General features: G+C 44.7%; 6 protein-coding genes and 3 non-coding genes across 13 annotated transcripts in view; 6 read left to right on the top strand and 3 right to left on the bottom strand.

Moving 5' to 3' along the window:
• Positions 1-23444, bottom strand: part of LRSAM1 (leucine rich repeat and sterile alpha motif containing 1) — a 36214-nt gene extending 12770 nt beyond the window's left edge. For both annotated transcript variants that reach the window (XM_056538997.1, XM_056538998.1), the window contains exons 1-14: positions 23301-23444; positions 15507-15607; positions 13297-13353; positions 13129-13173; positions 12470-12547; positions 12319-12387; positions 12144-12228; positions 8710-8831; positions 8542-8632; positions 7775-7905; positions 5271-5300; positions 2176-2298; positions 1952-2091; positions 678-722 (exon numbers count right to left, since the gene is read on the bottom strand). In XM_056538997.1, the coding sequence (XP_056394972.1) occupies positions 678-722; positions 1952-2091; positions 2176-2298; positions 5271-5300; positions 7775-7905; positions 8542-8632; positions 8710-8831; positions 12144-12228; positions 12319-12387; positions 12470-12547; positions 13129-13173; positions 13297-13353; positions 15507-15581 (1091 nt within the window). In that variant the 5' untranslated portion in view covers positions 15582-15607; positions 23301-23444. The remainder of the gene's footprint in view (positions 1-677; positions 723-1951; positions 2092-2175; positions 2299-5270; positions 5301-7774; positions 7906-8541; positions 8633-8709; positions 8832-12143; positions 12229-12318; positions 12388-12469; positions 12548-13128; positions 13174-13296; positions 13354-15506; positions 15608-23300) is intronic.
• Positions 23445-23598: 154 nt separating this feature from the next.
• RPL12 (ribosomal protein L12) lies at positions 23599-30784 on the top strand. The gene is made up of 7 exons (XM_056538999.1): positions 23599-23767; positions 25618-25691; positions 26730-26828; positions 27284-27365; positions 30180-30266; positions 30528-30640; positions 30726-30784. Exons 1-7 carry the CDS (start codon positions 23731-23733, stop codon positions 30729-30731), a joined length of 498 nt encoding a protein of 165 aa, XP_056394974.1. The 5' UTR covers positions 23599-23730; the 3' UTR covers positions 30732-30784.
• Positions 25414-25539, top strand: LOC130292205 (small nucleolar RNA SNORA65). Its single transcript, XR_008848113.1, has one exon. It is a non-coding gene; the product is annotated as a small nucleolar RNA SNORA65 (small nucleolar RNA).
• On the top strand, positions 26941-27067 carry LOC130292206 (small nucleolar RNA SNORA65). The gene has a single exon (XR_008848114.1). It is a non-coding gene; the product is annotated as a small nucleolar RNA SNORA65 (small nucleolar RNA).
• On the top strand, positions 30002-30125 carry LOC130292207 (small nucleolar RNA SNORA65). The gene has a single exon (XR_008848115.1). It is a non-coding gene; the product is annotated as a small nucleolar RNA SNORA65 (small nucleolar RNA).
• Positions 30785-41730: 10946 nt separating the features above from the next.
• Positions 41731-51137, top strand: ZMYND19 (zinc finger MYND-type containing 19). Its single transcript, XM_056538842.1, has 6 exons — positions 41731-42032; positions 45644-45703; positions 47477-47583; positions 47670-47810; positions 48918-49098; positions 50469-51137. The coding sequence occupies exons 1-6, from the start codon at positions 41982-41984 to the stop codon at positions 50610-50612; spliced, it is 684 nt and encodes a 227-aa protein (XP_056394817.1). The 5' UTR covers positions 41731-41981; the 3' UTR covers positions 50613-51137.
• Positions 51138-60091: 8954 nt separating this feature from the next.
• Positions 60092-69717, bottom strand: LOC130291135 (ficolin-1-like). The gene is made up of 9 exons (XM_056539588.1): positions 69586-69717; positions 67069-67182; positions 64574-64618; positions 64462-64488; positions 64081-64119; positions 63445-63572; positions 61254-61383; positions 60776-60910; positions 60092-60605 (listed from the first exon to the last, which is right to left on the bottom strand). Exons 1-9 carry the CDS (start codon positions 69692-69694, stop codon positions 60358-60360), a joined length of 975 nt encoding a protein of 324 aa, XP_056395563.1. The 5' UTR covers positions 69695-69717; the 3' UTR covers positions 60092-60357.
• Positions 69718-70957: 1240 nt separating this feature from the next.
• On the bottom strand, positions 70958-80962 carry TMEM141 (transmembrane protein 141). The gene is made up of 5 exons (XM_056539587.1): positions 80873-80962; positions 80263-80329; positions 77480-77563; positions 73696-73803; positions 70958-71313 (listed from the first exon to the last, which is right to left on the bottom strand). Exons 1-5 carry the CDS (start codon positions 80924-80926, stop codon positions 71255-71257), a joined length of 372 nt encoding a protein of 123 aa, XP_056395562.1. The 5' UTR covers positions 80927-80962; the 3' UTR covers positions 70958-71254.
• Positions 80963-88806: 7844 nt separating this feature from the next.
• Positions 88807-137864, top strand: TRAF2 (TNF receptor associated factor 2). 4 transcript variants are annotated; one of them, XM_056538417.1, is made up of 12 exons: positions 88807-88888; positions 102730-102952; positions 118542-118750; positions 119856-119934; positions 121764-121862; positions 130920-131081; positions 131304-131378; positions 132518-132592; positions 133404-133772; positions 134822-134999; positions 135879-136027; positions 137153-137864. In XM_056538417.1, the coding sequence occupies exons 3-12, from the start codon at positions 118554-118556 to the stop codon at positions 137369-137371; spliced, it is 1602 nt and encodes a 533-aa protein (XP_056394392.1). In that variant the 5' UTR covers positions 88807-88888; positions 102730-102952; positions 118542-118553; the 3' UTR covers positions 137372-137864. The 4 variants fall into 4 exon arrangements, with proteins under 4 accessions (XP_056394392.1, XP_056394395.1, XP_056394393.1 ...); XM_056538420.1 differs by lacking the exon at positions 132518-132592; XM_056538418.1 differs by lacking the exon at positions 102730-102952 and having other exon boundaries at positions 88827-88888.
• Positions 137865-144179: the final 6315 nt, after the last annotated feature.

The following is a 144179-nucleotide window of genomic DNA, read 5'->3' as shown; positions in this document are numbered from 1 at the left end:
TATGAGATAGATAGATATGAGATAGATAGATATGAGATAGATAGATATGAGATAGATAGATATGAGATAGATAGATATGAGATAGATAGATATGAGATAGATAGATATGAGATAGATAGATATGAGATAGATAGATATGAGATAGATAGATATGAGATAGATAGATATGAGATAGATAGATATGAGATAGATAGATATGAGATAGATAGATATGAGATAGATAGATATGAGATAGATAGATATGAGATAGATAGATATGAGATAGATAGATATGAGATAGATAGATATGAGATAGATAGATAGATATGAGATAGATAGATATGAGAGATATGAGATAGATAGATAGCAATACACAACTCTACAGAAGCTGACAAACTACAACTCCCAGCATTCTCTGACAGCCTATAGCTGGGAGTTGTAGTGTCCCAGCCACTGGAAAGCCACAGTATTGCCCTAAGCCAGTTTTTTCCTACCAAGGTGCCTCCAGCTGTTGCAAAACTACAACTCCCAGCATGCCCGGACAGCCGAAGGCTGTCCGGGCATGCTGGGAGTTGTAGTTTTGCAAAAGCTGGAGGCACCCTGGTTGGGAAACAATGCCCTAAGTAATAGAGAACAGTCACAAAGCTACAGATTGATTCCACCAACACAATGGAGGTAAGTGAATTCTTAGCACCCACCTCTCATCCTCCAGGGACTTCAGAATAGACGCACTCTGCTTCTGCCTACAAACAAGTGAGACGATTCAGAGATGAAGCCGAGAGTAAATAAGACAGGGAGGTTCTGCATATATATTACCTCCCTCGCACTCATAGTATGTGTTTTTGTTTTCAGGCTATGTTCACATGTCGGCATTCCACACTGAGATTCCGCAGCAGCAGAGTCCCACCGATTTCAGTGGGATTCTGCTGCATGGTGCACACAGCGGAAATTCTGATTCCAAGGCCCCCAGGAAGAATGGACATGTCAATTCTTTCTGCGGACCACACACAGAATGGAATAGCATGTCACATCGGCGCCTGCAGAATGTCTTCACGAAGACTTTCCGTGCGGACATTCTGGGGTGTGAACATAGCTTTAAAGTAAATAAGAATCCTCATTGTGTCACTAATAAAAGAAGCTCCAGCCTGGGCACCATTTTTTTTCCCCGGATCTGACAAGTGTTTTAACATCTTCCTGTGGTCAGAATTCTTATTGAGAAAGAATGTAAAATTGCATTGGAAAATAGAACACTACAGCGGAAGAAATGCATGGCCAAGAGTAGTCAGCTTTATTATTATTTATTTATTATTATGCATTATTATTGTCTGATCGATTCAGTTCAATGGAGCGCGTGTCGTCTAGAGGTAGATGACACGCGCTCCTGACTGAGTGGGACAGGGTCCCGTTCAAGAGATCCCGGGGGCCCCAGCAGTAGGACCCCAGTGATCAGATACTTATCCCCTATCCTGTGGATAGGGGATAAGTTAAAGGGGTGCTTCACCCCTAGACAACTTATCCCCTATCCTTTGGATAGGGGGATAAGATGTCTGATGGCGGGGGTTCCGCCGCTGGGACCCCCTGCGATCTCCCTGCGGCATCCAGTGTTCGTTTAGAGCGTCGGAGGCTTGTGATGTCACAGCCCAGCCCCCCAATGCAAGTCTATGGGAGGGGGCGTGACTGTTGTCACGCCCCCTCCCATAGACTTGCATTGAGGGGGCATGGCTATGACATCACAAGCCCCGTCCCTATCCTTTGGATAGGGGATAAGATGTCTAGGGGTGGAGTACCCCTTTAAGTCTGGCTGCAGCACCCCTATATTTTGTCCTGTATATCAGTGTTTCCCAACCTGTGGCTCTTCAGCTGTTACAAAACTACAATTCCTTTCATGCTCTGAGGCTGTCCGGGCATGCTGGGAGTTGTAGTTTTGTAACAGATGGAGAGTCACAGGTTTGTGGTGATGACTGCGGCCTACCTGCGGTTCTCTTCCAGTAGATTAGAGATCCGGCATGAGATTCCCTTCTCCATCTGTTTCAGCTGTTCCTGCAGCTTCTGTCGATCGTCCTGCATCTGCCGCTGGTGCTTGTTCAGACCTTTCTCCAACCGCAATTGTTCCTAAGTAAACAGAGACACAGATCCTGAATGTATCTACAGCGGATGGTGCCACTTACCTGTCCTCACAGATCTGCAGACACTCACCTCCCGCGCAGTCTGTAAGATCTCATTCCTCTGAGAGTTGTACTGTAGGAGAAGCTGAGCGTGTTCCCTCTGCCCCAGGTCAAGGCGACGCTCAAAATCCAGTTTTTCTAACATTTTCTGTTCCTGAGAAAGTCAGAAAAACTTGCGTAGGAGATGAATGAAGCAAATAACCAATATACACCAAAGGGCCATAACATAAAACTGCCTAATATTGTGTCACTCGCCCTGTGCTGACCTATTGAGGCCCTGACCCCATAGCCCTGTGCTGTGACCTGTGGTATCAGATCCTGTAAGGTGTGAGGTTTGGCCTCCATGGAGGGGACTTGCTTCTCCAGCACATCCCACATATGCAGCTGTGATGTCCTATGTGATCTGACCGCTCTGCGGGGCCCCATACACAGCTGTGATGTCCTGTGTGATCTGACCGGTCTGCGGGGCCCCATACACAGCTGCGATGTCCTGTGTGATCTGACCGGTCTGCAGGGCCCTATACACAGCTGTGATGTCCTGTGTGATCTGACCGGTCTGCAGGGCCCTATACACAGCTGTGATGTCCTGTGTGATCTGACCGGTCTGCAGGGCCCCATACACAGCTGTGATGTCCTGTGTGATCTGACTGGTCTGCAGGGCCCCATACACAGCTGTGATGTCCTGTGTGATCTGACCGGTCTGCAGGGCCCCATACACAGCTGTGATGTCCTGTGTGATCTGACCACCCTGCATGGCCCCATACACAGCTGTGATGTCCTGTGTGATCTGACCGGTCTGCAGGGCCCCATACACAGCTGTGATGTCCTGTGTGATCTGACCGGTCTGCAGGGCCCCATGCACAGCTGTGATGTCCTGTGTGATCTGATCAGTCTGCAGGGCCCCATACACAGCTGTGATGTCCTGTGTGATCTGACCGGTCTGCAGGGCCCCATACACAGCTGTGATGTCCTGTGTGATCTGACCACCCTGCATGGCCCCATACACAGCTGTGATGTCCTGTGTGATCTGACCGGTCTGCAGGGCCCCATACACAGCTGTGATGTCCTGTGTGATCTGACCGGTCTGCAGGGCCCCATGCACAGCTGTGATGTCCTGTGTGATCTGATCAGTCTGCAGGGCCCCATACACAGCTGTGATGTCCTGTGTGATCTGACCGGTCTGCAGGGCCCCATACACAGCTGTGATGTCCTGTGTGATCTGACCGGTCTGCAGGGCCCCATACACAGCTGTGATGTCCTGTGTGATCTGACCGGTCTGCGGGGCCCCATACACAGCTGTGATGTCCTGTGTGATCTGATCAGTCTGCAGGGCCCCATACACAGCTGTGATGTCCTGTGTGATCTGACCGGTCTGCGGGGCCTCGTACACAGCTGTGATGTCCTGTGTGATCTGACCGGTCTGCAGGGCCCCATACACAGCTGTGATGTCCTGTGTGATCTGACCACCCTGCATGGCCCCATACACAGCTGTGATGTCCTGTGTGATCTGACCGGTCTGCAGGGCCCCATACACAGCTGTGATGTCCTGTGTGATCTGACCGGTCTGCAGGGCCCCATGCACAGCTGTGATGTCCTGTGTGATCTGATCAGTCTGCAGGGCCCCATACACAGCTGTGATGTCCTGTGTGATCTGACCGGTCTGCGGGGCCACATACACAGCTGTGATGTCCTGTGTGATCTGACCGGTCTGCGGGGCCTCGTACACAGCTGTGATGTCCTGTGTGATCTGACCGGTCTGCAGGGCCCCATACACAGCTGTGATGTCCTGTGTGATCTGACCACCCTGCATGGCCCCATACACAGCTGTGATGTCCTGTGTGATCTGACCGGTCTGCAGGGCCCCATACACAGCTGTGATGTCCTGTGTGATCTGACCGGTCTGCAGGGCCCCATGCACAGCTGTGATGTCCTGTGTGATCTGATCAGTCTGCAGGGCCCCATACACAGCTGTGATGTCCTGTGTGATCTGACCGGTCTGCAGGGCCCTATACACAGCTGTGATGTCCTGTGTGATCTGACCGGTCTGCAGGGCCCCATGCACAGCTGTGATGTCCTGTGTGATCTGATCAGTCTGCAGGGCCCCATACACAGCTGTGATGTCCTGTGTGATCTGACCGGTCTGCAGGGCCCCATACACAGCTGTGATGTCCTGTGTGATCTGACCGGTCTGCAGGGCCCCATGCACAGCTGTGATGTCCTGTGTGATCTGATCAGTCTGCAGGGCCCCATACACAGCTGTGATGTCCTGTGTGATCTGACCGGTCTGCGGGGCCCCATACACAGCTGCGATGTCCTGTATGATCTGACCAGTCTGCAGGGCCCCATACACAGCTGTGATGTCCTGTGTGATCTGACTCTCCTGTGTGATCTGACTCCTTTCTATCATAAACAGCAGGAAGTTTTTCAGCAGTTTGCTCTACAGCAGCTGTTCTGTGGAATCAGAAAGACGGGCTACAGTCACTGAAAACTAACCACTACGTGATTTACTCCATCTATCAATGGTATTAATGTATTGGCTGATCAGTGAATTATAACAAGGAATCACTTCAATGGAAGGTGAGTTTTCCAGTGGTCTATGACAGGGGCCATGCTGGGAGTTGTAGTTTTGCAACAACTGGAGGGCCACAGTTTGAAGACCACTGGTCTATGAGATGATTCAGAAGCACTAAATCACTCAGGTTCCCCCTACCTAAAAACAACACAGTGTATCCCTAAGGCTCTGATCATACCTGCACTTATTTTCTGTACCCCCTCCCGCAGACGTGGCATGCCCCCCCAGACTCACAGACCCCACCTGACAGTTTAGGCCAGTGTTTCCCAACCAGGGTGCCTCCAGATGTTGCAAAACTACAACTCCCAGCATGCCCGGACAGCCTTTGGCTGTCCGGGCATGCTGGGAGTTGTAGTTTTGCAACACCTGGAGGCACCCTGGTTGGGAAACACTGGTTTAGGTTCTACAAAAAGTCCCATTTATCAGCTCTAGGCAAAAATCATAGAGCCAAATTTCTTTGCAAGTGGCTTTTCAATTACCCAAAATAAAAAATCTGATAATTAACGGATTGGATTTACTCTGTAAAACACGCACTGTACCAGGGATGGACTCACCTTTCTCTTCTCATATTCAGAGAATTTGTTCTGCAAGACAAAGACAAATCGATTAGCATTATGTAGATATTCAACACTATGTACAGCATTGTGTGCCCCAACATGATGTGAGTTGTAGTAATGCAACAGCTGGAGAGCCACTGGTTGGAGAACAAGGGGAATAGAAAAAAAGAGCTGATTTCTTTCAAAAACAGCACTACTCCAGCCCTCAGGATGTGTGTGGTATTACAACTTTGCTCCATTCTCTTCAATGAAACTGGGTTGTACAAATCCAAGCGTATAATAGTTGTTTAATGATTTATTCTTTACTACTCCCACAATTAAGTTGTAAAACAATCTTTTTTATCACATATGTGAATGTAACATGAGACTTATTTGCTTATTTATTTTTTATATGTTATAATTTTTTTAATTTTTTTTAGATTTCTTGAAAATGTAATAAAAATGATTTGATATGGAACTGGGCAGCAATACCCCTCACAACCTTTATTTATTTTTACTTTATTTTTTTTTACGTTTACACCGTTCGCCTTAGGGGATCATTAACATTATATTTTTACATTTATACAATATATTTATTATTTATCTTTTTTTACGCTTATATGTATTAATATGGGGGAAAAGGGTGATTTAAAACTATTGGGGGATGGGATTTTTCAAATTTTTTAAAACTATTTTTTAAACTATTTTTTACATTTATTTTACACTTTTTTAGTCCCCATACGGTACTATATATAGCAATCATTCGATTGCTAATACTGTTCAGTGCTATACATAGGGCATAGCACGGATCAGTATTATCGGTGATCTTCTGCTCTGGTCTGCTGGAAGGCAGATCAGTGCAGAAGACTCTGGGAGACGGACAGAGGCAGGTGAGGGGACCTCCGTCCGCCATCTTGACAATCAGATCAGCCATTATAAGGCCATGTTCACACTACGGAATTCTTGCGGGCTGAATTCCGCGAGCAGAGTTTCCGCTTGGCGGCCGCCGCCGGAGTTACTTCGGCGCTAGGGCCGCGGGGCACTGAGCCGTCACCATTGACGGCTATGCAGTGCTCGTGGAATCCGCGCAAAGAATGAACATGTTCTTTCTTTGCGTGGAACAATTTCAGCGGCGGAATTGTCCGCCACGGAAATTCCTAAGTGTGAACGGGTCTCGCGGAGACCCATTCACACTAATGTTAAGTTCACACCGCAGAATTCCGCTCGTGGAATTCCGCGAGAATTCCGTAGTGTGAAAATGGCCTTAGTGCAGCATCTGTATTGCTCACGGCACCTGAGGGGTTAATGACAGACATCAGCGCAATCGCTGATGTTCGCCATTACCGGCGGCTCCACGGCTGCTGACAGTCTCCGGGACCCGCCTGGAATGAAGTGAGCGCAGCTAAGTGTACGGCGCTGTGCGCTAAGAGGTGCTATGCAGCACCATACATTTACTGCGCATGTCATTAAGGGTTTAAAGAAATGAGTTTGGATTTTTAATCTTGAATAGTCCATTTAAAGGGGTACTCCGGTAGAAAACTCCGGAATCAACTGGTGCCAGAAAGTTAAACAGATTTGTAAATTACTTCTATTAAATCTTAATCCTTCCAGTACTTATTAGCTGCTGAATACTACAGAGGAAATTATTTTCTTTTTTGGAACAACACAAGCACAGTGCTCTCTGCTGACATCTCTGTCCATTTTAAGAACTGTGCAGAGTAGGAGAAAATCCCCATAGCAAACATATGCTGCTCTGGACAGTTCCAAAAATGGACAGAGGTGTCAGCAGAGAGCACTGTGCTTGTGATGTCAGCAGAGAGCTCTGTGTCCCAAAAAGAAAAGAATTTCCTCTGTAGTATTCAGCAGCTAATAAGTACTGGAAGGGTAAAGATTTTTTAATAGAAGTCATTTACAAATCTGTGAAACTTTCTGGCACCAGTTCATTAAAAAAAAAAAAATGTACAAGATACAGGCACAGTATGAGGAGGCTGTCACGAAACCAGGTCCATACACAGCACCTATATTCTGCTAATGGCACTATGAGATGCAGCCATGTTAATGTGGTTGTCCAACCAAAAGTAACTTATCACCTATCCACATTATAGGGGATAAGTAGCTGATCGCAGGGGGTCCGACCACTGGGTCTCCCACAATCTCCAGAACAGGACCCTGGTCCTCAGTAAGGAGTGTATGTGGTAGACGGCACGCGCTCCATTTATTTCTATGAAAGCGCCAAAAAGACCCAAGTACAGCACTCAGGCATCCCCGGCGCTCCCATAGAAATGAATAGAGGGAGTGCCATCAATCTCATACGCTCCTCTCTGAGAGCCAGGGTCCCATCCCGGAGATAGTGTGGGGTCACGGTGCTCCGACCCTTGCGATCTCCGGAACAGGACCCTGTTCTGTGGATAGGGTTAGTTAGTTTTGTCTGGACGACCCTTATAAATCTGCATTCTCTCTCCTATCAGATGATTCGGTAGTGTTGCAGCTAAGGCCAGATCTATCGCACAATTCATACCAACCTGCCATTCAGTCTCCTCTTTCAAAGACATTAGAAGAGCGCCATCTAGTGCGTCCGCAGCAGCATCGCACGTGTCGTTCTCCAGGACTGAGAGCAAGTACTGAGAGGGGGGACAGTACTCCATGCCGAGCTCTTTTGGGTTGGGAGGGAGAAGAAAATCTGGTTATGGTGGTAGAGCAGTGGTCTCCAACCTGCGGACCTCCAGATGTTGTAAAACTACAACTCCCAGCATGCCCGGACAGCCAACGGCTGTCCGGGCATGCTGGGAGTTGTAGTTTTGCAACATCTGGGGGTTCCGCAAGTTGAAGACCACTGTGGTAGAGTATTAGGGTAGGGTCACACGTAACGGATCTGCAGCGTGTTTTACGCTGCGGAGACGCCACTGACCCGACCTATAGTGTGCCTCCAGCTAATGCCACCCCCTGCCCCGCCTCGCCTCCTGGCCTGCTCACAGGGGCAATCCGCCATTCCTAGCAGCCAAACAGAGACATGCGAGTCGTCGAGTGCACTGCAGTGTACACAGACATCATGGAGCAGCATGTGTACACTGCGCATGTGTGCGGCGACTCGCAGGCTCATGTGGCTGCTCGGAGCAGCAGATTGAAGCTGAATGCAGGCCAGGGGCAGAGCCAGCCTGGGCAACAGCTGGAGGCACACTATGGGTTGGGTCACCGGCGGATCCGCAGTGTAAAATACGCTGCAGATCCTTACCTTACACATACTACTGCTTGCATGCCACTAATAATAAGACCCCTAATTTCTACCTACCCTTGCAGAGAAACTGCTGGATCGCCTCTGTCCCCTCGCTGCACACCGAGGCCGGAGGAAAGACCATCCCTGAAGCGTCCAGAGTCAGGGTCTATGGAGAAAGCAGGGAGAGTCCATATATCCTAAATGTATCACCATTACTACTATGCCTACCATAACACCCCTCACCTCTAATGTGCGGACATTCGCCAGAGAACGAGGAAGCTCTCGTAGTCTATTCTCGCTGACGTTCAACGTGCGCAGAGAGTGCAGACCCCCGATAGTCGTCGGAAGCAGCTTCAGTTTATTCCCTGTGTTAATTTTACATAAAAACGCACGTGAGATAAGCGGCCGCCAGACACCTCCGATGCTGCTTATCTCTGATAAAATCAACAGGACAGGTTCATTGAGCAGCCTCTGTAAACAGTCAAATCTGCCTTCTGGACAGATTATTCATTGTATAATAAAGTTTTTTTTAGTTTATAACCATTCGCAAGATCTCTGCTTGCTGTCAATTTTGTTTACATGAAGAGAAAAAAAAAAAGACTGTTTAAAAAGAATCTGAAAGCAGGTTAGGGCATCCAAATCCTGCCTATAGATACTTGGAGCCGTTACCACGAGCATTATACTACCTTTAAAACGGCGCCATTTTATTGATATGCAAATAAGGTTGTTAGGTGCACTGGGGGCATTACTTTACCCCTTGGTTAAACTAATAAGGCCGCCCACCCCAGTCCTCTAAAGCACTTAGCAGTTCTCCAGGGGGTACTTGAAAAAAAATCAGTAATGGCCACCGCCACTGGTTACTGGTCCTGACCACTATGAAATAAATGATCGGCTGACGTCACTGCACCAAGAAGAGGGAGGACAGCAAAGGGGGCACTGGGCGGCTGTGGGCAGGAACTACCATCAGCTTTGTTGCTCCACTGTCCCTGCAGACCGGGGACCTACTACTATGAGCCAAAACAATAGGTCCACAGACCAGAGGAGCAACAAAGCGGGGAGAGTATGGGGGCCTACAACTATATATGGGGGCAGTCTGGGGGCCTACAGCTATATATGGGGGCAGTCTGGGGGCCTACAGCTATATATGGGGGCAGTCTGGGGGCCTACAGCTATATATGGGGGCAGTCTGGGGGCCTACAACTATATATGGGGGCAGTCTGGGGGCCTACAACTATATATGGGGGCAGTCTGGGGGCCTACAACTATATATGGGGGCAGTCTGGGGGCCTACAACTATATATGGGGGCAGTCTGGGGGCCTACAACTATATATGGGGGCAGTCTGGGGGCCTACAACTATATATGGGGGCAGTCTGGGGGCCTACAACTATATATGGGGCAGTCTGGGGGCCTACAACTATATATGGGGCAGTCTGGGGGCCTACATCTATATATGGGGACAGTCTGGGGGCCTACAACTATATATGGGGCAGTCTGGGGCCTACAACTATATATGGGGGCAGTCTGGGGGCCTACAACTATATATGGGGGCAGTCTGGGGGCCTACAGCTATATATGGGGGCAGTCTGGGGGCCTACAGCTATATATGGGGGCAGTACAGGGGCCTACAACTATATATGGGGACAGTCTGGGGGCCTACAACTATATATGGGGGCAGTCTGGGGGCCTACAACTATATATGGGGGCAGTCTGGGGGCCTACAACTATATATGGGGACAGTCTGGGGGCCTACAACTATATATGAGGGCAGTCTGGGGGCCTACAACTATATATGGGGACAGTCTGGGGGCCTACAACTATATATGGGGACAGTATGGGGGCCTACAACTATATATGGGGCAGTCTGGGGGGCCTACAACTATATATGGGGGCAGTCTGGGGGGCCTACAACTATATATGGGGGCAGTCTGGGGGCCTACAGCTATATATGGGGGCAGTCTGGGGGCCTACAACTATATATGGGGCAGTCTGGGGGCCTACAACTATATATGGGGGCAGTCTGGGGGCCTACAGCTATATATGGGGCAGTCTGGGGGCCTACAACTATATATGGGGCAGTTTGGGGGCCTACAGCTGTATTTGGGGGCACAGAGGGGGCCTAACAACTTTATGGGGACGCACAGTGGGTACTATTACTGTGTGTGACAATAAACATGGGGAGTTTGTAAATAGGAGGGTATTGTACTGCAGAAAGGAGCCTAAAATGTTTGTTTGGCTGGTTCTGTGTAGACGTCTTGTATGGGAGAAATCTTTATGGGGGTCTAGGCCAGATAGTGAAGAAAAGAAAAGCAAACAACTCCGGTTATAGAAGACGTTACCTGTAAATTGGGGGACTGGGGAGATAGGGAGAGGAACAGGGGGACGGTTATAGAGGAAAGTAAAGCCTATTAATTACAGTGATCCCCCAACATACGATGATTTCTTTATGCTATGGCCTCTCAGAGGCTATCACATGTTGAAGGCAGCATCAACATACGATGCTTTTATATGTCGGGCCATCGCATAAAACGGCTATCCGCCAGCGCAGACTGCTTCAGCTGCTGCTGGATAGCGGTTTAATGTACCCTGTGTGCTCCGGTGAGTGTCACTCACCTGTCCCCGCCGCTCCGGACCATCCTCTTTGGGCTAAGCTGAATGGCCGTTGCTCTCCTTCGTAGTCATCATGTCACCGCGCACGCTGCCCCGTCATCCAATAGGAGCGGCGTGCGCAGCGATGTGATGATGGCGATGGAGAGCGACAATCCAGGGCAGCGGTGACGGTCCGGAGCGGCGGGGACACCCCGAGGACGTGATGACGGCGATGGGGAGCGATGATCCAGGGCAGGGTGACGGTCTGGAGCGGCGGGGACACGTGAGCATAACTTTCTATTTACTATTGCACAAATCCCTCAACATACGATGGATTCAAGTAACGATGGTTCATTTGGAACAAATTACCATCATATGTTGAGGGATCACTGTATACGATAATCATTACAAAAGGTCTCTAATATGGGGGTACACTTTTTGGGGAATGGGCTGTCAAGGGGTACTTAGGCAAAAAAGGTTGAGAACCACTGCTCTAAAGCAGTGTTTTCCAAATAGTGTGCCTTCAGCTGTTGCAAAACTACAACTCCCAGCATGCCTGGACAGCCAAAGGCTGTCCAGGCATGCTGGGAGTTGTAGTTTTGCAACAACTGGAGACACACTGTTTGGAAAACACTGCTCTAATGCCTCTAACTGTCTTTGTGTATTGACGTAAATCAAGTTAGGCGGCCATATTGGTGCACTAGGGGGTAACAGAACGCCCCCAGTGCTCTGAACAGACTAATAAAATGGATATTAAAAATAAATGGAGCATCGGGTTCAATATTTACAGAATTATAATGATCATAGTAATGGCCAAGCACTCCCTTCAATCCGCACAAATGTACCCTGTGCTTCAGCTCCAGACCAGGGTTATTGAAGTTTAGATTCCATGAGAACAAAGCTGTAGTAACCTGGCATGGCCACTAGACAACGTATGGCGCTGTCTGCATAGTGTACATACGGGAGCCACAGTGGCTCTGCGACTTCTGCGAGTGTTGCCATTCACTGACAGCAAGCAAAGATCAGTATAAGCATAAAGATCTTCTCATTATACAGCAGTTACTTTATATGGAGCTCTATGGCAATTACCATTCACATTCAAGGTCTGTAGCTGGACTAAGTCCCCAATGGAGTCAGGGAGGGAACGCAAAATGTTCCGCTCGACGTTCAGCACCTTCGAAAATGGAGAAGAGACAAATTAAGTCACCCTCCCCCCAAAAAAATGATTCCCTTCATGGCCCCCCTGATCGTCCAATCACGTTACCCGTAAAGACTTCAGCTGTCCTATGTCTGCAGGGAGCGATGAGATCTGGTTGTCATGGAGATCTAGAACCTGCGCAAAATAAAATGAAAGTCCGGATGAGTCAATGTCTGGATGTCGGAGGTTTGTAATATACGGGGCGGTGAACACTCACCTTCAAGGTGGCCAAGTCCAGGATCTGGCAGGATTTGGGGAGCAGATTAGATAAAAAATTGCTATGAAGGATCAATACCTGAGAAGAGACCCAGCAGGGATAGAACCATCAGAACAGTCCTGAAATACTCTGTGCAGCTGTGGACACCCCCACTATCAGTCTGCCTCCTGCTTCCACTCCCAATATTATAATATAAATATATATATATATATATATATATATATATATATATATATATATATATATATATATATATATATATATATATATATATATATATCAACAGATATATATACTGTATTTCCCTCACTCAGTAATTCCTGACACAGCCGTGCACTGGAGACTAAGGCCGGGTTCACACTGCGTTTTCTGTTTACATAAAAAAACTTTTTTTTTATCCTCTTGAAACTGATAGAAATGTAAATACGCACATATGATCACCAACTTCTATGGTGTCTGCTATAGTGTAGTCTATTGAGTGTTGTAATGTAAGTCAATGGGAAACAGATTCTGCTGTGTGGAACGCATATACAGCGGAGACCATGTTTAACGTATACGGCTTTATCCTTCAATTCAATAGTATAAAACATGTACATAGAATGGAGACACAGTGAGAACCCAGAACAAGATGTCCATGGGCCCCGCGCTCTATCACTGACCTTCTTCTGCAGGGCCCGGCAGGTGGAGAAAGCAGCATCGGGGACCTGAAAACAAGAGACAGCAACAAGACGGGTATTAACTTCTATTATAGATAGGAGATAGATAGATATGAGATAGATAGATAGATAGATAGATATGAGATAGATAGATAGATAGATAGATATTACCTCTGATAGTTCACATTTGGAGATGTCCAGGATATCATCCGCTCCGGCTTCTTTCGCCTAGAATACATACAGACCGCACTGATTCTGGTTCCAGGACCTTTGGCTAACACACACAGATTTCCTCCTCCTGCGCAGTTCTCCGAGCTGACAGTAAGGGGCGCTCCAGATCTATCACAGGGGCCCAGGCTGTCTGATACATTTGTTGTATTTGTACACACTGAAGCCTAACTCTAACCCCACTAATATTTGGTTTATTTCTTCCCCATCTATTTTTCTGTACTGTAATTTTGGGTGAGATTTTTGTAGCACGGCATCACATTTCGGGGCTCGCTCTTTCACCACAACACCTTTTGTATCTTTTTGATGTTTGCTCAATTGCTATATTTACCCTTTTGGACACTTATACTACGCTTTGTTCTTTTCTCTGGAATTTGGTGATTGGCATTATATGGCGGGATTCTCTCCCGCACTTGTTTTGTTTATTGTTGAAAATTAAAAAATAAATTAATTAAATATATAAATGATGAATAACAACAACAAAAATAATAATTATTTTTTATTTATTATCATTATTATATTATTAATTGTAATCATTAATAAAGTCATAATTAATAATAAAAAAATATTAGAGATGAGCGAAGTTACAGTGATTCGTTTCGTCACAAACTTCTCTGCTCGGCGGTTCCTGACTTTATCCTGTATAAATGAGTTCAGCTTTCAGGTGCTCCGGTGGCTGAAAAAGATGGATACAGTCCTAGGAGAGTCTCCAGCCACCGGAGCACGGGAAAGCTGAATTAATTTATACAGGATAAAGTCAGGAACCGCCGAGCAGAGAAGTTTGTGACGAAACGAATCACTGTAACTTTGCTCATCTCTAATATTAATAATAATATTAATATAATAATAAATACTATTATTAATAATAATAAATATTATTAATAATAATAATTAATAATTAATAATGATAATACTACTACTAATAATAATAATAATTAATAATGATAATACTACTACTAATAATAATAATAATAATTAAGAATGATAATAATACTATTAATAATAATGATGATAATAATAATACTATTAATAATAATGATGATAATAATAATACTATTAATAATAATAATGATAATAATAATACTATTAATAATAATAATACTATTAATAATACTATTAATAATAATAATACTATTAATAATACTATTAATAATAATACTATTAATAATAATAATAATGATAATAATAATACTATTAATAATAATAATGATAATAATAATACTATTAATAATAATAATGATAATAATAATAATGCTAATAATAATAATAATAATAATAATAATATTAATAATAATAATAATAATACTATTAATAATAATGATAATAATAATACTATTAATAATAATGATAATAATAATACTATTAATAATAATGATAATAATAATACTATTAATAATAATAATGATAATAATACTATTAATAATAATAATGATAATAATAATACTATTAATAATAATACTACTACTAATGATAATACCATTAATAATAAAAGTATCCAAAAATAAAAAACACATAATAGATGTAGTGCTAGTTTTTTGTTTTATATAGTTTTTTTGTAAAATAATTCTGCGCCACTGAGTGATGTAGCAGAGCTGAATTTGTGATATATCTTTTTTTGCTTCTGCATTTGATTCTCCTGCAGTCCTATGTAAGAACACAAGATGACTTGAGCCAAAAGACAAACTTAGCTCTGCTCTATCTGTGCAAAAAAAGTGAAAAAAATACTAATCTTATAGCACTAACAGTTTACTCTGATCTTCTAACTGTGGCCAGATGCTACAAAACTACAACCCCCAGCATGCCCGGACAGCCGTTGGCTGTCCGGGCTTGCTGGGAGTTGTAGTTTTGCAGCATGTGGAGGTCCACTGTCCTATGTTGAATATTGGTTGTCTCATCGCACACCGCATTGGCACTGCCGAATCACTGGCAGAACACATAAGGATGAATGCCAGGACTACTGGGTGCTACATGGGCGGTTCCAGACTATGACAGGAATGTAACAGGAGCTTATGACATTGCTGGAGGATGAGTGCTAGCTCTTCAGCCCACTATATAATCACCACAGATGGATATTAGGTATGAGATCATCTCTTGGCAGCGGATCAGCGTTCTCCCTCTCCCATTCCCATCACTATCCCGGGGATCGGACTTACCAGGCACATCTGATATTCCAGGCGTTTTCTGGCCTCCCCACTCAGCTTCTGCTTCCTGAAGAACAGCGGCATCATATCTGAGAGCGCGGACCCACGAGGAGCTGGAGGAGAAGACATGCAGAGCTGAGCTCCGGAGAAAATACACAGATCCCGAGACTGCCAGACCACTCCCTGACAGCCGCTGCAAGAGACCAGTCACCCAGGGACGCGGCAGCCGCACGCTGACAGGCAGGGGGGATCCAGAACAATCACATAATGGCAGGCAGGGGGGTCAGGAACATAGGACAATCACATAATGACAGAAAGGAGTGAGCCACAACAGACAGAGAACAATCACATCCAGAACATATTTAGGGCAATCACATAATGGGGCAGAAAGGAGTGTTCTAGAACAGACAGAGAACAACCACATAATGGCAGAAAGGGGATCCACAACAGACAGAGAACAATCACATCCCGAACCAAGGCAATCACATAATGGGGCAGAAAGGAGTGATCTAGAACAGACAGAGAACAACAACATAATGACAGAAAGGGTATCCAGAACAGAAAGAGAACAACCACATACTGACAGGCAGGGGGGTTCAGAACATATAGAGAACCAACTACTAAGAGTGAGGGGGATCCAGAAGAGACAAAGAACAACCACATCAGGACAGGCAGAGGTGATCCAGAACAGACAGAGAGCAACAGAACAACCACATACTGACAGGAAAAGGTGATCCAGAACAGAGGACAACCATGTCAAGAACATATAGAGAACCACATGCTGAGAGTGAGGAGGATCTAGAAGAGACATAGACCAACCACATAAGGACAGGCAGAGGTGATCCAGAACAGACAGAACAACAGAACAACCACATACTGACAGGAAAAGGTGATCCAGAACAGAGGACAACTATGTCCAGAACATATAGAGAACCACATGCTGAAAGTGAGGAGGAGGATCAAGAAGAGACATAGACAAGGACAGGCAGAGGTGATCCAGAACAGAGAATAACCACATCCAGAACAAACAGAGAAAAAAAACACATACTGACAGGCAGGGGGGTTCAGAACATATAGAGAACCAACTATTAAGAGTGAGGGGGATCCAGAAGAGACAAAGAACAACCACATCAGGACAGGCAGAGGTGATCCAGAACAGACAGAGCAACAGAACAACCACATACTGACAGGAAAAGGTGATCCAGAACAGAGGACAACCATGTCCAGAACATATAGAGAACCACATGCTGAGAGTGAGGAGGATCCAGAAGAGACATAGACCAACCACATAAGGACAGGCAGAGGCGATCCAGAACAGACAAGAGAACAACCACATCCAGAACAAATAGAGACAAAACACATAATGACAGGCATTGGTGATCCAGAATATATAGAGAACAACTACATAATGGCAGGCAGATGTGATCCAGGACAGACAGAGAACAACCACACTGGCAAGCAGGAGTAATCCAGAACATATAGAGAACCACACACTGACAGTGAGGGGGGATACAGAACAGACAGAGAACAACCACACACTGGCAAGCAGGAGTAATCCAGAACATAGAGAACCACACACTGACAGAGAGGGGGATACAGAACAGACAGAGAACAACCACACACTGGCAAGCAGGAGTAATCCAGAACATAGAGAACCACACACTGACAGAGAGGGGGATACAGAACAGACAGAGAACAACCACACACTGACAGTGAGAGATGGGATGCAGAACATTTAGGGAACAGACAGAATAATGTAATGTTTAACAGGCAGAAGAAGGAACCACATACTGTCAGGAAGAGGCAATCCAGAACAAGGAGAGGAGAGAACCACACAATGACAAACTTAATATAGAACAGGCAGAGGAAACAAGAAAACTGCTAACAGACATGATCTAGAACAGACAGAAGAGAGAACCGCACAGTCTGGGGTTATCTAGAATAGACAAAGCACATACTAACATTCAGATGTAATCTACATCAAATGAGAGAACAATACACAATCTAGAACAGAGTGAAATAAAATAAAAAAAATAAAGGAAAATAAAATCTGCAAACCTATCTCCCAGTACAAAGAATACAATGAGGCTTTTTTGCCCTTAGCTACATTTTAAGCGTTCTACTGGTAGCGCTGCTTTGGGAATTATTTTGTTTATTTTTATTTTACTCCATTGTTTTGCCAAAATATTCGGCCTCCCGCTCGGAGGTGCGATCTGCTCTACCAGCTGCTCAGGGAGGGAACCGACAGCTACATGTAAAGCCACAGCTGGTTGTGGCCTCTCACAGGTATAGAGGGTGGAGGCTCTAGAACATTAATCCACCATTACCTGTTACCATCTGAACATTGTTACTGTACTGGGCGCTCTGCTTCTTTTCTTTCTTTTGCTTACCTGTGCATAGTCTAGAAAAGGCAGAGAACATACTGCAAAATGGCCCGATGTATCTGTCTGTCTAAAACCAAAACTGTCTAGTGACGCCCATAAAACCAAAACACAGGGCAGCCTTCATAACTTATAGGGCTCTGTTAAAGTGAAAGCTGTACACTGACTGTAGTGATCCAGAACAGGAAAACAATAACTGCACACTGCCGGGTTGATCTAGAACACAGTGAGGAGAGGACTGCATGTGTTGATCTAGAAAATAGGGAGGAGAGGAGTGACTGTGTTGATCTAGAACACAGTGGGGGAGATGGCTGCCTTAGTGGATCTAAAACACAGTACGGAGAGGGCTGCCTGGAATGATCTAGAACACAATGAGGAGAGGACTGCCTGGGATGATCTAGCACACAGTGAGTTGAGGACTGCCTGGGATGATCTAGCACACAGTGAGTTGAGGACTGCCTGGGATGATCTAGCACACAGTGAGGTGAGGACTGCCTGGGATGATCTAGCACACAGTGAGGTGAGGACTGCCTGGGATGATCTAGCACACAGTGAGGTGAGGACTGCCTGGGATGATCTAGCACACAATGAGGAGAGGACTGCCTGGGATGATCTAGCACACAATGAGGAGAGGACTGCCTGGGATGATCTAGCACACAGTGAGTTGAGGACTGCCTGGGATGATCTAGCACACAGTGAGTTGAGGACTGCCTGGGATGATCTAGCACACAGTGAGTTGAGGACTGCCTGGGATGATCTAGCACACAGTGAGTTGAGGACTGCCTGGGATGATCTAGCACACAGTGAGTTGAGGACTGCCTGGGATGATCTAGCACACAGTGAGGTGAGGACTGCCTGGGATGATCTAGCACACAGTGAGGTGAGGACTGCCTGGGATGATCTAGCACACAGTGAGGTGAGGACTGCCTGGGATGATCTAGCACACAGTGAGGTGAGGACTGCCTGGGATGATCTAGCACACAATGAGGAGAGGACTGCCTGGGATGATCTAGCACACAATGAGGAGAGGACTGCCTGGGATCATCTAGCACACAGTGAGGTGAGGACTGCCTGGGATGATCTAGCACACAGTGAGGTGAGGACTGCCTGGGTTGGTCCCTCACTGACAATCCTGTAACACAAAGAGGATAGAGCCACACACTGACAACCAAGGGTTATCTTGGCATACTCTTAAATGATCAAAGAGAACCCCACGTTACAGTTAGGAATGATCTAGAACAGGCAGAGGAGAAAACCTCACACTGACAGCCAAGGATGATCTAGAACAGAGAAAGCAGAGAATCACACTATGAAAGTCACAAGCAATCTACAACTGTCAGAAGTGATCCAGAATAGGCAGAGAACAACTGTACAGAGCTGATCCAGAACAGACAAAGAACAGACACACACTGACAATGAGGGGGCATCTAGAAGCAGAGGACATCAAAAGGGGTCATCAACAAAGAAAGAACATCCAACAACCAAAAGTCAGGCATGATCTGGAACAGGCAGACATGCATACCACACACACTGACAAAGGTGATCTAGAAAAGGCAGAAGAGAAAACCACATCCAGACGAGCATACCGCACACTGACAGGGGTGATCTGGAACAGACAGAAGAGAAATCCAAATAAAGAACAGTATACCGCACACTGACAGGGGTGATCTAGAACAGGAAGGCAAGCATACAGCACACTGACAGGGGTGATCTAGAACAGGAAGGCAAGTATACCGCACACTGACAAGGTGATCTAGAACAGGCAGACTAACCAGCCTTCATATCACAAGGTGCGGCCTCCATGACACACATATAAAATCAGGATCTACAGCCTCCCACATTACACATCACTGACTCCGTCCACCGTAATTACAATATCGGCTCTTCTCAACCAACATGGTTATCATTCTCATCATTCCAGATGGTGTATCTAAGTAGAGATGAGCGAACTTACAGTAAATTCGATTCGTCACAAACTTCTCGGCTCGGCAGTTGATGACTTATCCTGCATAAATGAGTTCAGCTTTCCGGTGCTCCGGTGGGCTGGAAAAGGTGGATACATTCCTAGGAGACTCTTTCCTAGGACTGTATCCACCTTTTCCAGCCCACCGGAGCACCGGAAAGCTGAACTCATTTACACAGGATAAGTCATCAACTGCCGAGCCGAGAAGTTCGTGACGAATGGAATTTACTGTAAGTTCGCTCATCTCTATATCTAAGCCTAGAATGTGTGATACTGTATCTAAACCTATTGTCACGATGCCAGCTGGCAGGAGGTGGATCCTCTGTGCCAGAGAGGGATTGGCGTGGACCGTGCTAGTGGACCGGTTCTAAGTCACTACTGGTTTTCACCAGAGCCCGCCGCAAAGCGGGATGGTCTTGCAGCGGCGGTAGTAACCAGGTCGTATCCACTAGCAACGGCTCAACCTCTCTGACTGCTGAAGATAGGCGCGGTACAAGGGAGTAGACAGAAGCAAGGTCGGACGTAGCAGAAGGTCGGGGCAGGCAGCAAGGATCGTAGTCAGGGGCAACGGCAGGAGGTCTGGAACACAGGCTAGGAACTCACAAGGAAACGCTTTCGATGGCAACAAGATCCGGCGAGGGAGTGCAGGGGAAGTGAGGTATACATAGGGAGTGCACAGGTGAACACACTGATTAGAACCACTGCGCCAATCAGTGGCGCAGTGGCCCTTTAAATCGCAGAGACCCGGCGCGCGCGCGCCCTAGGGAGCGGGGCCGCGCGCGCCGGGACAGGACCGACGGAGAGCGAGTCAGGTACGGGAGCCGGGGTGCGCATCGCGAGCGGGCGCCACCCGCATCGCGAATCGCATCCCGGCTGGAGGCGGTATCGCAGCGCACTCGGTCAGTGGAACTGACTGGGGCGCTGCCGTATTGAGAATGTTGCGAGCGCTCCGGGGAGGAGCGGGGACCCGGAGCGCTCGGCGTAACAGTACCCCCCCCCTTGGGTCTCCCCCTCTTCTTGGAGCCTGAGAACCTGAGGACCAGACTTTTGTCTAGGATATTGTCCTCAGGTTCCCAGGATCTCTCTTCAGGACCACAGCCCTCCCAGTCAACCAAAAAAAAGGTTTTCCCTCTGACCTTTTTGGAGGCCAGTATCTCCTTAACGGAAAAGATATCAGAAGAACCGGAGACAGGAGTGGGAGAAACAAGTTTGGGAGAGAAACGGTTGATGATGAGTGGTTTAAGGAGAGAGACATGGAAGGCATTGGGAATACGAAGAGAAGGAGGAAGGTAGAGGCAGATATCCGCACAGGCACAGTAAGACGTGGAGAAGCAGAATTGACATCAAGGACTGTCTCACCTTTGTGCGGAGTCAGCGTACGTCTTTCCAGGCGGGGAGGACGGATAGGACAATCCTTCAGGAAGTGTTCGGTACCGGCACAGTACAGGCAAAGATTCTCCATGTGGCGTCGTGTCCTCTCTTGAGGTGTCAGGCGAGACCGGTCAACTTGCATAGCTTCCACGGCGGGAGGCCCAGGAACGGATTGCAGGGGACCAGAGGAGAGAGGAGCCGGGGAGAGAAAACGCCTTGTGCGAACAAAGTCCATATCCTGGCGGAGCTCCTGACGCCTTTCGGAAAAACGCATGTCAATGCGAGTGGCAAGATGGATGAGTTCATGTAGGTTAGCAGGGATTTCTCGTGCGGCCAGAACATCTTTAATGTTGCTGGATAGGCCTTTTTTAAAGGTCGCGCAGAGGGCCTCATTATTCCAGGATAATTCTGAAGCAAGAGTACGGAATTGTACGGCATACTCGCCAACAGAAGAATTACCCTGGACCAGGTTCAGCAGGGCAGTCTCAGCAGAAGAGGCTCGGGCAGGTTCCTCAAAGACACTTCGGATTTCCGAGAAGAAGGAGTGTACAGAGGCAGTGACGGGGTCATTGCGGTCCCAGAGCGGTGTGGCCCATGACAGAGCTTTTCCAGACAGAAGGCTGACTACGAAAGCCACCTTAGACCTTTCAGTAGGAAACTGGTCCGACATCATCTCCAAGTGCAGGGAACATTGGGAAAGAAAGCCACGGCAAAACTTAGAGTCCCCATCAAATTTATCCGGCAAGGATAGTCGTAGGCCGGAAGCGGCCACTCGCTGCGGAGGAGGTGCAGGAGCTGGTGGAGGAGATGATTGTTGAAGCTGTGGTAGTAGCTGCTGTAGCATCACGGTCAGTTGAGACAGCTGGTGGCCTTGTTGCGCTATCTGTTGCGACTGCTGGGCGACCACCGTGGTGAGGTCGGCGACAACTGGCAGAGGAACTTCAGCGGGATCCATGGCCGGATCTACTGTCACGATGCCGGCTGGCAGGTAGTGGATCCTCTGTGCCAGAGAGGGATTGGCGTGGACCGTGCTAGTGGACCGGTTCTAAGTCACTACTGGTATTCACCAGAGCCCGCCGCAAAGCGGGATGGACTTGCTGCGGCGGTAGTGACCAGGTCGTATCCACTAGCAACGGCTCAACCTCTCTGACTGCTGAAGATAGGCGCGGTACAAGGGAGTAGGCAGAAGCAAGGTCGGACGTAGCAGAAGGTCGGGGCAGGCAGCAAGGATCGTAGTCAGGGGCAACGGCAGGAGGTCTGGAACACAGGCTAGGAACACACAAGGAAACGCTTTCACTAGGCACAATGGCAACAAGATCCGGCGAGGGAGTGCAGGGGAAGTGAGGTATATATATGGAGTGCACAGGTGAACACACTAATTGGAACCACTGCGCCAATCAGGGGCGCAGTGGCCCTTTAAATCGCAGAGACCCGGCGCGCGCGCGCCCTAGGGAGCGGGGCCGCGCGCGCCGGGACAGGACCGACGGAGAGCGAGTCAGGTACGGGAGCCGGGGTGCGCATCGCGAGCGGGCGCCACCCGCATCGCGAATCGCATCCCGGCTGGGGGCGGTATCGCAGCGCACCCGGTCAGTGGAACTGACCGGGGCGCTGCCGTAGTGAGAATGTTGCGAGCGCTCCGGGGAGGAGCGGGGACCCGGAGCGCTCAGCGTAACACCTATCGTATCAAGAGGATATCCAGTAAAAATTCTCTTGATATCCTCCATACCCAAGAGCTGGGAATCCTTCTCCGATAATCTGGAACATTATGTCTTGGATTATGAGTGTCGAATTATCAGAATAACACAGATTATACATAGCTGTGGCCCTATAGACTTTGCGAAACTACAACTCCCAGCATGCCCGGACAGCCGTTGGCTGTCCGGGCATGCTGGGAGTTGTAGTTTCGCAACAGCTGGAGGATCACAAGTTAGAGACCATGGTCATCTGGAATATTTTCATCCCACCAGATTATAAAACACATACAGCATCTTAAAGCAGAGCAGCCACATAACAATAGAAGAGTATTATTACCACTAGTGTTACTAATAGACCATAAGAACCCCAGAGGGTATCGCAGGGGCGGGTACTTACCGCTAGGGTGGGGGGGAGCACCAAGGGGGACACACAGGGGCCCCTCAGAGTCCTTCCAGCTTCTTCAGCTTCACTACAGCCATCAGACACTTCCGGGTTCCCTCACTAATCACGTGATCCACATAACGCTATCAGAGCTCCCCCAGCGGTCAACGCGTGTATAACATCCTACTGGGATTGGCAACAAACATCCAACTCAACTACTACATCCTCCAGGAACCAATATGGCCGCCCTAGTGAGTACAGTTGGGATTCTCGCGAGACTTGGAGCATTGATATACTCTGCGCAGGCACGACTCCTCCCTCTTTCTCTTTACGCTTCCTAGCCTGGTGGAGGTGCAACTTTTCCTATCGGTCGTCCCGAATCCGGGTTCATCCGACACCGAAACCGGCCCGAGTGAAGCGGAGTCCCCCCTAGTCCGACACAGTCATGCCTCCTAAATTCGATCCCAACGAAATTAAAGTCGGTACGTGAGGCGGGAGAGGGGGAATGTGAGCCGCCGAGCGGAGCCCCCCACCTACACCGGGCAGGCCGCAGCGCAGGAGCTGGGTGTGTGCGGCTCTCACGGTACTTGTTGTCTGCCGGGGTAATGTGAACGGAGACTTATCCGGGGGTGAGGAGGAAAAAAAAGGGCTCCGGGGTCTGGCCTGGCGCGGGTTCGTTACCGTGTTTCAGGCGCGTGGTGTGGGAGCCGTATTCACTCTAGTACGGGAGCCGCCAGTATATACGGTATCTCCATAGGATGTGATGGGCGGGTTGCGGGTTCGAGACCCGCGATGGGTGTGATTTTTTTTTTTTTGGGATATTTTTATTTTAATTTTTTTAATTTGTTGGCATGCTGGGAGTTGTAGTTTTGCAGCCTTTGAAGGTCACTGACTGACGTGTTACTCTTTCACATTATAAATTCACCAATTTTAATCGTCCATTCTGAACCTTTAAAAAGATCCCATGTGGCCTTTATAAAATCCCATTATAGTCTTTTTTTTTTTTTTTTTTTTACATTATCTGATTTAACCTGTCATAGCCAGTTATTAACGGATGTTTTGTGACGGGAGAGAACGTCACAAAATAATCACAGGTTAAAACAGATAATGTAAAAAAAAAAAAATCCCATAGACTATAATGGGATTTTATAAAGGCCACATGGGATCTTTTTAAAGGTCAATTTGAAAGGTTTTTGGAATGGAACATTAAAACGAGTCTTTAAAACGGATGAATGAATTATAATGTGAATGGGGACTTGGACTGGTGCAGTGGTTTCCCAACTAGGCTGCCTCCAGCTGTTACAAAACTACAACTCCCAGCATGCCCGGACAGCCAAAGGCTGTCCGGGCATGCTGGGAGTTGTAGTTTTGCAACAGCTGGAGGCACCCTAGTTGGGGAAAAACACTAGACAATAGTGATGGTCTGATGCATTACTACTCCCATCATGTAGAATGTAGTGATGCCCCATTGGGCCCTGGAAGCAGTTATGGTGGATACCATTGTTCTTTAGAGGGGGTTGTTCAATATTGCTTATTTATATCTACCAGTGCCCAGGTTGTCTGATATATTGACTCCATTGATGTGAATGGGACTGAGCTGCAGTGACACAACCAGTGGACAGGGCTAGTGTTTTTGTAAACTGTCTTTCTATTAACATCAGTGTGCCTCCAGCTGTTCTATTAATGAACATCAGTGTGCCTCCAGCTGTTTTAAAAACTGCAACTCCCAGCAAGTGTCTTGAGGGTATTTCCGGAGATAGTCTTGTGAACTGGTGCAGGTTGTGAAATGCTGCTCTGAGAAAGGGGTCCCAAGCCTCTGCTGTTGGGGCATGCTGGGAGTTGTGGTACTACTGTAGTACTGTTACAAGAAAGTGGTCACAAGTCTTATGTTGGGAGTTGTAGTTAAAGAGGGTACTCGATCGGCTTGGTGAGGGGGACAGTAAAACAAACCCCAGTTACCTTCCGTCAGAATCACAGAACTGTTTTCGGTGTCCGGTGCTTCAGGGTTTGGTGTCGGATGCTGGGAACAGAATCCCATGATTCTGCTGGTGGCACAGGAGAGGAAGGGAGGGGGGATTATATAGGGTTAAATCTATACAATAGCTGATGTGTTGGGCACTCGTAGCCACCCGCCACTATACCAGAATCATGTGTCTCGGTATAATCCAGTGGTGAGCTTAGAGCGACCTCCTCTTAGGAAACAGGGCTGCTCTGTGTCCATGGTCTGCCCTGTGCCGAAAGATGGAGAACACAACTGTACAGCGCCCCCTGGCTGTGACCCGGACAAACTGCTTGTGTATTAATCTCACACTGTTCTTTTTTTGCCCTTTAGTCTTCCTGAGATGCACCGGTGGGGAGGTGGGAGCTACTTCAGCTCTGGCCCCTAAAATTGGACCTTTGGGTCTGGTAAGTTTTCATAAAGTTGTGTTTTATTTATTTATTTTTTAGTTTTTTAATATATTCAAAACAGTGGTCTTCAAACTGTGGACAGTCAACTGTTCCAAAACTACAATTCCCAGCATGGCCGTATGGCCCAAGACTGGGAGCTGTAGTTCTGAAACAGCTGGAGAGCAACAAGTTTAAGAACCCTGCATTTAAAGGGGTACTCCGGTGGAATATATTTTTTTTAAACTCATCTGGTGCCAGAAAGTTAAACAGATTTGTAAACTCTATTAAAAAAATCTTTAATCCTTCCAGTACTTATTAGCTGCTGAATACTACAGAGGAAATTCTTTTCTTTTTGGAACACAGTGCTCTCTGCTGACATCTCTGTCCATTTTAGGAACTGTCCAGAGCAGCATATATTTGCTATGGGCATTTTCTCCTACTCTGGACAGCTTTTAAAATGGACAGGTGTCAGCAGAGAGCACTGTGCTCGTGATGTCAGCAGAGAGCACTGTTCTAAAAAGAAAATAATTTCCTCTGTAGTATTCAGCAGCTTACAAGTACTGGAAGGATTAAGATTTTTTTTAATGGAAGTAATTTACAAATCTGTTTAACTCTGTCACCAGTTGATTGATAAAAAAATATTCCACAGGAGTACCCCTTTAAGCTGCTAAAGGCTGTCTGAGCATGATGAGAGTTGTAGTTTTTTCAGGCACAAGTGAGGCACAAGAATAGCAACATTGCTCTAAATCAGTGGCTCTCCAGATGTTTTAAAGCTAAACTCCCTGCATGCATAGAAAGGCAGGAAAACTAGTCCAGTGGTCTCCAAACTGGGAACGTCTAGATGTTGCAAAACTGCAACTCCCAGCATGCCCAGACAGCCGTTGGCTGTCTGGGCATGCGGGGAGTTGTAGTTTTGCAACATCTGTAGGTCCACAGCTTGGAGACCACTGCTCTTAGATTACTTTGTATAATGTAAGCTCATCCAAGATAAGTGATTATATAATACCCCTGGTGCTCCTTATCTCCATAACTAAATGTTGAATTTCCTCTTTTCAGTCTCCCAAGAAAGTTGGTGATGACATTGCCAAGGCAACCGGTGACTGGAAGGGGCTGAGAATCACCTGCAAACTGACCATTCAGAACAGACAGGCTCAGGTACGGTGCCCAAGTCTGGGCCATGTATATGTACTGCCATATAGGTGCGTTCACTGCCAGGCACTGTGAATATTAGGTCTTGCTGATGGACCTGCTATGTTTGTATCAGCCACCCGCCACTACGCTGGTCTGCCGGTGACCTGGTGTATTCCAGTGGTGTGCTAAGAGTAAAGACCCATCTTAGGAAACAGGGTCACTCTCCATGTGATTGGCTCTGTGCCGAAAGACTGGGCACACAATGACCTGAAATGGCTGGATAAGATCAAAACGGCACCATGCCAGTCCACAAACTGAATTGCTGCTCAATCCCACAGTAGTTTAACTGAGCTGCAGTACCAGACACAACCTATGGACAGGTGTGGTGCTGTTTCTTTGATCACTTGTAGAGATTTTTGCTGATCTCTTTATTCCATTAGGACATGTCTAATTTTTATTTTTTTTCTTTCTTGCTTCAGATTGAGGTTGTGCCATCTGCCTCCGCTCTGATCATCAAGGCCCTCAAGGAGCCTCCCCGTGACAGGAAGAAGCAGAAGAACAGTAAGTGTTAACGTTAAATTATTTTGCGACCCACTAAGGTTCTAATCTGTCATGGAGCGGGCTCCTGACTCAAGCCCACTCTATACCCGACAACCCTCCTGCTGATTTCAGTAGCTGGGGGCAGACTTGTGCTATGGATACCTATTAACCCCTGAAGGGCATGGCCATTTTTAGCTTTGGACACTATGGGGGAGATTTATCAAAGGATTTGGACAGTTTTTACTGTGTAAATATGTGCAACTTTTTTGCGACTTTTGCTTTAGAGGATTTTTAGAACATGATGCATTCTTGTCTATATTAGACAGAAAAATGCATTGGTGCTGAATTTATCAAAAGCGACTTTTCAGCAACAAGTCCCATCGGCTGAAAGTACGCCGAAAAGTCAGACCATGCTGGAGCAGGTTTATAGTCTAAAGAATAGATCCCGAAGTCTGTGCGCAGAATTTATAAAGAGCCGTGCACACAATAGACCGGCCTAACCCTCTGTAGTTTGGTCTATAATGATTCAGGACATAGACAACTTTGCTAAATCTCCCCCCGTAAACTTTGAGGTTTTTTTTTTTTCTCCCCTCCTAGGAGCCATAACTCTTATAATAATGTATGACGCAACCAAAATATTGTGGGAAATTGGAGAACCATAACATTTAATATTATAAAAATTTTACCCATGGTTACATGCTTTTCTAGTGTAGTTATAAAAAAAACCTGAAGTGTTTAAAACTGCATTATTTTGACATGTTACATGTTTGGTCCCCATAGGAGACTTTAAAGTGTACCTGTTAGCAAAAACTTTTAATATAATGTAGATAATAGAATTATGCGTATTTGTTATATACATTGGTTTAATGTGTATTCATGGGGTAAAGGTGCTGTCCCTGCAGATATTGCCTGTAGAGTCCAAATACAGGAAGTGAGGGCGGGACGAGCAGGGTTCTGTGCAGGCTCCTGGCTTGTCAATCATCCTCCTGTGTGAGCCAATAGGATGTCACAGAGCGTCACTGCCCAGGGCCCTGCTTGTCCACCCTCACTTCCTTTATTTGGACTTGGAGGATACTTCAAAATACCAGGAGTATAGGCGCTGACCAAGGAGAGGACGTGGAAGCCAGGTAGATTACAAACGGGTTTAATCCAATTCAACGCGTTTCACCACGCTTGCACGGTTTCATCAGGCATAGCAACCACTACTCAGGGAGGGGTTTATAGAACGGCTATTAACCCCCTACCTGACATAGTGGAAAATAATTACAATATAAAACATTTCAAAATACAATGTAAAATACAGATTATACAAACATGGAATGTTCAAATATATAAATCTACAAAAGCTGAAAACTATTTAATAAAAATAATACTAAATTTATTTGGACTTTTCATAGACACACAGGCAATAGCTGCAAGGACAAAATGTGCATAGTTATTAACCAATGTATATTACAAATATACATAATATCTACGTTATATAAAGTTCTTGACAGGTACAAATAGGCTTTTGATGCCTCACAGCATCTAAAGGGTTAACGGAGAGTGGCTATAAAGTGAGCGCAGCTCCTGCTCTCCATAATCATTGAACTCTCCAGGGTGTATACTTATGCCCTGCATCCTCTAGGGCAGTGGTCTTCAACCTACGGACCTCCAGATGTTGCAAAACTACAACTCCCAGTTGTAGTTTTGCAACATCTGGAGGTCCGTAGGTTGAAGACCACTGCTCTAGGGTCAAACTATATAACATTAACAAAACTGCATGGTGAATGGCATAAAGGGGAAGGGAGACACCAGAATTGCGTGTCTTGATCACATTGCATCCTGGAAAATGGAGAAAATTACGAAAAATGTACTGATAAAAACTAAAGATAAAAAAATGAGACAAAATCAAACCTGTATACAGAAAAAATGGTTATAACTGAATTTAAAAGTTACAATATAAAAACTTCTGAAGTTTAGAATTTTTTTGGATAGTAAAACATGACTATACAAATATTGTAATCCTAAATGAAGAGAACGTCAGTTTAACTGCACAATAAACAGCATAGAATAGAATTTCATCTTACCAATTGCTTTGGAGTATGTCATTGAGAAAAAAATCATCGCAAAATACAATTAGTCCTGCAAAAAAACAAGCACTCATGGGTGTGTAAATGATAAAATAAGGGTTATCCGGCTTTTAAGACGAGAGGAAAATATAAAATTTCACCTGGTCCTTGAAGTACTCCGGGATACAAACTTTTCCTTATCCCCCGTCGTAAGGATAGGGGATAAGTGTCAGATCTCCCGTACAGGGTCCTGGATTCCCTCCTGAATGGGGCGTGTTGACCACTACACAAAGGAGCGCCCGACATGCCCCCTCAATGCATCTCTATAGCTTTATGGGAGAGTCTGAGATTAACTATTACAGCCCTCCGGCTCTCCCATAAAGCTGCACAAAGGACATGTCGGCTGCTGCTTTGTGTGGTGGTCAGACACTCTCCATTCGGGGGGGGCGTACGGGAGATCAGGGGTCCCAGTGGTTGGTCTGACCCCCCTGCCATCTGACACTTATCCCCTAGGAATAAGGTTTTGTATCAGACTTGTTTTAAGCACTTAAAGGAGTACTCTGAGTTTGTTGCTGTAGTTTGATTATGTGGGTACCCGTACAGCCACCCGCCACTATAGCAGTCTGATGTGACTGTGTATATTCCAGTGGTGCGCTAAGAATAAACTCCACCTCTAGGAAACAGGTTCACCCTATATGTGGGTGACTGTGCCGTAAGGATGGGGACACATCGGTGAATGATATCCAGGCTGTATCTAACATCGGCTTCTGCTTTTTATCAACAGTTAAACACAACGGCAACATCTCCATGGATGAAGTGATCAGCATCGCCCGCCAGATGAGGCACCGATCCCTGGCTAGAGAGCTGTCAGGTGAGTGGTTGTATATTGGGCAGAGATTGGTCGAAGTTGGTGGCTAGTGCAGCTTTTTGGCATTGCACTACCAGTTCCTAGTGCAGTGTGCCGCTAGCTGTTGCAAAACTACAACTCCCAGCATGCCCGGACAGCCAACGGCTGTCCGGGCATGCTGTGAGTTGTAGTTTTGCAACAGCTGGAAGCACACTGGTTGCAGAAACTGTCAAAGCATTACTGCATCCGCCCTATGTCTATACTAAATCTCCTTTACTTCTATAGGAACAATCAAAGAAATCTTGGGCACAGCTCAGTCCGTGGGCTGCAATGTGGACGGCAGACACCCCCACGATATCATCGACGACATCAACAGCGGTGCCGTGGAGTGCCCAACTGTAAGTGCCTCTCTATATATTATGATCCTGCACCGCCATGCTCGCTGCCTGTGACTGACCCGACTGTTCTCCTCTTCCCCTACAGAGCTAAATCCAATGAAGAGGACCTGAATATTTGTTAAAATAAAACTTTGATCCACACAACTTGTCCAGTCTTCATTTACAGTGGGTTCAAGACTACTGCAAAATGTATTGGGAATGTGTGCCCACATAGTAAATTGAACTGGTTTAAAAACTGTCTAAAGGCTCAGAAAAGGTGTGAACATAGCGGAAAATGCACAACATTTGCTACCTTTTGACTTCAATAGATCTGCAGAAAATCTGCTACTATTGTGGATTTTCTGTAACCATTGAAGTCAGTGGTAGCACGGAACGGACCCTTAGGGTATGTTCACATGGCGGAATTTCTGCAGTTTGACAAATGGCGTTAATCAAAATTTTGGAGGAATGTGTTAACACTGGGATTCTGCCACAGTTTGACTGGTCTTATGTTTCTGTGGCAGAATGCCCACCATGTAAATTCTGTCGTCTGAATTGGACTGGGAATCCCATTGAAATCAATAGGCAGTAAATTATCGCAGATTTCTGCATGGAAATTCTGCATTGTGAACAAAGTCTTGGGCTGTGTTTGCACATCCAAGCAGGATTTGTAAATTAAATGACTAAACATCTGCACCTATTGGAGAGCAGAATACCTTAAAGGGGTACTCCACCGCACAGCATTCTGAACATTTAGATGTGAACACTGTGCAGCCATGACCCCTCAAAGCAAATTTATGGGAGGAGATGGCACAGCTGCCACACCTTCCCATAGACTTGCATTGAGGGGGGCATGGCCGACCTCTGAAGCGCGCGCACAGCGTTCGGAACTAAATGTTCCAAATGCAGGCCAGTGGAGTACCCCTTTAAAAGAGATCTGCAGCAGTGTATAACTTAAGTGTTTGATTGCAGGGGTCCTAGCAGTCAAACACACCGCAATCACTTATCCACCATTCTGGAATCTCCTGTACGGGGTTCCAGCTCTGCTGCAGCTCACAGTGCAGGAGAAGTGTTGGGCCACAGCATGATGCCGCGGATGACACCACCTCCATGTATTTCTATGGGAGAGGCAGGATTTGTTTATCCCCGCCTTTCCCATATAGCTGAATGGAGGGGGTGCGTCTACCTAAGTGAGGCAGACCCCCCCCCCCCATCACACTTATCGTTATATACTGCTGATTTCCTTTTAATGGTATGTTCACACCCATGGATGGAATTGAGTAATGTTAATCTAGTGTGTAAAATAACATCCCCAACTGCAGGATAGGGGTGGAGGTCGACCCGCTGGGGCCCTCTGGTCACTGGGATGGGACCCAGTGCTTAGTTAGGAGCACATGCTGCATTTGTCACACACTCAATTTATTCCTATGGGAGCACAGAAAATATTCTCAGCTAGGTATCACCCATCCTGTGTATAGGGGTTAAGTAATATATTTTCCTGGAGTTCTCCCTAAAGGGGTACTCCTGGAAGAAATTCTCTTAAATCAACTGGTGCCAGAAAGTTAAACAGATTTGTAAATTACTTATGTTAAAAAATCCCAATCCTTCTAGTACTTAGCTGCTGTATAATACACAGGCAGTTCTTTACTTTTTGAATTTCCTTTTTGCCTGATTACAGTGCTCTTTGATGACACCTGTCATTTTGGGAACTGTCCAGAGCAGGAGCAAATCCCCATAGCAAACCTATCCTGCTCTTGACAGTTCCTGACATTGACAGAGGTGTCAGCAGAGAGCACTGTGGTCAGGCAGAAAGAAATAAAAAAATATAACAGTGTGTATTATATAGCTGATCAGTACTGGAAGTATTGGAATTTTTTTAATAGTACAATGATCCCTCAACATACGATGGTAATCTGTTCCAAATGAACCCTTGTTTGTTGAAACCATCATATGTTGAGGGATCCGTGCAATGTTAAGTATAGGACAGTGGCCTACAACCTGCAGACCTCCAGATGTTGCAGAACTACCACATGGCATGCTGGGCGTTGTAGTTTTGCAACATCTTGAGGTCTGCAGGTTGAAGACCACTGGTATTTGAGGTTACACTTGCATGTCCCCACCGCTCTGGACTGTCACCGCTGCCCTGGATGTCGCCGTCCATCGCTGTTGCCACGTCCCTGTGGTGTCTCCAACGCTCCGGCAAGGCCTCTGTTTCCCCGGCATCCTCGCTCTCGTGTCGCTGCCATCACGTCGCTACACACGCTGCTCCTATTGGATGACAGGACGGCGTGGGTGGTGACGATGGAGAGTGCTAGCGATGCAGAGGATCCCGAAGAGGACGTGGCGGAGCACCAGGACAGGTGTTGGCAGACCACACGGGGCATCGTAAACTGCTTTTTGGTGACAGCTGAAGCAGTCTGCGCTGCCATTTATGCGATGGCCCCGACATACAAAAGCATCATATGTTGATGCTGCCTTTGAGAGGCCATCGTATGTTGAAATGATCGTATGTCGGGGGTCACTGTCATTTATAAACGTTTAACTTTCTGGCACCAGTTGAGTTAAAAGAAAATGTTTTCCAGTAGAGTACTCCTTTAAGGCTGCCAATTCATATGCTTATCTTGAGAAATCTTGTACTGGATTGTAGAGGTGGTGTATTTCAGCTACAACTTAGTGCTGGGCGACTATATAATGTATCTGCCTGTTAAGTGCTTAGAGCTGACTTTTTCTCCAACTGTTGTAAAACCACAATTCCCAGCATGCCTGGACATCCACTAGGAGTTGTAGTTTTGCAACAGCTGGAGGCATCCTGGTTGGGGGGGGTAACACTGGCTTAGAGTAACCTCTTCCTTACAGTCCTGTTTTCTCTTGCTCACAGCTTTCAAAAACACCACATCCGTATCACCTTCACATGCTGTCGGTGTACTGCAGTGTTTCCCAAACATAATTCTAAAGCACCCCAACCCCCCCCCCCCCCCGGGTCACATGTTCAGGATTTCCTTGGTTTTTCTTGTGACATTGAGGTCTGTATCAGGCAGCTCCACAAGTGTTCTCTGTATTAGATCTTAAAATGACCTATTGGGGATACTCGATGACTGCACTTGGGAAAACATTGGTGCAAAATATAAATTGGACAGTGGCAGAATAGTTTTTATTGGTTAGAGAAGTAAGTACCTGTGCGTGTCCTGGTATAGCATAAAACTCAGATCCTACTCCCTGAAATGTACAGAATGAGCTGTTCAGTATGTAGGGGGCACAATAAAAGCAGTGAGAGTCCAAAAAGATCACCTTGGGAGCGCTAATGAGGTGAAAGAGAACCAGATGGGAGTTTAAAGTTGTCGATAAGCTTTAAAGGGGTACTCCGCCCCTAGACATTTTATCATCTATCTTAAAGGGGAAAAGAGGTCTCATCAGTGAAACCTCTGGCATTAGCCTAGAATGCGAGTGGCGGGGTTGTGACAACATGAATGATGGGGCAGTGGAGTACCCCTTTAAGAATAGGATGACAAGAAAATAAAGCAGGGGTCTATGATGGGTAAAATTGCGCTCAGTAGAACTATGGGTGGGTTTTCTTACATAACTTAAAGGGGTACTCTGCTGCTCAGCATTTGAAACAAATGTCTCCTGGAGCTTTTGATGTCATAGCCCTGCCCCCTCAATACAATTCTATGGAAGGGGGTGTGATTGCTTTTACACATTGCGGGGGTGGGGCTATGACATCATGAGCTGCCGGCTCCAGTGGTCTGAACAGTTTGATCCAAATGCTGAGCAGCGGAGTATCCCTTTAAATCCACTGTGATTTAGATGCATGGGGGGGGAGGTTTATCACAACCTGTGGAGAGGCGAAGTTACACATAGCAACCAATCAGATGGCTGCTTCCATTTTTAAAGGGGCCTGTGAAAAAATGAAAGAAGCGATCTGGTTATTATGGGAAACTTTTCCTTTGCGCAGGTTTTGATAAATCTCCCCCCGTGATCTAGAGAATGGGTCATTCAATAGCGCCCCCTGATATTTGGGCATCACTGGCACTCCTCCGGGGTCGGCCTGGGCCTCCTAGTGCCGTTGAAGGGAAATCCTAATACTTCAGCACTAAGACATTGGCCCTTATTTACTAAGAGTGTTGTGTAGGTTTCTTTGTGAGTTTTAATTCCCTACAATTTATTTTCCACGGTATTTACTAAGGTTTCCCTACATTTTCCCTTTTTATTTATTTTATTTTTTTACACTTGCTCTGATCTGTCAGGTTTTCTTCAGCTCAAATCCACCACATTTTATGTGGATACCTTTAGTAAAAAAAAAAATGTTTTTCTTTTTTTGTGAAGATGTTGGGAACATATCCCTTTTGGGCAGCCACGCCCCTTTTTTGGTTTTCTTAGCAAAATGGAGAGTTAGTCGTTTTTTGTTTTTTTTTAAATTTCTGTCGCAGACAGAATTTCTGGCACATTGCGACAGAATCTGACGCACAACCCGACAAAACATGTCTGGTTTACAATAGCAAATGAGGGCCGTTGTGGACAGTCGTCTCTTCCATCTTTATGGGAGCAGTTTGGTTTCAGCCCTTCTCTGCTCCCCCATGACTGCGCCCCAGTGCACACAGCAGGCTCCATAAAGATGTGGAGGGGGAGAATTTGAGCGGCCGCACAGACCCCGGACCCCAACCCCTCCAGGATGAACTAGAATGGAGATTGTGATCCGGGTCCTCTCCTCCAACACCAGTGTCTGACCTCACAAATGGTTAAAAAAATTCCCACAGACGCCTCCGAAATCTTATAGAAAGTCTTTACAGAAGAGCAGAGGCTGTTATACCGGCAAAAGGGGAGCAATGCCATATTAATGGCCATAGATATAGAATTGGACGTCCTAAACTTGTGGTCTTCAAACTGTGGGGTCCTCCAGTTGTTGCAGAACTACAACTGCCAGCATGCCCGGACAGCCAACGGCTGTCCGGGCATGCTGGGAGTTGTAGTTTTGCAATAGTTGAAGGTTCACAGTTTGGAGACCACTATCCTAAAACCTCCCCCATATTGCATATTCAGGAATGTAGGAAAACTGTATAGGATTCACTACTAGAGATGAGCGAACTTACAGTAAATTCGATTCGTCACGAACTTCTCGGCTCGGCAGTTGATGACTTATCCTGCATAAATTAGTTCAGCTTTCAGGCGCTCCCGTGGGCTGGAAAAGGTGGAAACAGTACTAGGAGACTCTTTCCTAGGACTGTATCCACCTTTTCCAGCCCACCGGAGCACCTGAAAGCTGAACTAAATTTATGCAGGATAAGTCATCAACTGCCGAGCCGAGAAGTTTGTGACGAATCAAATTTACTGTAAGTTCGTTCACCTCTATTCACTACAATAAGATTGTGACTTGTGGCCTACATTTCGCTTGTTTCCAGTGTCGCCATTTGAATGGACATTACACAACGCACACACGTCCGTCCCCCTGTTGTCGGTCTACATAGCTCTGAGCTCATACATTTGGGATATGGCCGCAGTCAGCAGATCACGTCCTCGGCTCTGGTGATAGAGAATACTTCTGCAGGGTCAGCACCATCCCAGTCACTCATGCATTCTTCTGACCAGCGGTGAATAGTTATGGAACCAGCCCCCATATTCCTCCTGCAGGAGAGGAGCTCGGCCATAAGATATGGAGGATAGCCTCACTAAGCTGAATAAACTGCTTGTATTAATGTGCATAAAGAAGCCAAGGAAAGATGGAAAAAATCTACAAATGCATCAAATTACAGATTAGACCTTCTTATAATATGTCAACAAAAGTTACATTTTATTTCCATCATTTACACTTTCAAAATAACAGAAAACAAAAAAAATGGTGTCTTCAAAAGTTTGGGCCCCCTGCAGAGTTCATATATTGTACTGCCCCCTTTGGCAAGTATCACAGCTTGTAAACGCTTTTTGTAGCCAGCCAAGAGTCTTTCAGTTCTTGTTTGAGGTATCTTTGCCCATTCTTCCTTACAAAAGTCTTCCAGTTCTTTGAGATTTCTGGGCTGTCTGTCACGCACTGCTCTTTTAAGGCCTCTCCATAGGTTTTCAATGATGTTGAGGTCAGGAGATTGTGAAGGCCATGGCAAAACCTTCAGTTTACGCCTCTTGATGTAATCCCCCATGGATTTTGAGGTGTGTTTAGGATCATTATCCATTTGTAGAAGCCATCCTCTCTTTAACTTCAGCTTTTTCACAGATGGCATCAAGTTAGCATCCAAAATTTGCTGAAATTTTATTGAACCCATTTTTCCTTCTACTCGTGAGATGTTCCCTGTGCCACTGGCTGCAATACAACCCCAAAGCATGCACAACAGTTGGACAGAGGTTCTTTTCATTAAATTCTGTTCCCCTTCTTCTCCAAACCTACCTTTGCTCATTCCGTCCAAAAAGTTCAATTTTAACTCAGAGTACAACACCTTAGTAGACTTGTAGACTTGCTCTGAGGTGTCTCCAGAGGGGTGGCAGCCTTGGTGTCCTTGACCTCCAGGTCCGGTAGGATAAGTAGGAATAAAGTAGCAAATTTAGGACTTCTCGGATGGTGCCTTCCTAGGTGCACCTGAATTACCAATAAAATATTGCCATTTTAACCTATTGCAGCAGATTTTTCTACCTCGGAAGGCGCCATCCGAGAAGTCCTAAATTTGCTATTTTATTCCTAGAGTCCAAGGGATGATACAAAGGCAAAGACCAGTATACAGGTAGGAATCAGTGTACAGGATTAGCAGACAGACACCTAGAAATTCAGGATACAACAGATGTGGGTGACATATAGGAGGTACCAGGCAGAGATTGGAAGAGGATCCATTCAGGAGTGCAAACTGGATCTACAAAACTAAGCCAGTGCTCGCATACATCCCCTAGTGGGCAGAGCAGAAACTGCAGTGAGAGACACAGAGCAGGAAGACCAGGAAATACAGCAGACACATGGCACGGAGAACGTCGGCTGACGCTGGTTAGAACCAGGAGACATGGTAAGCTGGTGGTTGCCAACCAGCACTGTTAAAAATTATATATATAAACGATGACATCACACAGTTCATCCATATAGCCATGATGACATCACACGGTTCCTCCATATGGACATGATGACATCACACAGTTCCTCCATATAGACATGATGACATCACACAGTTCCTCCCTATAGACATGATGACATCACACAGTTCCTCCATATAGACATGATGACATCACACAGTTCTCCATATAGACATGATGACATCACACAGTTCCTTCATATGGACATGATGACATCACACAGTTCCTCCATATAGACATGATGACATCACACAGTTCCTCCATATAGACATGATGACATCACACAGTTCCTCCCTATAGACATGATGACATCACACGGTTCCTCCATATAGACATGATGACATCACACAGTTCTCCATATAGACATGATGACATCACACAGTTCCTTCATATGGACATGATGACATCACACAGTTCCTCCATATAGACATGATGACATCACACAGTTCCTCCATATGGACATGATGACATCACACAGTTCCTCCATATGGACATGATGACATCACACAGTTCCTCCATATAGACATGATGACATCACACAGTTCCTCCATATGGACATGATGACATCACACAGTTCCTCCATATGGACATGATGACATCACACAGTTCCTCCATATAGACATGATGACATCACACAGTTCATATAGACATGATGACATCACAGTTCATATAGACATGATGACATCACACAGTTCCTCCATATAGACATGATGACATCACACAGTTCCTCCATATGGACATGATGACATCACACAGTTGCAGCAGATTTGTCGGATCCATGATGAGAATCTCCGGTTCTACCACATCCCAGCAGTGATCTATAGGATGAGATCTGGTGACTGTGGAGGCCATTGGAGTCATGTGACCTAATTTTCCTGTATGAGACGATGTCATGTGACCTCATTGTCCTGTATGAAATGATGTCATGTGACCTCATTGTCCTGTATGAGATGATGTCATGTGACCTCATTGTCCTGTATGAGATGATGTCATGTGACATGGGGCATTGTCCTGCTGGAAGTATCATCAGAAGATACAGGGGACACTGTAGTCATAAAGGGACGGACATGGTCAGTTAGAAAATTCAGGTAGGTTGTGGGGTTTATACCAGGATCAATTGTTACTAAGGGTCCCAAAGTGCCCAGAAAATGTCACCACTACCAACCATAGCCTCCCATATTTGCTAGGCAGGAATGTAGTAGATAGCCCCCACATTAGGTAGGCAGTGGAAATCCCCCACATTAAGTACGCAGAATAATAGACAGCAGCAGCGTTTCCCCATAATAGTCATCAGCAGAGTTTCCCCCATAGTAGGCATCAGCAGAATTTCCCCCATAATAAGTAGCAGCTGTTACGTTGTGTGCTCCGGCCGCACACGCTGGCTGCGTGTGCATGGTTCCGTTACCTGTACCCACATGCAAATCCCAGTCCCTCACTCATTAGGTGCTCCTCCAGCACGCGTCACTGTCCCCTAGGGTGCGCATGCGCCGGAGCTTTAAGATTTAAAGGGCCAGTGCGCCCATTAGTTTAAGACACCTGTGGCTCATTGATAAATTCCTCCTCTTCCCACACTTCCCTGCCGGATCTTTGTTGCTTTGTGCCTCAGAGAAAGCATACCTGAGAATTGCCTTGCCATGTATCTGATCCTTTGCTCTGTGACCTGACCTTGCTCCTCTGCCGCCGGCCTACTTACGTCCTGACTATGCTACTGTGCCACCTGCCCTGACCTTCTGCTATCCTGACTACGAGCTGCCTTATCCCGCCTGTGCCTCGCATCTCCTCAGCCACCTGTGTGGTCAAGTTATGCCATGGGTAGAGACCTGGGTGCCACCTGGCACAGCAAGTCCATCCCACTTTGCAGCAGGATCTGGTGAAAACCAGCAGCACCTTAGACTCCGCTCCCTGGTATGGTCCGAGTCATCTGCCACACAGGTCTAGCGGATCCACATCCACAGGAGTTCATGTCTTCTGAAACGTGAGTGTTACAGCAGCAGGGTTTCCCCCATAATAAGTAGCAGCAGTCCCCCCCCCCCCTAGCAGGAAGCAGTTCCCCCACAGTAGGCAGCACCCAAACCTAATTCCCCTCCACAGTCATACTTACCTTCTGCTGGTTCTTCATCTTTGTCTCCTGCAGCTGTTATCTTCGGTCTTCTTTATCTGTCGCCTCCTGCAGCTGTTATCTTTGGTCCTCTTCATCTGTCTGTTCCTGCAGCTGTTATCTTCGGTCCTCTTCATGGTCGGCTCCGGCAGCTGTTATCTTTGGTCCTCTTCATCTGTCGGCTCCTGCAGCTGTTATCTTCGGTCCTCTTCATCTGTCGGCTGCTGCAGCTGTTATCTTTGGTCCTCTTCATCTGTCGGCTCCCGCAGCTGTTATCTTCGGTCCTCTTCATCTGTCGGCTCCTGCAGCTGTTATCTTCGGTCCTCTTCATCTGTCGGCTCCTGCAGCTGTTATCGTCGGTCCTCTTCATGGTCGGCTCCTGCAGCTGTTATCTTCGGTCCTCTTCATCTGTAGGCTCCTGCAGCTGTTATCTTCGGTCCTCTTCATCTGTCGGCTCCTGCAGCTGTTATCTTCGGTCCTCTTCATCTGTCGGCTCCTGCAGCTGTTATCTTCGGTCCTCTTCATCTGTCGGCTCCTGCAGCTGTTATCTTCGGTCCTCTCCATCTGTCGGCTCCTGCAGCTGTTATCTTCGGTCCTCTCCATCTGTCGGCTCCTGCAGCTGTTATCTTCGGTCCTCTCCATCTGTCGGCTCCTGCAGCTGTTATCTTCGGTCCTCTTCATCTGTCGGCTCCTGCAGCTGTTATCTTCGGTCCTCTTCATCTGTCGGCTCCTGCAGCTGTTATCTTCGGTCCTCTTTATCTGTCGCCTCCTGCAGCTGTTATCTTCGGTCCTCTTCATCTGTTGTCTCCTGCAGCTGTTATCTTCGGTCCTCTTCATCTGTTGTCTCCTGCAGCTGTTATCTTCGGTCCTCTTCATCTGTTGTCTCCTGCAGCTGTTATCTTCGGTCCTCTCCATCTGTCGGCTCCTGCAGCTGTTATCGTCGGTCCTCTTTATCTGTCGCCTCCTGCAGCTGTTATCTTCGGTCCTCTTCATCTGTCGCCTCCTGCAGCTGTTATCTTCGGTCCTCTTCATCTGTCGCCTCCTGCAGCTGTTATCTTCGGTCCTCTTCATCTGTCGCCTCCTGCAGCTGTTATCTTCGGTCCTCTTCATCTGTCGGCTCCTGCAGCTGTTATCTTCGGTCCTCTTCATCTGTCGGCTCCTGCAGCTGTTATCTTCGGTCCACTTCATGGTCGGCTCCTGCAGCGGTTATCTTCGGTCCAATGGCTCTTCACCCTGTCAAACTTTCCACTGAGCGCCACATTAGGCACATACAGTTAAATGCGGGACATGTGGGGGGCCAGTCCGGGACAGTGAGCCATCACCCCAAAAGCGGGAATGTTCTGCCGGCTCCAGGACGGTTGGGAGATCTGCATTCAGCAGGTTAGGCTGTGTTCACACCACATTACTATTCATTGGGAGCATTCATTATTGTGTAGCCCAGACACACACCAGCCAGTGGCTGCAACACTATTATGGGAGCAGTAGTTTTGAAAAGGCAGGAGACCCAGCTTGTATCCATAAAGTATTACCTATAACAGTTGTCTCCAAGATGTGGACCTCCAGATGTTGCAAAACTACAACTGCCAGCATGTGCGGACATTTTAGCATGTTGTGAAACTACATATCCCAGCATGCTCTGAGTGATCTGTCTGCAGCAACAGCAGCACATTCCACCTAATCATGTGTTAGCGCTGTTACGTTGCACGGATGAACCACGTGGTCTACTCCCCAGATCCCAATCTGTTACTGGCCCTTTAAATCCTGACACCTGTTCCTCCGACGTTGACGTCACTCACCGGCGCCCAATAAAACCTTTTTTCCCGCGAAACTGACGTCACGTTACAGACCGGCCCGCCCCTTCCCTTCTTTGCGTCAATAAAAAGCCGAATGTCCCGCCCACCGCGCTCTCCGATTGGCCCGCGTCTACCGGCCGCGCGCCGTAGCCTGCCAATCGTCGCCTTCTCTGATTGGTCCGCCGGTGCCTCCGGCCCCGCCCCTTCTGGGTGTCGCCTAGGAGCGCGGCAGGGGGAGAGGCGGTGCGTGGCATCCCAGGTCTCCCTCGTGTGGCGTCGGGGCGAGCCCGGTCGGTCGGTCAATCCTCGGCGTCACCGGCCAAGTGGGAGGGGCTCGTCCACCCGAAGACGCGGCGTCAACGCCGGAGGGTAACCCACGCGGACGGGAAGGCGAAGCGGCGCGTGCGTCTGTCACTCCCTCACACCGGCCATGACTGACTTCAAGCTGGGGATCGTGCGGCTCGGCCGGGTGGCCGGCAAGGTGAGACCCGGGGGTGGGGAGCCGGGCAGAAATCGATTAGCCACCCACCTATCGATATATTAAGGCTTAATTGACAGGTTAAACACGTTGATACGTAGGTCTCGTGTGGGCACACCCGCTTGTGGGCGGAGACTAGTTAGCTCCACCTTCTGACCGGGTTTGAAACCAACCACAAGGTGAGGCGGTTTCTGGTGCCATCTAGTGGTCACCTCTGGTAGTACATTTATAGAAACTTACTCCACCTGTAGGGGGCGCAGTGATTGGTTAATTATTGGTACAACTCCCACAAGGTGAGGCGGTGTCTGGTGCCATCTAGTGGTCACCTCTGGTAGTACATTTATAGAAACTTACTCCACCTGTAGGGGGCGCAGTGATTGGTTAATTCTTTGTACAGTGTTCTCAAGCTACAACTACAACTCCCATCAACCTTTTGGCTGCCTGGTACAGTGCACTAGTCCCATCTAGTGGTCACCTCTGGTAGTGCATTGGTCTAGAACCTGCGGACCTCCAGGTGTTGCAAAACTACAACTCCCAGCATGACCGGACAGCCAACGGCTGTCCGGTCATGCTGGGAGTTGTAGTATTGCAACATCTGGTGGTCCGCAGGTTGGAGACCACTGCTGTAGGAGGTGCAGTGATCCTCAGGAATTAACCCTTAGTGCGGTGTTCCCCAGCTGTTGAAAGTATACAACTCCCATCAGCACTGTGCGCTGTCCAAAGGTCAGCTGGTGTCATGGTGCCATCTAGTGGTCATCTCTGCTAGTGCAGTCATAAAAACTTGGTTCGCCTGTAGGGGGCGCACCAGTCGTTCAGGATTAACCCTTAGTATTAGCTGTTGTAAAACTGCGACTCCCATCAGTCTTTGGCACCATCTGCTCTCAGAATATGAACTGGTGTCACAGCGCCATCTAGTGATCACCTCTGGTAGTGCATTTGTAGAAACCTACTCCACCTGCAGGGGGTGCACTGATCGTCAAAAATTAAAGGGGTTATTAACATCATCCCCAGACTGCCAGCATATAAAACAAAAACCTTCACGTCCATCAGTGCCCCCCGCTCCCTCAGTTGCGATCTTCCTGGTGCAGGTGGCGATGTCCTGCCTTTGCCAGTGATAGGCTAAACGGCAGTGTGATGTAATGGGCCCGGGCACCCTGAAGACCACCGGTCCTGGTACTGAATACGTCACACCGCCACTCACCCTATTACTAGCCAAGGCGGGACATCGTGTAAGAAGATGAATTGGTTTCACAGTGCCATCTAGTTGTCACCTTTGGTAGCGCATTTGTAAACATCTACTGCACCTGCAGGGGGCGCCATATTATTGGTGAATAGACCTCAGTGCGGTGTTTCCCAGTTTCAGGCTGTCTTCAGCTGTTGCAAAACTACAACTCCCATTATCCTCTGTCTGGCAGAAGGTGAGCTGGTATCTATTGCCATCTAATGGCCATCTCTGGAAGGGCATTAGTAAAAACTTCACCTGTTGTGATTAAAGGGGTACTCCGGTGAAAAACTTTTTTTTTTTTTTTTAAATCAACTGGTGCCAGAAAGTTAATCAGATTTATAAATTACTTCTATTAAAAAAATCTTAATCCTTCCAGTACTTATTAGCTGCTGAATACTACAGCGGAAGTTATTTTCTTTTTGATGCACAGAGCTCTCTGCTGACATCACAAGCACAGTGCTCTCTGCTGACATCTCTGTCCATTTTAGGAACTGTCCAGAGCAGCATATGTTTGCTATGGGGTTTCCTTTTACTCTGGACAGTTCCTAAAATGGACAGAGATGTCAGCAGAGAGCACTGTGCTTATGATGTCAGCAGAGAGCTCTGTGTTTCAAACGGAAAAGAATTTCCACTGTAGTAGTCAGCAGCTAATAAGTACAGGAAGGATTAAGATTTTTTTAATAGAAGTAATTTACAAATCTGTTAAACTTTCTGGCACCAGTTGATTGAAAAACTTTTTATTTATTTATTTTTTTACCCTAGTACCCCTTTAATCCTTAGTACAGTGCTCCCCAGCTGTTGCAAATCTACAACTCCCATCAACCTCTGTCTGTCCTGGCATGATGAGTGTTGTGGTTGCCGCAGCAGTTGTGGCTCATAAGTGTGCAATAGACTGCGAGCATTTGCACAGCACATAGTGTTCCCTTATAGCTTCTCTGTCGTGGCTCCTAGCAATGGCCCAAACTACAACTCCCATCATGCCGAGCTGCAGATGAGGAAGCGCTGTGGCATTGTCCTCCCCTGCACCGCAGTCGCCATTGCTCTTCTCCTTTTTTATTGTTAGGTTTGTGCAAGGCCTTGAGATTGTTCCCACACATTGGGTGTGTCTGTACCTGACGGGATCGCGCCCATCTAGGCTCACGTGAAAGTTTTGGCAACTTTTATGTTCTTTATGATTCAGGGGATAGAGCAGTGTTTTCCAAACAGTGTGCCTCCAGCTGTTTCAAAACTACACTGGGTTATAGGACAGTGGTCTCCAGACTGTGGACCTCCCAGATGTTGCAAAACTACAACTCCTAGCATGCCCGGACAGCCAACGGCTGTCCGGGCATGCTGGGAGTTGTAGTTTTTCAACAGCTGGAGGCACACTGGAATAGGGGAACATCCTAGTCATCACCGCTGAGGGTTTGTTGCACTCGTATTTAAAGGGGTACTCTGGTGGAAAAGTATTTTTTTAAATCAACTGGTGTCAGAAAGTTAAACAGATTTGTAAATGATTTCTATTTAAAAATCTTAATCCTTCCAGTACTTATCAGCTCCACAGGAAGTTCTTTTCTTTTCAAATTTCCCTTCTGTCTGATCACACTGCTCTCTGCTGACCCCTCTGTCCGTATCAGGAACTGTCCAGAGCAGGAGAGGTTTGCTATGGGGATTTGCTCCTACTCTGGACAGTTCCTAAAATGCACAGAGGTGTCAGCAGAGAGCACTGTGGTCAGACAGGAAAGAAATTCAAAAAGAAAAGAACTTTCTGTGGAGCATGCAGCAGCTAAGTACTGGAAGGATTAAGATTTTTTTTTTAATAGAAGTAACTTAAAAATCTGTTAACTTTCTGGCACCAGTTGAAATGAAAAAAATATGTTTTCCACCGGAGTACCCCTTTAATGTAAACGATCTTCTGTGTGGACTCCAGACTGATACATTGTAACAGATTTATTTGCCATTGTTCTGCTGAGGGGTTGTAACTAGAGATGAGCGAACTTACAGTAAATTTGATTCGTCACGAACTTCTCGGCTCGGCAGTTGATGTCTTTTCCTGCATAAATTAGTTCAGCTTTCAGGTGCTCCGGTGGGCTGGAAAAGGTGGATACATTCCTAGTAAAGAGTCTCCTAGGACTGTATCCACCTTTTCCAGCCCACGGGAGCACCTGAAAGCTGAACTAATTTATGCAGGAAAAGTCATCAACTGCTGAGCCGAGAAGTTTGTGACGAATCGAATTAACTGTAAGTTCGCTCATCTCTAGTTGTAACAAACCCTCAACCGTGAGAAGGATCGGAGCTGCGCAGGTTTTCAGCCCCATGAAGTGAAAGCAAGCAGAGGTCTTGGAAAGTATATAGAAAAAGTAGCAGTATTTGGTGACTGGGCACTAACACGTTGTGTTTCCTCTTTCAGATAAAGTATACACTCATAGATGAGCAGGACATCCCGCTGGTGGACAACTATTCATTTGAGGTAAGAAGTTTTATTCAATTATAAGGTTGGGGTTTCCCCATAAAGTAAAGGACATTTATAGTGCAAAATTACTTATCCTCTATCCGAAGGATAGGAGATAAGTTATAGATCGTGGGGGGGGGCAGAGCGCTGGGGCCCCCCCCCCCCGCGATCTTCGGTACGGGGCCGCGGCAATATACAGGAAAGGGGGCGTTCCGTCCCCGCATGACGCGGCAGCCGACACGCCCCCTCCATGAATCCCATAGAGATACATGTAGGGGGAGTGTCTGCCGCTGCTTTCTGCTGGGGACGAAACTTCACTTCCGGCAGACTGCTGCGGCCCCGTCCAGGAGATCCCGGGGGCCCCCAGCGCTCGGACACCCCCGCGATCTATAACTTATCCGCTATCCTTTGGATAGGGGATAAGTTATTTTGCGCTGGAGTACTCCTTTAAACTAATCCTATATGCACAGGGATAAGTGTCTCTTATAAGTGTGCGGGACCCCCACTGATAGCAACAAAGGGGGGTCCCATATCCCCTGCTGAAATAGTGATGGCTGAGCACGCCTGCTGTACCTGAAGGGGTACTCCAGCACTTAAAAACATATACCCTATGCACAGGATAAGGGAAAAGTATCTAATTGCAAGGGGGTCCAATTGCTGAAACCCCCCCCCCCCCCCCCTAAAAACTCCAGAACGAGGCTGTACTTGAGTGAAGGAGTGCCTCTTTAAAGGGGTACTCCGATGGAAAACTTTATTTTTTTTTAACTCAACTGGTGCCAGAAAGTGAAACTGCTTTGTAAATTACTTATACTGTAATACTGTATACTACAGAGGAAATTCTTTTCTTTTTGGATTTATTTTCTGTCTGTCCACAGTGCTCTCTGCTGACACCTCTGTCCATTTTAAGAACTGTCCAGAGTAGGAGAAAATCCCCTTAGCAAACATATGCTGCTCTGGACAGTTCCTAAAATGGACAGATATGTTAGCAGAGAGCACTGTGGTTATGATGTCAGCAGAGAGCTCTGTGTTCCAAAAAGAAAATAATTTCCTCTGTAGTATTCAGCAGCTAATAAGTACTGGAAGGATTAAGATTTTTTGTTATAAATAAATTACAAATCTGTTTAACTTCCTGGCACCAGTTGATTAAAAAAAAAAAAAAAAAAAAATGGTTTTCCACCGGAGTACCCCTTTAAGCTGTATGGCTATAGTCTCCAAACAGTGGTCCTCCCAGATGTTGCAAAACTTTAACTCCCAGCATGCCCGGACAGCCAACGGCTGTCCGGGCATGCTGGGGGTTGTAGTTTTGCAATAGCTGGATGCAAACTGGTTGGGAAACACTGGGGTATAGGGCAGTGGTCTCCAGACTGTAGACCTCCAGATGTTGCAAATGTACAACTCCCAGCATGCTGGGAGTTGCAGTTTAGCAACAGCTGAAATATCAGTTTTGAGATCACTGCCCTATACACCAGTGTTTCCCAACCAGTTTGTATCCAGCTATTGTAAAACTACAACCCCCAGCATGCCCGGACAGCCGTTGGCTGTCCGGGCCTGCCGGGAGTTGTAGTTTTGCAACATCTGGAGGTCCATAATTTGAAGACCACTGCTCTGCAGGATTTTGTCAGTCCCATAGACTTTTAAATAGGGCAGCAACCATTTCTCCAGCCACTGTGTAACTACAACCCCCAGCAAACTGACAGATGTAGTCTTGCACAGGTTTAGACGAGGCTGCAGTAAACATGTGGAGGGGCTCTAGAACCTGCTGTAACTCTTGCCCGTTTTGCGCTCCCCCAGGCTCGGATGGAGGTGGATGCTGATGGCAATGGTGCAAAGATCTTCGCTTACGCCTTCGACAAGTACAAGGGGCGCGGGTCTGGGCGCCTGCTCCATGAGCTGTTATGGTGAGTACGCGGCGTCCTGTGTATATGGGGGGGTTTGTAGTATTGTTGTATGAATGATCTTCATTATTTCCTCCTCTTTCCTGCAGGCAGAGGCATAAAGGAGGGATCGCACCCGGCTTCCAGGTCTTACACCTCAACGGCATCACTGTGGATAACAGACTGGACAATCTGCAATTGGTCCCATGGGGCTGGAAACCTGAGATAGAAGAAGTGTCGAGCAAACAGAGGTAATGGCCATGATGGACCCCGCACTGCAACAGTCTGCAAAAAGGGGTCCTCAGCTGTTGTGGAACTACTACTCCTTGTATGCACCGACAGGCAACATTATATCCTGTATTATACTCCAGAGCTGCACTCACTATTCTGCTGGTGAGGTCACTGTGTACATACATTACATTACTGATACTGTACTGATCCTGAGTTATATCCTGTATTATACCCCAGAGCTGTACTCACTATTCTGCTGGTGAGGTCACTGTGTATATACATTACATTACTTATCCTGTACTGATCCTGAGTTATATCCTGTATTATACTCCAGAGCTGTACTCACTATTCTGCTGGTGAGGTCACTGTATACATACATTACATTACTTATCCTGTACTGATCCTGAGTTATATCCTGTATTATACCCCAGAGCTGTACTCACTATTCTGCTGGTGAGGTTACTGTGTACATACATTACTTATCCTGTACTGATCCTGAGTTATATCCTGTATTATACTCCAGAGCTGCACTCACTACTCTGCTGGTGAGGTCACTGTGTACATACATTACATTACTTATCCTGTACTGATCCTGAGTTATATCCTGTATTATACTCCAGAGCTGTACTCACTATTCTGCAGGTGAGATCACTGTGTACATACATTACATTACTTATCCTGTACTGATCCTGAGTTATATCCTGTATTATACTCCAGAGCTGTACTCACTATTCTGCTGGTGAGGTCACTGTGTACACACATTACATTACTTATCCTGTACTGATCCTGAGTTATATCCTGTATTATACTCCAGAGCTGTACTCACTATTCTGCTGGTGAGATCACTGTGTACATACATTACATTACTTATCCTGTACTGATCCTGAGTTATATCCTGTATTATACTCCAGAGCTGTACTCACTATTCTGCTGGTGAGATCACTGTGTACATTACATTACATTACTTATCCTGTACTGATCCTGAGTTATATCCTGTATTATACTCCAGAGCTGTACTCACTATTCTGCTGGGGAGGTCACTGTGTACATACATTACATTACTTATCCTGTACTGATCCTGAGTTATATCCTGTTCCAGTGACTGACAGGTTGTCCTTCTCTTGCAGAGAACAGTCCCTTTATTGGTTGGCCATACAGCAGCTCCCCACTGACCCCATTGAAGACTTGTTCCCTCTGCTGAACGTCACCCGCTGCTATAACGCTAATGGAGAAGTCGTCCGGGAAGAAGAGAATTCCTGCACTTACTATGAATGTCACTACCCTCCATGTACGATGATAGAGAAGCAGGTGCGTACAGCGTCTGACTAGTGGGGTCCTTAGTAGAGCCTGAGGCTTATGGTGTGTTCAGGACGCTGTCCTGAACAGTACGTTCTGTGCACCCACCTCCATGACATCTATACGTTCTAATGCAATGCTTCCTCCAGCTGTTGTAAAACTACAACTCCCATCGTGAATGGCTTGTTTAGAGTTGCAGTTTCACTAACAGCGCCACCCTAGTCAATGGCCATACCAGGTATTGCAGTTCACACAAGTGCAGTAGCCCATGGGCAGAAGTGGTGTCATTTGTAGAATATGGCAGACATTATTTTCTTATCTCTAAAGCTGTTGCCAAACTACAACCCCCATCATGCCCTGACCAACCTTCATCTGGTAATTTGTAGTCTAGCAACAGCTGGAGAGAGACAGATCGATAGATTAAAAAAATAAGTAAATAAATAAAATAAATCGTTGGTTATCTGAAAGATTTAAAACAGAGTTTTCCCAATCAATGTGCCTCCAGCTGTTGCCAAACTACAACTCCCAGCATGCCCGGACAACTTTTGGCTGTCCTGGCATGCTGGGATTTGTAGTTTTGCAACAGCTGGAGACACACTGGTTGGGAAACACTGCTTTTAGAAGTTTTATTTGTGTACATAAATATTTTAATATAAATTATGTTATAAATATATCAAATACATATTAATTATTATTTTTATGTATAAAAATTATTATATATTAAAGGGATATTCCAGCAAAAAAAACTTTTTTTATATATATCAACTGGCTTCAGAAAGTTAAACAGACTTGTCAATTACTTCTATTCAAAAATCTTAATCCTTTCAGTACTTATGAGCTTCTGAAGATAAGGTTGTTCTCTTCTGTCTAAGTGCTCTCTGATGACACGTGTCTCAGTTTAGAAGCAAACCCCCATAGCAAACCTCCTCCAAACTGGGAGTTTCCTGAGACAGGTGTCATCAGAGAGCACTTAGACAGAAAAGAACAACCTTAACTTCAGAAGCTCATAAGTACTGAAAGGATTAAGATTTTTTAATAGAAGTAATTTACAAATCTGTTTAACTTTCTGGAGCCAGTTGAGAGAGAGATAGATATATATATTTTCCTGGAATATTCCTTTAAAATTATTATTATTTATTAAAATGATTATTGTTTTTTATTTATTAAAAGTGTTATATTAAAATTATTATTTATTAAAATTATTATTATTATAGTTTTTTTATCCTAAAAATTAATAAAAATAGAAGTAAAATATATTTGAAATATAATAAATGATTTAAAATATTTTACATTTGTATGTATTATATTTTATATTGTTATATTTTTACTTAATCTTTTATAATATTTGATATTTTATTAGATTTTATTTTCCTATTTTGCAGCTACGTGAATTTAACATTTGTGGTAGATGCCAACTAGCAAGATACTGTGGTACCCAGTGCCAACAGAAGGACTGGCCCGCTCACAAAAAACACTGTTCGGAGAAGATCCGGATCATGCACTGCGAGCCGGACCCCGAGCGGTGACTCCTCGGGGGCGGGGCTCCACCTTTGCTGTACATGCTCCATTATTTTTCCACATGGAGGCCGGGATGTTGTGTTTTTCCGCACACGTTACCAGTGACTGGTCATGGTCGCCAGAGGCACTGCAGATAATCCTGTGACGCTTGAGTGGCCGCCGGGCCCCCGATGCCGGACTATGCCGCCTGGAAGTGACTCTACGAGGAGTGGGACCCTCCACGCCAGTATTACCGTCTCACAGACTACTGTGAAAGCTCCCGCCGGGGGCCTGTAATTTATGCTGTTTGTAAAGTTTCATGTACAGTCGTTCGAATTTTTTTTTTTTGCCGTTTTATAATGTTTCGGGCCCCGGACTGTCCGTTTCGCCAGCAGCTCCTGGAACAAGGGCGTTTTAGCCATTTGTTGTGCCGAAATTCTTCATCTTCTTATTAGCAGGTTTTCATGAAGGAGGCGCGAATCATCCGGATGCGTAAAGTCTGGTCTGCCGGGATCTGAAAGATGATGCATGTAAAATTAAAAGAGAAGGTAGATGGTCGCTGACTGGTCGCCTCTTTATTTTGTGTAAATAGATGTCAGTGCTGGGGGGGGGGGGGGGAGAGAGAGCAGGGGCCAAATTTACATGGGGCCCTTTATCTTTGTTAGCAGGAGATAAGTGTGCAAATATCTGGGGACAACATCAGATTATAAGGCAGTGTTTCCCCAACCAGGGTGCCTCCAGCTGTTGCAAAACTACAACTCCCAGCATGCCCAGACAGCCGAAGGGGAAACTGTCATAAGGTCATAAACTACAATGAAGCCAGAAAGTCTTCACCCCCGGTCACTATATACAATGTATACAGAAAGTCTTCACCCCCGGTCACTATATACAATGTATCCAGAAAGTCTTCACCCCCGGTCACTATATACAATGTATCCAGAAAGTCTTCACCCCCGGTCACTATATACAATGTATACAGAAAGTCTACACCCCGATCACTATATACAATGTATACAGAAAGTCTTCACCCCCGGTCACTATATACAATGTATCCAGAAAGTCTACACCCCGATCACTATATACAATGTATACAGAAAGGCTGCTATCTCTATGGTATCAGTATATCTAGTAGTTATACACCTCCTCTCCAGCTCTATCTGTATACTGCTGCTATCTCTATGGGATCAGGATTTATAGTAGTTATACACCTCCTCTACAGCTCTATCTTTATACTGCTGCTATCTCTATGGGATCAGGATATATAGTAGTTATACACCTCTCCTCCAGCTCTATCTGTATATTGCTGCTATCTATGGGATCAGGATATATAGTAGTTATATACCTCCCTTACAGCTCTATCTGTATACTGCTGCTATCTCTATGGGATCAGGATATATAGTAGTTATATACCTCCCCTCCAGCTCTATCTGTATACTGCTGCTATCTCTATGGGATCAGGATATATAGTAGTTATACACCTCCCCTCCAGCACTATCTATATACTGCTGCTATCTCTATGGGATCAGGATATATAGTAGTTATACACCTCCCTTCCAGCACTATCTGTATACTGCTGCTATCTCTATGGGATCAGGATATATAGTAGTTATACACCTCCCCTCCAGCACTATCTGTATACTGCTGCTATCTCTATGGGATCAGGATATAGAGTAGTTATACACCTCCCCTCCAGCTCTATCTGTATACTGCTGCTATCTCTATGGGATCAGGATATAGAGTAGTTATACACCTCCCCTCCAGCTCTATCTGTATACTGCTGCTATCTCTATGGGATCAGGATATATAGTAGTTATACACCTCCCCTCCAGCTCTATCTGTATACTGCTGCTATCTCTATGGGATCAGGATATATAGTAGTTATATACCTCCCTTACAGCTCTATCTGTATACTGCTGCTATCTCTATGGGATCAGGATATATAGTAGTTATATACCTCCCCTCCAGCTCTATCTGTATACTGCTGCTATCTCTATGGGATCAGGATATATAGTAGTTATACACCTCCCCTCCAGCACTATCTATATACTGCTGCTATCTCTATGGGATCAGGATATATAGTAGTTATACACCTCCCTTCCAGCACTATCTGTATACTGCTGCTATCTCTATGGGATCAGGATATATAGTAGTTATACACCTCCCCTCCAGCACTATCTGTATACTGCTGCTATCTCTATGGGATCAGGATATATAGTAGTTATACACCTCCCCTCCAGCACTATCTGTATACTGCTGCTATCTCTATGGGATCAGGATATATAGTAGTTATACATCTCCCCTCCAGCTCTCTGTATACTGCAGCTATCTCTATGGGATCAGGATATATAGTAGTTATACACCTCTCCTCCAGCTCTATCTGTATACTGCTGCTATCTCTATGGGATCAGGATATATAGTAGTTATACACCTCCCCTCCAGCACTATCTGTATACTGCTGCTATCTCTATGGGATCAGGATATAGAGTAGTTATACACCTCCCCTCCAGCTCTATCTGTATACTGCTGCTATCTCTATGGGATCAGGATATATAGTAGTTATACACCTCCCCTCCAGCTCTATCTGTATACTGCTGCTATCTCTATGGGATCAGGATATATAGTAGTTATACAGACACCGCGGGGTTTACACTGCATTATTTGATATCCTTTTTCTGTTTTTGATTTTACCGAAGTCGTCATAAAAAAATAATTTTCACCACAAAATTTACATTGAAAGCAAATACAAAATAATTTGTGGGGTGAAAAAAACAAAGTTTGCAACTTTTGGGGGCTCCTCTTTCTACACACTTTTCTGTATAAATGAACACTTATCTTTGTTCTGTAGGTCCATAACAGTGGTCGGCAAGCTGCGGCTCATCACGGACTTTAATGCGGCTCTTGCAGTGCGGTCGCCCATGCACACTGGTAACATACAAGGGCCTGATACTAGAATCAGGCCCTTGTATGCAGAGCAGCAGCGGCCGCATAGTGCCGACCACTGCTGTATACTAAAAACCAGGGTGCCTCCAGCTGTTGTGAAACTACAACTCCCAGCATGCCCGGACCGGCAAAGGCTGTCCGGGCATGCTGGTAGCTGTAGTTTCACAACAGCTGGAGGCCCCCTTGTTTTTAGTTTTCACCTGCTCTGGCCGGCCCCCGCCTGCAGCCGCACACGGGAGCCGGCCCGGGCAGATGATCATAGGTTTTCCTATGCTGGACATCCGTCTCAAATTAAAGCCCATAGACTCCGATGGGATTCCGCACTCCCGTTCACACTTTTCTGAATTTCTGCAAGCGGAAATTCAGAAGTGTGAATGGGAGTGAGGAATCCTATAGAAGTCTATGGGCTTTAATTTGAGACGGAAATTCTTCACTGTGAATAGACCCTTACAGTTCTTTCAAAGGGAAAAAATGGTGTTGGCAAAATGGGACTGGAAGGGGTTAATGGATTGCAAATAGAGATGAGCGAACTTACAGTAAATTCGATTCGTCACAAACTTCTCGGCTCGGCAGTTGATGACTTTTCCTGCGTAAATTAGTTCAGCTTTCCGGTGCTCCCGTGGGCTGGAAAAGGTGGATACAGTCCTAGGAGACTCTTTCCTAGGACTGTATCCACCTTTTCCAGCCCACCGGAGCACCGGAAAGCTGAACTAATTTATGCAGGAAAAGACATCAACTGCCGAGAAGTTTGTGACGAATCGAATTTACTGTAAATTTGCTCATCTCTAATTGCAAACAAAGTATTTTTTTTTTTTTATTTTTATTTTTTTAGAGATGACGCTGGTCTACAGAATTCTTTAGTATTTCCATGACAAAGTTTATTGCGACCCCCCCCGAATTCTTTACACACGGGGGGGGGGGGAGGGGGGGGTTACAGAGGAATAAAGTAATAGATAAAGCCGTATAATTACATTACAGTCATCCCTTAACTTACAATAGTTTCACCACACAATGGTCTTTTCCGGTCTTTTCTGGTCTTTTCCGAACTATTGTAACTGTAAACCAGACACAACATACAGGGGGAATTTATCAAAAGTTGCCCAGTTGCCCATAGCAACCAATCAGATCGTGTTTTTCATTTTCCAGAAGCCTTGTTAAAAATGAAAGAAGCGATCTGATTGGTTGCTATGGGCAACGTTTCCTCTGGGCAGGTTTTGATAAATCTCCTTCAGACAGTCCAGATCTGTGAAACATTTCAATGGCTGGATACATGGACACTTCTTTTCAAGCAATATTACCGTATTTATCGCCGTATAAGACGCACTTTTTCTTCCCCAAAACTTATACGGCGAATACACCCCTATCGCGGCGGTCCCTGCGGCCATCAACGGCCGGGACCCGCGGCTAATACAGGACAAAACCGATCGCGGTGATGCCCTGTATTAACCCTTCAGACACGGCGATCAAAGCTGACCGCCGCGTCTGAAGGGAAAGTGACACTAACCCGGCTGTTCAGTCAGGCTGTTCGGGACCGCCGCGATTTCACCGCGGCGGTCCCGGACAGCCCAACTGAATAGCCGGGTTAGTGCTTACAGGACACCGGGAGGGACCTTACCTGCCTCCTCGGTGTCTTCTCCGTTCAGGGATCCCCTGTATGGCCGGCGCTCTCCTTCCACGTCGTCGCGTACGTGCGTCGGCGTGCGTAACGACGTGATGGCGGCGACGGAGAGCGAGGATACCCGGCCGGGGGACACGGCGACAGCGATGGAGCGACATCCAGGGCAGCGGTGACGGGTCCAGAGCGCCGGGGACACGTGAGTTTTACCTCCTATGCAGTGGTCTTCAATCTGCGGACCTCCAGATGTTGCAAAACTACAACTCCCAGCATGCACGGACAGCCGTTGGCTGTCCGGGCATGCTGGGAGTTGTAGGTTTGCAACATCTGGAGGTCCGCAGGTTGAAGACCACTAATGGGTTCAAAACCGTAATTTTTTTAATTAGATTTTGCACCTATAAATTGGGTGCGTCTTAAACGCCGGTGCGTCCTATAGGGTGAAAAATACGGTATATTCTTGTTTAATTTAGGGCACCCTGGAATAAAGAGCGCTCTGAAAATAAGTAATAAATAACGGCCCTAATAATTATATACACAGTGTGGCCTGCATTCTAAACGATTGCCACAAGATGGCAGCAGTCTTCATCTTATCATTGCCTTGTATGTCCATAAACTGTTTTTGTCTTTCTGCTGACACCTCTGCCCTTGTCCGGAATTGTCCAGAGCAGCATAGGTTTCCTATGGGGATTTTCTCCTGCTCTGGACAGTTCCTGATAGAGACAGAGGTGTCAGCAGAGAGCACTGTGGACAAGACAAAAAAGAAATTCAAAAAGAAAAGAATTTCCTCTGTAGCATACAGCTGCTAAAAGGTACTGGAAGGATTAAGATTTTTTTTTTTTTATAGAAGTAATTTACAAATCTATTTAACTTTTATGGCAACAGTTGATAAAAAAAAAAATGTTTTCCACCAGAGTACCCCTGTCATGAGTGACTGATATACAATATACCCCTCCTCAAACCAGCCCATGAAGGTCTATTGTGACCTGCACACTGATGGAGGAGGATGGATTGTAAGTGTCAACCCATAAAGGGGTACTCAGAAATAAAAATGATTTTCAAATCAACTGGTAACAAGCTAAACAGATCTGTAAATTACTTCTATTTAAAAAATCTTAATCCTTCCAGTACTTATCAGCTGCTGTATGCTCCACAGGAAGTTGTGTAGTTCTTACCACACAGTGCTCTCTGCTGACACCTCTGCCCATGTCAGGAACTGTCCAGAGTAGGAGGGGTTTCCAATAGGGCAGTGATTTCCAACCAGTGTGCCCCAGCTGTTGCAAAACTACAACACTCAGCTGATAAGTATTGGAAAGATTACATGACTTCCTCCAGGACATACAGCAGCTGATATATACTGGAAAGACTACATGACTTCCTCCAGGACATACAGCAGCTGATATATACTGGAAAGACTACATGACTTCCTCCAGGACATACAGCAGCTGATATATACTGGAAAGACTACATGACTTCCTCCAGGACATACAGCAGCTGATATATACTGGAAAGACTACATGACTACATCCAGGACATACAGCAGCTGATAAGTGCTGGAAAGACTACATGACTTCCTCCAGGACATACAGCAGCTGATAAGTACTGGAAAGACTACATGACTCCTCCAGGACATACAGCAGCTGATCAGTACTGGAAAGACTACATGACTTCCTCCAGGACATACAGCAGCTGATAAGTACTGGAAAGACTACATGACTTCCTCCAGGACATACAGCACCTGATAAGTACTGGAAAGGCTACATGACTTCCTCCAGGGCATACAGCAGCTGATAAGTACTGGAAAGACTACATGACTTCCTCCAGGGCATACAGCAGCTGATAAGTACTGGAAAGACTACATGGCTTCCTCCAGGACATACAGCAGCTGATAAGTACTGGAAAGACTACATGACTTCCTCCAGGGCATACAGCAGCTGATAAGTACTGGAAAGACTACATGACTCCTCCAGGACATACAGCAGCTGATAAGTACTGGAAAGACTACATGACTTCCTCCTGGACATACAGCAGCTGATAAGTACTGGAAAGGCTACATGACTTCCTCCAGGGCATACAGCAGCTGATAAGTACTGGAAAGACTACATGACTTCCTCCAGGGCATACAGCAGCTGATAAGTACTGGAAAGACTACATGGCTTCCTCCAGGACATACAGCAGCTGATAAGTACTGGAAAGACTACATGACTTCCTCCAGGGCATACAGCAGCTGATAAGTACTGGAAAGACTACATGACTTCCTCCAGGACATACAGCAGCTGATATATACTGGAAAGACTACATGACTTCCTCCAGGACATACAGCAGTTGATAAGTACTGGAAAGACTACATGACTACATCCAGGACATACAGCAGCTGATAAGTGCTGGAAAGACTACATGACTTCCTCCAGGACATACAGCAGCTGATAAGTACTGGAAAGACTACATGACTTCCTCCAGGACATACAGCAGCTGATAAGTACTGGAAAGACTACATGACTCCTCCAGGACATACAGCAGCTGATCAGTACTGGAAAGACTACATGACTTCCTCCAGGACATACAGCACCTGATAAGTACTGGAAAGACTACATGACTCCTCCAGGACATACAGCAGCTGATCAGTACTGGAAAGACTACATGACTTCCTCCAGGACATACAGCACCTGATAAGTACTGGAAAGGCTACATGACTTCCTCCAGGGCATACAGCAGCTGATAAGTACTGGAAAGACTACATGACTTCCTCCAGGGCATACAGCAGCTGATAAGTACTGGAAAGACTACATGACTTCCTCCAGGACATACAGCAGCTGATAAGTACTGGAAAGACTACATGACTTCCTCCAGGGCATACAGCAGCTGATAAGTACTGGAAAGACTACATGACTTCCTCCAGGACATACAGCAGCTGATAAGTACTGGAAAGACTACATGACTTCCTCCAGGACATACAGCAGCTGATAAGTACTGGAAAGACTACATGACTCCTCCAGGACATACAGCAGCTGATCAGTACTGGAAAGACTACATGACTTCCTCCAGGACATACAGCACCTGATAAGTACTGGAAAGGCTACATGACTTCCTCCAGGGCATACAGCAGCTGATAAGTACTGGAAAGACTACATGACTTCCTCCTGGACATACAGCAGCTGATAAGTACTGGAAAGACTACATGACTTCCTCCAGGACATACAGCAGCTGATAAGTACTGGAAAGACTACATGACTTCCTCCAGGGCATACAGCAGCTGATAAGTACTGGAAAGACTACATGACTCCTCCAGGACATACAGCAGCTGATCCATACTGGAAAGACTACATGACTTCCTCCAGGACATACAGCACCTGATAAGTACTGGAAAGGCTACATGACTCCTCCAGGACATACAGCAGCTGATAAGTACTGGAAAGACTACACGACTTCCTCCAGGACATACAGCAGCTGATAAGTACTGGAAAGACTACATGACTTCCTCCAGGACATACAGCAGCTGATAAGTACTGGAAAGACTACACAACTCCTCCAGGACATACAGCAGCTGATAAGCAATTTAAATAGAAGTAATTTACAAATCTGAATAACTTTCTGGCCCCAGGTAATTTACCCCTTTAAAAGGCGACTTAAATTTGGAAATCAGGTTTAGATAAATCTACACACTATTGCCCCTATCTGATAGGTTTGGAGGAGGGGGTGTGGTGGGGTTTGGCGTCCACTATAACGTAGACCCTGTCTATTCCTTTCGCAGGTGTTTCAGAGACGTTGGGACGGATCGGTAGTTTTCAACCGCGGCTGAAAATCTTATAAGAAAGGATTGGGAAGGATTTTGGCTGGGGAGTGAGAACATACACAACCTGACGACCAATGGTTAATGGGTCTCTGAATATTTGAGTGGTCATCGCCTCTTCCCACCAGATCAGCACAGTCGCCTCCTGAAACACTCTGTGCTGCTGATCTGCGCTGCTCCTTTCCTATATCAGACTGTGATCCCCACTTGTTTCCCCCCAGAGCTCATATCGCCGTCTCTCGGACATACGAATGTGTGGATAAGTTGCAGATCGCGGGGGGTCCGACCGCTGGGGCCCCCTGCGATCTCCTGTACGGAGCCCCAACAGCCCGCGGGAAGGGGGCGTGTCGACCTCCGCACGAGGCGGGGGTTGACACGCCCCCTCAATACAACTCTATGGCAGAGCCGGAACGCTGCCTTCGGCAATCTCCGGCTCTGCCATAGAGATGTATTGAGGGGGCGTGTCGGCCGCGGGGGCGTGTCGGCCGCCGCTTCGTGCGGAGGTCGACACCCGCTATCTGGGCCGAGAGCCGGAGCCCCGTACAGAGAGATCGCAGGGGGCCCCAGCGGTCGGACCCCCCGCAATCTCAAACTTATCCCCTATCCTTAGGATAGGGGATAAGTTTTTCACCACTGGACTACCCCTTTAAAGCTCCGTGTCAACCTCCAGGATTTTGATGCTGTTAAAGGGGTACTCCACTGGAAAACATTTTTTTTTTTTTAAATCAACTGGTGGAAAGTTAAACAGATTTATAAATTACTTCTATTTAAAAATCTTAATCCTTCCAGTACTTATCAGCTGCAAAACAGGAAGTTCTTTTCTCTTTAATTTCCTTTCTGTCTGAGCACAGTGCTCTCTGCTGACACCTCTGTCCGTATCAGGAACTGTCCAGAGTAGGAGAGGTTTTCTATGGGGATTTGAGCATGTTGCCCGTTAGCATCTACTGCAGTGTTTCCTAACCAGGGTACCCCCAGCTGTTGCATGCTAGGAAGTTGTAGTTTTGCAACAGCTGCAGGCACCCTGATTGGGAAACACTGCAATAAGAGATCAGATCCATGGGGGGGGGGAAGGAGAAGGGATGTAGATGAATTTACTGAAAAATAAACATTGGGAAAAAAAAGTACCACATGTGCCCATTAGATGTCAGTAGAGGGCTCTTCTTTATTATACAATGTTGTACTTTTTATGCCTTTTTTGTTTTATACATTTCTTTTAAATTTTTAAGCAATTGCAGCAACATTTTGAGTTATATGATACAAAAGTTGTGATATCTATGGGATGGCTGAAGCGTATAGGATCCATCGCCGAACTAGTTATTAACTCCTCCTACTTTGCTATAGGCCACACCCACTTCCAGGTATTCTATTGGGGGGTGATGCTGATCTGGCATCTCTCACTGAGACTTGGAGGGTCCCATTGGTTTCTTATGGATCATACGGGCCTAATCTTCATCTCTGTGCGCTTATAGGAATAGTTGTGCCCCTTTCCTGTGCCCCAGGTGATGCCCGTAGAACTAGACGTGTGCTCTCCAAGGAAATAAAGCCCATTCAGGTTCGAGTTATGGCAGGCGCTGTACCACCAGGCCCCCTTGAACATCAGGGAGCAGTTGTTTACATGCTTATCGTTGTCTTGATCTTTGGTGGAAAATTTCATATTATTTTGTCCTTTCATAGAATCTCCTGAAAAAGGCAAAAAAAAAAAAAAAAAAGATAAAAATTTTAATTTTAGTGTGCTATGAGTTCCATGTACCACTAGGGGAGCTGTGGAGCTAATTGTTTGCTATTTTGTTTTGCTGAGAATAGTCCCTCTAGTGGTCATAGGGATAAACTGCAGCCAGTTCTGCATTTACCTGCATCCCCCTCTATGAGACTTCCAAAATTTAATTTATACTTTTCTGATTCCCCCGAAACTTTGAATGCCGAATATTTAGCAAATTGTTTCTTGTTTTCAAAATCCTGGAGATCCACACGAAGCTCCCAGGTGCCTGCGAGACAAAGAAACCATCTGTAATGCGGCAACCGTATAAGGCAGTGTTTCCCAACCAGTGTGCCTCCAGCTGTTGCAAAACTACAACTCTCAGCATGCCCGGACAGCCGTTGGCTGTCCGGACATGCTGAGAGCTGTAGTTTTGCAACAGCTGGAGGCACACTGGTTGGAAAACACTGATGTAAGGGGTTTGGACGTCTTATGTAGATGAAAGGAATTATAAATGTTTTAATAATTTCTATTATAAAATTTCTGCTTGCTGTCAGTGAATAAAAAGACATTCAGTACAATGGACCTGTCCTGGTTATAAGCTGCAAATAACGTCGTAGACTCGACATTACCTGTAGATGTGATCATATAGAGATTGTCGTTCCCTAACCAAAACTCATTCAACCGGCTTCCAAACCCTTTCTTGTAGGAATCCCAGTCACGGAAAAAATCTACTGATCCGTCCCAACGTCTCTGGAAAACCTACGGAATAATACAATGGATCTCACTATAAGACATTGAGTCACTGTGTACATACATTCCATTACTTATCCTGTACTGATCCTGAGTTATATCCTGTATTATACTCCAGAGCTGTACTCACTATTCTGCTGGTGAGGTCACTGTGTACATACATTACATTACTTATCCTGTACTGATCCTGAGTTATATCCTGTATTATACTCCAGAGCTGTACTCACTATTCTGCTGGTGAGGTCACTGTGTACATACATTACATTACTTATCCTGTACTGATCCTGAGTTATATCCTGTATTATACTCCAGAGCTGTACTCCCTATTCTGCTGGTGAGGTCACTGTGTACATACATTACATTACTTATCCTGTACTGATCCTGAGTTATATCCTGTATTATACTCCAGAGCTGCACTCACTATTCTGCTGGTGAGATCACTGTGTACATACATTCCATTACTTATCCTGTACTGATCCTGAGTTATATCCTGTATTATACTCCAGAGCTGTACTCACTATTCTGCTGGTGAGGTCAATGTGTACACACATTACATTACTTATCCTGTACTGATCCTGAGTTATATCCTGTATTATACTCCAGAGCTGTATTCACTATTCTGCTGGTGGGGGTCACTGTGTACATACATTACATTACTTATCCTGTACTGATCCTGAGTTATATCCTGTATTATACTCCAGAGCTGTACTCACTATTCTGCTGGTGAGGTCACTGTGTACATACATTACATCACTTATCCTGTACTGATCCTGAGTTATATCCTGTATTATACTCCAGAGCTGTACTCACTATTCTGCTGGTGAGGTCACTGTGTACATACATTACATTACTTATCCTGTACTGATCCTGAGTTATATCCTGTATTATACCCCAGAGCTGTACTCACTATTCTGCTGGTGAGGTCACTGTGTACATACATTACATTACTTATCCTGTACTGATCCTGAGTTATATCCTGTATTATACTCCAGAGCTGCACTCACTATTCTGCTGGTGAGATCACTGTGTACATACATTACATTACTTATCCTGTACTGATCCTGAGTTATATCCTGTATTATACCCCAGAGCTGTACTCACTATTCTGCTGGTGAGGTCACTGTGTACATACATTACATTACTTATCCTGTACTGATCCTGAGTTATATCCTGTATTGTACTCCAGAGCTGTACTCACTATTCTGCTGGTGAGGTCACTGTGTACATACATTACATTACTTATCCTGTACTGATCCTGAGTTATATCCTGTATTATACTCCAGAGCTGTACTCACTATTCTGCTGGTGAGGTCACTGTGTACATACATTACATTACTTATCCTGTACTGATCCTGAGTTATATCCTGTATTATACTCCAGAGCTGTACTCACTATTCTGCTGGTGAGGAAACTGTGTACATACATTACATTACTTATCCTGTACTGATCCTGAGTTATATCCTGTATTATACTCCAGAGCTGTACTCACTATTCTGCTGGTGAGATCACTGTGTACATACATTACATTACTTATCCTGTACTGATCCTGAGTTATATCCTGTATTATACTCCAGAGCTGCACTCACTATTCTGCTGGTGAGGTCACTGTGTACATACATTACATTACTTATCCTGTACTGATTCTGAGTTATATCCTGTATTATACTCCAGAGCTGTACTCACTATTCTGCTGGTGAGGTCACTGTGTACATACATTACATTACTTATCCTGTACTGATCCTGAGTTATATCCTGTATTATACTCCAGAGCTGTACTCACTATTCTGCTGGTGAGGTCACTGTGTACATACATTACATTACTTATCCTGTACTGATCCTGATTATATCCTGTATTATACTCCAGAGCTGTACTCACTATTCTGCTGGTGAGGTCACTGTATACATACATTACATTACTTATCCTGTACTGATCCTGAGTTATATCCTGTATTATACTCCAGAGCTGTACTCACTATTCTGCTGGTGAGGTCACTGTGTACATACATTACATTACTTATCCTGTACTGATCCTGAGTTATATCCTGTATTATACTCCGGAGCTGTACTCACTATCCAGCCTCCGCCGTCAGTATGCAGGTCACACAGGACCATCAGGGGGGTCTCACCATCCGGGTATACGGTGTACCAGTCGCTCAGCACTGCCCCCTGATCCTGGAGCTCCTTACAGTTCCTGGCAACTGGTATAATAAAGAGAAACATCAGATATGAAGTAACGCTGTGATCCACTATAACCTTTCCTGACCCTAGGGTCAGGAACCATTCATTCTAGTTGATGTCTGAAAACCTGATCAAACTGCGGCCCTTCAGTTGTTGCAGAACTACAACTCCCAGCATGCCCGGACAGCCGTGGCTGTCCGGGCATGCTGGGAGTTATAGTTTTGCAACATCTGGAAGACCACAGTTTGGACACCACTGAGTTAAACAAAACAAAAAATCTAAAAGTTAAACAACATTATGGAAATTATCAGCTGCCACTAGGGGGCGCTCTATGCATACACATGTATACAGCCCCTATTTTATTCAGTGGCAACCATAGCAATCTATATGCTGTAAATAATGCACCTTGGCTGTGGCCCCTAATGCTTTGGGCCCCTGGGCAGTGCCTAGTTGCCCTACTTTTTTTCGGTTTACCCATGCATGGCCCACGGTATGGGGGGGGGGGGGATATTTGCAATAATAACTCACCGTATCCAGAATTTGGTCTATAATTTTCTCCTTTTTCACCTTAAAAAAAAATAAAATAAAATAATAATAAATAGTTTCCATATTTTTTGTATGTTTAAAAGGAAGATTTTGTGTGAAGCACCTAGTGGTCATCAGTGGTACTGCATCTGACTGAAGATATTTTGGGATCCACCAACAATAATGGGGGGACATGTCCACTGTGGGTGCAGGGCCTAGAGTGGACCTGCTGGATTCTATTGTATTCATAGAGATAAGCAGCAGAAATTGTGTCTGGCGGCTGCTAATCTCCCTTTCTGTATATAAGTCACATGTAGAGGTGTATGGGGGTCTATGGGAATGCCTCGGTATATAAAATATTCTGGGTAATAATCTCCTCCTCACCTCTCTCTCCTTTTAGGCCGAGATCCCCTGTGAGGAAAAAGGTGAGAAACATAAAATGTAACACGACATCCCTATAGATGATATGTCAGTATGGATGCGAGCGGCGACAAACCTCTCTGCCCCACCGGCCCGGCCTTCCCTGGATCCCCCCGACCTCCTGTAAGAAGAAAGACATCATTCAGAAATTACATAAACAATGGTGGAACCTGGTATATACTGTATATAATTATATATGCACAGCTGGTATAAGTTATATATCTCCTGTATATAGTGATATGGACCATGCTGGTATAACCTGGTATATACTGTATATAATATATATGTACAGCTGGTATAAGTTATATATCTCCTGTATATAGTGATATGGACCATGCTGGTATAACCTGGTATATACTGTATATAATATATATGTACAGCTGGTATAAGTTATATATCTCCTGTATATAGTGATATGGACCATGCTGGTATAACCTGGGTATATAGTGTATATAATATATATGTACAGCTGGTATAAGTTATATATCTCCTGTATATAGTGATATGGACCATGCTGGTATAACCTGGGTATATACTGTATATAATATATATGCACAGCTGGTATAAGTTATATATCTCCTGTATATAGTGATATGGACCATGCTGGTATAACCTGGTATATACTGTATATAATATATATGTACAGCTGGTATAAGTTATATATATCCTGTATATAGTGATATGGACCATGCTGGTATAACCTGGGTATATACTGCATATAATTATATATGTACAGCTGGTATAAGTTATATATCTCCTGCATATAGTGATATGGACCATGCTGGTATAACCTGGGTATATACTGTATATAATATATATGCACAGCTGGTATAAGTTATATATCTCCTGTATATAGTGATATGGACCATGCTGGTATAACCTGGGTATATACTGTATATAATATATATGTACAGCTGGTATAAGTTATATATATCTCCTGTATATAGTGATATGGACCATGCTGGTATAACCTGGTATATACTGTATATAATATATATGTACAGCTGGTATAAGTTATATATCTCCTGTATATAGTGATATGGACCATGCTGGTATAACCTGGGTATATACTGTATATAATATATATGCACAGCTGGTATAAGTTATATATCTCCTGTATATAGTGATATGGACCATGCTGGTATAACCTGGTATATACTGTATATAATATATATGTACAGCTGGTATAAGTTATATATCTCCTGTATATAGTGATATGGACCATGCTGGTATAACCTGGGTATATACTGTATATAATATATATGCACAGCTGCCAGGTATAAGTTATATATCTCCTGTATATAGTGATATGGACCATGCTGGTATTACCTGGTATATACTGTATATAATATATATGTACAGCTGGTATAAGTTATATATCTCCTGTATATAGTGATATGGACCATGCTGGAGGCCCCTGCAATCTGTCATTGCGCACCCACCTTAGTGAGCTCTCCGCAGCGCTGGAGGCTCTGAGTGTGTAGCGTGACAACCACGGGACCAGAGTATCGTGACGACACGCTACGCCCCCTCAATGCAAGTCTATGGGAGGGGGCATGACCACCTTCCATACAACGCATTTTATAATACAATACACTGCAGAACATATGTATAGGGAGGGAAACTGGTCCCTGGGGGCACTGAAGGAGGCTGCCTGACAGGACAGCAAGGGTACAGGGCCACATCTCCCATACTGGGCCACCACACGTGTCAATGGCTGGAAGAACTGACCAGTGAGAATGGGCATTTTACTGGTAAAACACCTGTATTACTGAGACTGGTGTCTGGTAGCGCCCCCTACAGTACAGGGAGGTATTACATGTTCTGTACTCTTTACCTGTATTACTGAAGTGTATGCACTGACTGGTGTCTGGTAGCGCCCCCTACAGTACAGGGAGGTATTACATGTTCTGTACTCTTTACCTGTATTACTGAAGTGTATGCCCTGACTGGTGTCTGGTAGCGCCTCCTACAGTACAGGGAGGTATTACATGTTCTGTACTCTTTACCTGTATTACTGAAGTGTATGCACTGACTGGTGTCTGGTAGCGCCCCCTACAGTACAGGGAGGTATTACATGTTCTGTACTCTTTACCTGTATTACTGAAGTGTATGCACTGACTGGTGTCTGGTAGCGCCTCCTACAGTACAGGGAGGTATTACATGTTCTGTTCTCTTTACCTATACCAGGGTTATTTGCTCCTTTGGACACCAGGTGAGGGCGGCTCCATGTTACTTTTTTAGGACACTGTGTGTTCTGTACAGGACCCTGAAGAAGCTCCTGTCCTCTATATAGACAGTGATTACAGCTCCAGCAGATCTTTCTTACTTTTATATGTAAGGATTTTCTTTATCTATCTACTTATTTTTCTCACCTTTTTCCTATTTTTGGATGACATTTTGGTGGCTTCAGAACCAATTACCAGGTTTCCATAGAGTTCTGGTCTCAACATACAATGGTTTCAACATACAATGGTCGTCCTGGAACCAATTAATATTGTAACTTGAGGGACCTCTGTATTACAATTACTACTTAACCCGTAGGCTTCATATTCTAAACAATGTCCTGACCTTTCGGACCCATTGCTCCGGCTTCTCCCTTCTCTCCGGCAGCTCCTGGGAGGCCCGGACATCCTCGGAGGACGGCCAGCTTGTCCTCGTCTCCAACCCCGATGACCTTCACTTCTGCAAAGATAACAGAGAGAACAGAAATAATAGAAGACAGAGAAGACATCTGTCACAGACGGTGGGGACAGTTTAGGGTCTGGTAGGGGCCATGACCTGCACTGACTGTCACATGGGATGAGACCTTACTCAGGGGTGGGATTATTATTTTTTATTTTTTTTATTTAAGTATTTATTTATAACTTTTTATGAACCGACATACAGCAATAAACAAAACAATACACCAACAGGTGACCCAGCATAAAGTCCACCCGCCCACCAACAGCGTAACACAAAAAGAGAACTGCAGGGCCATATTTACGTTCCAGGTAGACCTCAACCGGCCCATAGACACTAAGACAAACAACAGACTCGCACCCTTACACACTCCTGGAGCAATCCACCCACCTAACTACCCAGTCCAGCCAGCCAAACTAACTCGGAGAACTAACCCTCTCAGGGGGGACCACCGACTCACCCAGCACAAGCCAGGGCATCCAGACCTTGTCAAACTTCTTGGGGCATTTACGGCTAATATACAGCATCCTATATAGTGGTACATATTTATTGACTAAGGTAAACCATCTCGAAAGTGGGGGGAGAGGTATCCTTCCAGGCCATAATCAATACTTTACGAGCATAAAACAATAAAAATCAAACTAGAAGGCGCCTATGGGAACCCGTGGCCAAGTCATTAATAACACCCAGTAGACCGACGACCGGGGAAAAAGCATAGGGTGATCAGTGATCAGTGATCAGCCATAAATTGCATCCCCCCCAGAAGGGTTCTACATAAGGGCAACTCCACAATGCATGTAAGAGGGAACCCATGTCCACACCACGTCTATGGGATTATTATTCTTAATGGGGAAGTCCAGCTCTGTATAATCTTCTCACGTGTGATGGATATACATCAGATCGGATCTTTGGAATCCACAGGATTGGGCCAACACTCATCTCTCTGTAAGTCCCTATTGGTTAAAATGGCTTTTTGCTCAGAATTTTTGTCAGAAATTTATAGTAATGGAAAACTCCTAATTTATGTAGATTTGGTTTCTCTAGAGTTTGGGAAATTATAAACTTTTTGAGGGAGATTTATCAGAATTTGTGCAGAGGAAAAGTTGCCCAGTCGCCCACATCAACCAATCAGATCGCTTCTTTCATTTTTCAGAGGCCTTTTCAAAAATGAAACAAAGCAATCTGATTGGTTGTTATGGGCAACTAGCCAACTTTTCCTCTGCACAAGTTTTGATAAATCTCCCCCTATTCTGATTGTAGCAGCTTTCTGTTGATGTCAATGGGATTCTGTGGCTTAGTACATTTGTGGGAAGCTCTGTAGTGTAGTACAAATTGCTGTAGTGTGAACATACTCTCAGGGGCACACAGGGGTGAGAAAGCCCGGACTGGCCATTGGGCACAATACTGGCACAGTTTCCCCACGTTGCTTAGCTGTTTGACAGAGTGTTGAGCCATTGACTCCTCGCCCTGTCAATCACTCATGTGACCGCTTTCACTATGCAGGCAGCCACAAGAGGCCGAATATCCTATCCTCTGCGCTCCGACACATGAGCGACATCATTATCATGCGCTGGAGCACAGAGCAGAGAAAAAGACGAAAGCCGCGCTCAGCCTATCACTGGTCGAGGCAGGACATCACTACGGCCGCTGATAAGCTATGCACAGTGTGACATGTTGGGCACCAAAAGCGGGAAGAAGAACGCACCGGAGGAAGACGAGTTAAGGGTTTAATGATTTTAGTAGTGGCAGCCCAGGCATAGTGGCAAAGTTAATTTTTTTTGCTATATGTTTTATACATATATATATACAGAGATATATAGAGTAGTTAGGAGTAGCCGTATTAGTCCAGTGATGCAAAAAAGCAAAATCATCGGTAGTTGCAGTATCTTGTAATATCTTGTAGAGTAGTTAGGAATAGCCGCAGTATTGTGAGCTCAGAAATGCTTATGACTTGATAAAGGGAGGAATCCCGAAAGCTTCTCTACATAATCTTGTTAGTCCAATAAAAAAGGTTATTACAAGATACTGCAACTACCGATGATTTTGCTTTATATATATATATATATATATATATATATGGGTCAGTACTTTCCTCAGGGACAGGACACCTCTTCAGGTGTAACGGAGATTCAAGTTAGGCCATTTAGCACTCCGCGGGCTTCTGCAGATGGGTGCTCTTTCCTTCTGGAGAGAGTTCTGGCTTGGCATAAATCCCAATCAGTTCTGAAACTTCTTAAATGGAGCCTGAGCTGTTTTGCAGGACACACTACCTGTGAAGGTGGTGTGGTTGAGCTAATTTAAATATATATATATACACACACACACAAGTACAGTGGCATATTTTGCCATATTTTTCTATGGTTGGGTTTTCCCATTGATATATATATATTAATACGTTTTACCTACCTGGGCAAGAGTCCTCGGCAGCACAAAACGCGCTAAATAAGAGAAGGGCGAGCGCTGCCTTCCACATGATAGCCAACAATGTATATTCGGAGGCCGCAGTCTCTGCCATCGAAAGATCTTTATTCTATTTATTGTCACAACTGACCGAAGCGAAGGAGCTTTATCTTCTACGACCGGATAAGTAACGCTTCCTCCGGAAAATCTGTCACATTATGCACACAAAGTCACATGTGCAACCTTCCTGTATATAGCGTGTTAAGTCACATGTGCAACCTTCCTGTATATAGCGTGCAAAGTCACATGTGCAACCTTCCTGTATATAGCGTGTTAAGTCACATGTACAACCTTCCTGTATATAGCGTGTTAAGTCACATGTACAACCTTCCTGTATATAGCGTGTTAAGTCACATGTACAACCTTCCTGTATATAGCGTGCAAAGTCACATGTGCAACCTTCCTGTATATAGCGTGTTAAGTCACATGTACAACCTTCCTGTATATAGCGTGTTAGGTCACATGTACAGCCTTCCTGTATATAGCGTGCAAAGTCACATGTGCAACCTTCCTGTATATAGCGTGTTAAGTCACATGTACAACCTTCCTGTATATAGCGTGCAAAGTCACATGTACAACCTTCCTGCATATAGCGTGTTAAGTCACATGTACAACCTTCCTGCATATAGCGTGCAAAGTCACATGTACAACTTTCCGGTCCAGGCCTTGGGCGTCACATCACAGGGCTATGGGTCTGGGCTTTAGGGGTTACATCATAGGGCTAAGGGATCTGGGCCTTGGGTGGTTACATTACAGGGCTATGGGGTCCGGGCCTCAGGGGGTCACATCACAGGGCTATAGGGTCGTGGCCTCGGGGTCACATCACAGGGCTATGGGGTCCAAGCCTCAGGGGTCACATCACAGGGCTATGGGGTCCAAGCCTCAGGGGTCACATCACGTAACTATGGGGACCAGGCCTTGGGCCTCAGATCACAGGGCTATGGGGGTCACATCACAACACTATAGGGTCCAGGAATCGGGGGTCACATGACAGGGCTATGAAGTCCGGACCTCGAGGGTCACATCACAGGGCTATGGGGTCCAGGCTTCCGGTCACGTCACAGGCCTATGGCGTCTGGGCCTTGAGTCACATCACAGGTCTATGGGCTCCGGTCTTTGGGTCACATCACAGGTCACACACTTGACAGCACAAGGGGGACCACACAATATCAAGTGGGTGGTTTTATTGCTACAGTATGACTGATTGGTGTATATCCTTATGGGACAGTATCATTCACTATTCCAATAGTAATTGATATGACACATACTGGAAAAAAAAACACATTTATTTATAGTAATAATATAGATTCAATTATACATATTTCTCTATATATTTATAATTTTTATATATTTTTTTATTATTATTATTATTATTTTTTTTTTTTCCTAGTAACACCCCATATTAGTCTGTAGGGACTTTTATGACATTGCAGTAGTCCATTATATTCTATTTCCTTGTCCATTGTCCTCAGGCAGAAGTAGGTCAGTCGGTGAGAGAATAATTTCAGGGCTTTCCTTATTCTCTGTTATTATCGTGAATGGCGCCTTAGGTCACCATTTCTGTTTTCTCGTTCACGGCACAAAAAGTCCCTGGTTTTTCGACAGCGAAGAAGATTTATTCTATTGTGTCTCCGTATTTGTTCTGCTTTGTGTTATCTGACATCTGATGGTGCCCTGAAAAGGATATATAGAAGGAATAATAATAATAATAATAATAATAATAATAATAATAATAATAATAATAATAATAATAATAATAATAATAATAATAATAATAATAATAATAATAATAATAATAATAATAATAATAATAATAATAATAATAATAATAATAATAATAATAATAATAATAATAATAATAATAATAATAATAATAATAATAATAATAATAATAATAATAATAATAATAATAATAATAATAATAATAATAATAATAATAATAATAATAATAATAATAATAATAATAATAATAATAATAATAATAATAATAATAATAATAATAATAATAATAATAATAATAATAATAATAATAATAATAATAATAATAATAATAATAATAATAATAATAATAATAATAATAATAATAATAATAATAATAATAATAATAATAATAATAATAATAATAATAATAATAATAATAATAATAATAATAATAATAATAATAATAATAATAATAATAATAATAATAATAATAATAATAATAATAATAATAATAATAATAATAATAATAATAATAATAATAATAATAATAATAATAATAATAATAATAATAATAATAATAATAATAATAATAATAATAATAATAATAATAATAATAATAATAATAATAATAATAATAATAATAATAATAATAATAATAATAATAATAATAATAATAATAATAATAATAATAATAATAATAATAATAATAATAATAATAATAATAATAATAATAATAATAATAATAATAATAATAATAATAATAATAATAATAATAATAATAATAATAATAATAATAATAATAATAATAATAATAATAATAATAATAATAATAATAATAATAATAATAATAATAATAATAATAATAATAATAATAATAATAATAATAATAATAATAATAATAATAATAATAATAATAATAATAATAATAATAATAATAATAATAATAATAATAATAATAATAATAATAATAATAATAATAATAATAATAATAATAATAATAATAATAATAATAATAATAATAATAATAATAATAATAATAATAATAATAATAATAATAATAATAATAATAATAATAATAATAATAATAATAATAATAATAATAATAATAATAATAATAATAATAATAATAATAATAATAATAATAATAATAATAATAATAATAATAATAATAATAATAATAATAATAATAATAATAATAATAATAATAATAATAATAATAATAATAATAATAATAATAATAATAATAATAATAATAATAATAATAATAATAATAATAATAATAATAATAATAATAATAATAATAATAATAATAATAATAATAATAATAATAATAATAATAATAATAATAATAATAATAATAATAATAATAATAATAATAATAATAATAATAATAATAATAATAATAATAATAATAATAATAATAATAATAATAATAATAATAATAATAATAATAATAATAATAATAATAATAATAATAATAATAATAATAATAATAATAATAATAATAATAATAATAATAATAATAATAATAATAATAATAATAATAATAATAATAATAATAATAATAATAATAATAATAATAATAATAATAATAATAATAATAATAATAATAATAATAATAATATATATATATATATATATATATTCAATAATGGTCTATGGTGATTCAATTTAAAGGAATTCTCTGGTCTAGAGTTTTCAAAACCAAGGTTCCCCTGGCCGTTGCAAAACTACAACTCCCAGCATGCCCGGACAGCCGAAGGCTGTCCGGGCATGCTGGGAGTTGTAGTTTTGCAACAGCTGGAGACACCCTGGTTGGGAAACACTGAATTGGCCAAAAGTGATACACTGTACAGGGACTGAGTAGGCGGAGCACATCACTGTGTCATGCTCCGCCTCCTCAGGCCCGAACCAACTTGTACACATAGGGAGAGATTTATCAAAACCGGTGAAGAGGAAAACCTGTCCAGTTGCCCATAGCAACCAATCAGATTGCTTCTTTCATTTTTCAAAAAAAAAAAAATGAAAGAAGCGATCTGATTGGTTGCTATAGGCAACTGGTCAACTTTTGTCCCCCATAGTCAGCCATGTATCTTCAACAACAAGGCCCGGGCCTAGGGCGCCACATTATGGGGGGCAGTGGCCGGTGACAGGGTGATCTTTGGCAGCTGCCATCTACTTCAGACAGCCCCCTCTGGTGGTACGAGTGATGCAGTGACAGCCCCCTTTATCCCAGCTTTCTGACCTTTCAGGAGCGTGTACCCTTTGAAGAAAGATGTCGGCCATTTCATCTATATTACAATGTTGTCAGCACAATAGAAAGGTCACACGGGCGTCTACACTTCACACCATTACCTGCGTCATGTAGCTGCGATATCTCTCCTTTCTCCAGATAGACCCACAGCTTGGCACACTTCTCCGTTTCCCTCTTGGTCACCGCGTAGCTGGCCACCGACCCTGCGACTGAAAACGGGATCAGATTTATGAAACAAAGCCAAAAAAAATAAATAATAATAATAATTTAGTAAAAAAATTGCGACAAAAGGTGATTCTGTGGAATGTCGCCTGATCTTATCCATCAGGGTTGATCTTTGCTCGGTGGTAGCCCTTGGTGGGTGTATGGTAGTGGGGATGTTGTATCGGTATATGAGGGGTTAATGTTAACCCTATAGTTCGTGACGCCAGGCTGAGGGCTGGTATGCTGAGGTAATTCTCCGGCCTATCGCCGCCCTTCCCAGTAACGATAGGTGCATGAAATGACTGAAGGTCCACAAGGAGAATTAACTTGAACAACTTTACGGTACATCCAAGGCACAGTAACAGTCTCGTACAAACAGTCCTTATATTGCTCAGTTCAAAATGTAGGGCGGCACTTGGACTGGCGTGGTGCACGAGGAAAAATTATAAGATAATTGGAATAAATCCCGGCACTCACTTTTCTTCGTATAATGTAGAATGGATCTTTATTAACGCAAGACGCGTTTCGGCTACAAGCCTTTGTCAATTGACAAAGGCTTGTAGCCGAAACGCGTCTTGCGTTAATAAAGACGCATTCTACATTATACGAAGAAAAGTGAGCGACGGGATTTATTCCAATTATCTTATATTGCTCAGTGACTGACAGTTGTTGCGGACCTTGAGGTATTTAGATAGGTAGATATTGCAGATCCGTCCGGATTTAGGGGTTAGAATAGGTCCGGTGATACTGCAGAGTGTCTGGGGATTGATACACTCTCGATTTAGCATTGACCAGCCATCGCCGCAAGGCTCTGGCCTAACTCACTGCGAGAATAGCTGCGCAGGTCCTTCTCGGTTGACAACCCAGGAACAAGAGAGAGAATAATGGCCGCCGCTCCCTTATATGGGCAGGGGTGGGGTGAATCCGATTGGTCTGAATACCTGTCATTCACTTGTACACAGAATGATGGGATTGCATACGTCATAGGGACCTCCACAGGTCCTCAAGCAGAAATACCATAGAGTTCACCTAGTCACGTGACCCGCAGGTCCTGGTACGCTACGCGCAGGTAATTAGCTATTCATTTACATTTATATAACTATATTTACATAAACCTTGCATAAGTTACTGGTTTACTAGATGGAATAGAGGTGACAAGGGGTAGACTATACAACATGGACCCCTACGTCCTAGGGACTCTGGCTTTGGGACCGCATAGGATGCGGTACCGGGACACCACAGCTCTATTTGGCAGCATATGTATTGTCCCACACAAGGGCGCGATCATGGAGGTGGGCCCCGGCTATAGGGCGTAGGCACCAAGGCGTGGCGCATTCTTGATACCGCACCTTTACTATCATTCCAAGCCCTGCAGCAATATATGGGATGCCAAGTCATGGGTGGTTATCGGATCTTGGGGTTGTCCGCAGTGGGGTGGTCCGCAGCTGGGTGGTTATTAGATGTTGGGGTGGTCCGCAGCTGGGTGGTTATTAGATGTTGGGGTGGTCAGTAGTGGGGTCGTTATTAGATGTTGGAGTGGTCCATAGTAGAGTGGTTATTAGATGTTGAGGTGGTCAGCAGTGGGGTGGTTATTAGATGTTGGGGTGGTCAGTAGTGGGGTGGTTATTAGATATTGGGGTGGCCCGTAGTGGGGTGGTTATTAGATATTGGGGTGGTCAGTAGTGGGGACGTTATTAGATATTGGGGTGGTCCGCAGTGGGGTGGTTATTAGATATTGGGGTGGTCCGTAGTGGAGTGGTTATTAGATATTGGGGTGGTCCGTAGTGGGGTGGTTATTAGATATTGGGTGGTCCATAGTAGAGTGGTTATTAGATGTTGAGGTGGCCCGTAGTGGAGTTGTTATTAGATATTGGGGTGGTCCGTAGTGGGGTGGTTATTAGATATTGGGGTGGTCCGTAGTGGGGTGGTTATTAGATATTGGGGTGGTCCATAGTAGAGTGGTTATTAGATGTTGAGGTGGCCCGTAGTGGAGTGGTTATTAGATATTGGGGTGGCCCGTAGTGGGGTGGTTATTAGATGTTGAGGTGGTTATTAGATATTGGGGTGGTCCGTAGTGGGGTGGCCCGCAGTGGGGTGGTTATTAGATATTGGGGTGGCCCGCAGTGGGGTGGTTATTAGATGTTAGGGTGGTCAGCAGTGGGGTGATTAGATATTGGGGTGGCCCGTAGTGGGGTGGTTATTAGATATTGGGGTGGCCCGTAGTGGGGTGGTTATTAGATGTTGAGGTGGTTATTAGATATTGGGGTGGTCCGTAGTGGGGTGGCCCGCAGTGGGGTGGTTATTAGATATTGGGGTGGCCCGTAGTGGGGTGGTTATTAGATATTGGGGTGGCCCGTAGTGGGGTGGTTATTATATATTGGGGTGGTCCGTAGTGGAGTGGTTATTAGATATTGGGGTGGTCCGTAGTGGAGTGGTTATTAGATATTGGGGTGGTCCGTAGTGGAGTGGTTATTAGATATTGGGGTGGCCCATGCTTGTTTTTGTCTCTTCTGTGATCCTTGTTGAGAACTGTTTCACCCAATTCACCAGACAGATGCACCTGTTCAGAGTAAAATTATAGAGAACTAGGACAAAGGAAGGGGTTGTCTATGGCAGCTACAACTCTTGTAATTAGAGATGAGCGAAGTAACAGTAAATTCGATTCGTCACGAACTTCTCGGCTCGGCAGTTGATGACTTATCCTGCATAAATGAGTTCAGCTTTCAGGTGCTCTGGTGGGCTGGAAAAGGTGGATACAGTCCTAGGAAAGAGTCTCCTAGGAATGTATTCACCTTTTCCAGCCCACGGGAGCACCTGAAAGCTGAACTCATTTATGCAGGATAAGTCATCAACTGCCGAGCCGAGAAGTTCGTGACGAATTGAATTTACTGTAAGTTCGCTCATCTCTACTTGTAATGTTTCCCATTGTGGTATGGGGTGTGATGAGGGCAGATGGAATTACCCTAGGGGCAGATGGCATTAACCCCTTGTATTCGTGACGCCAGCGCGTGGTTTATCCTCAATATCACCCAAAGGTATACCGCTGGATCCTGGGCTAGGCACGGGGACAATAATGACTCCGACGCCAAGTTACAGACAATGGTAGCTTTACTGAGTGACAGATGGTAAAGTCTATACAGTGTAGCCGGGCACACGGAGGTGACCAGTAACTTCAGAGACCTTAAGGACTTGCTGGGACTTGCAGTGGTTTTGGACAATTTAGTGCAGGCCACGCTGACTTGACAATAGATGACAGGGACTGACTTGACTTGACTGGAGACAGACTAAGCTGTGACTTGTATCTTGTGACTCCAGACTCTTAGACTCGACTGCACCTCAGCAAAGACTCAGAAACTAAGAGAGAAGAGACTCCTCCCAGGGCTTTTATAGGGGAGACTCTGGTGGGGTCCCATTGGTCACCCTTAAGTCACCTGGTCACTAATACCTCCTGGGTAACAATCACATGACAACTGGTGATCACATGTTACACTTTCTTAAAGATACAACAATCTTATATACGTAACATAGGGCATAATGTACAATTACAGTAGAACAGATGCAGGGGGGGGGGGGGGCCCAGGGGACACTGCAGGGAGGCTGCCTGACAGGACAGCAGGGGTACAGGGTAACAACTCCCATACTGGGCCACCACACCTATTCTGTCCCTATAGACGTCCTTACCTACAGACACGAGTATATTCCACTGCGGAGAATACGACAAGCGTTTTCTGAAGACACTCTGGATCACCAGTGCGGCACCTGTCCCTGAGAGCACAGGCATAAAGAGGTTAACACAAAGTCAAGATGGGGCGCTACAATACATAAGGCAGTATACGTACATAGGTACCGAAGTGTATTGAAGAGATCAAGTTTTTGCATATTTAGGGCTAGGTTCACACAGTGCTTCCGTCAATCCAGTGTTTCTCAAAAAGTGTGCCTCCAGCTGTAAAACTACAACTCCCAGCATGCCAGGACAGCCAAAGGCAATTAGTATATATATATATATATATATACACACACACACACATATATAAAACAAAAAATTCAATAAAGATCTTGGAAGATGAAAAAAAAATTATATATAATTTACATTAAAAAAAAATATTGGATATATTTAAAATGCATTTATAGATATAAATATCTATAACAATTTCCCATACGGCTCTTTTGCAAAAATAAAATAAATGAATAAAGAAAGAAGGAAATAAATCATTGATCTTGAAGGGTAAAAATAAAAAATTGCTTTGTGTTCAAGTAGTTAAAGGAGGGTTTTACTTAAAAATATATAAATACATTAATAATAAAATAATATTATTAATATGAATATATTTAATATAATATATGTGGTGAGGATGTAGAATTACTCTATGGGCAGATGGCATTAACTCCTTGTGTTCGTGATGCCAGGGCGTGGTTTATCCTCTACACCACCCGGAAGGTATACCGCTGGATCGTGGGCCAGGCATGGGGGCAAATAATGACTCCGAAGCCAAGTTACGGAACAGCAGCAGCTTTACTGAGTCAGACAGATGTAACAGTCTATACAGCTTGGCTAGGTCCACGGAGGTAACCAGTGACTTCAGAGACCTCAGGGATTGCTGGGACTTATGGTGGACTGGGACAATTTGCTGCAGAGCCACGCTGACTGAAGACAGGATGACTTGGACTGACTTGACTATGGCAGATTATTACTGACTTCACCCCTTCTGTAGTTTACCAGGCTCTGACTTGACCTCTGGAGTACTGGACTTTGGGATCCGTGGCTGCGTGGTAGACTTTAGGCCTCTTTAGTGTGGTGTCGAGATGTGAGGTGAGGTGTAGGGGCAGATGGTGTTGCCCAGGGGTAGATGGTGTTAATCCCTTAATGTTTGTGACGCCAGGGCATGGTTTGCCTATGTAACCACTTGAAGGTAGCACCACTAGTCATAGTTTAGGCAGGGCAAATAAGAGTCCAAGGCCAGGTTAGGGTTAACGGTAGCTTTACTGAGGTAGACAGATAGTAATAGTCTATACAGCTCGGCCAGGATCCCAGAGAGGTGACCAGTAACACAGGGGACCTCGCAGCTTGCTGGGACTTGTAGTGACTTGACAGACTTTAGCACAGCCACGCTGACTATAATAGACTTGACTTACTGACTTGTGGCTGTAATTTAGGCCTGAGGCCTCCAGATGTGCTGGACACTGACCCTGAGACGTCTGGACTGGACTTGACCTCAGCAGAAAGTGAATCACAAGAGAGAGATTGTAGAACCTCCCCCTCTTATAAAAGGGCGGAGCAAGGAGCCCATAGGCTAGCTGTGGGTCACCTGGTGCTCTCTGGGTAACAAAACACGTGACTAACATATGACAACCATTATCATGTGACTAATAACTATTTGACCTTATCAAAGGTCCTTTACACTTTATGGGGGGGGGGGGGGGGGGGGGGGGGGGTTGGCACTGCGGGTGAGCCCTGGGGACGTACAGGGACCCAAGCTGATAGGACTGTAGGATGATATCCCGCACTGGGACATCACATTAGGACTCCAGACACACACCTAGGACTTGACCTTACTGCAACTCAGCAAAGACTTAAAGAGCGTGAGGAGGGTCCACCCAGGGCTTATATAGGGGAGACTCTGGTGGGGTCCCATAGGCCACCCTTAGGTCATTAGGTAACACATTTTATATACACAATATCCTATATAACGAGCATAGAAGCAGATATACAAAGGTGCAGGGGGCCCAGGGATCATATATATATATATATATATATATATACATACATACATTCCCATACGACTGCAAAATAAATAATTGATCTAAAAATGTGAAGAGAAAAAAAAAACATGGCTGCATCTCCAAGGGGTTAAAGGATGTCTGTATTGATCCGGGCATGCTGGGAGTTGTAGTTTTGCAACAGCTGGAGATCCACATTTCGGAGACCACTGAACTGGAGCATTAGCTAAGGGGTATTCCAGGAAAAAAACACATATATATATATGAACTGGCTCCAGAAAGTTAAACAGATTTGGAAATTACTTCTATAAAAAAATCTTAATCCTTCCAATAATTATGAGCTGCTGAAGTTGAGTTGTTCTTTTCTGTCTGGCAACAGTGCTCTCTGCTGACATCTCTGCTTGTCTCGGGAACTGCACAGAGTAGAAGAGGTTTGCTATGGGGATTTGCTTCTACTCTGGACAGTTCCGGAGACAGGTGTCATCAGAGAGCACTTAGACAGAAAAGAACAACTCAACTTCAGCAGCTCCTAAGTACTGACATTTTTTAATAGAAGTAATTTGCAAATCTGTTTAACTTTCTGGAGCCAGTTGTTATATCAATTTTCTTTCCTGGAATACCCCTTTAAATTGGTGTTCCTCAACTGTTGCAAAACTTCAACTGTAGTCTTGTAGCAGAAGTCAAATGAAACCCGGCAGGGCCCCTGTGGCCCCTGAATGTCCTGGGCATGTATTATTTAGTATTACCTGAGATAAAGGTGACCACCCCCTTCATGAACGCCTGTGATTGACACGCTGCATAGCCTTGTAATCCCTGAAAACAAACAAAAGATAAGCCATGTTACAGAACTCCCCTTCCGAGGAGTCATGGTGCAGTCGCACTACAAGTCTCAGCTGCTCAGGATTTATACAGGGACTTTCCAATGTAATTAGATAAAAAAAAAAAAAGCCAAATCATTGTCTGATGAAACGTTCTAAAACTTTCTAGAATACCTTGTTACAATTCCCCTGCTGCTTGTCATTGGCTGGGACAGTCTTTCCCAACCAGGGTGCCTCCAGCTGTTGCAAAAATCCCAGGAAGCAGGATGCTGGAATTCGTAGTTTTGCAACAGCTGGAGGCACCCTGGTTTTGAAACACTGGACTGGGAACTAGAAACCCTGCCCACCAGGTAGTTACAATGTATCCAATCCTCTAAACAGAGTCACAGCGCAGCTCTCTGTTCTGTTACAATGTATCACTGCAGGTCAAATATATCAACTCTATCCAGGATTAGTTAGACTGGATACAGTTGTAGCAAACCCTCAGCTGTGAGAAGCACAATGGTAAATGCAAGCACTGGGACGCACTGGGACTCACTGGGTGCTTTGCAGCCACGGCGTCATCGACTCTGGATAATCCCAGGTTCACCATCTTCACTTATACTGGATCCTTCCGGGTGAACTGACGTAACAGCGACCCCCACTGGCGAGGAGGACTAACACTATTCAACCAGCTTTATTAGTATATGTTCACATTTCTATCAAACTCAATGTATGTATGTGTGTATGTGTATGTGTATATATGTATGTTCCAGCATCCCTTCTAAATGATTGGGTATACAGGTGAAACTAGAATATGGGGCAAAGTTCCCACTGAAAATGTATTTCAGTAATGCACCTTAAAAGGTGAAACTAATATATGAGACTCATTACATGCAAAGCGAGATGGTTCAAGACCTGATTTGTCATAATTGTGATGATTATGTGTAAGGCTGCATTCACACCTCGTTTTTTGGCTGGGGGAGGGGAAAACTGGGCGCTCCCGTACCCCAGCCGGATCAGCCCGGTGACTCCGGTCGGCTCAGTTTTGACCCGTATGCGGTTTCCTGGCCGGACCTAAAACTGTAGTATACAAAACCGGATACGGGTTAAAACTGAGCTGACCGGAGTCACCGTTTGACTCCGGTCGGATCATTAAAGTAAATGGAGTCACGGGCTGATCCGGCTGGGGTACGGGAGCGCCCGGTTTTCCCCTCCCCCAGCCGGATCCGGCACCAGTATGTAAAAAGCGAGATGTGAATGCAGCCTAACAGCTCATGAAAACCCCAAATCCCCAATATATTGTATGATTTGGGGGCCATGTCATCTGCTGGTGTTGGTCACTGCGCTTCATTAAGTCCAGGGTCAACGCATCCGTCTACCAGGAGATTTTGGAGCACTTCAGGCTTCCTTTGCTTTTAAGTTGCATTAATGAAATACAATGAACTTTGGCACGATATTCGAGTTTTGCGAGTTTCACCTGTATGTCAACTAAAAAATGCTGTATGAGAATGGAATATGAGGTCCGGACATGAAGACGGATATGAGGACAGATATGAGGACAGGATATGAAGACAAGATATGAGAACGGGATATGAGGACGAGATATGAGGACTGGATGTGAGGACGAGATATGAGGACGAGATATGAGGACGGGATATGAGGACTGGATGTGAGGACGAGATATGAGGACAAGATATGAGGACGGGATATGAGGACGGGATGTGAGGACGAGATATGAAGACAAGATATGAGGACGGGATATGAGGACGGGATATGAGGACTGGATGTGAGGACGAGATATGAAGACAAGATATGAGGACTGGATATGAGGACAGGATATGAGGACAGGATATGAGAACAGGATATGAGGTCAGGATATGAGGACAGCATATGAAGACAAGATATGAGAATGGGATGTGAGGATGGGATATGAAGACAACATAAGAGGACAGGATATGAGAACTGGATGTGAGGACGAGATATGAGGATGAGATATGAGGATGGGATATGAGGACGGCATATGAGGATGAGATATGAGGACGGGATATAAGGATAGAATATGAGGACAGGATATGCGTACAAGATAGGAGGATAAGATATGAGAATAAGATATGAGGACAAGATATGAGGACCAGATATGAGGACAAGATATGAGGACAGGATATGAGGACGGGATATGAGGACAGGTTATGCGTACAAGATAGGAGGATAAGATATGAGAATAAGAAATGAGGACAGGATATGAGGACCAGATATGAGGACAGGGTATGAGGATGGGATATGAGGACAAGATATAAGGACAGGATATTAGGATATGAGGACATGATATGAGGACTGGATATGAGAACAGGATGTGAGGACAAGATATGAGGACGGGGATATTAGGACAGGATATGGGGACAAGATATGAGGACGGGGATATTAGGACAGGATATGGGGACAAGATATGAGGACGGGATATTAGGACAGGATATGAGGACGAAATATGAAGTCGGGATATGAGGAGGGGATATGAGGATGAGATATGAGGATGGGCAATGAGGACCAGATATGAGGTCGGGATACGAGAACGAGATATGAGGACGAGCTTGTTCTGAGTACTCAGCTAGTAAGATACAAAGCCAGAAATGATATAAAACCAGGAACTGATCTTAAATGGAGGACACATATTAAGGTAGGACTGAGACTTCTCCTCTTTTCGGACCCAAACCTGGATTTGTATTCAATAATTGCAATAAAAACCTGAATGTGTGAACACACCCCAAAGCTCAAAGTAATTCATTGTTGAGTATAGATGCAAAATGTGCAGTTCTGTCTGTGCAGGATGAGTTCATGTTGAGTGACAGCAAGCAGAGATCTTGCAACAATTTGAAAATGATACATAATGTATATTGCAGAATTGTTTTATATGGGAATAAAAATAATTTCTGTTTCAGCAAATTCAGAGTTTTCTATCTCACGTCACTTCCTTAGTTGTCTCCAAACTGTGGCCCTCCAGATGCTGCAAAACTACAACTCCCAGCATGCCCGGACAGACAACGTCTGTCCGGGCATGCTGGGAGTTGTAGTATTGCGACATTTGAAGGGCCATAGTTTGGAGATCACTTTCTTAGAACAAGAATATAGTGAATCACACTTGCTCATTCAGATGAATGAAACTGATTTTCAGGTGCAGAAATCTGGCAGGTGTGAACCGCTCCTGAGTGTGCTGCAGTTTTTTTTCCCCAGGATGATGCCTTCATTGATAACATTATTACGTAGCGTCCGTGCCTGCGGTATTATTATCAGCTATGTTATTCACATGCACGTGATGCGGTGACATCCACTCTGTGTCCCTTCCTAGGGGACAAGCTCAGCTTTAAAAATCGCTGGGAGTCTACACATGGGCGCCCATGGAGGATCCGCAGAATGTTCATCTTAGGCTGCATTCACACCACGTTTTTGCAATACAGATCCCTTATCAGGTTTTTGATGAAAAAACGGATTCCTCAATACCTGTCTAAACTGTATCAAAATGTGTGTACCATTTTTAACCCATATATGAAAAATGATGTCCGCTTGCATCCGTTTTTTTTAAGAAAAAAAAAGTATACTTTTTTAACTTTTCACTCCATTATGAATAAAGTTTCACTTTTTTGATTGAAATTCCAAGAAAAAAAAACTTTTGGCGTGCACTGCGCATATGCAAAATCAAAAACCATATGGTGCAAACTGAATTAAATTGTACGCACATACGGTGCTGTATGGTTCCCATTGACTCCCATGTTTAAAAAAAACGTATACGGTTTTTCACCCGGACCAAAAAACGTGGTAGGCTACGGTTTTGGGTACAGGAAAAAAAATGGACAAAACCGTACAAGACGCAAAATTGACGAAACCGGATGCATCGTTTGGCATACGGTTTTCAATATGGTTCTGTACGGTTTTCAATTTGAAAACGTATACGGGAACTGTATTGCAATAACGTGGTGTGAATGCAGCCTTATATGGACAAGGTATTTAGGAATGCAGTGTTACCCCGTGCAGTGTACGGTATAGCTGAGCGGTCCCTCCAGTGATCGCACACATTGTGTTTGTCATTGACTCTACATGATCTTGTGATGTTTCTAGAATGTCCTTGAAACTCTGAGAATATCACGTTATGGAGGTCACATGATTCATGACTACAGCTTCAAAATTTTAAGACATGGAAAAAAACAGTTTTTTTTGTCTTTTTTCCATTTTTTTTTTCCTGAAAAAAAAAATGCTAATTTTCAGGAACAAAAAAGAGAGAGTGGAAAAGTTTTACAAATTTTTAAATGATTTCAATGCTGGATGTTGGTCTCGTCATTTTACTGAAAGAAGGAAAAAAAATAAACTAGTCAGATAGAAAATAGACAAACATTATCTGTGATGGGGGACAACATTATTTGTGATGGGGACAACATTATCTGTGATGGGGAGAACATTATCTTTGATGGGGGAGAACATTATTTGTTATGGGGGAGAACATTATCTGTGATGGGGAAAACATTATCTGTGATGGGGAGAACATTATCTGTGATGGGGGGAGAACATTATTTGTGATGGGGGAGAACATTATCTGTGATGGGGAGAACATTATCTGTGATGGGGAGAAAATTATCTTTGATGGGGGGAAACATTATTTGTGATGGGGGAGAACATTATCTGTGATGGGAGAGAACATTATCTGTGATGGGAGAGAACATTATCTGTGATGGGAGAGAACATTATCTGTGATGGGGGAGAACATTATCTGTGATGGGGGGAACATTATCTGTGATGGGGAGAACATTATCTGTGATGGGGAGAGAACATTATCTGTGATGGGGGAGAACATTATCTGTGATGGGGGAGAACATTATCTGTGATGGGGAGAACATTATCTGTGATGGGGAGAACATTATCTGTGATGGGAGAGAACATTATCTGTGATGGGGGAGAACATTATCTGTGATGGGGAGAACATTATCTGTGATGGGGAGAGAACATTATCTGTGATGGGGGAGAGAACATTATCTGTGATGGGGAGAACATTATCTGTGATGGGGAGAGAACATGATATGTGATGGGGGAGGAGAACATTATCTGTGATGGGAGAGAACATTATATGTGATGGGGAGAACATTATCTGTGATGTGGGAGAACATTATCTGTGATGGGGGAGAACATTATCTGTGATGGGGGAGAGAACATTATCTGTGATGGGGAGAGAACATGATATGTGATGGGGGAGGAGAACATTATCTGTGATTGGAGAGAACATTATATGTGATGGGGAGAACATTATCTGTGATGTGGGAGAACATTATCTGTGATGGGAGAGAACATTATCTGTGATGGGGGGGCATTACATGTGATAGGGGAGAGAACATTATCTGTGATGGGAGAGAACATTATCTGTGATGGGGGAGAGAACATTATCTGTGATGGGGGAGAGAACATTATCTGTTATGGGGAGAACATTATCTGTGATGGGGGGAAACATTATCTGTGATAGGGAGAACATTTTATGTGATGGGGAGAACATTATCCCAGAGAAAAGGGAGACCTGGACGTCTGGGGTCTGTGCTAGTTTAGGGGTCTGGTCTGGGGTCTGTACTAGTTTAGGGGTCTGTACTAGTTTAGGGGTCTGGTCTGGGGGTCTTTATTAGTTTAGTGGGCTGGTCTGGGGTCTGTATTAGTTTAGGGGTCTGTTCTGGGGTCTGTATTAGTTTAGGGGTCTGGTCTGGGGGCTGTATTAGTTTAGGGGTCTGAGCTCTGTATGTGTCTGTATTACTGTAGGGGGTCTGGTCATGTGTATGCATTCGTTTGGGGGATCTGGTCGTCAGTCTGTATTAGTGTAGGGGGTCTGGTCCTGTGTCTGTATTAGTGTAGGGGGTCTGGTCCTGTGTCTGTATTAGTGTAGGGGGTCTGGTCGTGTGTCTGTATTAGTGTAGGGGGGGTCTGGTCATGTGTCTGTATTAGTGTAGGGGGGTCTGGTCCTGTGTCTGTATTAGTGTAGGGGGGTCTGGTCATGTGTCTGTATTAGTGTAGGGGGGTCTGGTCGTGTGTCTGTATTAGTGTAGGGGGTCTGGTCCCGTGTCTGTATTAGTGTAGGTGGTCTGGTCGTGTGTCTGTATTAGTGTAGGGGGTCTCGTCGTGTGTCTGTATTAGTGTAGGGGGTCTGGTCATGTGTCTGTATTAGTGTAGGGGGTCTGGTCATGTGTATGCATTCGTTTAGGGGTCTGGTCCTGTGTCTGTATTAGTGTAGGGGGTCTGGTCCTGTGTCTGTATTAGTGTAGGGGGTCTGGTCCTGTGTCTGTATTAGTGTAGGGGGTCTGGTCGTGTGTCTGTATTAGTGTAGGGGGTCTGGTCGTGTGTCTGTATTAGTGTAGGGGGTCTGGTCGTGTGTATGTATTAGTGTAGGGGGTCTCGTCGTGTGTCTGTATTAGTGTAGGGGGTCTGGTCCTGTGTCTGTATTAGTGTAGGGGGTCTGGTCGTGTGTCTGTATTAGTGTAGGGGGTCTGGTCGTGTGTCTGTATTAGTGTAGGGGGTCTGGTCGTGTGTCTGTATTAGTGTAGGGGGTCTGGTCCTGTGTCTGTATTAGTGTAGGGGGTCTGGTCCTGTGTCTGTATTAGTTTAGGGGGTCTGGTCGTGTGTCTGTATTAGTGTAGGGGGTCTAGTCGTGTGTCTGTATTAGTGTAGGGGGTCTGGTCCTGTGTCTGTATTAGTGTAGGGGGTCTGGTCATGTGTCTGTATTAGTGTAGGGGGGTCTGGTCATGTGTCTGTATTAGTGTAGGGGGTCTCGTCGTGTGTCTGTATTAGTGTAGGGGATCTGGTTCTGTGTCTGTATTAGTGTAGGGGGTCTGGTCGGGTGTATGTATTAGTGTAGGGGGTCTCGTCGTGTGTATGTATTAGTGTAGGGGGTCTGGTCGTGTGTATGTATTAGTGTAGGGGGTCTGGTCGGGTGTATGTATTAGTGTAGGGGGTCTCGTCGTGTGTATGTATTAGTGTAGGGGGTCTCGTCGTGTGTATGCATTAGTGTAGGGGGTCTGGTCGTGTGTCTGTATTAGTGTAGGGGGTCTGGTCGTGTGTATGTATTAGTGTAGGGGGTCTGGTCGTGTGTCTGTATTAGTGTAGGGGGTCTGGTCGTGTGTATGTATTAGTGTAGGGGGTCTGGTCCTGTGTATGTATTAGTGTAGGGGGTCTGGTCGTGTTTCTGTATTAGTGTAGGGGGTCTGGTCCTGTTTCTGTATTAGTGTAGGGGGTCTGGTCCTGTTTCTGTATTAGTGTAGGGGGTCTGGTCGTGTGTATGTATTAGTGTAGGGGGTCTGGTCGTGTGTATGTATTAGTGTAGGGGGTCTGGTCCCGTGTCTGTATTAGTGTAGGGGGTCTGGTCCTGTGTCTGTATTAGTGTAGGGGGTCTGGTCGTGTGTATATATTAGTGTAGGGGGTCTGGTCGTGTGTATGTATTAGTGTAGGGGGTCTGGTCTTGTGTTTGTATTAGTGTAGGGGGTCTCGTCGTGTGTCTGTATTAGTGTAGGGGGTCTGGTTCTGTGTCTGTATTAGTGTAGGGGGTCTCGTCGTGTGTCTGTATTAGTGTAGGGGGTCTCGTCGTGTGTCTGTATTAGTGTAGGGGGTCTCGTCGTGTGTCTGTATAAGTGTAGGGGGGTCTGGTCCTGTGTCTGTATTAGTGTAGGGGGTCTCGTCGTGTGTATGTATTAGTGTAGGGGGTCTCGTTGTGTGTCTGTATTAGTGTAGGGGGTCTGGTCGTGTGTATGTATTAGTTTAGGGGGTCTGGTCCTGTGTCTGTATTAGTGTAAGGGGTCTGGTTCTGTGTCTGTATTAGTGTAGGGGGTCTGGTCGTGTGTATGTATTAGTGTAGGGGGTCTGGTCCTGTGTCTGTATTAGTGTAGGGGGTCTGGTCCTGTGTCTGTATTAGTGTAAGGGGTCTGGTTCTGTGTCTGTATTAGTGTAGGGGGTCTGGTCGTGTGTATGTATTAGTGTAGGGGGTCTGGTCCTGTGTATGTATTAGTGTAGGGGGTCTGGTCCTGTGTCTGTATTAGTGTAGGGGGTCTGGTCCTGTGTATGTATTAGTGTAGGGGGTCTGGTCGTGTGTCTGTATTAGTGTAGGGGGTCTGGTCCTGTGTCTGTATTAGTGTAGGGGGTCTGGTCGTGTGTATGTATTAGTGTAGGGGGTCTCGTCGTGTGTCTGTATTAGTTTAGGGGGTCTGGTATCTAATATATAATATCATTATTATTATTAAAAATAATAATAATCTAATATAAGATACAGTGACTTAGCAGAAAATAGTAAAATACACGGTGACACAGCAGATAGTATCACACTTTTGGGCTTAGATACATGGTCGTGTCTTAACTGGTTGGCCCTTCCTATTGGTCGTTTTGTATCGTCATCACTTTCCACAGGACACGCCCCTCCCCTCCCCGCCCCTCCCCTCCCCTCCCCTCCCCGCCCCTCCCCTCCCCTCCCCGCCCCTCCCCTCCCCTCCCCTCCCCTCCTTCTCCTGCTTCCCTCTCTTCGTACTTTCTGTCTCGTTATTATCCGGACTCTTCTCGGCTTTATTTGGTGAGTTTTCGTTGATTTGTGTTGTGTGGAGGCCGCGGAGCCGGGGGCTGTAGTGCGGGGCTCCCCGGGCAGCTGAGGGGACGGGCGGCCACTGCTCTACGGCCCCTGACGGCTGCTACCAAGACACCCAGCCTGCCCTGTACACTGCAGCTATGGTACTACAACTCCCAGCCTGTCCTGTATACTGCTGCTATGGTACTACAACTCCCAGCCTGTCCTGTACACTGCTGCTATGGTACTACAACTCCCAGCCTGTCCTGTACACTGCTGCTATGGTACTACAACTCCCATCCTGTCCTGTATACTGCTGCTATGGTACTACAACTCCCAGCCTGTCCTGTATACTGCTGCTATGGTACTACAACTCCCAGCCTGCCCTGTACACTGCTGCTATGGTACTACAACTCCCAGCCTGTCCTGTATACTGCTGCTATGGTACTACAACTCCCAGCCTGCCCTGTACACTTCTGCTATGGCACTACAACTCCCAGCCTGCCCTGTACACTGCTGCTATGGTACTACAACTCCCAGCCTGCCTTGTACACTGCTGCTATGGTACTACAACTCCCAGCCTGCCCTGTACACTGCTGCTATGGTACTACAACTCCCATCCTGTCCTGTATACTGCTGCTATGGTACTACAACTCCCAGCCTGTCCTGTATACTGCTGCTATGGTACTACAACTCCCAGCCTGCCCTGTACACTGCTGCTATGGTACTACAACTCCCAGCCTGCCCTGTACACTGCTGCTATGGTACTACAACTCCCATCCTGTCCTGTATACTGCTGCTATGGTACTACAACTCCCATCCTGTCCTGTATACTGCTGCTATGGTACTACAACTCCCATCCTGTCCTGTATACTGCTGCTATGGTACTACAACTCCCAGCCTGCCCTGTACACTGCTGCTATGGTACTACAACTCCCAGCCTGTCCTGTACACTGCTGCTATGGTACTACAACTCCCAGCCTGCCCTGTACTCTGCTGCTATGGTACTACAACTCCCAGCCTGCCCTGTACACTGCTGCTATGGTACTACAACTCCCAGCCTGCCCTGTACACTGCTGCTATGGTACTACAACTCCCAGCCTGTCCTGTATACTGCTGCTATGGTACTACAACTCCCAGCCTGCCATGTACACTGCTGCTATGGTACTACAACTCCCAGCCTGCCCTGTACACTGCTGCTATGGTACTACAACTCCCAGCCTGCCATGTACACTGCTGCTATGGTACTACAACTCCCAGCCTGTCCTGTACACTGCAGCTATGGTACTACAACTCCCAGCCTGCCCTGTACACTGCTGCTATGGTACTACAACTCCCAGCCTGCCCTGTACACTGCTGCTATGGTACTACAACTCCCAGCCTGTCCTGTATACTGCTGCTATGGTACTACAACTCCCAGCCTGCCCTGTACACTGCTGCTATGGTACTACAACTCCCAGCCTGTCCTGTACACTGCTGCTATGGTACTACAACTCCCAGCCTGCCATGTACACTGCTGCTATGGTACTACAACTCCCAGCCTGTCCTGTACACTGCTGCTATGGTACTACAACTCCCAGCCTGCCCTGTACACTGCTGCTATGGTACTACAACTCCCAGCCTGCCCTGTACACTGCTGCTATGGTACTACAACTCCCAGCCTGTCCTGTATACTGCTGCTATGGTACTACAACTCCCAGCCTGCCCTGTACACTGCTGCTATGGTACTACAACTCCCAGCCTGTCCTGTACACTGCTGCTATGGTACTACAACTCCCAGCCTGCCCTGTACTCTGCTGCTATGGTACTACAACTCCCATCCTGTCCTGTACACTGCTGCTATGGTACTACAACTCCCAGCCTGCCCTGTACACTGCTGCTATGGTACTACAACTCCCAGCCTGTCCTGTACACTGCTGCTATAGTACTACAACTCCCATCCTGTCCTGTACACTGCTGCTATGGTACTACAACTCCCAGCCTGCCCTGTACTCTGCTGCTATGGTACTACAACTCCCAGCCTGCCCTGTACACTGCTGCTATAGTACTACAACTCCCAGCCTGCCCTGTACACTGCTGCTATGGTACTACAACTCCCAGCCTGCCCTGTACTCTGCTGCTATGGTACTACAACTCCCAGCCTGCCCTGTACACTGCTGCTATAGTACTACAACTCCCAGCCTGCCCTGTACCTGCAACTCCCAGCAGGCACTGGACAACCTTACTGGTTTTGTTCCCTTTCACCCCACACACTTCAGGAACTACAACCCTCAGCATTCCTTGGTTTTTACTGCAGTAACTACAACTTCCAGACTGGTGCAGAGTTTCTGTTGTTCTTGCGCAAACTAGGACTACTACTCCCAACATATCTGTGGGAACTTCTGTGGAACTACAACTTCTAGCCGGATATGGAGATGCTGACCATTGTAGTTCGTGTGTTTGTGTTTTTATATTTTTCAGGTTGTGGTTGTCAGGACCTGCTGGGAGTTGTTGTCCCACATTGCAGGGTGAGGACCATCTCCTCGAACAGGCTGCTGGTAATTGTAGTTCTTCTCGGTGTATGACTTGTAGCGGATGACATGGTTGTGCGTTGTCATCGCTCTTTGTGACTTTTGACCCTTATTGTGACACTTTTATTGCATATTTGATTTTGTAACAATCATTGGATTATTCGTAATAGCTTTGTGACCATGTGACCCCGTCTCCTGGCAACACTGGAAACAGCATGGAGAATCGGATGGATATGATGGGAGTTGTAGTGATGGGAGTTGGGTATGACCTTTTTTTTTATAGTAGATTCAACTAAAGCAATGTTTCCTTAAAGGGGTACTCCAGTGTTTCCCAAAACAAGGTGCCTCCAGCTGTTGCAAAACTACAACTCCCAGCATTTCATGCTGGGAGTTGTAGTTTTGCAACAGCTGGAGGCACCCTGGTTAAAGGGGTACTCCGGTGGATAACTTTTTTTTTTTTTTTTTTAAATCAACTGGTTCCAGAAAGTTAAACAGATTTGTAAATTACTTGTATTAAAAAATCTTTACCCTTCCAGCACTTTTAAGCAGCTGTATGCTACAGAGGAAATTCTTTTCTTTTTTAATTTCTTTTTTGCCTTGTCCACAGTGCTCTCTGCTGACACCTGATGCCTGTGTCAGGAACTGTCCATTGTAGGAGAAAATCCCTATAGCAAACTTATGCTGCTCTGGACAGTTCCTGAAACGAACAGAGGTGTCAGCAGAGAGCACTGTGGACAAGACGAAAAAAGAAGTTCAAAAAGAAAAGAATTTCCTCTGTAGCATACAGCTGCTTAAAAGTACTGGAAGGGTAAAGATTTTTTAATAGAAGTAATTTACAAATCTGACCAGTTGATTTACAAAAGAAAAAAAAGAAAAGTTTTCCACCGCAGTACCCCTTTAACCAGGGTGCCTCCAGCTGTTGCAAAACTACAACTCCCAGCATGTCCGGACAGTCTTCGGCTGTCCGGACATGCTGGGAGTTGTAGTTTTGCAACAGCTGGAGGCACCTTGTTTTGCGAAACACTGAGCTAAAATAACTAACTTGATGCGCTGAATTTGAGACGTGTTTCGCAGTAAATTCCGCATTCGTAACGTCTTAAAAAAAAAGACTTTTAATAGGATTTTAGCGCCTGCCCGGAAGTTTTCTGGTCGGATAATCCCGCAGTCTGAATAGGCCCTGACAGTGGAATCTCCATAGTGTGAACATTCCCTTAGGTTAGACGTTACGTGTGCGGCTGGCGCTGCCGAAATTAATCGGTGTGAGTACGTGCGTTGTCACCACGGATGGCAGTACATTCCGCCTAATGTCATTCTTTAGGCGGAATCCGGAATTTTTAAAGAATTTTTCGCGGAGATTCTATGGTGTGAATGGGCCCTTAGAGTTTAAAACCGGTCAGACGAGTAATGTACGAGCTAAACCAATAAGGAAATACCACGTAGCCAGATCTTATATGGACAGTACAGGCGGTAGATCTGGGTACTCCCTCTGTAACACTCCGGAATATCTGATAATCAGTTTTGGCTGTCTGGCAACTGCGGCGCTGTGTTGGCCGATTGTGCCAAATTAAAGGGATACTCCCTGAAAAACTTTTTTTTTTTTTTTTGTTAAATAAACTGGTGCCAGAAAGTTAAACAGAATCGTAAATTACTTCTATTTAAAAATCTTAACCCTTCCAGTACTTATCAGTTGCTGTATGCTCCATGGAAGTTCTTTTCTTTTTGATTTTCCTTTCTGTCTGACCACAGTGCTCTCTCCTGACACCTAGGAACTGTCCAGAGTAGGAGAAAATTCCCATAGCAAACATATGCTGCTCTGAACAGTTCCTAAAATGGTCAGAGAAAAGAACTTCCGTGGTGCATATAGCAGCTAAGTACTGGAAGGACTAAAAAATTTTTTTTTATTTTTTTTTTTTATATATATATATATATATATATATATATATATATAAAGTAAATTACAAATATGTTTAACTTTCTTGCACCAGTTGATAGGAAAAAAAAATGAAAAAAAAATAAAAAATTAAAAAAAAATTCCAGTGGAGTACCGCTTTAATATTGTATGTTAAAGGGGTACTCCGGTGAAAATTTTTTATTTTATTTATTTTTTAAATCAACTGGTGCCAGACAGTTAAACAGATTTGTCAATTTATTTCTATTAAAAAAATCTTAATCCTTCCTGTACTTATTAGCTGCTGAATACTACAGCGGAAATTCTTTGTCAGCTGTCTGCTGACATCATGACCACTGTGCTCTCTGCTGACATCTCTGTCCATTTTAGGAACTGTCCAGAACAGCATATGTTTGCTATGGGGATTTCCTTTTATTCTGGACAGTTCCTAAAATGGACAGAGGTGTCAGCAGAGAGCACTGTGCTCGTGATGTCAGCAGAGAGCTCTGTGTTTCAAACGGAAAAGAATTTCCACTGAAATGTTCAGCAGCTAATAAGTACAGGAAGGATTAAGATTTTTTAACAGAAGTAATTTACAAATCTGTTTAACTTTCTGGCACCAGTTGATTTAAAAGAAAATAAAAATAATTTTTTTTCCCCCCTGGAGTACCCCTTTAAGGGACCACGGTATATGTCCAGGACCCGGAATGGATCTCCCCCATAATTCTTTAGCCTTGGCATCAGCGCCCAACATCCACATACCCGTTGCCTTTTCAGATGGCACCGTAGGGGTTACACATGGCGTCACACCTGCCCTTTACATGGAAGCTTTCCCTTCAGGTCCTATGACACGTGGTGGCGGCCACCTGCGCAGTTGAGGTTCTAACGCTCGCCCCCTCCACGGTCCCTGTGGGTATTATAAAACAGGTGTCACGTTCCATCTTGTAGGCTAATTTAGCTTTTGTCTCCCTATTAGAGCTGGAACTGTTGGTTAAAGGGGTTAAATAATAACTCGCTCTGTCAGATCAGAACGCGTCTTATAAAATACCGCGATATTCAGCTGCACCAGACACGTCCGCCCCATCTCAGGCTTCTTCCGCCTCCAGACTTTCCTATAGATCTAGCCTGACCTTCATTCGCGATTTGATTGGGACTGTCTTGTGGTTATTTTGTTTTTTCTTTAAATTAAAAATTTGTTGAAATGGAACAAGATTTGACATTTCTTCATGCAGCCGCTGGTGACTGTTCTTAAAAAAGGTCACAGCTGTGCTGCCTGATGTTAAGGTGGGAGCTGGCACCGTGGCCACTTTAAAGGGGTATTCCAGGAATAGTTTTTTTTTTTTCAACTGGCTCCAGAAAGTTAGACAGATTTGTAAATTATTTCTATTAAAACTCTTAACCCTTCCAATTAGTTATCAGCTGCTGTAGTTGTTGTTCTTTTCTCTGACCACAGTGCTCTCTGCTGACACCTCTGTCCATGTCAGGAACTGTCCAGAGTAGGAGCAAATCCCCCATAGCAAACCTCTCCTCCTCTGGACAGTTCCTGACATGGACAGAGGTGTCAGCAGAGAGCACTGTGGTCAGAATGGAAAGAACTACACAACTTCAGCAGTTGATAACTACTGGAAGGATTAACATTTTTTCTTAATAGAAGTAATTTACAAATTTGTAGCCAGTTGAGATATATATATCTATCTCAAGTTTTTCCTGGAATACCCTGTCAGTGAGCAGTGGCTGATGCTGTTGTGACAAGGAACATTGTAACACCCCTGATGTTGCGCTCTGGAGGGCGGAGTAGGGGGACGTCTGGAGAGTGCGAGTCTGGACTCTGGTATGGACCCTGAAGAGGGCACAAGAATAGTAACTACGCTACCGCTTCAGTGATCTGCTACTTCTCCGCTCCAGGGATCTAGTGTTATGGTCCCGTGTCGTGTGCCAGAAACTCTCACGCTGTCCAGACATGGTGAGAGTTATAGTTTTGCAACAGCTGGAGGCACACTGGTTAGGGAGCACTGGTGTATTGAGGTAGTACCCTCCATAATCACCACTTCATACAGTCTATGGGACTGATAGCGATAGCCAAGCGATATGTCGTCTTCAGTGCCATTGGCGGTGAGTGAAGTGGTAAAGCAGACGTACTACTGCGCCATTCACACAGGGCAAAAGAAGAGCGGTTTATTGTGCCACGTCCGAAGGACCAGGAGACATCAGAAGAGCGTGAGCCTGGACCTTTGTATGGAACCTAGAGAGCTACAGCCCATGTCAGCTTTAGTGCTAAAACCAGTGTTTCCCAACCAGGGTGCCTCCAGCTGTTGCAAAACCAACTCCCAGCATGCTTTTATATATCTGTGTCAGCAGTGGGGTCCTCCTGGGTCTCCTCCATAGCGGGGTCCTCCTGGGTCTCCTCCATAGTGGGGTCCTCCTGGGTCTCCTCCATAGTGGGGTCCTCCTGGGTCTCCTCCATAGTGGGGTCCTCCTGGGTCTCCTCCATAGTCGGGTCCTCCTGGGTCTCCTCCATAGTGGGGTCCTCCTGGGTCTCCTCCATAGTCGGGTCCTCCTGGGTCTCCTCCATAGTCGGGTCCTCCTGGGTCTCCTCCATAGTCGGGTCCTCCTGGGTCTCCTCCATAGTCGGGTCCTCCTGGGTCTCCTCCATAGTCGGGTCCTCCTGGGTCTCCTCCATAGTCGGGTCCTCCTGGGTCTCCTCCATGGTGGGGTCCTCCTGGGTCTCCTCCATAGTGGGGTCCTCCGGGGTCTCCTCCATAGCGTTTCATTTCATTTAAATGTCGACGGATAGTTTGCGCTGACACTGATGCTCCCTGAGCCTGCAGGAAGCTTGAATATCTTTGGAACTTGTTTGGGGCTGCTTATCCACCATCCCGACTATCCTGCATTGACACCTTTCATCAGTTTTTCTCTTCCGTCCACACCCAGGGAGATTATCTACAGTACCATGGGTTGTAAACTTCTTGATAATGTTTCGCACTGTGGACAAAGGCAAATCTAGATCTCTGGAGATGGACTTGTAACCTGTAGATTGTTGATATTTTTCCACAATTTTGGTTCTCAAGTCCTCAGACAGTTCTCTTCTCCTCTTTCTGTAGTCCATGCTTAGTGTGACACACACAGACACACAATGCAAAGACAAAGTGAACTTCTCTCCTTTTTATCTGCTTTCAGGTGGGATTTTTATATTGCCCACACCTGTTACTTGCCCCCAGGTGAGTATAAAGGAACATCACATGCTGGAAACAATCTTATTTTCCCACAATTTTGAAAAGGTGCCAATAATTTTGTCCAGACCATTTTTGGAGTTTGGTGACATTATGTCACATTTGCTTTTTTTCCTCCTTTTTTGCTTTAGTTCCAATACACACGAAGGGAATAAACATGTGTATAGGAAAAGATGTGTTACTGCAATCCTTTCCTGTGAGAAATACTTCATTTTATAGAACAATTTCAGGGGCGCCAACATTTACGGCCATGACTGTACATTTCCCTCACAAATACCTTCTATACGTTATTGCTCAATTGTTGCGGGGGACAATAATGAGCAGCCCTTTTCCTGTTACAACAGCTTCTCTCTTGCTTTAAGTCGCAACGGTCATGATCTCTGGGTGCTATAACGTGCACACAGCCTTTGTACTGTGCCGATGGTGGGTACAGCAATGTTTTTTTACCTTATTTTTGCTTTCATCGCCCCCCAAAAATGCTTTTGATCACAGCCACACACAGTCGGATAGGTGTGGCACGAGGTACGCTATGCCCCACCGCCGCTACGCCCACCCCCTGTGTCAGCGCTGGGACCGCTGTGTGATTGACACAGGCGCACTGAGGAGGCAGATGGCGGCGGGAGTGAGCACTTGCCTGGATACCACGCGGCGCCGCGCACGATAGATGAGCTGAGGGTCGGATGTGCTAGGACCTGTGTGTCAATCACACAGCGGTCCCAGCGCTGACACGGGGTGGGCGTAGCGTATCCCGCACCACGCCTATCCGCTCCACGCCTGTGGCTGTGATCACAAGCATTTTTTGGGGTGCAAAAATAAGGTAAAAACAATGCTATGCACACCATCGGCACACAGTACAAAGGCTGTGTGTAGGTTATAGCTAGAGCGAACTTACAGTAAATTCGATTCGTCACGAACTTCTCGGCTCGGCAGTTGATGACTTATCCTGCCTAAATTAGTTCAGCTTTCAGGTGCTCCCGTGGGCTGGAAAAGGTGGATACAGTCCTAGGAGACTCTTTCCTAGGACTGTATCCACCTTTTCCAGCCCACCGGAGCACCGGAAAGCTGAACTAATTTATGCAGGATAAGTCATCAACTGCCGAGCCGAGAAGTTCGTGACGAATCGAATTTACTGTAAGTTCGCTCATCTCTAGTTATAGCACCCAGAGTTCATGACCGTTGCGCTTTAATGGCTTCTTTGGACGTCTTCTAGTCACGCAGGTGACGGCTCGGACGTCTTGTAGACAGGGGGAGCCGCTTGGGTGACCATTCTGCTTCTCCTATGGCAGTGCCCACATGGTGATTTTTATACTTGGCATTAATAGCCCTGGTACATGCCTCAACAAGGGAGCAACGCCCCAAAAGGTCCTGCCTGCCACGAAGTATGGGGATGCCAAGGGTGCGGATTCTATGTCACCTCTGTTCTTCAGCTAGTAAGTGACTGCTCCTCTAATGGAAGTTTCTAAAAACAGGAGAGAAGGCGCTCCATAGGGTAATACCACCGGAGAAGGGGGGAGGGGAGAGTAAAAGCTAATTTTAAACTTCTCACCCTGGGTGGTTGTGTAGCCTCATACACAACAATGGAAATCGCTTGGATACAATGGTCCGTCTTCGGCCCTCCTGGTGTGGATTCCATAACGTATAGGTACAAGAAAAGGCTTCAGTATAGGGTGCAGGAGTAAATCGGCGCTGAACGGACCCAGGACACAGCAGGTAAGAAGGTAAAATCCAATTTATTTGATGCAACGCGTTTCCCTGCACAAGCGCAGATTCATCAGGCATGATGCCTGATGAATCTGCGCTTGTGCAGGGAAACGCGTTGCATCAAATAAATTGGATTTTACCTTCTTACCTGCTGTGTCCTGGGTCCGTTCAGCGCCGATGTACTCCTGCACCCTATACTGAAGCCTTTTCTTGTACCTCTAATGGAAGGGCCTGACCTTAGGTCTATTGACCCCTTGTAGGACAACGCCTCTAAGAAAAGGGCCGACCTTTGGTATAATGACCCCTTGTATAAGCGCTAAGTGACTCGGGATCTTTGTCACATGAGCGCAGTAAATCATCAAGAAGACTTTGTCCTACTTTTAACCAGTATTTTCCAAACAGTTGCAAAACTACAACACCCAGCATGCACGGACAGCCGTTGGCTGTCCGTGCATGCTGGGAGTTGTAGTTTTGCCACAGCTGGAGGCACTTTGGTTGGAAAACACTGGAAAAGGACAGTGAGCAGTATCCCATTGATGTAAATAGGGCTCTGCTACAGTCTCTACACTACAGAAGTTCCATAAAGGAACTTCCGAGGCCGATCCCGATTCCATCGGAAGATTGAACGTTTTTATTATTTTTGGCGGAATTCTGCCGGAGCTGCATTGCGCTCAATTAGTGCCCGTACGCCAATTCTGCCAAAGGCTGCTTCATTCAGAACGCTCGTTGTGTGCACGGGCACTTAGGCTAAGTTCACATTGTACATTGCTATTTAAAAATGTTAATCCTTCCAGTACTTATCAGCTGCTGTATGCTCCACAGGAAGTTGTGTAGTTATTTCCAGTCTGACCACAGTGCTCTCTGCTGACACCTCTGTCCAGAGTAGAAGCAAATCTCCATAGCAAACCTCTCCTGCTCTGGACAAAGGGGGCAGCAGAGAGCACTGTAGTCAGACAGGAAAGAAATACACAACTTCCTGTGGAGCATACTGCAGCTAAGTACTGGAAGGATTAAGACTTAAATGGAAATGTGAACTCAGCCTAAGGGCTCGTGCACACAGCAGGCGTTCTGGCAGAATTGGCGTGCGGGCACTAATTGAGCGCAGTGCAGCTCTGTGTAGTTCTTTCCTGTCTGACCACAGTGCTCTCTGCTGCCACCTCTGTCCGTGTCAGGAACTGTCCAGAGCAGCATAGGTTTGCTATGGGAATTTGCTTGTACTCTGGACAGTTCCTGACATGGACAGAGGTGTCAGCAGAGAGCACTGTGGTCAGACAGAAAGGAAATTCAAAAATAAAAGAACTTCCTGTGGAGCATACAGCACGCTGTTGCAAAACTACAAAACCTCCAGGCATGCCTATATGATGGGAGATTTAGTTATGCAATAGCTGTTCAGTCACAAGTTTGGGGACATGTCTCTACTTGCTGCGTCAGCATGATGGGAATTGTAGTTGTGCAACAGCTTAAAGGAATACTCCGGGGAACTAAACTCATAGCCCATCATTTCCCTCTCATCAACCTATTTAATTGTTTAAATATCATTCACTATCTCTATAGAGCAGTTTCCCCTCTTTGATTGTCACTTACATGCATGAAGTGAGGGAATGACCTCATCCAGTCATCCTCTCTCTCTCTGTCCAAAGCCCTCTCTGAAAGAAGCCCCCACCCTCCTTAGACCAAAAGAAAGAGAAAAGCTAGCCACTATTGATAGATGCACACCACTATAATAATGATGTAAAAAGTGTATAAATATTTTATTAAATCGCACAAACATTTTAAAGCCACTTTAAAACACAGAGAACATGGTGGAGGATTATAACCCAAATAACCACCTACTCCCCCCTCGGGATACACAGTAAGCATCTAAGAGGGGCCCCTGGAATAAAAAGCCAGAGTGGGGATAACCCACCTGCATCAGTGAGGCTGGTAATGAATCTAAAATAATGCCATGACTCAAACAAGAATCCCAAATATGGCTGTCCCCATCAGGTAATACTGTACCGCCTAACAAATGGTATACATATATACCAGGGGCTACCTCACCAACCAAGGGGGGGGGGGGGGGTGTAGGTCGGAGGGACATAGCAGCTCCACGTGTTCCGCTTTCCTACAAGACAGCTTCTTCAGAGAGGACACTCCTTAGAGACACAGATGGTTTGTGGTTTCTGCCCTGGACTAATGAGTCATTCTCTCTTTAGTGCTGAGAACTAAGATATGTGTGCAGCCTCAGCCAATCAGACACTGAACCTCTCTGCTGCTCAGTGCAGGAGGGTGGGGGCTGCTCTCAGAGAGTGAGCCGGCAGAGCAGAGCTGCAGTGATTGCTGGGAGATGTAGACAAGGGGAGGGAAAGATGGCAGAGAATATCAAGCAGCCAGAGAAGACAACAGGGGCCACAGGAGCCATGCATATCAGGCAGGATGGTTTACAGGGAACATATCCAGGTGGTGTGGTGGCTGTAGAAGTGTGTGTGTGTGTGTGTACAGTGGTCCCTCAACATACGATGGTAATCCCTTCCAAACGGACCATCGTTTGTTGAAACCATTGTATGTTGAGGGATCCGTGCAATGTAAAGTATAGGACAGTGGTCTACAACCTGCGGACCTCCAGATGTTGCAAAACTACAACACCCAGCATGCCCGGACAGCCAGCGGCTGTCCGGGCATGCTGGGAGTTGTAGTTTTGCAACAACTGGAGGTCTGCAGGTTGAAGACCACTGTTAGAGGAAGTTGTACTCACCTGTCCCCGCCGCTCCGGACCGTCACTGCTCCCCGGGATGTCGCCGGCCATCGCTGTCGCCGTGTCCCCGATGCTCCGGCAAGGCCTCTGCTTCCCCGTCATCCTCTCTCTCCGTCGCCGCCATCACGTCGCTACGCACGCGGCTCCTATTGGATGACGGGACGGCGTGCGCAGCGACATGATGACGACGATGGAGATCGCCGACGATGCAGGGGATCCCGAAGAGGACGCACCGGAGCCACGAGGACAGGTAAGTGATCATCAGCGGAGTACAGGGGCACCGTAAACGGCGTTTATGAGGTGGGGCCATCGTAGGTCGAGGGGTCACTGTATATGTATATAATGTGTATATGATAGGTGTGTGTATATAATGTGTATATGATAGGTGTGTGTATATAATGTGTATATGATAGGTGTGTGTAATAGAATGTGTATATGATAGGTGTGTGTAATAGAATGTGTATATGATAGGTGTGTGTATAGAATGTGTATATGATAGGTGTGTGTAATAGAATGTGTATATGATAGGTGTGTGTAATAGAATGTGTATATGATAGGTGTGTGTAATAGAATGTGTATATGATAGGTGTGTGTAATAGAATGTGTATATGATAGGTGTGTGTAATAGAATGTGTATATGATAGGTGTGTGTAATAGAATGTGTATATGATAGGTGTGTGTAATAGAATGTGTATATGATAGGTGTGTGTAATAGAATGTGTATATGATAGGTGTGGGTAATAGAATGTGTATATGATAGGTGTGGGTAATAGAATGTGTATATGATAGGTGTGGGTAATAGAATGTGTATATGATAGGTGTGGGTAATAGAATGTGTATATGATAGGTGTGGGTAATAGAATGTGTATATGCTAGGTGTGGGTAATAGAATGTGTATATGATAGGTGTGGGTAATAGAATGTGTATATGATAGGTGTGGGTAATAGAATGTGTATATGATAGGTGTGGGTAATAGAATGTGTATATGATAGGTGTGGGTAATAGAATGTGTATATGATGTGTATATGATAGGTGTGTGTAATAGAATGTGTATATGATAGGTGTGTGTAATAGAATGTGTATATGATAGGTGTGTGTAATAGAATGTGTATATGATAGGTGTGTGTAATAGAATGTGTATATGATAGGTGTGTGTAATAGAATGTGTATATGATAGGTGTGTGTAATAGAATGTGTATATGATAGGTGTGTGTAATAGAATGTGTATATGATAGGTGTGTGTAATAGAATGTGTATATGATAGGTGTGTGTAATAGAATGTGTATATGATAGGTGTGTGTAATAGAATGTGTATATGATAGGTGTGTGTAATAGAATGTGTATATGATAGGTGTGTGTAATAGAATGTGTATATGATAGGTGTGTGTAATAGAATGTGTATATGATAGGTGTGTGTAATAGAATGTGTATATGATAGGTGTGTGTAATAGAATGTGTATATGATAGGTGTGTGTAATAGAATGTGTATATGATAGGTGTGTGTGTAGAATGTGTATATGATAGGTGTGTGTAATAGATGTTATTACACACATATATACACTGGCCCTTTATGAGCCACACATTTGGAAACCCATCTCTAGCAGGAAACCTTAGGCACGATGGGAGTTGTAGTTATGCAAAAGCTGAAGAGCCGCAGGTTTGGTACCACCGTTCTGAGAGATGTCTCAACCTGACAGTCCGTAGTAAACTTCAGATCCGCTTCTATCCAATTATTTATTATGATATATTTTATAGATATATTTTTTTCTTTTTTTGTTCCATTGCAGATTGTCGTCTTCTCTTAAGGAATGCCACATTACTCTCTGTGTTGATTCACTCGTCTATCACATGGATCTTAATAACTACATGGAAAATCTAAGTATTATAGCACGACTACTATCTATAGACTCAGAAGGTCCGCATAGTAACCAGCAGACAGAACCTCTATCCGGTATTCTTACCTTCGGATAAACACAGGTTGGAGCGGATCCCTGGGCGAGGACCTCACTGGTAATTATGGGTCTAATTATGGGTCATGGTTTTTATATGGAAAATTATTGCAAGAGATGTTTCCTGACTAAAAGACCTCAAGTACACGACTGTATTGTTCCCTATAGAAAGTCCATGATGGCATTGGAATCCTGTGTATCATATGGATGCTGTGTCTGTAGGGCAGTGTTTCTCAACCAGGGTTCCTCCAGCTGTTGCAAAACTACAACTCCCAGCATGCCCGGACAGCCAAAGGCTGTCCGGGCATGCTGGGAGTTGTAGTTTTGCAACAGCTGGAGGCTTCCTGGTTTGGAAACACTGCCCTACAGATAAAGCATCCATATGACCTATTGCTCTGAATTACCACTAATGTGTATTTGGGCTGGTCTGACCCCCTGCTGCTTTACAGGCATGCTGGGAGTTGTAGTTTTGCAACAGCTGGAGGCACCCTGGTTGAGAAACACTGCCCTGCAGACACAGCATCCATATGACCTATTGCTCTGAAGTGTATTTTGGCTGATCTGACCCCCTGCTGCTTTACTGGCATGCTGGGAGTTGTAGTTTTGCTACACCTGGAGGCACCCTGGTTGAGAAACACTGCCCTACAGACACAGCATCCATATGAACTATTGCTCTGAAGTGTATTTTGGCTGCTCTGACCCCCTGCTGCTTTACTGGCATGCTGGGAGTTGTAGTTTTGCAACAGCTGGAGGCACCCTAGTTGAGAAACACTGCCCTACAGACACAGCATCCATATGACCTATTGCTCTGAAGGGTATTTGGGCTGGTCTGACCCCCTGCTGCTTTACAAGCATGCTGGGAGTTGTAGTTTTGCAACAGCTGGAGGCACCCTGGTTGGGAAACACTGTCCTATGTTCTTTCAGACCTGGACTGGAGTGTATTAGAGCAGAGACAATATCGCCGTCTGTATTGGAGATGTACTCGGTCTTGTGTAATTGCGTGATTGTGTAGAAATACATTTCTGAAGAATTCCAAAAATGTGTACGTGACATTACCTGTGTGTTCTGTACTTATCTTGATAGTTCTAGGAAACTCTAAAAATGGGAGGGGGTCATAGGGGCAGGGCCAACCTTTTGGGGATTGTATCAGGATTGCAGGGTCTGCTTTGGTTTTGACCAAATACTGAGCCCCCTTTTGTGCACAGGTCGTGTCTGGTATTGCAATGCCATTCTTGTTCACTGTGTCTGGGATTGTGGTGCCCCTCTTGTGCACAGGCGGTGTCTGGTATTGCAGCGCTCCTCATGTTCCCAGGCGGTGTCTGGTATTGTGCCTCTCTTGTGCACAGGCTGTGTCTAGGATTGCAGTGCCTGTCGTGTCCACAGGCTGTGTCTGGTACTGCAGCACCCCTCATGTTCCCAGGTGGTGTCTGGTATTGCAGTGCACCTTTTGTGCACAGGCAGAGTGTGGTCTTGTGGCACCCCTCATGTCCACAGGCAATGACTGGCATTGCATCTTAAAGGGGTACTCCGGTGGAAAATATATTTTTTAAATCAACTGGTGCCAGAAAGTTAAACAGATTTGTAATGGACTTCTATTAAAAAAGCTTAATCCTTCCAGTACTTCTTTATAGCTGTATGCTAAGGAGGAAGTTCTTCTTTTTGAATTTCTTTTTTGTCTTGTCCACAGTGCTCTCTGCTGACACCTGATCCCTGTATCAGTAACTGTCCAGAGCAGGAGAAAATCCCCATAGCAAACCTGTGCTGCTCTGGACAGTTCCTGACACTGACAGAGGTGTCACCAGAGAGCACTGTGGACAAGACAAAAAAGAAATAAAATAAAAAAAGAATTTTCTCTGTAGCATACAGCTTGTAAAAGGTACTGGAAGGATAAATATTTTTTTAATAGAAGTAATTTACAAATCTGTTTAACTTTCTGGCATCAAAATAAATAAAAATAAATAGTTTTCCACCGGAGTACCCCTTTCAATTCATGTGCATGCAGCTGGAACTGAATTGCCATATACCGGTAGTTTCCCTACCTAACCTGCTAGGCCGGGGGCATGAGTCTAGAACGTTCCTCTCGGCGCACAGTGCTGTGGATACAAAACAAACCTCAGTTTGCACAATAAACAATGGCGCTGCAGGCTTTGACATGTTAGCCTTGGTAACGCAGGGCACCTTCTTTTCGGATGTGAGGTCAGCGGGTGTAACGGGATAATGTGAGTCAATGCTTGGACTGTGTATGGGCATCATTCAGGTTTTGAATTGAATATTATTTTTAGGATGTAACATTATTTTTGGGATGTTTGCACCAATGAGCAAAGGAAGATTCAGGGATACAGCAGAGTCGTCACAATCTGGCAGTAATGGGACCCGATAGGTTCTGGATTATCAGATGTATAAAGCCTAGAACTATTTACTCCACTGGAAAACTTTATTTACTTTTTTTTTAGATATATATATATATATATATATATATATATATATATATCAACTGGTGCCAGAAAGTTAAACAGATTTGCAAATTACTTCTATTAAAAAATCTTAATCCTTCCATTACTTATCAGCTGCTATGATTCACAGTTCTTTCCTTTTTGAATTTCCTATCAGTCTGACCACAGTGCTCTCTGCTGACACCTCTGTCCATATCAGGAACTGTCCAGAATAGGAGCAAATCCCCATGGAAAACCTATCCTGCTCTGGACAGTTACTAAAATGGACAGAGGTGTCAGCAGAGAGCACTGTGGTCAGGCTGAAAGGAAATTTAAAAAAAGAACTTCCTGTGGATCATAACAGCTGATAAGTAGTGGAAGGATTAGGATTTTTTTTTTAATAGAAGACATTTACAAATCTGTTAAACTTTCTGGCACCAGTTGATTAAAATTAGTTTTTTTTTTTCCCTGTGGAGTACCCCTTTAATGCCCCCCTACACTCCCATGCTCAGCCACCTTTTACAGTAGAGAATCCTTCCTAAGTTGAAACCATCTTTCCTGCAGACACAGTGGATGCCTCTTTATTGTCCTGTGATACATATGGGGAGATTAATCAATACTTGTGTACCTAATGGCAACCACTCAGATTGCGTCTTAAAGTTTTCACAGGTCTCTTTAAAAATTGAAAAAGCGTTCTGATTGGTTGCCATGGGCAACTGTACCACTCTTCCGGTACACGGAGATACTCCCCCATAGTATCTCTGGTACCCGAATGTAAATGTCTGGAGGTTCTCAGCACTGGAGACTTGTGACAGTGAGAGTTGTAGTTTTGCAACAGTTTGTAGCCATTGCTGTAGATCAGTGTTTCCCAAGCAGTGTGCCTCCAGCTGTTGCAAAACTACAACTCCCAGCATGTCTTCAGCTATCATGGAAACCTGGGAGCTGTAGCTGGAGCCGTGTTTCTCAACTAGTGTGCCTCCAGCTGTTGCAAATCTACAACTCCCAGCATGCCCGGACAGCCAAAGGCTGTCCGGGCATGCTGGGAGTTGTAGTTTTGCAACAGCTGGAGGCACACTGGTTGGCAAACACTGCTGTAGATGCTGCAGTTGCAGGCTGTAGTAGTTTTGCAGCAACTGGGGAGCCACGTGTTGGGAAACACTTCTGTAGATGTTGCAATTGCAGTTTGTTAGAGCATGCTGGGAGTTCTAGTTTTGCAACAGCTGGAAAGCCACAGGTTGAGAAACAATGCTGTAGATGCCACAGTTTCAGTTTTTGTTATCAGTGCATGCTGGGAATTGTAGTTTTGCAGCTGCTGTAGAGCTACAGGTAGGGGATCACTGCTGTAGATGTTGCAGGCTGTCAGTGCATGCTGGGAGTTGTAGTTTTACCATAGATTGAGGAACACTGCTGTAGATGTTGCAGGCTGTCAGTGCATGCTGGGAGTTGTAGTTTTACCATAGATTGAGGAACACTGCTATAGATGTTGCAAATACAGACTCGGTGCATGCTGGGAGTTGTAGTTTTTCAACAGCCGGAGAGCCACAGATTGAAAAACATTGCTGTAGATACCACAGTTGCAACTTCTGGCTGTCAGTGCATGCTGGGAGTTGTAGTTTTGGGCCACAGGCTGCAGATCACCACTGTACAGTATGTCTCCCAAGAGCTTAATGTGTAATTGTAGAGAGTGTATTCTTATTTGCTCGTCCTACAGTAAAGCCTCTTCTATAATACCGGGATCCTAAAATTGGCTGATAACAGAGAACAATCTATATTTGGCTTTTCAAGCCCTATTTGCATTGATTTGCATTGTGACATAGTAGACTTTCCGGGCCTTATTTGCATTTCCACATCCTCTTACATATCTTTTGCAGGCCTCATATCCTCTTTACTGCGCTGTTCAGGAAATCAAGGGAATTCGTTCTTTCCTTATCAGGGAAAGTTGGGTCATTTAGGGCAGGAAGGTCTGAGCCAACTTCCTCCATTCTTTTGCAACTCCTCTTCTGTGTCAGAGATGGTGACCGCAGCCTCCACTCCCTAATCTCATTGTCTCCCACCCACAGGGGGGGGGGGGGGGGGGAGGCACATTTGGTTTGTCTTCTGATATCGCAGTGTTTCCCTATCAGTGTCCCTCCAGCTGTTGCAAAAGTCCCAGCATGCCCGGACAGCCTAAGGGTGCGTTCACACTGTGTAATTCAAGAGGAATTTACCTGAGTAATTCCTCTGGAATTCTCCGCTTAGAAATAATTAACATCTGCTTTGCCATTTTACTCTGCACTGTTCACACTGCGTAAATTCCGCTTGCGGAATTCCATTCCATTAGAACAAAGAACATGTTCAATACGTAACATGTTCAATACGTAAGCAGAAGTCCATTGAAGTCAATGATAAAAAAAAAAAAAAAATTCCGCTTGAAATCGTTTCCGCATGGAATTTGCGCAAAATTCACTTGGAAATTCCGCACGAAAACAAAAAAAATTAATAAATAAAAAGGGAAATTCCAATTGGTGGTTTTAGTCCAGCAAAAAAAAAAAAAATTCCTCCTATATTCTACGCGGAAAATCCACGGAATTCTGCATGATTTTCATGCAAAATTTGCGCAATTTATTTGCAAAAAAAGGAAAAACCTGTAAATTCTGCTGCAGAGTTTTTTTTCGCAAGGATTCCTCTCCTATTCCTCAATGTGAACTCACCTTACAAGCACTCAGAGGCTGAAAAGGCTTCGCAGCTGAATATCCTGGACTGAATACAATTGTAGCAAATCTGTCATCTCAGCATTTCCTGGAGTCCAGGCTGATACATTGTTGCAAAAATCAGGACAGGGATAGAATTATATCAATATGATGGGATGCAGTATAATAAGAGGGCAGTGCTGCCTAAATAAATACATTTCTGCATCCTCTTCCTCTCTATACTGTTAACTGCTGCACATGCTCTGCTTAGGGTGTCAGGGCATGCTGGGAGTTGTAGTTTTGTAGCAGCTGGAGAGCCACAGACTCCATGGGTGTCAGGGAATGAGTCTGCTGAGTCCCCAACCAGGGTGCCTCCGGCTGTTGACAAACTACATCTCCCAGCATGCCCGGAAAACCGCAACAGATGTCGGGGGTCTTCAGGGTAAGGGTGCACGCACACCACGTTTTTGCAATACAGTTCCCGTATCAGGTTTTTGATGAAAAACGGATTCCTCAAATCCGTATACGATGTGAAAAATTATGTCCGGTTTCTTCCATTTAAGAAAAAAAACGTATAACAGGTTTCACTTGTTTGATTGAAATTCCAAGAAAAAGAACTGTGCAAAGTCAAAAACCGTATAGCGCAAACTGGATGGAAGTGTACGCACATATATGGTTCTGTACGGTTCCCATTGACTCCCATGTTAAAAGAAAAAAAAAAAACGTAAACTGTTTAAGGCTGGGTTCACACTACGATTTGTAACTACGGTTCCCGTATACGGCTGGGAGGAGGGGGCGGGGCTTAATCGCGGCGCCCGCACTCATCCGTATAGGGGAACCGTATTTAATGCATCTCTATGAGCCGACCAGAGTGAACCGCAGCCTCCGGTCGGCTGCTTTTTCGGCCGTATGCGGTTTCCCGACCGTAGGCAAAAACGCGACCATGTTTTTGTCTGTGGTTGGGAAACCGCATACGGCCGAAAAAGCAGCCGACCGGAGGCCGCGGTTCACTTCGGTCGGCTCATAGACATGCATTAAATACGGTTCCCCTATACGGCTGAGTGCGGGCGCCGCCATTAAGCCCCGCCCCCTCCTCCCAGCAGTATACGGGAACCATAGTTACAAATTGTAGTGTGAACCCAGCCTAATACGGTTTTTCACCCGGACCAAAATCCATGGTAGACTACGGTTTTGGGTACTGGTAAAAAAAACAAACAAAAAAAAAAAAGACAAAACGGACTAAACCGGATGATGCGTCTGACATACGGCTTACAATGTTAAGTCAATGCATACGGTTTTCTATACGGTTCCATACGGTTTTTATCTTGGACCATATACGGGAACTGTATAGCAAAAACGTGCTGTGCGTGCACCCTATGCTCGCTCTTGCTCTTCATAGGCAAGAAATGTATAGGTTAGGGTTCCCCAAGCAGGGTGCCTCCAGCTGTTGCCAAACTACAACCCCCAGCATGCTCAGACAGCCGAAGGCTGTCTGAGCATGCTGGGAGTTGTAGTTTGGCAACAGCTGGAGGCACCCTGCTTGGGGAACCCTGTGGTATAGGATACAAAGTGTCCCGTCTGTTACCTGTACAGTCAGTGATCAATGGCGGCAGCTGCTTCTTCTGTATTAGGAGACACATTGTATCCTATTGTATTACAGGCTTCTTTTAAAATAGGGAATGTGTTTTTATTTTTTTTTTATTTTATTTTTTTACTTTTGTATATTTTATAATAAAGTTTCCCTATTTTTTTAAAAAGATGCCTGTAATACTGTAGGATACAATGTATCTTTTTAATACAGAAAAAGCAGCTGCCGCCATCTATATGACTGATATAGGATACAAAGTTTCCCGTCCGTAGCCTGCACAGTGTCTCCCAACCAGGGTGCCTCCAGCTGTTACTACACCTTCCAACATGCAAGAATCGGTAAATGTAGGTAGGTATCACTTACAGAAAACCGATTCCCTGGATCCCCAGATCCAGACTGAACAGAAAGTGCAGGTCGTTCATAGGAGGAAAGGAAACAAAAGAGAAAGTGTCTAAATAGCGCGCACTACAATTACCGGCCTGACATTCGTGTTTTTATTTTATTTTTAATTATTCTAAAATATACAAATGTCAGGCCGGTAATTGTAGTGCGCGCTATTTAGACACTTTCTCTTTCGTTTCCTTTCCTCCTATGAATGACCTGCACTTTCCAGGGAATCTGATGTCCGTAAGTGATACCTACCTACATTTACCGATTCTTGCCTTCACATTGTTGCACGCTGGAAGGTGTAGTTCTGCAACAGCTGGAGGCACTGTGATATAGGATACAAAGATGCACAGTCATATAGATGGCGGCAGCTGCTTATTTTGCATCGCAAGATACATTGTATCCTATAGTATTACAGGCGTCTTACAAAATAGCCTGGACAGGGTTTCCTTTCGATTCTCTAAATTTAAACAGTGGATGTCATTCTGGTTGCCAATGGGAGATGGAGCAATTTAGACACTTTCTCTTTTTCTTTACTTTTCGTTTCTGCCTATGAAAGTCCTGCACTTTCTCTTTTAATCTGGATCTGGGAACCAAAGGAATAGATTGTCCGTAAGTGATACCTACCTACATTGTCCGTAAGTGATACCTACCTACATTTACCGACTCTTGCATTCTCATTGTTGCATGTTCAGTGCTGGAAAACGTATCCCGCGCTCACCGATTAAATCTTTTTTTTTTTTGTAATCTTCTTCTTGTTTACAATATCCTTTTATTGGATTCTCAATGCAGACCATAGCAAGGTGTGACATTTCCACAGCCTTCGGCTGTCTGGACTTGCTTGGGGGTTGTAGTTCGGCAACAGCTGGAGGCACACTGGTTGGGAAACACTGTGATATAGGATACAAAGTGTCCTGTCCGTAACCTGTACGTTTATTGGATTCTCAATACAAAACACAGCATGTAATGAAGAGTTCAGCATGTGACTGTCCAGCCGGTAATAAACTACAAGTCCCAGCATGTCTGCATGCTGGGAGTTGGAGTTATGCAATAACTGATAGTTTGTCTCAGGATATTGCAGTGTTTTCCAACCAGTGTGCCTCCAGCTGTTGAAAAACTACAACTTCTAGCTTGCCTAGACAGCCGTCGGCTGTGTGGACATGCTGGGAGTTGTAGTTCGGATGCTGGTTGGGGAAACGCTGTGCTATAGGATACCAAGTGTCCCGTCCGTAACCTGTACGTTTATTGGATTCTCAATACAAAACACAGCATGTGATGAAGAGTTCAGCATGTGACTGTCCAGCCGGTAATAAACTACAAGTCCCAGCATGTCTGCATGCTGGGAGTTGGCGTTATGCAATAACTGATAGTTTGTCTCATGATATTGCAGTGTTTTCCAACCAGTGTGCCTCCAGCTGTTGCAAAACTACAACTTCTAGCTTGCCTAGACAGCCGTCGGCTGTGTGGACATGCTGGGAGATGTAGTTCGGATGCTGGTTGGGGAAACGCTGTGCTATAGGATACCAAGTGTCCCATCCGTAACCTGTAGGTTTTATTGAATTCTCAATACAAAGCATGTAATGCAGCGGTCCCCCAACTTGTAACCATCCAGCTGTTGCAAAACTACAACCCCCAGCATGCCCTGACAGCCTGCGGCTGTCAGGGCATGCTGGGGGTTGTAGTTTTGCAACAACTGATTGTTGTATCTTTGCAACAGCTGGAGAAGAGCCGCAGGTGGCGGAAAGCTGTGTTGGCCGCGTATGAAGGAAATAATAGTAAAATTACTTATTTGGGGAAAAACTGTGGAAAAAATGCAAAATAGTTCAAATGCAGAAGTATTGTGTAGTAAGTAAGTAAGTGTCCCAGAATAGTCCGTTTTGCAAAAATAATCATTGTCAGTCACTGTGTTGTGTAGCAGATCATTTCTTGTCAATTTAGATATAAAAAAAATGTAGAATTTTTTTACATTTTTTTTTTCCCCATTAGCAACAGCAATTTAACAGCTAAAAAAGTGAATTTATTTTAGTCACATTCTCATTCACCCCGGGACCGTTGCACTTAAAAAATTCTATATAGTAGCAGCTTAATAAGGGTATAATTTTGGGATAATCCCTTTAACTATCCACTGAATTGAAGATGAGTATCTGAATGGTGTGGAAGACCCTTGAGACCCCCCACTGATTGCAAGAATAGGGGGTCCCTTGTCCCCCCGAGTCAGTATAGCAGGGGTTGAGCGTGCATTCACTGGCTTGGCTATACAGGCAGTCCTAGTAGCCAATAGGAGAGGGATGCTCAGTTGTGGGAGCCAGGTGGTAGGGCACATGACCACTGAGGCTGCTGATTGGCTGAGATGGTCATGTGACGTCCCCGGAGTACTTCGATCCCATTCCGATCCCTCATTCAGTCTCTCTTTTGGAGCGGACGTCACATGACAGCCTCAGTGATCGTCTGCTATATTAAAATGTGCTCATCTTACATGGCCTCATGTCCTTTTACAGAAATTTCGATATATTTGGGGATTTTTTTCCCTTCTTATCAGGAATAGATGCGTCATTTGGGGGAGAAAGTTCTGAGACTAGATAATGTCCGCAGCCTACACTCCCCTGATCTCATTCATTTCCACCCTTGTGTCCCCTGTGGATATGTGGTTAGTCTCGTGATATCGTAGTGTTTCCCAACCAGCGAGCCTCCAGCTTTTGACAAACTACAACTCCCAGCATGCCCGAATAGCCAACGAATGTCTGGGCATGCTGAGAGTTGTAGTTTAGCAATGTCTGGAAACACCCTGGTTGGGGAAACACCATCTTTTGGCTGTCTGAGCATGCTGAGAGTTGTAGTTTAGCAACAGCTGGAAGCACCCTGGTTGGGAAACACAGTTTTTTGGCTGTCTGGGCATGCTGGGAGTTTTAGTTTAGCAAAAGCAGGAGGCACACCATTCGGGAAACACTGTGGTATAGGTAAACGGAGTGCCCCCTGTTGGTGCCTTTCCACCCAAAGATCATGAGGCTCTTGTCTGCAGGGCTCCAATGATTGAGAGGTGATGGCTGGAGTGATAGCTGATTGGCTGAAATGGTCACATGACATCCTCCCCAAAAGGAAGACCAAACATGGGATCAGATAGGTAAGCAGAACTGTGACCTAAAAGTTTAAAGGGGTACTACGGTGGAAAACGTATTCATTTTTTTTTTTTTATCATCAACTGGTTAAACAGATCTTGTAAATTACTTCTATGTAGAAATCTTAATCCTTCCAGTACTTATCAGCTGCTGTATAATACAGAGGAAGTTTTTTTTCTTCTTGAATTTCTTTTCTCTCTGACCACAGTGCTCTCTGCTGACACCTCTCTCCTTATCAGGAGCAAATCCCCCTATCAAACCTCTCCTGCTCTGGTCAGTTCCTGACATGGACAGAGGTGTCAGCAGAGAGCACTGTGGTCAGACAGAAAGGAAATTCAAAAAGAAAAGAACTTTCTCTGTAGTATTCAGCAGCTAATAAATACTGGAATGATTGAGATTTTTAAATAGAAGTAATTTACAATTCCGTTTAACTTTCTGGCACCAGTTGATTTAAAAAAAAAAAAAAAAAAAAAAAAACTTTACCACCGTAGTACCTTTAAGACCAAAAATAAAATAGGCTCATCTGCTGTCCCTGTCCACATCCTCAGCACCATGTAAGGTAATAGACAGACTAGATGAATGTCCACCCCCCCCCCCCCCCCCAACATGTGACCACATCCGTGCAGTATGCGGTGACCAATCCTCAGACAGGGAAAGGCGTCAATGTAGAATGTGAAGAAATAAAGTGAGATCCTGGTGACAATCGCACATTCACACCTCAGACGTTCACCGAGCAGTGAGAGTGACCGAGGCCGACACTCCCATCCTGGGGGGGGGGGGGGGGGTTCATATGTTAGATATTTTTGGCATGATTAGACCTCGTTCACATTACCGCTAAAGGGATCTCCATTGCTAAATGATAGGGAAAATAATAGGGATCGACCGATATCGTTTTTTTAGGGCCGATACCGATAATCGGTGCAGGTTAGGGCCGATAGCCGATAACTTATACCGATATTCCGGTATAAGTTATCGGCTATTTATCCCCCCGCGACACAGCGGGCGCTTTAAATCAATGCACTGCAGTGGCTTTTGCGGTGCCATAGGCCGCCGCCGCCACCCGCTTCTCTCCCCCTGCCTGTCCGGGGGTCCTGAGACCTATCACCGCCACCGCTCCCCCCGCACCACGCCTAGGGGTGCCTCCAGCTGTTGCAAAACTACAACTCCCAGCATGCCATACCGATAATTGGTCGATCCCTAGAAAATAATATCGGCCATACCGATAATTGGTCGATCCCTAGAAAATAATATATGCATGGCTTTTTTTCTACATTTTCTTCTTCTCTATGTTCAATTCCCCTAAAATAACATTCTAAGTTAATGGGATTGGTCGAGACCTGGTGATGCCTGTTATGCTTTGACTCGTTCAGGGTCCAGTAGGCGCCCCCCCCCCAAAAAAAATTGGGCAGAGCACAGCGGTGATGTGAACCTAGCGTTAGACTACCTGTCATCAAACTATATTTTCTAAACTTAAATTATATTCCCGAACTACTCCTGACACCCCTCCAGCCCTTTTTAATTTTTTTTTTCCCGAGCTTTAAAAAGCTGTGTATTATATCTTTCCCATGCTCACATTGTGTGAGCTCCCAGCGGGAGAAAGTGGGCGTTCCCCAGCAGGCGTGAAGTCACTGAATCCTGCGAGAGCTGTGCCTCCCCATGCCCCGCACGCATTTCTGAGTTTGGTCTCCTGCCAGGCCGGGAGAAGACCAAACTAACTGTTTGACTTGCGGCAGGGAACAGAACAGAGCCACCTAGTGGCTGTTTTTTTCAATCACATCAAAAACATATAAAGGATGAGAATTTTAACAGCAAGTAAATAGAAAAGTGTCTTATAATTACAGAAGGAACAATATATTAAACATTTAGTTTGGTGACAGGTACTCTTTATATGGTTTATCCAGGAATAAAAAATGGATTTTTATTTCTTAAAAAAAATAAAAAAATCGCCACCCCTGTCCTTAGTTTGTATGTGGTATTATGATTTAGTTCCATTGAAGTAAGTAGAGCCTAGTTGTAATACCGCACACAACCTAAAGGACAGGGGTGGTGCTGTTTTTGGAAAAAATTAGCTCCAGTTTACTGCTCCGTAGATCACATAGTATTAAGGCGGATTGGCTTGTGTGCGTACACTCTTATGTTGCGATTGGTAACACACCCCAGAAAAGCCAAAAAAGACATCTTGTTCTTGATATAGAGCTCCCGTGGAGTCTATATAGTCACCTGCAGGTAACCAGCTCTGTCCTGCCATGCCCAAAAGTACAACATGTTCTGGTATGTGTTGGCACAGCGGTATGCCAGTTTACATCATGGTATGCCCATTAATGCAATAGGATGAGTAATCTAATAGTGTATATAATATATGGTTTCATTAAAGGGGTACTCCACTGGAAAACATTAAGGGGTATTCCAGGAAAAAACTTGATTTATTTATTTATTTTTTATATCAACTGACTCCAGAAAGTTAAACAGATTTGTAAATTACTTCTGTTAAAAAAATCTTAATCCTTCCAATAATTATCAGCTTCTGAAGTTGAGTTGTTCTTTTCTGTCTGGCAACAGTGCTCTCTGCTGACACCTCTGTCTGTCTCGGGAACTGCACAGAGTAGAAGAGGTTTGCTATGGGGATTTGCTTCTACTCTGGACAGCTCCCGAGACAGGTGTCATCAGAGAGCACTTAGACAGAAAAGAACTCGACTTCAAAAGCTGATAAGTACTGGAAGGATTAAGATTTTTTTAATAGAAGTAATTTACAAATCTGTTTAGCTTTCTGCAGCCATTTGATTTATAAAAAAAAAAAAAAAAAAAAAGTTTTTTTTCCCTGGAATACCCCTTTTAAAATCAACTGGTGCCAGAAAGTTTTGTAAATTACTTCTATTTAAAAAAAAAATCTTAATCCTTCCAGTACTTTACAGCTGCTGTATACTCCAGAAAAAGTTATTTTCTTTTTTAATTTCTTTTGTCTGACCACAGTGCTCTCTGCTGACACCTCTGTCCATTTTAGGAACTGTCCAGAGCAGCTTATGTTTGCTATGGGGATTTGCTTCTACTCTGGACAGTCAGGTGTCAGCAGAGAGCACTGTGGTCAATGCAAAAATAAAAGAACTTCCTGTGGATCATACAGCAGCTGATGAGTACTGGAAGGATTAAGATTTACAAATCTGTTTAACTTTCTGGCACCAGTTGATTAAAAAAACAAACAAACAAAAAAAAAGTCTTCCACCGGAGTACCCCTTTAAAATACTGTAGGGGTCAATACAGTCTGGACCAGAGACTTTATACAAGGCAGTGTTTCCTGACCAGTGTGCCTCCAGCTGTTGCAAAACTACAACCCCCAGCATGCCCGGACAGCCAACGGCTGTCCGGGCATGCTGGGGGTTGTAGTTTTGCAACAGCTGGAGGCACCCTGGTTGGGAGACATTACCTTTCCCATAATGGCCATACAATGGCATCTATCGCTTGGTGCCCCGTAGCTGTATAGCTCTGTGGTATAGCCGAGATGTCACATGGCGCTACAGTTGCAAATATTTACAGGAAAACAGATGGCATATCATGCAGCATTTTCCCGGGTAAAATCTTGTGATGCCCGTTGGCATGTGACCCAATCCCTCAGCGTCTCCAGTGTTTATGTTGTTTTGTTTTCTAAACATTCAAATGATTCGGGTGTTCACCGAATAGTCCTTCACGCCTAAGGGTGAGGCCACTTAAGCAGGCGTCTGAAATGCGTCAGCACAGTTTTAGATCTTGAAGCTCAGGGTTGCCGCCCTTTTGCATTCGTGCGGCCGACCGACCACTCGTGGCCTCACCTAAAAACAGATGCAACTGAAAAACTATGGACCCTGCCTATGTTGGGGCTGTGCCTGGATATACAGTGTTGCCATTTGACAGTGTTTCCCAACCTGTGTTTCAGCAGCCGCTGCGAAACTACAACTCCCAGCATTCCCCGACACCTTGGAATGTGACTCCCAGTCTGTGACTCTGTGACCATTTTTTGCAAAACTACAACTACCAGCATAACCTGACACTCTGTGACTCGACAGCTATTTCAAAACTACAACTCCCAGCATTCCCTGACACCATAAGACAGTGTTTACCAACCAGTGTGCTTTCAGCTGTTGCAAAACTACAACTCCCAGCATTTCCTGGCACCCTGGTTGGGAAAAGCTGCCCTAAGGGGGGATAGCCTGTCACTCGGCAGATGTTTCAAAACCACAACTCCCAGCATGCCCTGACACCCTAAGGAGAGCATGTGGCATTCCATTTTTTTTGCAAAACTACAACCAACAGGATGCCCTGACACCCTGCGACTCGGCAGCTGTTTCGAAACTACAACTCCCAGCATGCCCTGACAGCCTAGGGAGTCCGTGGCTCTCCAGCTGTTGCAAAACAACAAATCCCAGCATTTCCTGACACCCTTATAGTGTTTCCCAACCAGTGTGCTTTCAGCTGTTGCAAAACTACAACTTCCAGCATGCCCGGACAGCCTTTGGCTGTCCAGACATGCTGGGGTTTGTAGTTTTGCAACAGCTGGAGGCACCCTAGTTGGGAAAAGCTGCTCTAAGGGGATAACCTGTGACCCGGCAGATGTTTCAAAACAACAACTACCAGCATGCCCTGACACCCTAAGAGCCTGTGTCTGCAGTTGTTTTGAAACCACAACTCCCAGCATGCCCTGACACCTTGAAGAGTCTGTGACTCTACATTTTTTGCAAGACTACAACTACCAGCATAACCTGTTACCATGTGACTCGCCAGCTGTTTCAAAACCACAACTCCCAGCATGCCCTGACACCCTAAGACAGTGTTTCCCAACCAGTGTCCTAAGATAGTGTTTCCTAAGACAGTGTGCTTTCAGCTGGTGCAAAACTACAACTCCCAGCATGCCCGGACATCTTCCGGACACGCTGGGGTTTGTAGTTTTGCAACAGCTGGAGGCACCCTGTTTGGGAAAAGCTGCTCTAAGGGGATAACCTCTTACCCGGCAGATGTTTTAAAACCACAATTCCCAGCATGCCCGGACACCCTTAGGAGAGCCTGTGATTCCTCCCATCATATTGATTATAATTCTAGCCCTGTCCAGATTTTTGCAACAATGTATCGGCCTGGACTCCAGGAAGCGGTGAGATCATAAATGGCTACAATTGTATCCAGTCCGGGGAATTTAGCTGTGAAAAAAAAAAAAATAAGGCCCGTGGCCCATTTCAGCCTCTGAGTGTTTGTATTCACTGACAGCAAGCTGTGATCTTGAAGAAAAATTGAAATAAACATTATATTAGATAATTGCACAGCTGTCGTTATACAGTGATGGAACTTTAATTTACAGAAAACAAGACCGACCAATAGGAGAACTGGAACTGTCGGGTTCCAGTGGCCACAAACTTGCAATATCTGGTCATGTGACATATTTTTGGCAACATTATGTCTGGGACTGAATGTTCTTCCTTCTTGTCTTTTCTCCCAGTGCCCTTTGCACATGGCCTCTGCGGCAGTTTCAATCTCCTCTCCGCCTGGATCTTTGGAGGCAAACCAGCCCGGGTTTAAGAAGGATATCCTCGGGGCGAAGTTAGAAGTGAAATATTTGTGCTCCGACTGCAAGAATATCCTCAGGAGGCCGTTCCAGGCGCAGTGCGGACATCGCTTCTGCTCCTTCTGCCTGAGAAAGATCATAAGGTTAGTGGGGAGGTTATCTTGCAAACCGCCAATTGTTGCAAAACTACTACTCCAATCATGCCATGGGAGCCTCTAGCTCAGTGTTTCCCACCCTGAGTGCCTCCAGCTGTTGCAAAACTACAACTCCCAGCATGCCCGGACAGCCAACGGCTGTCCGGGCATGCTGGGAGTTTTAGTTTTGCAACAGCTGGAGGCACCCTGGTTGGAAAGCATTGCTCTAGCTGAGTAGTAATTTTGTCACAGTAGCAGAGTCAAAGTGTCTGTGTCCTACTAGGTGTGTGTGTGTGTGTGTGTGTGTGTATATATATATATATATATATATATATATATATATATATATCTCTATCTCTATCTCTATCTATCTGGGCACAGACACTTTGACTCTGATATATAATCAGAGCTAATTTCTCCCAAAAACAGCGCCAACCCTGTCCTCAGGTTGTGTGTGGTATTACAACTTTACTCCATTCACTTCGATGGAGCTGAGCGGCAATACCATACACAACCTGCAGACAGGTGTGGAGCTGTTTTTGAAAGAAGTCAACTCTCTAATACTGGACAATATTTTTTTAAAGGAGAAATCCAGCTAAAAGTGGAAAAAAACTATAACTTAATTTTTATTATATATACTCGCCATGATACCACAAGGCATCCCTGCTTATTTTGTTTCGAAATCAGACCCCCATAAACAGCTTTTAAAAATCCTGAGTCAGCAAAAAACACACATTGGGCTTGTTTCCTTTGTGAGTTGCAGGGAGGGGAGTGTGTTGCCCTTCAGCCAGTCAGGGACACTCAAACACTGCATACTGAAGCTGTCAGCTCTCTGCACTGGGGAGAAGGGAGTGTAAAGTGTCATCTATGGTAGACGCTAGTCATCAGTGTGATAAGATCTTATGGACTTCCTGCCTGGAGAGAAATTTTAATGGTTATTTCCCCCCCAAACTACTTATATACTGTTGCCGTGAAATGCTCCAGATGAGTCCAGGGTTTGGTCTTGTCCCAGATAGCAGTGATGTCCGTGCTGCAGATTTTATATAAGGTACAGAAGGTGGGACCCTTTCTTCTATTGTACAGCTAAATATTCCCTTTATTGAATGTCTCTCAGCTCCGGACCTCAGAAGTGCTCAGCCTGTATCCAGGAAGGAATATTTGAAGAAGGAGTCTCCATTTTGGAAAGCACCACAGTAAGTCGCACTATGGAGTTAATTTTCTTGAAATGAAGTAGGAACAAACTTTGCTGTAGGACTTTTGCTATAGGACCTGTGCCGTAGGACATGTCCCGAGGACCTGTTATGTAAGACCTGTGCAGTAGCACATGTTGCAAGGACCTGTGCCGTGGGACCTTTAGGACCTTTGCCATAGGACATGTCCCAAGGACCTGTGCCGGAGGACCTTTGCCGGAGGACATGTCCCGAGGATCTGTTATGTAAGACCTGTGCAGTAGCACATTTTGCAAGGACCTGTGCTGTAGGACCTTTAGGACCTTTGCCATAGGACATGTCCCAAGGACCTTTGCCGGAGGACCTTTGCCAAGGATCTGTTATGTAAGACCTGTGCAGTAGCACATGTTGCAAGGACCTGTGCTGTAGGACCTTTAGGACCTTTGCCATAGGACATGTCCCAAGGCCCTGTGATATAGGAGCTGTGCAGTAGCACATGTTGCAAGGACCTTTGCTGTAGGACCTGTGGGATCTTTGCCATAGGACCTGTGCCGGAGGACATGTCCCGAGGACCTGTGCCGTAGGACCTTTAGGACCTTTTCCATGGGACCCCTATGACCTGTGCCATAGGACCTGTTTGACCTGTGTCATAGGATTTGTCCTGAGGACCAATGCCATAGGACCTGTGCCATAGGACCCGTGCCATAGGACCCTTTGGACCTTTGCAATTGAAGTGTATAAAAACACCAGGATATCTGGTGACAATGGTGCCTTTTGGGGGAGGGATATGTCATACTACAAGTGATGCTTTTGAAAGCAGAGAAAAATTTAAGTATCTGAGCGACTGTGACAAGAAAGAAAAATGATTTTATATATATATATATATATATATATATATATATATATATATATATATAGTGTGTGTGTTTTTTTTTTTAATTACTTTTAATCCCCCACCCCCCCCAAAAAAGCTCCGCTTTTACTTTCAATCCTAATGCTTTTAGTTTTACTTTCTATTCCCCCCCCAACAAAAGCTTTCATTTTCATTTTTACCATCCAAACTTTTACTTTTAGTCCCAATACTTTCAGTTTTACTTTCTAGACCCACCACCCCCAACAAAAGCTTTCACTTTAATTTTTGCCATCCCAACTTTCACTTTTACTTTCCATCCCAATGCTTTCAGTTTTACTTTTCATTCCACCCACACCCCACAAAAGCTTTCACTTTCATTTTTGGCATCCCAACTTTCACTTTTACTTTCCGTCCCAATGCTTTCAGTTTTACTTTTCATTCTACCCACACCCCACAAAAGCTTTCACTTTCATTTTTGCCATCCCAACTTTCACTTTTACTTTCCGTCCCAATGCTTTCAGTTTTACTTTTTATTCCACCCACACCCCACAAAAGCTTTCACTTTCATTTTTGCCATCCCAACTTTCACTTTTACTTTCCGTCCCAATGCTTTCAGTTTTACTTTTTATTCCACCCACACCCCACAAAAGCTTTCACTTTCATTTTTGCCATCCCAACTTTCACTTTTACTTTCTGTCTCAATGCTATCAGTTTTACTTTTTATACTACCCACACCCCACAAAAGCTTTCACTTTCATTATTGAGAGAAAGAAAAAGAGATCTCGATCTTTATATACATTTTCTTCTCTATCTTGTGTATTATTTTTTTTTCCCCCTTTGGGGTGGGGAGAGCTGAAAGTAAAAGCATTGGGCAGAATAAAACACGAGGAGCTTAAAATGTGGCATCACTGAGGGGACAGGTTTACAGATAAGACTGAAGTGTATGAATAATGTGATCTCCGTGTACAGATCCGTGTGTTCTTTCTCCCTTCATCTCCAGGCGTTTTCAGATAACGCGGCGCGGCGGGAGGTGGAGAGTCTGCCCGCTGTCTGCTCCAACAGTGGCTGCACCTGGAGAGGGACCATCAAGGAGTATGAGGTGAGCCCCCAACCTCCCCACATTTTGTTTTCTCGAGACTAGTGTTCCCCAATGTGTGGCTCTTCAGCAGTAAACCTAAAACTCCCATCATGCCATGACAGATGAAGGCTATTTGGGCATGATGGGAGTTGTAGTTTTGCAGTCCCTGAATAGCCACACATCTTCCTGTGCATTGGGTGGCATGTCGGCACGCGTTTCATGCATTCTCTATGGGAGCGCCGGAGATACATGAGCGCTGCACTCGGGTATCTCTGGTGCTCCCATAGACGGTGCATGGAGCCAGTGCTCATGTGGATAGAGCAGTGTTTCCCAACCAGGGTACCTCCAGCTGTTGAAAAACTACAACTCCCAGCATGCCCGGACAGCCAACGGCTGTCCGGGCATGCTGGGAGTTGTAGTTTTGCACCAACGAAAAGCACCTTGGTTGGGAAACACTGAGAGAGGGGATATGATTTCAAGTAGCACTGTACTTGTGTATGTCCTACACTTGCATAGACAGTGCATGGAGAAACTGGGCGCCATTTTGGAGGTTGTACTGCAATTCTAGAGTAGTGGAGAATCCCTTTAATGTTTTGTTGGCATTTAAAGGGGTACACCACTGCAAAACTTTTTTTTCTTCTTTAAATCAGCGGGTGCCAGAAAGTTAAACAGATTTGTGAATTACTTCTATTAAAAAATGTAAATCCTTCCAGTACTTATTAGCTGCTTTATACTCCAAGTTCTTTTCTTTTTGAATTTCCTTTCCGTCTGACCACAGTGCTCTCTGCTGACACCTCTGTCCATTTTAAGAACTGTCCAGAGTAGGATCAAATCCCATAGCAAACCTCTCCTGCTCTGGACAGTCCCTGACATGGACAGAGGTGTCAGCTGAGAGCACTGTGGTCAGACTGGAAAGAAATTCAACGGCCAAAGGTTGTCCGGGTATGCTGGGAGTTGTAGTTTTGCGACTGCTGGGAAACCCTGCTCTAGTTTAAAGGGGTTATCCAGGAAAAACAGTTTTTATATATATATCAACTGGCTCCAGAAAGTTACAGATTTGTAAATGACTTCTATTAAAAAATCTTAATCCTTTCAGTACTTATGAGCTGCTGAAGTTGAGTTGTTATTTTCTAAGTGCTCTCTGATGACACCTGTCTCGGAACTATCCAGAGAGGAAGCAAATCCCCATAGCAAACCTCTTCTGTGCAGTTCCAGAGACAAGCAGAGATGTCAGCAGAGAGCACTGTTGCCACACTGGTGCCTCAACTTCAGCAGCTGATAAGTATTGGAAGGATTTTTTTTTAATAGAAGTAATTTACAAATCTGTTTAACTTTCTGGAGCCAGTTCATTTAAAAAAAATAAATAAATAAAAATAATTCCAGTGAAGTTCCCCTTTAAGTCTAGTCATATGTAGTTCTCCACCAGTCTGCCTCGTTGTCCACACATGTATCTACCAGCTGCACTAGCGGTGACTGTGTGTTTCGTCATACTGGGTTCTGCAGCAGCTGTAACCCATATTTTTGGTGCGGTGCGGTGCACTGTGTGAACATGTCTTTGTTTAGAAATTCTTCCGACTCTTCATAGTTTAGATCACTCCATGTCTTGGATGCTTTCCCAGTGCCGTGGCCTCTTAACCCAGTAAATGCCGGATGACATACTTGCACTTTTTCCTATACGTGGTATTAAAAATGAAGCGTCTATACGAACGTCTCATCTAAAGTCAGTGCAACTGTGGAACCTTCTGATGTCGTATGTACGGGGATTTTATCTATCTTTCTGTTTCCTTTCCTCATCATTTCCGGTTTTGCTGTCTGTGAATGCGATGGACCGTAAAAACCATTCAGGCCTAAAACTTTTCACAGCTTATGGTGCGTTCACACGGCCGTCTGTCCCCGGTTATTTTATTCCCCGTTTCGGTTCTGTTCTTGCAGGCTGTAAACAGATTAAGAACTGTTTTTAAAAAAATCCCATTCGTGGCAATGGTATTTTTTTACAATACGTTTACATCCGTTTGTACCCGTCAGCGCTCATTTCCGTCTCTTTGACGGCAGAAAAAACGGCACATGCAGTATTTTTTCTGCCGTCAAAAAAATGAAAGAAAAAAACGGATACAGTAAATTTAACATTGAAGTCTATGGAAAACGGATGAGCCTTTAATGTCATCCGTTTGCATCCGTTTTTTCGATTTGTTTTTTGATCCGTTTTTACTTCTGAGGTTTATTAACTGAACAATAATAAACACAAACGGATAACATCCGTTATTGTCCGTTCTTCTTGTAAAGTCCGTTTTTATTTTTAACGGAAGAGGAACGGGACGGGTCTAGACGGCCGTGTGAACGCAGCCTTAGGGGGGTCTAGTCCAGGCCTCCTGTGAGCTGAATAGAACAGCAGACAATAGAACAGGAAGCACCTACACATGTACACACCCGTCTACACCCAAAAGCAATGCGGAATGGAGTGTTTAATAGCACAAGCACCTGTTCACACTTAAAAATACTCAGTAAAGTTTATATTTTGTGTTAATATTTTTATGTTATGAATATTACATAATTTTGCATATATTTTGCCTTATTTTTGTGTGTACAGCTGTTAGTGCTATTACATACTCAATATTATATTTTGTAGAGATTATGAATTACATATTTTTTTTGCACATATTATGAGTATTATGTATTTTGCATTATTTTTGTGTACAGGAAATAGTGTTGTTACCTATTCAATATAATTTTTTGAATAAATTATGAATATTACATATTTGCATATATTATGAATATGGATTTTTTTTTTACTCTGCATTATTTTTGTGTGTACAGGTGAAAGGGTTTACCTACTCAATATAATTTTTTTGAATATATTATGAATGTTACATATTTAATTTGCATATTTTATGAATTTGTATATTTTTTTTTATTCTGCATTATTTTTGTGTGTACAGGTGATAGTGTTGTTACCTACTCAATATTATTTTTTTTTTATATATTATGAATATTACATATTTAATTTGCATATATTATTCATAATATATGCAAAGTAAATATGTAATATTCATAATATATTAAAAATAGAGATGAGCGAACTTACAGTAAATTCGATTCGTCACGAACTTCTCGGCTCGGCAGTTGATGACTTTTCCTGCATAAATTAGTTCAGCTTTACGGTGCTCCGGTGGGCTGGAAAAGGTGGTTACAGTCCTAGGAGACTCTTTCCTAGGACTGTATCCACCTTTTCCAGCCCATCGGAGCACCGGAAAGCTGAACTAATTCATGCAGGAAAAGTCAGCAACCGCCGAGCCGAGAAGTTTGTGACAAATCGAATTTACTGGAAGTTCGCTCATCTCTAATTAAAAAAATAATATTGAATAGGTAACAACACTATCACCTGTACACACAAAAATAATGCAAAATAAAAAAATACATATTCATAATATATGCAAATTAAATATGTAATATTCATATGTATATTTTTTTTATTTTGCATTATTTTTGCGTGTACAGTGTAGTTACATACGATTACTATGGACACCCATAAATAATGCAAAATATAACTATTGTGTATGTAATAGCATTAAAGGGGTATTCCAGGAAAAAACTTTTTTTTATATATCAACTGGTTCCAGAAAGTTAAACAGATTTGTAAATTACTTCTATTAAAAGATCTTAATCCTTTCAGTACTTATGAGCTTCTGAAGTTAAGGTTGTTCTTTTCTGTCTAAATAATCTCTGATGACACTTGTCTCGTGAACTGCCCAGTTTAGAAGCAAATCCCCATAGCAAACCTCTTCTAAACTGGACGGTTCCCGAGACACGTGTCATCAGAGAGGAAAGAACAACTTTAACTTCAGAAGCTCATAAGTACTGAAAGGATTAAGATTTTTTAATAGAAGTAATTTACAAATCTGTTTAACTTTCTGGAGCCAGTTGATATATATATATATATATATAAAAAAAAAAGTTTTTTCCTGGATAACCCCTTTAACGCCTGTACGCACCCAAAAATAATGCAAAGTAGAACGATTTTGTGTATGTAATACCATCATGTAATAGCACTAACGCTTATACACCTCAAATGCTAAATATAATTTTGAGTATATAAACAACACCTTCGCACCTCCTGATAACGTGTTGGATTTAATCTGCACTGATACATTGTAACACACTTCCCGGACGGCACAGAGATTTGCGCTGCTGCTGGCGTTTCGCTCACAGAGCATTGTCCTAGACTGGATACAATTGTATCAAACTGTGAGTTCTTTATAGGTCTTCAGCCTCTGGTGATGCGGAGGATGTGGAATCGAAACGCAAAGTATATCAAAGAGTTTCAGAATGTTTAATTTTGTATCTACAGAAAACCCCCTATAATTCGCTCTTCACCAGCTGCTGACGCCGTATCGCCGCGCTCTTCTATGTTATCCTTATTACACATTCATGTGTTTTTTTAATTTTTTTTTTTGTCTTCCCCACCCCAGTGGTAATTGTGTGTAATTCGGTCCCTAGAGACCGTATTCGTGCCATTTGAGCCCTGGGATCATGGGTATTGCACTCCATTTACGGGATTGTTTTTTCCATTCAGCACTTCTACTCCCAGCATATTAGATATGCTGGGAGTTTTAATAGGAAAGCAATGTGTTGGAAACCTCTTTATCCAAGCAGGGTGCCTCCAGCTGTTGCAAAACTACAACTCCCAGCATGCCCGGACAGCCAACGGCTGTCCGGGCATGCTGGGAGTTGTAGTTTTGCAACAGCTGGAGGCACACTGGGAAACCCTGCTCTAGTTTAAAGGGGTACACTAGTGGAAAACATTATATATATATATATATATATATATATATATATATATATATATATATATATATATTTATATATATTTATTTATTTATTTATTATTATTATTTATTATTATTACTTTATTTTATAATTTTTTTTTTTTTTTTTTTTAGCAACTGGTGCCAGAAAGTTAAACAGATTTGTAAATTACTTCTATTAAAAAATCTTAATCCTTTCAGTACTTATGAGCTTCTGAAGTTAAGGTTGTTCTTTTCTGTCTAAAGTGCTCTCTGATGACACCTGTCTCGGGAAACGCCCAGTTTAGAAGCAAATCCCCATAGCAAACCTCTTCTACTCTGTGCAGTTCCCGAGACAAGCAGAGATGTCAGCAGAGAGCACTGTTGCCAGACAGAAAAGAACAACTCAACTTCAGCAGCTGATAATTATTGAAAGGATTAAGATTTTTTAATAGAAGTAATTTACAAATCTGTTTAACTTTCTGGAGCCAGTTGATATTTAAAAAAAATAGTTTTTTTCCTGGAATACCCCTTTAAGTCTTCAGCTCCACTTCTGCTGCTCTGGGCCCTGTGCAGCCTGCAGCCCCTCCACCCCTGCCTGACTGCCGAGCTGTATACAGAGGTATATACTGCAGGAGGAGGCAAGGGATGTTATTGAGGAGGCTGGGGGGGGGGGGGGGGTGAGAGGAGAGGGGCCCTGCTGCTGATTACATCCTCCTGTATGTGGCAAAGCTGAGGCCGACCCTGCGGACAGAAGAGGGGCGGCCCTGGGATTTTAGTAAGACCAGGCCCTATTGTGGGATGTAGAGCCAGGAGCACGGGTCCCTTTATATATGTCACCTGGCCCGGGCCCGTTACTGCAATGCGGTCCTGCCCAGAACTCTTCCAGCACTGTGTTTGTATAGACCGGTATTTCCCAACCAGGGTGCCTCCAGCTGTTGCAAAACTACAACTCCCAGCATGCCCGGACAGCCAACGGCTGTCCGGGCATGCTGGGAGTTGTAGTTTTACAACAGCTGGAGGCACCGTAGTTGGGGAAACACTGGTATAGACAGTAATGTAGCAGTAAGTTCCATAGAGACCAGCATTTCCTAAACCTATAGCCATCCACTTGTTGCAGAACTACAACTCCCATCATGGAACCACAGGTTATAAGACTCTGCTGTAGAATCTGCTGTATGGGGATGGAAGCCATAGAAAAGCTGAGTGCTTTGTAGACGTGGTTTGTGTTCTTTGTGTTCTGGCATTGTGTCAAAAATAAGTCTGGAAAGCACCGTGAATTTAGCGTGGGAGGCGAAAAGTGGTGGAGGGGGGGGGGGAGAATGGAGAAATGAGAGAGGAGGGGGGGGGGAGAGAGAACGGAGAAATGAGAGAGGAGGGGGGGGGGAGAGAGAACGGAGAAATGAGAGAGGAGGGGGGGGGGATCCACTGCAGCACAAAGTATTTCAGGAGTGGAGGGTCTTGCAGAAATGGTAGTGAAGCCGTCATAGTCGACATTATGTGGAGACAAAGGGCAAAAACACTGTAAGGATCTGAGTTCACAGCAGCGCAGAGTATTACAGGAGAGAAAGATCGCAAAAAGGGCCAGCATTGTTCTTATTGTAAGAGGGGAAATGTAAGCAATGGTTTCCTATATCTCTCCGCCCTTTACACACCAGGTGGTGAATTATCTGCTTCCTGCATCCAGGACAAAGGACACATGATGTTTGCCAACCAGGGTGCCTCCAGCTGTTGCAAAACTACAACTCCCAGCATGCCCGGACAGCCTTAGCTTTCCCAGACTTACCCAGTGAATGTCAAAATTCTAGTAATACAGTATTACTGGGATGTATCCTTGTAAATGACTTCTATTTAAAAAAAAAAATCTTAATCCTTCCAGTACTTATCAGTTGCTGTATGCTCCACAGGAAGTTGTGTAGTTCTTTTAAGTCTGACCACAGTGCTCTCTGCTGACACCTTTGTCCGTGTCAGGAACTGTCCAGAGCAGGAGAGGTTTTCTATGGAATTTTGTCCTACTCTGGACAGTTCCTAAAATGGACAGAGGTGTCAGCAGAGAACACTGTGGTCAGACTGAAAAGAACTACACAACTTCCTGTGGAGCATAGCTGCTGATAAGTGCTGGAAGGATTAAGATTTTTTTTTTATAGAAGTGATTTACAAATCTTTTTAACTTTCTGGCATCAGTTTAGTTGATTAAAAAAATAAATATATATATATATATACGGTATATTGTTTTCCAGTGGATTGTCCCCTTTTAAAGGTTGGGTTTGTCTTCTGAGTAATGTGCGTGTATAAAGGCGTCTCACCATAGCGGCCGTTCCCAGCCTCTCCCTGTATTATTCGTTTCGTGTTCTACAATTGTGGCTGTATAGTGTATCGGGGCCTTGTCTTGTGTAACCTGCAGTTACTGGTATCAATACTTGTCTTGCCTTTTATCTTTGATACATTTTTATTGGTTTGAAGTAGATTTATCTAACCGTAACCATATAACCCCGTCAGGCCCACACAAAGCATTGAATTATGAGGCAATCAAATACACTGTATAATAATAAACGTAACGGCTGCAGCTTCATAAAGATTCCATTGTATTCTACTTCCTCTTCCTTCCAAGCATAGATCTACCTGTATATTGATGGGGGAGGTCCCTGCAGGACCATGTCGGAACTGTACCACATGTAGCTTAAGGGGTTCTCCGGTGAAAATTATTATTATTTATATATTTAACTTTCTGGCACCAGTTGATTTTAAAAAAAAAATAAACAGATCTGTAAATGACTTCTATTAAACAATCTTAATCCTTCCAGTACTTATTAGCTGCTGAATACTACAGAGGAAATTATTTTCCTGAATCCCAAGCACAGTGCTCTCTGCTGACATCTCTGTCCATTTTAGGAACTGTCCAGGTCAGCATGTGTTTTCTAGGGATTTTCTCCAACTCTGGACAGTTCTTAAAAAGGACAGAGATGTCAACAGAGAGCACTGTGCTTGGGATTCAGCAGAGAGCTCTGTGCTCCAAAAAAGAAAATAATTTTCCCCTGTAGTATTCAGCAGCTAATAATTACTGGAAGGATTAAGAATTTTTTTTTTAATAAAAGTAATTTACAAATCTGTTTAACTTTCTGACACCAGTTGATTTAAAAAATAAATAAATAATCCACCGGAGTACCCCTTTAAAAGTCTTTCCTCTTCTTGCATTTTATTTTTGGAATTTTGAACCCTAGTTGCTTCCTTCTTGTGAAATGTTCTGTTCCTGTTAACCCTGTGCACATTTTATGTGTTGCTTTCCATAGTGTTTGACACCAGTAGTTTACCCTTTCAAAATGTATAGCGCACTGAATATCCATTTGGTAGTGACTAAATCTGCCTTGGAGATTGTTCAGGAGAGGAAAGATAAAGGCTGGAGACTGAACAATCAGGCAGCTCCTCTGGGGAATTTCACTATATATATATATATATTTTTTTTTTATACAAATGTGTTCAAGGGTGACAGTAGTGCTTATTTGTAAGTGTCGCTCAATGATCTCCCAACCTGTTGCTCTCCAGCTGTTGCAAAACTGCAACTCCCAGCATGCCCTGACTGCCTTTTTTTTTTAAATCAACTGGTGCCAGAAAGTTAAACAGATTTGTAAATTACTTCTATAAAAAATTCTTAATCCTTCCAGTACTTATTAGCTGCTGTATATTACAAAGGAAATTATTATTTATTTTTTTTTTTTTCTGTCTGACCACAGTGCTCTCTGCTGACACCTCTGTCCAGAGCAGGAGCAGGTTTGCTATGGGAATTTTCTCCTGCTCTGGACAGTTCCTGACCTGGACAGAAGTGTCAGCAGAGAGCACTGTGGTCAGACAGAAAGGAAATTTAAAAAAGAAAAGAATTTCCTCTGTAGTATACAACCGCTAATAAGTACTGGAAGGATTACATTTTTTTTTTTCAATAGAAGTAATATACAAATCTGTTTTACTTTCTGGCACCAGTTTTCCACCGGAGTGCCCCTTTATGGAGTGTTTACGTTGTTAGCTATAGACCTAGATAAACAACCTTATCCTGCCAATCTTGAATAGCGACATTTTAGGCGTGGGAATCTCTCTTGCCCCCTCCAGGTTTTTGCCCGTAGCATAAATGGATCAGTCGTTGGTGTATAAGATACTAAATGATCCCCCGCTGGTAATGTTCACTTTAGGTTTTCGCAGTACGTCTCATATGTGGATTCCCAGAATTATTCCCCGTCCATCCTGTTCCTCCGTATCAGTCGTCTCCAAACTGTGCCATAATAAATGCGATTTTGTTCCCTTTCAGACCCAACATGAAGGAAAGTGCCCGTTCATGCTGGTACCGTGCCCATTGTGCAAGACGTTGATCAAGGCGACCGACCGAGAGTGGCACAATGATCGTGAGTGCCCCGAGCGCAAACTGAACTGCAGATACTGCAAACTCTCCTTCTACTTTCCAGAGATTAAGGTACGGAAGGTTCTGGTGCTGATCTGTATGCGCCCTTAAAATTACATCTGCCCCCTGGAGTATGAAGGGGGAATTATTATTTTTTTGAATCAGATGTTTTTATTAAACTTTTACAGTTTTTTTTAACAAAAAAAAGTAACAACTTACATGCACACAACCCACCACCCCTCCTCCCACCCCCCAAACCAGAAGGGGGAATTATTAATGTCTTCTTCTGTTCAGGCTCATGATGAGATCTGCCCCAAATTCCCAATGACTTGTGAAGGCTGCGGAAAAAAGAAGATTCCTAGAGAAAAGGTATTTACTCCAGAGGGACTGATATGGTAATGGGTGCAACACCCGTTCCTCTTTATAGCTGTGTATATACTGTATAAAAAAAAAAAAAAAAAAAAAAAATATATATATATATATATATATATATATATATATACATGCATTCATACACACAAGCTTATCTCCTGTCTGGGAGGTCAAACCCCCACATCTTAAAGAGGTACTCCGCTGCTCATTGTTTGGAACAAACTGTTCAGAACATTGGAGCTGGCGCCGGGAGCTCGTGATGTCATAGCCCCTCATGATGTCACGCCCCGCCCCCTCAATACAAGTCTATGGGAGGGGGCGTGATGGATGTCACGCCCCCTCCCATAGACTTGCATTGAGGGGGACGGGGTGTGACGTTATGAGGGGGTGGGGCTATGACGTCACGAGCTCCCGGCTCCAGCGTTCGGAACAGTTTGTTCCAAACTCTGAGCAGCGGAGTACCTCTTTTAATAGCGGATGTGTACACACATCATTAAGGGGAAAAAAATGGTACGCATATTGTAAAATATATATAATATATATATATATATATATATATATATATATATATATATATATACATTTTTTTTTATTTTATATATACACAGATACATGCAGTCATTGGTGGGTGGGAATGCACGCCGTGCATTGTCTGTGGGCACGAAGGGGATACCTGAGCGCTGTTTTCTGGTATCTCTGATGCTCCCATAGACGATGCATGGAGCGTGTGCTGACCCATAGAGTAGGGACCCTGTTCTGGAGACCGCAAGGGGTCCTAGAGGTCAGACTCCCTGCAATCAGACACTTTATCCTTTTATCGTGTGAATAGAGCATACATTTTTTTAGAGACTGATATACCCCTTTTAACTCCCATCACATGTTATACTCCAGTCACAACCAAAGCTGCATCCACAATTCATCAGCCCTGCTGATACAGGCTTGTTGGAGATCGTATAGTTTAATTGCAGTTTCTGTTCGTCTCCACAATGCATGTCACCTGTACAGTGCCTGGCATAATGCATGACAGCAGAGCACGTTGGCCTTTTCCGCTTTAGTTTTGGCTCGGCCTTCGGAGATCCCCTCCTCCTGAATGTGTTTTGCCTAATACAAATGACTCTAATGGCTTCTGTTTTTAGTTCCAGGACCATGTAAAATCATGCGGTCGGTGCAGAGTACCATGCCGCTATCTAGTTGCCGGCTGTACAGACATGGTAAGTGTTGGCTATCAGTCGGAGGCTACAGGGCAGACTATGCTGGATACAGCCCCAGCAGCAATGACTCCTCACCGCCCCCCTCCCATTGTTGTATCCGGGTGGTCCGTCCTGGGGCTCTTTGTAGCAGAGTCTCCCTTGTAAGCCCTTCTCCTAGGTTAACATGGCAGCTCCGATATCGGCCATGAAGCCCTGACTTAGATCAGGGCTCCCAATAACCTTGGCTCCATTTTACACTTTAGATGGGGTCGCCGGCCCATACAGAGTCCCGCCTGCTACGTGGATTGGGGGGGGGGGGGGTTTGACTGCAATGATTTAGCTGAGTTCACATTTCAGCTAAGCGGTTACCCCCCATGCGATGCCAGGTCAGTGCACTGTGTCAAGATGCGGTATGACCCAAAAATGGATTGGGGATGGACCAAACCATTAGTGTGAAAGAAGGGGGGGACACTAATACAAACCAAACAGCGGGGGCAGCTTATTTATGGGGCATCATGGCTGATTCATTTTACGATGGGTGACTGTTCCCTCCTGCTTTTACTTGTAGATGAGGGTTTTCCAGAGAGTGTGTCTCCAGCTGATGCAAAACTACAACTCCCAGCATGCCCGGACAGCCTTCGGCTGTCCGGGGATGCTGGGAGTTGTAGTTTTGCAACAGCTGGAGACACACTGTTTGGAAAATATTGCTGTAGATACACTTGGCAGCGATACATTATAGATGCCACCTGAAAGCAAGAGGACATGGTCCCCATCTGCGGAGCCGGCGGCTAAAAATGGCGCCCTAATCGCGGTCAATCATTTGCCCCTACAGGTGGAAAATGACAAATACTTAGACCACGAGATCAAGCATGTGGCTGAACATTTGGCTGAAGTTTGGGAGTTTATACAACCACGTAGAAATGAGCTGAACGAAGTCACTCACCGTATGGGAATGATGTCCGTGCAGGGCATCCCTGGCCCGCTCAGCAGCACGCCCTCCACAGCAGCAATGGCGGCGGTTGATCTCTCGAAGACCCCCGATCTACTGCGCCTATTCGAAGTGGTGGATAAGAAGAGCACAGTCCTGGAGAATATCGTATGTGTCCTGAATAAAGAGGTGGAGAGAGCGAGCATGGCCATTGAGGAGGTGGTGAAACAGCGCCGGGTGGATCAGGAGAAGATCGACACCCTTAACGCAAAGGTCAGTCCATGTATTGTGTGTACGCGGGGGTGACAAGCCTGCACCTCTGTCTGCTCGACATTCATGATCATCATTTTAAAGGGGTACTCCAGCGATAAACGTCTTATGCTCTATCCAAAGGATAAGGGATAAGATGTTAAATCGCGGGGGTCCCGCTGCCGGCAGCCGTGGTGTCCCAAAAATACGTAAGCTTGGAGCTTCCGTGTTCGTGAAGTCACGCCATGCCCCCTCCATTTATGTCTATGGGAGGTGGCGTGATGGCTAGTACGTAGTCGTCAAGCCTTCTCCCATAGACATGAATGGAGTGGCGTGGAGGCTGTAGTCGCCAGTCATCTGGCACAGAGCGGAGTTAGCTCCGTGCACGGATGACGGTGGTGCCGCGCTGGCGATGGCGAGGGTCCCCAGTGGCGGGATCCCTGTGACCTAACATTTTATCCTCTATTCTTTGAATAGAGGATAAGATGTTTATCGCCAGAGTACCCCTTTAACCTCTGGATCTTAACAAGAATGTTCCCATTCATTGACAGCAAGCAGAGATCTTAAAGGAGATATATTATGTTCAAAAATGTATCCCCTATCCGTGGGTTAGGGGATACGTTTAGATTGGGGGGGTCTGACTGCTGGGATCCCCCGCGATCTCCTGTACGGGGCCCCAGCTCTCTCCAGGAATGGGGTGTGTCAGCCCCCACACAAAGCGGTGGCCCACACGCCCCCTCCATATATCTCTGTGGAAGATTCCTTCGGCTATTTTTGACTTTCCCATAGAGATATATGGAGGGGGCGTGTCAGCCGCCACTTCGTGCGGGGGTCAACACACCCCATTACTGGAGAGAGTTGGGGGCCCCCTACAGCAGATCTCGGGGGCCCAGCAGTAGGATTCCCGTGATCTAAAACTATCCTGTGGATAGGGGGATATGTTTTTGTACATTGTATTTCTCCTTTAAATACGGTGAGGAAGTAAAAGTCTCTTAGAAAACTGCAGAATTTATTTTACAATGATCTGCGCCCTCTGCTCTTAGTTAACAATCTGTAATGTTCTTGTGTTATAGGTAAGACAGCTGGAGCGCACATTGGGTCAGAAGGAAGTGCAGCTGGCAGAACTGGAGACCCGGGTACAGGAGGCAGAACTCTCCACGTATGAAGGGATATTTATCTGGAAAATTACGGATTTTGCAAAGAAACGTCAGGATGCCATTGTTGGCCGATGCCCAGCCATGTTTTCTCCACGTGAGTAGCTAGAAAGTTTCTTTCAATAAGTTAACTGCAAAATATAGGACGTCGCCCTGTGCAAAATCCAGAACTGTATACACTGCCCTATCCAAGAACAAGGGGAGGAACAGAAGTCCAAGTACTTTGTCCTCCTCATCCAGCAGGTCAATCTGAATGGAGATAAAACCAGAGAGGTCTCAAAAAGACAAAAGCAGAATATTTAGTTTTGGGTGGTGACATTTCCCAGGAAAAAAAAAACAATTCTGTGGAATATTTTCACACCTTTTATTCAGAACACCTACTATAAATATATACATTAAATGTAAAACAAAATTGACAGCTGAGCCTTACCATTCCCCTTGTCAACATGGTACATTCCATTATGAGATCCACTATTATTACCGTAGCCAGGGATGTATTAGTAGTAATAAGAAAAAACTAATAATAAAATGCTCAAAATTAAAATGCTAAAAATATAATAAAAAATAAATAAATAATAATTAATAAAAATAAAGTAAAATGACAAAAATATAAAAATAAATAAATAAAAGGCTAAAAATAAAATATTAAATGTATTAAGTAAAATATAAAATAAAATGTATAAAATAAATAAAAATATAAAAAATAAAAATTTTAAATATAAAATAAAAATGTAAAAATAAAATGCTGAAAAAAATATAGATTATTAAAAAAAAAATTAATTAATAAAAATAAAATGCTAAAAATGTAAATAAATAAAAGGCTAATAATAAAATATAAAATAAAATATATAAATTATAAAATAGAATATAAAAAATTAAGAAACATAAAAGATAAAATAAATAAAAAATAAAATAATAAAACTAAATTTAAATAAAACAAAATAATATAATTAATTTTTTATTTTTTTTTATCCAGCTTTTTACACCAACAAGTATGGCTACAAGATGTGCTTGCGGATCTACCTGAATGGAGACGGCACTGGGCGAGGAACACACCTATCTCTTTTCTTTGTGGTAATGAAGGGGCCGAGTGACGCTCTACTGCGGTGGCCATTTAATCAGAAGGTCAGTGCTGCTCCTATGTGGTTAGAGCTAATAAGCACTTCAAGGTGTTGGGATCTATTTGCAAGTTGCAAAATGCCTAGGCCAGCGTTTCCCAACCAGGGTGCCTCCAGCTGTTGCAAAACTACAACTGCTAGCATGCCCGGACAGCCTTTGGCTGTCCGGGCATGCTGGCAGTTGTAGTTTTGCAACAGCCAGCAGCACCCTAGTTGGAAAACACTGGTCTAGACTGTAACATAGCAATAGTTCAGAAATGCACTGGGTCAGCATATTCTGTGCATTCTTCTGCAGGCCGCTATTGTAAACAGGTCATTCCCGCAGCGGGCTGGAGTTTGCACACGGCCTCTGACATGCATCGTGGTGTAATCTCTCCTGAGCTATAAATCTAATACATTTTTGACAAACGTGATCTGGGAGAGTCCTCATGGTACATGTACATTCTATAGCGTCTGATCTACTATAATGCAAATCTACAGGTTCCATGAGGGACCGTATTCTGGGATGGCGATAATAATTTGATTTTAAAGGACTACTGTGGTCTTAGACACTTATCCCCTATCAGCAGAATAGGGCATAAGTGTCTGATCACGGGGGGTCCGACTGCTGGCACACCGCACGATCTCCAGTATGGGGACCCGGCATTGACGCGGCTAATGCGTGTGTCGTCGACCTCACTGAGCCCCGTCCATACAGCTCTATGAGAGAGGCAGGATTGCACGAATGCTGCATTTCCGCCTCTCCCATAGAGATACATGGAGGGGGGCATTTCGGCTGTAGCGTCATGCTGCGGCCGACATGCCTCCTGCACGGGAAAGCCACGGCAGAGCCAGGACCCTTTACAGGAGATCGCTAGGTGTCCCGCGGATAGGGGATAAGTGTCTAGGACTGTAGATCTCTTGTGGCCTATAGGTTATGGGGAAGATCTTGGAGGGTTTTCTGAAGTCTATGGGGGAAATTTATCAAAACCTGTGGAGAGGCAATAGCAACCAATCAGATCGCTCCTTTCATTCTTAACAAGGCCTGTGAAAAATGAATCAAGCGATCTGATTGGTTGCTATGGGCTACTGGTCATCCTTGCCTCTCCATAGGTTTTGATTAAATCTCCCCCTATATTTTTCTTCTTAACAGGTCACCTTGATGTTATTGGACCAAAACAACCGAGAGCACATCATAGACGCCTTCCGGCCGGACGTCTCCTCCTCGTCTTTCCAGAGGCCAGTAAGCGAGATGAACATCGCCAGCGGGTGCCCGCTCTTCTGTCCCCTCTCCAAGCTTGAAGGCAAAAATTCCTATATCCGGGAAGATACCATTTTCATAAAAGCCATTGTAGATCTCACCGGTCTTTAGAGCAAGAAGAAATCCCACTGCGATTGGGATTACTCCTTTTTTGTGTCTTCTCCAAAGAGCAAAGTACATAGAGCAGAATGTAGGCGAGAAAACGATGTCCTCCTGGTGCTTGTGTCCTCTGCATACAAGGGATCAGTATTACAGGCCTCACATTTATGTTCTTAAGTTATATATGGGGGATTTGGCACGGAGAGCAAATCCTACACAATCCTTCTTCTGTGGCATCTGCGATCTGTAGTGATTCCTTGTAACCATTTATCCCTGGAGTACAGGTAATCTTATTCTAGTCTCTATAGACTCCCCTCCAGCGATCGTCTAGGCCTCGGGACGCTTTCACGATGTGTTTGCAGTGTACGTTGCTATAGGAGTCCTATAGCAGCATCTGTAGCCCATAGGCTCCCATGCATAGCAGGACACTATTGGCCTCCATCGGGGTGATTGGGGCCTATGGATATGTTTGCTATATGCATCGGGAAATTAAAGGGGTACTCCGGTGCTTAGACATCTTATCCCCTATCCAAAGGATAGGGGATAAGATGCCTGATCGGGGGAGTCCCGGCGCTGGGGACCCCTGGGATCTTGCACGCGGCACCCCGTTTGTAATCAGTCCCTGGAGCATGTTCGCTCCGGGTCTGAATACCGGCGACCACACGGCCGGCGGCGTGTGACGTCACTCCTCCACCCCCGTGTGACGTCACGGTCCGCCCCTCAATGCAAGCCTACGGGAGGGGACGTGATAGCTGTCACGCCCCCTCCCGTCGGCTTGCATTGAGGGGCGGAGGCGTGACGTCACGCCGCCAGTAATCAGATCCGGGGACTGATTACAAACGGGGTGCCGCGTGCAAGATCCCGGGGGTCCCCAGCGGCGGGACTCCCGCGATCAGGCATCTTATCCCCTATCCTTTGGATAGGGGATAAGATGTCTAAGCACCGGAGAACCCCTTTAAGGGCGTAAACAGACACTGCAGGTACAGAATGAGGCGACCTTACCTGCCGGTCGCCCCCATCAGACACTGTCATAGGCTTTTCGTGAAGAATCGCACGTTATCGATCCATCCTGTCTTCGTGTTCTCGCTGTTCCCCGGAGCAGCCACATTATTGAGGATCGCTGGGTCTGCACTATAAGGCTGTGTTCACATCACATTAGGGTCTTCCGTCGGACGTATATCCACATATATCTCTAATATGTGCTACTCTGTAGGTATACGTTGCTTATACACCCCCATGATGACAAAAATATATATTATGTAGCATACTGTGTTTTTTTTTTTTTTGGGGCACAATGTTTATGCATAAAAACGCTTGGTGGACAGGTATACTGATGTGCATGTCCTAATAGCTCTTTTGGCCTTCTTTGGGTGAATAGGACTCTAGGAATATCTTTTTCGGCATAGGGCTGCATAAAAAAATCTTTATATAGGGAGAAACAGAGGGGCGTGGATAGGGATAGGTGGAGAGAGGTTTTTTTCTCTTCTATTGTTAAAGCGTTACATTCACATGGCAAAAGTTTTGATCAGTCGGGGGTCTGAGTGCTGAGATTCCCACTGATTATTAGAATATTGTTTTCCAAACATTGTGTCTCCAGCTGTTGCAAAACTACAACTCCCAGCATGCCTGGACAGCCTTCGGCTGTCCAGGCATGCTGGGAGTTGTAGTTTTGCAACAGCTGGAGACACACTGTTTGGTGAACGCTGCATTAGAATGAGCCGGGAGAAGTGCTCGGCTCCTCACTCCCCTCGGTGCAGGAGACCCTCTATAGGAGTCTATGGAGTAATCTCTTGTAGAAAGATTTGAAGAGAATAGTTAGCTGATCCCTTCTCCCAGCAGTCATTAGGGTCTCGGCAACTAGACCCTGACCGATCGGTAACGCCTTAGGAACCGAGGGCCATGAGACACCTGCTATTAGAGGAATTACTGTGATGTAAAAACCACTGGCTATGCCATGGAGGGCTAAACAGTGCAAGTACCACTGCTCGGACCCCTACTGGTGGGCATACACTTTAGATAGCTGTTGGGTGAACAACAAGCTATTCCACCCCCCTTCCCCCATATACGTGTTTCTACCCGGCTTTAGTTTTGGCTTCTATGCCAATAGGTCTCTAATGTGATGTAAACAAGCTGTAGTCAGATCCAGCTTCATGAAGTCCATTGTGTGTTCCATGAGCCCGAAAACCTCAGCAATTCCACATGTGAATCACAAAGCCATCCCTTAGATGCAGAGGACACGCACCCTATGTTATGTACCTCCCACCCGCGGCCCTGGCCCGGCACCTTCACTCATCGGTCAGATACATCCCCATAGATCGGTCACTTATCAGTCCGATACATCCCCATAGATCAGTCACTCATCGGTCAGATACATCCTGTAGATCGGTCACTTATCAGTCAGATATATCCCCATAGATCAGTCCGATACATCCCCATAGATCAGTCACTGATCGGTAACATACTTCCCCGTAGATCGGTCACGGATCGGTCAGATACATCCCCATAGATTGGTCACTAATGGGTCAGATACAGCCTCATAGATCGGTCACTTATCAGTCCGATACATGCCCATAAATCAGTCACTCATCTGTCAGATACATCCTGTAGATCGGTCACTTATCAGTCATATACATCCTCAGAGATCGGACCGATACGTCACCATAGATCAGTCACTCATCGGTCAGATACATCCCAATAGATCGGTCACTTATCGGTCTGATACATCCCCATAGATTGGTCACTGATGGGTCAGATACATCCCCATAGATCGGTTACTTATCGGTCTGATACATCCCCATAGATCGGTCACTTATTGGTCTGATACATCCCCATAGATTGGTCACTGATCGGTCAGATACATCCCCATAGATCGGTCACTGATCGGTCAGATACATCCCCATAGATTGGTCTGATACATCCCCATAGATCGGTCACTTATCGGTCAGATACATCCCCATAGATCGGTCACTTATCGGTCAGATACATCCCCATAGATCGGTCACTTATCGGTCAGATACATCCCCATAGATCGGTCTGATACATCCCCATAGATCGGTCACTGATCGGTCAGATACATCCCCATAGATCGGTCACTTATCGGTCAGATACATCCCCATAGATCGGTCACTTATCGGTCAGTATAGTCTGACTGTTCCATGTGGTCTGTTAGCGGATAACAGCACCACCCCCACCCCCCTGGTCTGTATACATGGAGCCGACTACAGTCTTTATAATGTCGGACAGTTCACTAGGGTCAGAGCTAGATACCACGAGACGCCACCTATGGAAACGCATTCTGCAATGGATGTACGACCTGCGCGCAGTAGTGGCTGATGTGGTATCAGGACGCCGTCTAGCTCCGGCCTTAAGTCGACTTGTATTTCATGAGCCGTTCCACCTAAAAACCCCTTATTGGTCATGGTCCAGACATTGGGGACTATACAGGAGCAGTAAAATAAAAATGGATCAATGGATCCTTGTGTAGAAATGTTTTGGGTGGAAATGCCCTTTGAAGTCACCAGCCTGTGGGGCGCAGCGGCGGTCGCATGTTAATGGCCGGCACAGATCACATGGAAGCAGGAATAGAGGGGTTCACTTCTTGTTGTAGACAGCAGCAGATTCTTGTAGACTCCTTGTTTCCTTCTTTTGGTCGTGCACCTCCATGTTGGCTGCATAACTCTCCAAATAGACCCTATGCTCCTAAAGTCAGGGGGCCGGGGACCTCACTAGGCCCGAGGATGGTGAAGTCGGCTCACCTGAGATGGGGGTCCTCTTCCGCCTGGGCCGGGACTCTTCCCACAGCCCGTGATCACACCCAGCAGACTTGTTGCAGCAAAGATGGTTTCTGCAGCAGAGTCACAGATATTTCTGCAATGTGTGAACAAAGCCCGATTCTCGTATTGTGAGGGGCCGTGGTGAAGCCTCTAGTGGGACCCTCCCCTTCCCCGCTTTAAATTCTGCACTGTTTCCAATGCACTAGTTACCTGAAGGTGTGTGCGGGCCCGGGCCTCAGGTGTGGATGTATATGACGTAGAGACAGAGGACGTATAGAGCCGCGTATAGACAAGTGTTTCCCAACCAGGGTGCCTCCAGCTGTTGCAAAACTACAACTTCCAGCATGCCCGGACAGCCTTAGCTTTCCCAGACTTGTGAATGGCAAAAAAGTCTAGTAATACAGTATTACTGGAATGTATCCTTGTGCCGTTCTGGGAAAGCTGGGTGACAACCACACTGTCATGGTGGTCACATAGCTATCCTGCCTGCTCTTGTAATACTGTATTGCTAGACGTAGTTGCTATTATGGAGTCTGGAAAAGCTGGATGCCAACCCCTGTAAGGGTACGTTCATACTGCGGAATTCCTCGAGTACTGCATAGCCGTCAATGGTGGCGGCGCAGTGGCCCGCGGTCCTACCGCCAAAGTATTTTTCGGCGACGGAATCTACGCTTGTGGAATTCTGCAGTGTGAACGTATCCTAATGGCGGCTAGATAGGTAATTGCCCGGATCTACTACTTAGCCACTCAGCTTTTCCAAACTCCTGAATGTCAGATATGCCTAGTTATATAGTATTAAAGAAGCAGGGGGATGAAATTTTTGTCACTCTAGAGCAGTATTTCCCTGTTGCAAAACTACAACTCCCAGCATGCCCGGACAGCCGAAGGCTGTCCGGGCATGCTGGGATTTGTAGTTTTGCAACAGCTGGAGGCACCCTGGTTGGGAATCACTGGTATAGACTTATAGGAAATTTGACACCGAAGGAAAATCTGAATACAAAAAAAAATGGTATCGCATCGTATACGGCGGTGTAGCCATAGGGCAAACATTGTGTATTTGTGACTACGCTTGTTCGGCCTCGCGGAGGTAAACGTATTATTTATGGGACAGAATGGCGCGGGAGGCCGCCCTGTCCCCTCCCATAAATAAGACACACTGGCGTGCAGTCAGTAGTCACAAATACACAGCACTCGTTGTAGTGAACACAATGGAGGAGATTTATCAAAACCTATGAAAAGGAATAGTTGCCCATAGCAACCAATCAGATGGCTTCTTTCGTTTTGCAGAGGCCTTGTTGAAAATGAAAGCAGCAATCTGATTGGTTGCTATGGGCCACTTGGCAACGTTTCCTCTGGACAGGTTGTGATAAATCTCCCCCTATGGCTGCACCGGGCCATACGCTGAACACCATAATGCCAGGATGCGCCGGCTCCACTATGATACTGGTTGTATGTAGTGTGACCCCCCCCCCCCTCCCCTTTATACAAATTAAGGAAACCAATCAGCAGCGCCCGTCGCCTCAGATTTTTGCCCTCATTTCGTGGATGACGTAACGGGGAGGTTGCGTCCTATATCGTCCTCCAGCTGGAGACACAAGTATCAGAATATATAGCGGAGCACAGATCACTGGACCCCCACAGAGTAATGGGCAGAGCCCCTCGTCATGCCTGGGGGGGGTCCCAGGGGGTCACCCCAGCTACATTGTATAAATAATCCTATTTTAGAAACCACATAAAGCCTTCACTGTAAATATAACACCTGTGGGGTCACCAGCCGCAGCCATCGCAGGGGGTTTTCTCATGGGGCTGGAGTCATGTGATGCAGTGATCTCCAAATTGTTGAAAAACTACAACTCCCAGCATGTTTTCGGCTGTAATTGTAGTTGTGTTACTGCTGGAGAGCCACAGGATTGGAATCACTGCTGTACTTAAGAGAGTTATTACATTGCATCTTATGTGATCCCCCCATACTGCAGCGGCAATGCCTGGATATTATGTGACCACCATACTGCAGCGGCAATGCCTGGAGATTATATAACCGTCATACTGCAGCAGCAATATCTGGATATTATATGACCCCCGTACTGCAGCGGCAATGTCTGGATATTATATGACCGCCATACTGCAGCGGCAATGTCTGGATATTATATGACCGCCATACTGCAGCGGCAATGCCTGGATATTATATGACCGCCATACTGCAGCGGCAATGTCTGGATATTATATGACCGCCATCCTGCAGCGGCAATGCCTGGATATTATATGACCGCCATCCTGCAGCGGCAATGCCTGGATATTATGTGACCCCCGTACTGCAGCGGCAATGCCTGGATATTATGTGACCACCATACTGCAGCGGCAATGCCTGGAGATTATATAACCGTCATACTGCAGCAGCAATGTCTGGATATTATATGACCCCCGTACTGCAGCGGCAATGTCTGGATATTATATGACCGCCATACTGCAGCGGCAATGTCTGGATATTATATGACCGCCATACTGCAGCGGCAATGCCTGGATATTATGTGACCACCATACTGCAGCGGCAATGCCTGGAGATTATATAACCGTCATACTGCAGCGGCAATGTCTGGATATTATGTGACCCCCGTACTGCAGCGGCAATGCCTGGATATTATGTGACCGCCATACTGCAGCGGCAATGTCTGGATATTATATGACTGCCATACTGCAGCGGCAATGCCTGGATATTATGTGACCCCCGTACTGCAGCGGCAATGCCTGGATATTATGTGACCACCATACTGCAGCGGCAATGCCTGGATATTATGTGACCACCATACTGCAGCGGCAATGCCTGGATATTATGTGACCGCGGCAATGCCTGGATATTATATGACCGCGGCAATGCCTGGATATTATGTGACCCCCGTACTGCAGCGGCAATGTCTGGATATTATATGACCGCCGTTCTGCATAGAAGCTTTGCTATCACTCCCATTATATTCTATATATTATTAACCAGTAAGATACTGTTGTGCTGCTTATAGGGCTCAACAGCGACGATTCACTGATGGAGAAGC

Source organism: Hyla sarda, chromosome 9, assembly GCF_029499605.1.
Source record: "Hyla sarda isolate aHylSar1 chromosome 9, aHylSar1.hap1, whole genome shotgun sequence".
In the NCBI taxonomy this organism is placed as follows: Eukaryota; Metazoa; Chordata; class Amphibia; order Anura; family Hylidae; genus Hyla; species Hyla sarda.
This window is presented reverse-complemented; position numbering and strand designations above follow the sequence as displayed.

Excerpts from the sequence above, each read along its gene's own strand:
- RPL12 (XM_056538999.1), top strand. The coding sequence starts at position 23,731 with ATGCCTCCTAAATTCGATCCCAACGAAATTAAAGTCG. Across the intron at positions 26,829-27,283 it reads TTCAGAACAGACAGGCTCAG|ATTGAGGTTGTGCCATCTGC; the intron begins GTACGGTGCCCA and ends TTCTTGCTTCAG. Across the intron at positions 27,366-30,179 it reads CAGGAAGAAGCAGAAGAACA|TTAAACACAACGGCAACATC; the intron begins GTAAGTGTTAAC and ends TTTTATCAACAG.
- ZMYND19 (XM_056538842.1), top strand. The coding sequence starts at position 41,982 with ATGACTGACTTCAAGCTGGGGATCGTGCGGCTCGGCCGGGTGGCCGGC. Across the intron at positions 45,704-47,476 it reads TGGACAACTATTCATTTGAG|GCTCGGATGGAGGTGGATGC; the intron begins GTAAGAAGTTTT and ends GCGCTCCCCCAG. Across the intron at positions 47,811-48,917 it reads GAAGTGTCGAGCAAACAGAG|AGAACAGTCCCTTTATTGGT; the intron begins GTAATGGCCATG and ends CTTCTCTTGCAG.
- LOC130291135 (XM_056539588.1), bottom strand. The coding sequence starts at position 69,694 with ATGGCAGAGACTGCGGCCTCCGAATATACATTGTTGGCTATCATGTGG. Across the intron at positions 64,619-67,068 it reads CGGAGCAATGGGTCCGAAAG|GAGGTCGGGGGGATCCAGGG; the intron begins GTCAGGACATTG and ends TTCTTCTTACAG. Across the intron at positions 61,384-63,444 it reads CTGACGGCGGAGGCTGGATA|GTTTTCCAGAGACGTTGGGA; the intron begins GTGAGTACAGCT and ends ATTATTCCGTAG.
- TMEM141 (XM_056539587.1), bottom strand. The coding sequence starts at position 80,926 with ATGGTGAACCTGGGATTATCCAGAGTCGATGACGCCGTGGCTGCAAAG. Across the intron at positions 77,564-80,262 it reads GGTGGTCACCTTTATCTCAG|GGACAGGTGCCGCACTGGTG; the intron begins GTAATACTAAAT and ends CTGTGCTCTCAG. Across the intron at positions 71,314-73,695 it reads ATCGCAGCTACATGACGCAG|GGCACCATCAGATGTCAGAT; the intron begins GTAATGGTGTGA and ends TATCCTTTTCAG.
- TRAF2 (XM_056538417.1), top strand. The coding sequence starts at position 118,554 with ATGGCCTCTGCGGCAGTTTCAATCTCCTCTCCGCCTGGATCTTTGGAG. Across the intron at positions 119,935-121,763 it reads CCATTTTGGAAAGCACCACA|GCGTTTTCAGATAACGCGGC; the intron begins GTAAGTCGCACT and ends CTTCATCTCCAG. Across the intron at positions 132,593-133,403 it reads TTGCCGGCTGTACAGACATG|GTGGAAAATGACAAATACTT; the intron begins GTAAGTGTTGGC and ends TTGCCCCTACAG.